At 43.2% G+C, this 106,477-nt stretch overlaps 3 protein-coding genes and 1 long non-coding RNA gene across 6 annotated transcripts; all 4 read right to left on the reverse strand.

Moving 5' to 3' along the window:
* Positions 1-2,161: 2,161 nt before the first annotated feature.
* DDX47 (DEAD-box helicase 47) lies at positions 2,162-17,099 on the reverse strand. Its single transcript, XM_047742582.1, has 12 exons — positions 16,982-17,099; positions 16,228-16,321; positions 10,013-10,201; positions 9,693-9,764; positions 9,358-9,476; positions 8,679-8,750; positions 8,444-8,560; positions 7,772-7,918; positions 7,101-7,238; positions 4,703-4,773; positions 4,005-4,134; positions 2,162-2,688 (listed from the first exon to the last, which is right to left on the reverse strand). The coding sequence occupies exons 1-12, from the start codon at positions 17,066-17,068 to the stop codon at positions 2,557-2,559; spliced, it is 1,368 nt and encodes a 455-aa protein (XP_047598538.1). The 5' UTR covers positions 17,069-17,099; the 3' UTR covers positions 2,162-2,556.
* A 15,522-nt stretch (positions 17,100-32,621) lies between these two features.
* On the reverse strand, positions 32,622-37,931 carry APOLD1 (apolipoprotein L domain containing 1). Its single transcript, XM_047740855.1, has 2 exons — positions 37,672-37,931; positions 32,622-36,402 (listed from the first exon to the last, which is right to left on the reverse strand). The coding sequence occupies exons 1-2, from the start codon at positions 37,672-37,674 to the stop codon at positions 35,659-35,661; spliced, it is 747 nt and encodes a 248-aa protein (XP_047596811.1). The 5' UTR covers positions 37,675-37,931; the 3' UTR covers positions 32,622-35,658.
* An 18,643-nt stretch (positions 37,932-56,574) lies between these two features.
* Positions 56,575-82,058, reverse strand: LOC125106594 (uncharacterized). 3 transcript variants are annotated; one of them, XR_007129361.1, is made up of 6 exons: positions 81,499-82,058; positions 77,203-77,385; positions 72,543-72,811; positions 60,970-61,149; positions 58,269-58,701; positions 56,575-57,938 (listed from the first exon to the last, which is right to left on the reverse strand). It is a non-coding gene; the product is annotated as an uncharacterized LOC125106594 (long non-coding RNA). The 3 variants fall into 3 exon arrangements; XR_007129359.1 differs by having other exon boundaries at positions 56,575-58,701; positions 81,499-82,056; XR_007129360.1 differs by lacking the exon at positions 77,203-77,385 and having other exon boundaries at positions 56,575-58,701; positions 81,499-82,054.
* Positions 82,059-85,359: 3,301 nt separating this feature from the next.
* Positions 85,360-90,494, reverse strand: CDKN1B (cyclin dependent kinase inhibitor 1B). Its single transcript, XM_047740857.1, has 3 exons — positions 89,502-90,494; positions 88,831-88,960; positions 85,360-86,717 (listed from the first exon to the last, which is right to left on the reverse strand). Exons 1-2 carry the CDS (start codon positions 89,974-89,976, stop codon positions 88,839-88,841), a joined length of 597 nt encoding a protein of 198 aa, XP_047596813.1. The 5' UTR covers positions 89,977-90,494; the 3' UTR covers positions 85,360-86,717; positions 88,831-88,838.
* Positions 90,495-106,477: the final 15,983 nt, after the last annotated feature.

The following is a 106,477-nucleotide window of genomic DNA, read 5'->3' on the forward strand; positions in this document are numbered from 1 at the left end:
GCAGCAAGACTTCGTAACCCTGCCTCAAAGGATATGGGTACAAGAACAGATCTAATTAATGGTACAAACCCACAGCTCTGTCCTTATTCACTAACAGATCACATTTATTTATTTCTGTGCCTTCTGTCCTTTGCAGTAACATCTTTACTCACCTTGTGTGGGACCCCGGCTTATGGTCTGGATCATGTAATATGCCTAAAGACAAATCATTCACATTTCTTCGCTGAGTGTCCTATCATCCCATCCTAGCAAAGCATAACAGCTAAGCTTTAGAGCTGTAGTTCTTAATCCTTTTGGTCTCCCCAGAAATATGCATACACTTCAGGCATCTACAGATCCTATATGAAAGACCCCTACCTACTTAGAAACTTCACACTCCTTCAGGATAATTCCAATCTCTCTTCCTTACCCACACCCCATCCCCCAATTCAATACCAGCTTGCTTCTGAAGTCCCCCAATGAACTGAAATGGCAACCATCCATTTACTCTTACCCAAAGGCTCACAGAGAGAGAATTGTTATCCTAAGCCCCCTGGAGAGTCCCATCAGGAAAATACATTCAGGAAGAACCAGTCTCCAGTGGTACACACAACTCAGTCACAAGTATGGACCCACTCACCTTTTCTTCTACTCTTTTTCTGCTTTCCTTCTTTCTTATTGACTCCTAACTTCTCTAACTTAATCTTCGCTCAAATGCACCATAATGAGGAACAATGAAATGTGAAGCAAACTAAACAACAAAATAGCCATGTGTTTAGATTTCAAGTAATTATAAATGCCTTCTTATCCACAGGCATTCCTCTTGGATGCATTTGTGGCAGAATGTACCCCACCACCTGTGTTTATAAAGATCTTCCTGTAATCAACGGTCCACACCTGACTACCATAGAGAATTTTACTGACGTCTACTTTTCACTTTTCATGACTCTAAGAAATACAATCATTGGAACTTGTACTTTTCTTTTCTTTTTTTTTTTTTAAGAATTTATTTATTTATTTGACAGAGAGAGATCACAAGTAGGCAGAGAGGCGGGGGGCGGGTGGGGCGGGGAAGCAGGCTCCCCACCGAGCAGAGAGCCCAATGTGGGGCTCGATCCCAGGACCCTGAGATCATGACCTGAGTCAAAGGCAGAGACTTAACCCACTGAGCCACCCAGGCACCTGGAACTTGTACTTTTCATTAAGATACACATGGAAAGTTTCTCTTCTGCCAAAACTCATTCTCAATCTTAAATCACTGGAAACTCTTCACCCTGGTTCTGCCACTCCAGACACATCCTCTTCTAATAAACTTGTTACATTTGACAAAAATGATTAGGCATCTTCTGAGTTAAAAGAGCAAAACACTGTTCACAGCCATGAAGCCCATAGTTGTTTCTATATTCCATCAACTCTCCCCACCCAGTCCCTACAGAGCCACAGTCTATTTTCTCTCCAGGAGCTGATGGTCCAGCTTTACTTCTCCTGAATTTCATCACCCAGCAGATGGAGACAAAAGAAAGGGTATTAGCCAGTGAGCCTCGATGACAAGGGAGTGAAACTGGGTCTTGGAATTACTCTGTATTTCTTTTTTTTTTTTTTTTAAGATTTTATTTATTTGTCAGAGAGAGAGAGGGAGAGAGAGAGAGCACAGGCAGACAGAATGGCAGGCAGAGGCAGAGGGAGAAGCAGGCTCCCTGATGAGCAAGGAGCCCGATGCGGGGCTCGATCCCAGGACGCTGGGATCATGACCTGAGCCGAAGGCAGCTGCTCAACCAACTGAGCCACCCAGGCGTCCCTTACTCTGTATTTCTGATGCTTCCTGATTTTATTCTAGTTACCTGGGAATAAGAGTCTATTATATAAGAAACCAGTCTTCCTATCCAAGTGTTTAATCCAAGAAGCCAGGGAAGTGAATCTATTCAGTGATCTAACAGACTCTGTTGTCCTACTTATGAACTTTGGTCCATCACCAAGAAAAACACAACCAAGACTTTCCTTTCAAAGCCATCCATCATCTTGTTCATTTGTAGATTTTTTTTAATCATAAATATTTATCTTAATTAGGAATGAGCAATGAATCTGCCACATAATTGCCACTGCCAGTTTCTTACTTATTAGTAAGAGCTTACTTAAATCTCTAAAGTCCCTCAGCTTATAAAAGACTTCAAGGAGTACAGAATCTTTTAAAAATAATATTTAAATTTATTATTCCACATTAGGTTTAATGAAGCGCAAGCTGAGACTGCTAAAGGATCACCATTTTACAGACGTAGGAGCATCTTCCCTTTATAACAACAGGTCCAGCGCTTCATCAACCTAGTCCTTGACCTGTAGCTAAAAAAGCAAAGGTCTGTGTGAAGTGACAGAAGAGCACAGCCTACTCAGGTCATGACCAAGGACCCAAAGCAGAGCTCATGGAGCTCTATAGAAGGGGAACGAGTACTGAGTTAGAGGAGGTTCTGGACATCATTCTGACAGATTCCGATCTAAGGAACTCTGACCAAGGAGATTTCATTCTCTTCTACAATCCCCTTTTAAGGAACAGAAGGCTGAAATTGAGTCTTCAAAAGAGAATTAACGGCCTTTCTGTTTCTTCATTTTTCCTCCAGCCACCTTGTTCCTGACACCCATAGCACCTTCTGTGTCATCGTTGTCCCCAGCATCCTCCCGTGTGCGTTTCTTCTTCTCTCCATGCTCCCTTAACTCCTGCAAGAAAAGAGAAAGGATGGGAGTGAAAGTTACTATTACTGAGGGTAACACATCTTGTCTCCCCTCCCTAAAATCAAACACTAAGTAACTCCCTAACACCTCACATTCGCAAAGGGCTAAGACCAAAATCCTAATACACAAAAATGTTCACATGAAAATTAAAACAATAAGCTATTATTTTCACATAGTAGGCCAGCAAAGATTTAAGAGGTAGTACCTCATATTGGTCAACATGTGGGAACATCCACATACTTTGTCTCTGACAGTTTAAACTGCTATAGCTTTTCAGAGGGGAGGGGCGGGAAATCTGGCATTCTCTATGAATGCCCAACAATTAATTCAACTCAACAATTCATTCTACTTCTAGGAACTTATTCAAAAGAAACAAGTATGCAAAGCTATACATATTAGGATGTCCAACATGGTACCACTTAAAATACAAAACATGTGAAAAAAAACACCATTACAAGTCATGTTATATATTCATAATGGAAGTCTCTCTAGCCATGAAGAAGTGATCCCATGGCTCCCCATTTGTTAAAATAGAAAAATGTTAATCATATACAATCAGATAAAAATCTAAGTATGGCTAAAAAAGGGAAAAGAGCCAAATGTTCTCTATGCGGGGTAGCTTGTGTGTTTCAATTTGCTATTTTAATCTTTTCTGTATTTTCTGAAATTTTTTCAATGTACATATAATACTGTTATAAGCGAAAATAACAAAAGAATTCCATGTGAGCAGAAAAACAAAAACAAGTCCACACATGGACTACTCAGAAAGCACCCCAGGGGCACAGCTGCCTCATCCCTCAAACTACAACTCTAGGGAGCAGACAGCACTTGCTAGTCTAAAGTCTCCTTTAGAATCTTCCCATCCATCCCCACCCTTATTGCCGCTACTTAGTATTAGTTACTATGCAGGTCACGTTAGCTTATCTGGCACCAAAAAAACCCTTGTACAGTATCAAGATAATTATTATTGCCAGTTTTTTGGGCAAGGAACTGCTTCTGAGAGTTTAGATGCACTATCCAAACCCACAATGTCCAATTCACAGCTGGGTCTTCTGACCACATATCCAAAGGTTTTCTTGCCACATGTGAAACACAAAGAGAGGCTGAGCATGTGGTCACTGCGTCAGACTGAGTCCAAACCCGGATTCAAATTACATACCATCCCTGTATTTTAGTACGCTCATCTTAAATTTGGAATAAAATAATACTGAGTTCCTGTGGTTTTGAGGATTCATACAACAGCACCTAGCACATAGCTCACAGTGTCAGCATTTAAGTTGGTGAGAACATAAGTTGCATACCATGCGGGCAAATCTCTGGGCTTCGGTCACACGTTCTGTCAGCATCATAACCTCATCATCCTGTGTTGGAAAGACAGGCAGTTTCTTCCCAATTAAGTGTTCTATACGCTGGAAGAGTTCCACATCATACCTAAGGAAAGAAAATGGGCATGGCTTTGGTTGGCTGACAATGCAAATGTCTGTCCATTCCAACAGCATACATTATGTGATATGATGCACCAGGAGCTAGTTTTAAACACTACCGGATCCATTATTCCTCTTCAGAATACTAATTAGATGCCATCTTCTGTACACAGTCCACTAGAAAATGTCCAACGTATTCTTTACTCCCAGAAAAACCCTGGTTACATAAAAATTTGCTCCTTTTAGAAATAAGACCAAGATAATTATTCTAATACTTTGAGTTGAGGGAAAGGTCACTGTGCTCCAGTTTCAGCAGCTGAAAGAAACAGCAGGGGTTTCTCTGCATGCTTCTGTATGCCAAACACCGTACCAGATCTTTTATGTGTGTATCACCAACCTTCATTAAAACCCGCTAGGTAGGTATTATTATTTCCATTTTACAAATGATGAAAAGAGTATGAGGGAGGTTTAAGTGACAATTAGAGTAAATGGCAAAGTCAGGCGCCAGGTCAGTCTGCTGAAAAAGCTCTGCTCTTTTCGCTCCATTGTTCTCCCCCTGAAATCAATTCACTTACTGTGTGACAAAGGTAATAGCCTTTCCAGAACGCCCAGCTCGAGCAGTTCGACCTACTCGATGGATATAATCCTGAAACAAAAAGTGTAAATTTGAGTTACATAAAACATAAAAAATAATGAACATAAGGTTTTACTGCAAACCTCCAAAGAAAATAGACTCGTGTTGAAACATGGAAAAATGGATTGGGCAATAGATTGAGATAGATCTACTACTTCTTTTTTTTCTTTTTTTTTAAAGATTTTGTTTATTTAAGAGAGAATGATCGAGGGAGAAAGAGCAAGAGCAAGCCATGAGCAGGAGGAGGGAGAAGCAGGCTCCCTGCTGAGCAGGGAGCAGGACATGGGGCTTGACCCCACAACTCCGGGATCATAAACCAACCCAAAGGCAGACACTTTACCGACTGAACTACCCAGTGCCCCTACTTCCTTTCTTTTTATTCTCCTTGCAGCACTAAATTGACTCTTGTTTCTTTTCTTTTATAGAAAGACAAATCTGAAGTGTATTTACATGGTCTAGAGGAAAACAGCACTGGATACAGAGGCAGACCTGGATCATGGTTCTGGTCTTACCACCTACCAGCTACACCACTGTCTGCAAGTCACAGAGTCTCTCTGAATTTGCTTCTCTCTATAAAACAGGATAGAATGCATGCCCAAGCTCAGAGCCATTTTCAAAATCAAATGAGACAACAGTTACACACAAAGCCAAAAGATTACTTTGTGGGAGTTACTCTGGGGACAATTCTGTCCTCCCCAGGGAATATTTGGAAATGTCAGCAAACATATCTGGTTGTCACAGTGTCACCTGTGTGTAGAACTGGAATGCAGCTAAGCATCCTACAATGCAAAGGACAGCCTCACAGCAAAGAATCTGCTGGCCCAAAACGTTAATGGTGCCAAAGATGAGAAACCCTGAGATACACAAAAAACTACAAGCTGACCATTCTGAAGAAATGAGACTGACAAAGATCAGCATATGCTGCACCTCCCCTGTGGGCTATGAGCACCCAGTACTTCTCTTTGGCTACCTTCTTTCACATTTATTAATACCACATCTTCAGGCACATGCGAGATAACGAGAATGAATAAATCAAGAGCCTTCCATTTAACTGCGAACAAAATAAATTTAAAAAATGATGTTGTAACTAACGAGACACAGAAAACATTCCATTAAGAAATACACTCTGCGGGATGCCTGGGTGGCTCAGTCGTTGGGCGTCTGCCTCCAGCTCAGGTCATGATCCCAGGGATCGAGTCCCAAGTAGGGCTCCCTGCTCAGTGGGGAACCTGCTTCTCCCTCTCCCACTCCCCATGCTCGTGTTCCCTCTCTCACTGTCTTTCTCTGTCAAATAAATTAATAAAATTAAAAAAAAAATAGAAATACACTCTGGGGGATGCCTGGGTAGCTTAGTTAAGTGTCTGCCTTCAGCTCAGGTCATGATCCCAGGGTCCTGGGATAGAGCCCTGGGTCCGACTGCCAGCTCAGCGGGGAGCCTGCTTCTCCCTCTGCCTACCACTCCCCTGCTTATGTTCTCTCTCTCTCTCTCTCTCTCTCTCTCGCTCTCTGATAAATAAATAAATAAATAAAATCTTTTTAAAAATTACACTTTGGGGGTGCCTGGATAGCCTAGTTGGTTAAGTATCTGCCTTCGGCTCAGGTCATAATCCTGGAGTTCTAAGATTGAGCCCTATGGCAGGCTCCCTGCTCAGTGGGAAGTCTGTCTCTCCCTCTCCCTCTGATCCTCCCCCCATTCAACTCAATCTCAAATAAATAAATAAAAACTCTAAAAAAAAAGAAAGAAAGAAATACAATTTGGATACAATGGAATATTATTCAGCCATAAAAAAGAATTAAATCTTCCCATCTGCAACAACAGACATGGACTTTAAGGACATTATGCTAAGTGAAATAAGTCCAAGAAAGATAAATACCATATGAGCTAACTTATATGTGTAATCTAAAAATTAAAAAACAACAAACTGAGCTCATGATACAGAGGACAGAATTGGTAGCTGCCAAAGGTGGAAATAATGGGACTGTGGATAAACTGGGTGAAGGGGGTCAAAATGCACAAACTTCCAGTTACAAAATAAGTCAGTCATGGGGCTGTAATGTACAGCTTGGCAACTATAGCTAATAATACTGTATCACACATCTGAATGCTGCTAAGAGAGTACAGCTGAAAAGTTCTCATCCCAAGGGGGGGAAAAAAATCCATAACCATGTATGGTGACAGATGTTACGAGATCTGTGGCAATCATCTCATGATATATGCAAATATCATATCATTATGTTATACAACTGAAAGTAATGTTATATGTCAATTACCACCTCAATTTTAAAAATGAAAGAAATACACTTTGGGACTAGGAAGTCAGGTCAGTGACAGGACTCACCTTGGAATGGGTAGGAATGTCAAAGTTAACAACTACATCCACATGAGGTATGTCCAAACCTCGGCTTGCAACATCAGTTGCTAGAAGAATAGAACGAGCCTTGGCCTTAAATTTATTAAGGGATCCTAGGCGTTTGCTCTGAGATGATGAAAAAAAAAAAGAAAAAAAATTTAATCTTGGAACACTAGGAATCTTACAATCTAAGATAGATACACTAAATATAAAAACAGAGACAGAAATTTTTAAAAGGCTGTTTCCCTCTAAGTCCAGACTGGGTTTCACAGGTCAAAAGGAAACATGGAAGCAACAAAAAAAATATTTAATACTAAGGCTAGAAAATACTAACATGATACAAGGATGATTTAACATGACAGATAGTTGAAAAATAATTTATTAAAACTCTTTTGAGACCAAAGAACCACTTTTACCACTAGAACTGAATAAATCAACTCAAGAGCTTCCATACCAGACAAATAACTGGAATCTTTGAGTCTGAGCCTCTCTCCTATCCTGGAAGGAGGCATCCAAAGCAACACTTTAAAGCCCATAAAATCTATTTAATTTTGGAAAGATGCATTAATGTCTCAAACTGTTTTTGTACAGATCTACTGCTATAAAGTTTACCTTTCTCATGCCACCATGCACCACTAATGACACCCAAGAGTCTTTACCTGACTCATCTGTCCATGGAGGGGGATGGCAGTGAATCCGAGGTTTCGGAGTAGCAAAGCTGTTCTCTGAGTATTGTTACAGGTGCTGCAGAATATCATAAAGGAGTTTCCAGCCAATTCATTTAGAATATAAACCAGGTAGGTATCCTAAGTTAAAAACCCAAAACAATATAAGTAATTGAACCTGGGAGAAAAGACTGGAGTCCTGGGGATACAAATTATGTAAAACACTAAGCCTATATATAGTTGCTTCTCAATTTTCCAGACCACAGTTGCCAGTTCTGCATTCCTGAAGCAGCATTATCATGTCTGTGAACTCTGAATCTCACATGCAGCCTACAGCCAAGCACAACTCCTTGTCGTCAGCAACCAGGAAGAGTCCCGACATCAAAGCACAAAACTAGGGTCCCTTGCCTATAAAAGCCAAGTAATCAGCAGACAAAAGAAAAGCTACTTCAAGAATGGGCCGGGAAAGGAATGACATCATTATTGTGGTTTAGCGTGCTATGAATTCCCGGAATATCTGACTTTATCAGTGATAAATGTAAGCACAGTAAGTGCGCTAAAACAAACAGGAGCATGGCTCTTAGCTAATCAAAAGTGGACGAACTTTCAGCTGCTTCGGTGAGAAAGGAGAGGGAGAGGCAGGAATGATCAAAGTAAACACTTTACCTTGAATTTAGAGGGAATAAAAAGATAATATTGCTGTAATTTCTCAACTGTCTGGTATTTTGAAGAAACAGCACATTTCACAGGATTCTTCAGCGCTGCTCGCTGAAGTTTTTGCACCTAAAGAAAGAAAACTCAGAATAGTACACTGATGCCCAAGTGCTCTATTTTTATGATTGCTATTGTTTTTATTTATCACTTAATAAAGAAGAAAATCTTAAGTCCTAGAAAATTTCACCTTCTTGGTCATGGTAGCAGAAAAGAGAAATGTTTTCCGATCTCGGGGAATCACTTTGAGGATCTTGTCAACCTAAGGCACAAAGAAGAAAGGATACCAATGTAACAGTCAGACTGGATACTTGCAAATGCTCTCTGTTAAGAGGACAGAGAGTAAAAAACCAAAAGTATCACTGTGAGATCCGGTGACTCAAAAATTCAATTCAGCTAAAATTTACTGAATATTTACTTTTTGATACCATACCAGAGTCTATTTAAAAAGAAATGCCATTCAGAGAAAAGAAGTTTAAATTAGAGTTGAGTTAATCTAAGAAAAAAGTCAAGAATAAGTGTTCATCAACTAATTAAGCTGTGATGAGCGGGTGAGCTATGATAACAGCTGACCTAAAATAAAGGCATCTCAAAGTCTATGAAAGAGGTAGAAATCAAACGAAATGGAAAGGAAATCTGGTTGAAATTTCTCACATCTGAAATCAAACTAAATCATCTAACTACATTCTAGGGAGGATACCGAGGCACTGACAATAGAGAGGAGCACTAAGAATGAGAAAAGGCAGCAGGGATGTTTAAATTAACTGACGATGATACTGGGCTCCACATAGAGCAGGTGTGCAATGAATTAAATTTTGAAACAGGACACCTGAGATGCCCTAAGAGGAGGAAAGAAATTGAATGCTCACTTCTGTCTCAAAATCCATATTCAATATTCGGTCTGCTTCATCCATGACCAAGTACTTGAGAGCTCTTAAGTTGAAACCTTTTGTATTTTCCAAGTGGTCAATCAATCGACCAGGAGTTGCTATCAAGAAAGGTTGAGAAGAAAGACAATGTTTAAGAACAAGGACAAAAAGAAAGTTATCAACCGCCCCAACCCCCAAATTTCAGAAATTAAAAAAATTAAAGTTACAAAAGTCCTTTCTTCAAAGTCTTTCCATACAAATAAGTTACACTCAACATCTGTAGATTTTCTCCAATTCATTATCACTAATGCCTTCTACCTCTGTCAGTTACTCACCTATTATCACGTGTGGTTTTTTCGCCAGAGCCAGAGATTGGGACATTGAATCAATTCCACCTACAATCACAGCTACAGAAATAAAAAGAATATAGGACAGAGACCCTTTATTTTTTCCACAGTTCACCGAACATCTTTTTGAAGCCAGTGCTAGATTTCTACCTAAATTTCTCTTCCTGTACAACTTTCCCCAAAGCTAAAATACCAAACTGGCTCTTAAGGTCAATGAACTCATGTTAATAATACTTTCTTCTATTCTCCTTTTACACTCATTCTCAACTTGTAATGAAACTCTGATTCCTTTCCTCTCAGACACTTACCACTTTGCACACCAATAGAAGACCCCAGGGCCTCAAACTGCTCCGAGATCTGAAAGGCCAACTCTCGAGTGGGCGTGAGAACCAAGGCAAACAAACGCTGGGGCGTCTCCAGCAGCGCATTCAGAATGGGCAAGGCGAAAGCCCCTGTTTTTCCAGAGCCAGTTTCTGCCAGCCCGATGATATCACGACCTAGGAAGAAAAAGGAAACATCTAAAAGCAAAGAAATGCTCTCTTCATTATTTCCATATTTTCTACAATGACGGCATGTGGGCACAAAGGAGACAATGAATAAACATTTGATGAATGGGAGGGAAAGGAAGGCTGAATAGACAGACGACATGGCCTCGTCCTAGATAAGCTCAAAATCTGGGGGAGATACACAAAGACGGTATGTGATAAGGACTTTAGAATAGGCCCCTACAAAATATAGTGAGAACACAAAAGAAGGAGTAACTTACAGTCCATAGGAGTCAGGAAAGGCTAACAGAGGTATGATGGGTAAATTCAATTTGGAAGTAAGTGAAGAAAGAAAGGAAGGACATTCCTATATGAGGACAGAGGGGACAGGCTTTAAAGAACACAGCATGTGCAGGGAGAGTGAGAAGTACAATGTGGTTGGAACACAGAAGTGTAAAGGGAGAAGAATGAGGCTAGAAAAGAAATTCATAAGCCATGCTAGAGAGTTTTGATGTCTTCTTTTAAGAGGGAGGAACTGAAGGATTTTAAAAGCAGGGAACTTGATGACCAATGTTATTCCTTAGGAAGAGAAACCCTAGGCCTGATGGCATAAGGAGCCAAGGATCTCAACAGTACAGGCCATTTCCACTGCTTCTTCTGAGGGAAGAATGCTATAAGTGATCCCTTAAGAAGAGGTCCCTGGAGGGGCGCCTGGGTGGCTCAGTAGGTTAAAGCCTCTGCCTTCGGTTCAGGTCATGATCCCAGGGTCCTGGGATGGAGCCCCACATCGGGCTCTCTGCTCAGCAGGGAGTCTGCTTCCTCCTCTCTCTCTGCCTGCCTCTCTGCCTGCTTGTGATCTCTGTCAAATAAATAAATAAAATCTTAAAAAAAAAAAAAAAAAAAGAAGAGGTCCCTGGGATTTGTTATCACCAATCAAGCCATAACAGTAAGATCTGGAAATTAACTCCCAAAGCAAGACCACCATCTCTAGGCTGGCTGGCTACAGCTTACAAGGTCACCGCGCACCAGAACAGTGGCCCCTGGGAATACTTCCTACCAAAAATGCCCTCCACCAGTTGATGCTCACACTGTTCCTTGACTGTACACAACTGGTGAAATTTCCTTACCTAGGGATTAACCCTACAATAAACTCCTTTTTCCTGAGGTTAGCTAACTCTCTTCTTCATGACCTAAAATGACCCAAACAAACAGAATGGGGAACACACAGGAAAATGAGAGCTCAATGAGGATACCAGTTAGGAAGGTGATCTGAACTGAGGTAAGGCAGTGAGGACAGAAAGAAGTGAGATGTAGAAAGTCATTCAAGAAAATGTGGTTGACACATGGGTTTCTAGCTTGGGAAACTCAAAGGCCATAAATTGAGACAAGGGCTTCTGGAAAATTAGTTCTGATGAGGAAAACAGTGACTCTGGTTTGAACATAAGGAACTTGAGGTTTATGCCAGAGGCTCAGAGAGAAATATCTAACTTGTCTGGAGCTCAATAGAGAAGTATAGGCTAGAAACACAGATGTGGGAGCCATGAGGATCCAACAGTGGTGCTCCCCCGAGGCTAGACACATTAGAATAATTTACGAGATTTTTTTTTTTTTAAAAGATTTTATTTATTTGACAGACAAAGATCACAAGTAGGCAGAGAGGCAGGCAGAGAGAGAGGAGGAAGCAGGCTCCCTGCTGAGCAGAGAGCCCAACGCAGGGCTTGATCCCAGGACCCTGAGATCATGACCTGAACCGAAGGCAGAGGCTTTAACCCACTGAGCCACCCAGGCGCCCCAATTTACGAGATTTTTATATCTATATATGCCAAGGTCCCATGCATAGAAATTCTGATTCAGTGGGTCTAGAAATCTCTTTTGTTCTACAAGTTCCACAGGTGATTCTGATGAACACTGGCTGAGATTTACCGACGCAGACAGTGTTAAAGGTTCAGGACATGAGAAATCTTACTAGTGTTTTAGAGTGAGAAAAAAAAGGATAAAGATAGATTTAACATTGTAAGGGGAAAAAAAAAAAAAAAAACAGAAGAAACTGAGAAAGGACAGCAAGAAAGACAGAAGACAATACTGACTTGAAATTGAGGAGAAAGAGAGCTTCAAGAAAGGAGAGTGATTAATATCAAATAGAACAAACTTTTTGATATTGATCAAATAGAACAAACATTAATCACTTAAACAAGAATTGGCCATCCAGACCAAACAACAGCATATTTTAGTGAATGCTACCCTTTACCCTTCTAATAGTAACATCAATGTTTTCCATATAAAAGTACAGGTGTGGATGTGAATTATAAGTCAGTCCAGACAATGGACTAATTTTATTAAGGTCACAAAAACAAATGGCAACAGAAGGATAAAATTTCTCCCTCATTTACTAACTTTAATGTTCCTCTTGGCCGTAGGGTAAGTGACAACAAACTGCAACAGCATCCCCCTACTTGTGAGCTAAGGGCTTCCAAAGCTTTTTTTTCCTCCACTCTGTGGGAATTCTGCCCTCTCTGCCGGGGTCCAGCGTGCCTTCTCGAACAGGAAAATACAAAAACAGTGGGATCTGTCCCTTTTTCTATCAATGGAAATCTAAAAATTTCAGAAGAAAGGAGTATACAAGAAAGATTTAGGGAAGTAAAGGAGCTTAAGTCTCTCGCTTCATGTGGCTGTGAACGACACCCACCACCCCCAGTGAAGGCCAGCACTGCCTGCGGTTCTCTTATGATCCCCTCAAAGCAATACTCGCTTTGTGAGACTGATTTTCCTCTACGATCTCCCTTCTTCCTCTCACAACCCCTAAGCCCCTCTGGTAGTGTCTGTGTAGAATACATACCCCATAAGAGAAGAATAAATTCATTCACCTTGATCACACGGCCAGCACCTAACACAACTGCTTTGGGATATGGCAGCCATTCAAAAAACTGTCTGAAATTTCTAGAGGACTTTGAGTGATCTCTGAATTAGAAATAAACTTAATACATGAAACAGATGGGAAGAAAAGCATCCTCAAAAACCATCAAAAGGTTTTGATCTCTCCATTGTAAAACCCTGTAATACAGGGCCAAGAACTTGGGCTTTTCAGCTAGAACATCCTATATTCAAATTCTGGCTCCAACAATAATTAGTTATGTGACTCTAGCCAAGGTACTTAAATCTCTGACCTTCAATTTCACGAGTAAAATAATCAATCCTAACTTTCAGAATTGTTATAAGGTTTAAGAATGATGGATGCACCCAGAACTCCTTAACTTTGTTGAAACTGACACCATCGTTAGTAATTAAACTAAAAATTTAAAGTTCATTTTATAGAAGAAAAATGCTGTTAGATTATTTAAATCTCTTGCTTAGGGCCAGCACCTACAGATTTTTTTAAATGAAGCATTTATAAATTGTTCATTAGAATGAGATAAGCTCAAGAATAAGAATAAAGACTTTTTCCATGATGACGATGTCCCTCACATTACTCAGTTCCTGGTATCCTTTCACTGACTCCTATTTTCTCTGTATTCAATATAAACTTGTTACTGAAAACCATTATGAATAATTTCAGAATTATTACCACCACCTAATTTGGGTTCCTCTCTCCAACGACTGCTGTAGGGTAAGCAGGAAAACGCTGGAACACACAAAACTTTCTATTTGCTATTTGAAAGCAGTTCCAGTAGTGCTGACTACTGAAATGTCTTCCCCACTCGTGCAGTCTTTATCCAGTTTAGCTTCTCTAAACAAGCTCAAAGTCTTTGCTGTCCCTTCCCTGAAACACCCCCCCCCCACCTACTTTGTATGAAATCATACTCTCAGGATTTTCAACCCTCTACTGAGCCTCCACCATCTCTTCACCCTTATGTGGCATCCTCATCCATACCCACAGTTTCAGCTACAACTTTGCTTTGGATATGGTGTCTGTATCCAGTTCTGGCCTCTTAAGCAAGCTCTAATCCCCAGATTCCAACTGTGCATTAGTTAATTCTATCTCTTTGATGCCCCAAATCAATTATTTCCAACTGAACTCCTCTTCCCTGGAATTATTCCTCCTCCTATGCTCCTTTTTATACCAGTAATATGTCCTAAACACACAGGCAATAATCTTCAATTTTCCCACCCCTTGCTTTCCATTAACAAACTGATTATAAAATCACAATGATTCTTTTTCTATCATTTTCTCTTTCTCACTCTCACTACCACTAACCTACGCTTTATTTATTGCCAAAATTACCACAATACTCTAACTAGTCCCCCAGTCTCTGGTCACTCATCTCTGAACTTAAAACATCTCTGAAAAAAAAAAAAAAAAAAAAAAAATCTCTGAACCTTACAAAGCTATGAGATTAACAGCCCAAGAATACAACTCTAAGGATTTCATTCTCCAGCTAAAAAAATAATCTCCAGTGCCCATGGAACAAAGACCAAATTCCTTGGCCCAGCATTTAAGTCTGGCATAATCTGGCCCCAATGATTTTATTAATCTTTCCCCCCATTCTCTGCTAAGTACCTGCAGGCCTCCACACATGCCCATGCTTTGCAGCCTCCTTTGCTTTTTTTTCATGCTATTTCCTATGCCTAGAAAGTCCTCCCCTCCCACCAGACATGAATGTCTAAATCCTACTCAGTCTTCAAGGTTCAGCTCAAATGTCTTTCCAATCTTCCCTGCCAAAAGATAAAGTAAGTTTTCTTTAACCCATTTCAATGAGTAATAATCTATTCTCCTCCCTCAGTGCACTTGGAACACTTGGAATGTAACTTTCTTATGCCCCTGCTCACCTTGTAATAGATTTTTAATTATCTCCTTACTAGACTCCAAGTTTCTGGAGATGGCCAAATCTTAACTTCTGGTGCCTTACACTTAGATACTTACTATTTATGGAAAGAACAAATGGAATTTCACAGAGTAAGTTTACTTTTCCACATGACAGCTCTTCAAATCACTGAAGCCAATCATTATATCCCACCCAGATTAACTCTTCTCCAGACCAAATGCACTCAGCTCTTTTAACTGTTTAGGACCTTTTTTTCTTTTTTTAAGATTTTATTTATTTATTTGAGAGAGAGAGAGAGATCACGCACACAGGGAGGGGTAGAGGGAGAAAGTACCTGAAGCAGACTGTACTGAGCATGGAGTCCTACACAGGGCTCAATCCCAGGACCACAATATCATGACCTGAGCCAAAATCGAGAGTCCTACGCTCAACCGAATAAGCCACCCAGGTGCCCCATTTAGCCATCCATTCACATGTACTCTTGATACTGTACCACATTCAACGCCACTCAGTTGGTCCCTCAAAACTGGTCCTCAGAACTAAGCATAATATTCTAGGTGTGTTCTAACCAATACAAGGCAGTTTTTCCTCTTAAAGCTAGTTCAAGAGTTCTTAACCTGGGATATGTAGCAGAGGAATTGGGGGAGGGGGGTGTAAATTCTATGTACAGATACACTGATACATTTTTTTCTGGTAAAAAAATGTTATTATAGCTAAAATAACATTCTTTTTCTCTAAGGATCTTAACGAATTTCAGTTAACATTGCTAGGTCTCTTTTACCATCAACCCTAGTCCTGTGAAGTTGGGCTTTGGGAATCGAAGAGCAGGACTTTGCCTCTACACCTATGATAGTTCCTCCTGTAAGTATTGGTCCCACTAGTCATCAACCGACATGTTAGCCATTCTTCTGCAAATCTGATAAACATGTCTCACAAAGCAAGAGCTCTCAACTCCTCTGGATACTAACAGATGTTCCAGGTACCCTGTATGTAAATCCGCACTTACCAACTCATAATTTCTAACAAGTTTCTTGTTAGTACACTTTAATCCAGTGCTTCCTTAAAGTCAGCATCTGTTGCAGAAAACAAATCTCTTTACAGAAAATAACCTCAGTAGAAGAAGAGAATTACTTTTTCAAAAGCCAATAAGCCACAAATTTTGTATCATAGTGGCCACACTTTTACACTGCTCGAAGTATGCAACAGCTCTCAAACATGGTATTTGAGTATAACCTCATACCGAACCTGTATTGAGCCACATGTTTAATTTCAACCTACCTTGTAAGGCCAAAGGAATAGCTTCAATCTGGATCTTTGTGGGTTTTGTCCATCCCAACTGGTCACAGGCTTCACACAACACATCTGTCACACCCTTAGAATTCAGAAAAACAAACTTTAGCAAAGAACACACACACACACACACACATATACTTGCTTCCCTACTAATTAAATGAATGTCAGAGCCACCCTGCTGATGACAAGTGCATCCCTTAGCCTTTGATTCAAAACGTATCGCGCGCCTACTCGGTCTGCTCTTTAACACCTTCTACTCAGAGACAAAGCCGAGTTCTCCACATGTCTTATTTCATTTAATCCTCACAACTCTATGAAGTACTTATTACTACCCCCAATCTACAGATGTGCAATGTGAGGAAGTGCGAGGTAACGACGTGCCCCTAGTTAGCAACTGGGTCAGACTCCAAACCCGCTTCATCTTACTGCGCAGCCCAAAATTTCGGCGGGGTGGGGGTGGGGGGACTGCCGCATGGGCAGTCTCCTGGCGAATACAAACATGGGCACACCAAAATGGAGAAAAGCGCAAATGACAACTCTCAAGGACCGGCAGCCCTCCCACCATTCAAACCCGGAGGTTCAGGGACAGCGTCGGAGCCCAAGCTTCGGAAATTCTGAGGGAAAGCCAAGCTAGGCGCCAGATGCTTTTGAACACCGCCAGCCAGGATGTGAGGGAACCGGACTCTCTCTGCGCCTGGTGCCAGTAGTATAAAGAAGAGCCGGCGTAATCTACGCTCACCAGATCTTTAAACGTTTTTGTTTCCTCCTCCTGGGCGGCCGGCTGAGGCGCTTCAGTCGCAGAATCACACTCCTCGGGCGCCGCCATGTCTTCCGAGCACTCCGGAAGTGGGTCGGCAGCGCGCGGGATGCCGGGAAATGTAGTTTTAGTTCTCACGGGGCATCACGTTCTGGGCGCCCCCTGCGAGCTTGCTGGGATTTGCCCGCCCTAGGGGTGTGGTCTAGCGGAAACTTGGTTAAAAAAAAAAAAAAAAAAAGCAGGGGATGGACGTAAACATATGGCCTTACAAACCTAGCCAAGTGCAGAAGGGGCTGACGACGTAAGCCTCCTATCTTTTAGGAGGTTTCTTAAAGAAGTTAAGAAGTTTAAGAAGAAACTTCTTAAAGAAGTTTCCTAACGTCTCACACCTGTTATGTCCCTTGCTTTTCTAACCATAGAGCTTTGAACAGGTTGATATCACAATACTATTTATTTATCTTAATTGTTTCATTCATTTATTTAATAATACTTGTTTAGAGCCTACCTTATGCTAGGGCTATGCTAGATGCCTCATGAACAGGACAACATCCCTTGCTGTCGTGGAGAAGACAGATAATAAATAAGTGATCACTGATGATGTCGAGTTGTGATAAATGCTAAGATGTAACAAATGGAAATAAAAATGATGGAGAGGGGCGCCTGGGTGGCTCAGTGGGTTAAAAATGATGGAGAGTAACCTGGGAGAGTGGGTTGTGGGGATAACTGTGAGATTGGGCAAGGCCTCTGGGAGGCAGTGATAGTTGAGCTGAGATCTCACTGATGAGAAAAAGAAAGTCCTTTCAAGGACCCAGGGGAGAACTATTTCAGACAAAAGGAATAGCAAGTGCAAAGAATAGTTAAAATGTGTCCACAGTGTGAGGCAATGTGCCTATAACAATATGGCTGGATCTCAAAGACCTAGTGCAGAGTGAAAAAGTATACAATATACCAAGTACATTTAAAATATATGCCCCCTCTTGGGGAGCTTGGGCGGCTCAGTCCTTAAGCGTCTGCCTTTGGCTCAGGTCTTGATCCCATGATCCTGAGATCTAGCCCTGCATCTGGCTGCCTGCTCAGCGGGAATCCTGCTTCTCCTTTTCCTTCTCCCATTCCCCCTGCTTGTGTTCCCTTTCACTGTGTGTCTCTTTCTGTCAAATAAATAAATAAAATCTAAAAAATAATAATAACATAAAATAAAATATATGCCCCCCAAAAATAAATAAAATAAAATATATGTCCACAAAATATCACTTTCTGCTGGAGCACATACACACTGAAAGATACACTTTAGAGATAGGTTATCAATGGAGCGAGAGGAATTGGGATAAAATTGGAAATTGGGGAGCTGGGAATAAAAGAGAATACATATACAAAGCAAAAAGAAGGAACTTCTGACGACAATGTGCCTTGAACTGAGAAGTGTCAGCTCAACTCAGTGTGCCTGAGATCCTCCCCACCACCACCATCAGGGCTGAGAAAAGGCTCTGATTTAGGAATCACATTGGTGTCTCCAACAACAAAAACAGGTAGGATGCAATCAGAGAAGTGGGGTCAGGTCAGACCCTGTAGGGCTGTAGGGCCCTCCAGTAAGAAAGTTTGGGGGTGGGTGTTATCCTGAATACAAAAGGAACCTACTGGAAGGTGTTGAGCAGGGAAGAGAAAGGATCTACATATTTTAAATATCACTCGCTTTCAGAGACAGATCGTAGTGAGGAAAGAATAGAAAGAGAATGTAGGAAGCAAGAGCTGATCTTCTTGCCCCCAGCTCTAAGCATACTGCCTGACACAAAATGGATGCTCCGTCAGCACCGCCTGGATGAATGACAACTCAGCGAAGCATCGGAATCAAGTATGACAGCAGATCAAAAGGAACTTCACTGGTTGTTTCCTCAGGGAGTGAAATCGCTTCTAGCTTTGTGATCACCTCCTGCAGAATACACTAGGGCCTTCGGTCTTTTTATACCATTTCTCTAAGTTAAAGGAAAGGAGAACAGACACACACTGTATAAGTCAACAGGTCACCCTGTTGAGATGGGTTCAATCAGCCCGTGCTTGTGCCAACACAGTCTGAAGCATTCCAGTTCCTCAGGCAGCCCGCTACACCTCCATCCTCTCTGTTTTCCCAGGACTGGGAAATTAGGCCAGCCTGGGTGAGCTCCAAGTGGGTAACACTCTTTGGGATAAGGAGAAGTTGACTTATCCTGAAGAAAGTCTCTCATACTAACTCTCGCTCTTCATCTTCCTGTGCTGTGCTTGGTAGACGTGCTGGAAATGCTGTGCTCTTTGTTGGACAAAGGAGAAAGAAACTCGAGTCCAGGGGATAAAGAGACATTTCACACAGCAAGGTGACAAGAAACAAGGGTAGAACCCAGGCCTCCAGGGCCCGGCCGGCCCTTTTCCCCACAGAGAACATCAGCTTCCGTGATCTCAGCACCTTTCTTCCTGCGGACTCACACTCCAAATCCCACCGCCGCACAGAGTTTTCTCTAACAACGACAGAGTGGCCAAAGTATTTCTTCAGCTTCCCTTAGACTCGTTTTCTGGTTTCATTTAGGAGGGGAGTGGGCAATGAAAAGTGCTGAGGGAAGCCAGAAGCCCTGATGGTAAAGGAGGGAAGCTAGAGGCCTGGAAAGGAGACCCAGATGGAAGCAATTGGAAGGACTATAAAACTGCATATCATATGGGGTCTAAAGTTCCCCAGGGTTTGTTAAAACGTGTGACAGGAAAGGGAAGAAAAAAAAAAAATCACAGGAGATTTTTGGGGCTGCTCTGAAGGGGGACGGATTTCAACGACTCAGCTGCTCTTATAATATAAACTGCCCTTTTCATCCAAGCCCAAAGCGTTTCTGTTTGTTCTTGGATAATTCAGACATCAGCTATTTTTAAGACTTCCTGTGGTGCCAGTGTCCCCAAGGCACAGAGGGACGCCGAGAAGACAGGGCTCAATGGCCCCAACAGCAGCCTGGTGGCGCCATTCCGGGCACAAGGCCTGTGGGCAAGATTTGGGCCTCCCCCAGCACCCAAGCCTGGGACAGGATTCACGTCAGACCCCAGAGGTTTCCACAGAGGAGAGGCAGCACCAGCTGAGAGGACTGTCTGCTTTTGACGATGTGGAGTCATTTGGATATTTATATTCTAGTCATGGATTTTATAGAAGTTGTTCTAGTAACTGAGCAGTGTCATATCCTGTACTTTAGAACAATGAGGAAGGTTAAAGAGGAAATCCAAATAAACACTCAAAATGATGAGGAGGGAAATCAGGGCTGAAACAATACACTGGCTCCAGAGGGAGAGGGCAAAGGGACAGACACCACCTTACTCTGAAATGTTTTCACAGACCCTAGTACTCCTGCATTCATAGCACCCTTTTCCCACAAAACAATTCCTAAAAACTATACTTTAAGGCTGCATTAGTATAAAGACAAATATATAAATATTACCATATTAAAATAGTTTCTTTGGGGCGCCTGGGTGGCTCGGTGGGTTAGGGCCTCTGTCTTTGGCTCGGGTCATGATCCCAGGGTCCTGGGATCGAGCCCCACATCAGGCTCTCTGCTCAGCGGGGAGCCTGCTTCCTCCTCTCTCTCTGCCTGCTTCTCTGCCTGCTTGTGATCTGTGTCTGTCAAATAAATAAATAAAGTCTTTAAAAAAAAGAAAGTTTCTTTGATGTGAAAGTTCTTTTGTTTGTCCTTTTTTTTTAAGATTTTATTTATTTATTTGACAGACAGAGATCACAAGTAAGCAGAGAGGCAGGCAGAGAGAGAGAGATGGGGGGAACAGGCTCCCCACTGAGCAGAGAGCACAATGCAGGGCTCAATCCCAGGACCCTGGGATCATGACCTGAGCCAAAGGCAGAGGCTTAACCCACTGAGCCACCCAGGCGCCCCATGTCCTTTCGATTTTAAAAGAAGTTGAAACCTTTTTTGTGGGCCACTAAAAATATGGTGGGCTCCAGGCACTGTGGCTCCTGCCCTTGGCACATAAGGGAAGGACCATGATGAAGCCTTCAGCGGGTCAGTGACCCTGAGCCATTTTGGGGCATGAGCAAGTCAGGACAACAGTGGATCCTGGACCAAATATGGAGGGAGTCCCCAGACTTATGGACAAGGCTTCTGTAGAAGATGCAGAGTCCTTTGTTCATTACTTTCTGCTGAAGATCTTCCCAAAAGTTGCTTTTCCTGTAGCCAGTCATGGAGAAAGCTCCCTTTTTGTCCTGAACGTGTTCTGTATTCATCAAGAAGGAACCAGTGCCAAATGTAATCAGTCAGAAAATTCTCTTTAACTTATGAATTAAAATCTGCTATGAATGTGTATGTTCAAGACAAGAGAGACACATGATTGTTACAACAAGGGCAAAGACAGAACAGGCCAGAAGAAAGAGAGTTCACATGCAAATTACTTAGTTATGTAACAAATCCCTGTCTAGAGGAAGAAAGATCACTGGTCCCAGTTGACTGTTGGTGTCTTCTTTTCGCTTTTGATTTGAAAAACTTCTTAAATACAAAGGAATCTGTATTTCTTTCTTCTTTGTTGTTGTTCAACAAATAGTCTCAAACATTATGTCAGACCCTGGGCCAGACATCAGGATCCAGAGCTAAGCATGCAACCTGTGCTCCAGTAGGGGAGAGAGCCTGTTTTAAAAAATAAGAAGAAATAGGGGCACCTGGGTGACTCAGTCGGGTAACTGTCCGTCTCCTGATTTCAGCTCAGGTCATGATCTCAGTGTCCTGGGATGGAGCCCCATGTCAGGCTCCCTGCTCAGTGGGGAGTCTACTAGAGGTTCTCCCTCTCTCTCCCTCTGCCCCTTCCCCTTGTTCTCTAATGTGCGCTCTTGCTTTCTCTCTCTCTCTAAAATAAATAAATATTTTCTAAAAAGAAGAAAGAGGGTGCCTGGGTAGCTCAGTTGGTTAAGCCACTGCCTTCGGCTCAGGTCATGATCCCAGAGTCCCAGCATCAGGCTCTCAGCTCCACGGGGAGTCTCCTTCTCCCTCTGACCTTCTCCCCTCTCATGCTCTCTCTCACTGTCTCTCTCTCAAATAAATAAATAAAATCTTAAAAAAAAAAAAGAACAAGAAGAAAGAAAGAAATATTCATGGTCAAGAGGGACAGATAGACACAGAAAAATAATCACAAGTGAGATGAATGGTACCAAGGAGAAAAGCAAGAGCATCACTTAACCTTTATCTGTGAATCATGGATGTTTTCCCTGTGGAAGTGACTTTCAAGCTGAGACCTGGAATTGACCAGCTGTGTGGGGAATAGGGAATGGCTTAAAGACAGAATCTCCTAGGTTAGGCCCTGCAGTGGAAAAAATCAGACAAAGCTTATAGTGATTAGAAGATGGTGATTAAGAATGAAGCTGGCAGTAGAGACAGGGACGTGATTATCGAAGACCCCCATATGCCATGTAAAGGATCTGGGATTTAAGACTTTATTCCAAGGGCAATAGGAAGCCTTTGAAGAGATTGAGGCAGAGATGTATTTGAAAAGATCACGAAGTCAGCTGCAGTGGAGAACAGACTGGGTTGGGGGAGGGGTGCGGGAACACCAGTTACCAGGTGTTCAAGCCAAAGATGATGGTGTTTTGGACCAGAGAGGGGCAGTGGGGGTGGAGAGAAATGGACAAAATCAAAGCATGTGGAGAGGCTAGATAAATCCTCATGAATGGTTTAACGCGGAAGATGAAGGCCAGTCATCACATTGATGATTCCCAGTGTCCGGCTTGAGCAAGAAGAAACAGACTGGAATCTTTACATAGCTAGGAGACCCCAGAAGAAAGACAAATATGTGGGCAGATAAAGGGAGTGAGGTCATGTTCAGAAGAGAATGGTTCTTGTAGGAACTGAGACTTGAATCCAAGCAGACTGGCTCCAGAGCTCCCACTCTCACCATCACCACCATACTGTATCATGTGTGTGTTATCCCTAATACGGCTAAGGGAGATGGAAATATAAGTAATATGCCCTTAAATTTTTCAATTAGCTGAAGCCAAATTATTTGTCTCCTGGGTAGTCTACGTACCCCAAAGGGCATCTCTTCTGTGGATAATTAGTTTTGAATCTCAACTTGGCCTTATCTCCCAATGAACATTAAAACATTGGTCGGGGCGCCTGGATGGCTCAGTGGGTTAAGCCTCTGACTTCAGCTCAGGTCATGATCTCGGGGTCCTGGGATTGAGTCCCGAATTGGGCTCTCTGCTTGGCAGGGAGCCTGCTTCCTCCTCCTCCTCTATTTCTGCCTACTTGCGATCTCTCTCTGTCAAATAAATAAATAAAATCTTTAAAAAAACAAAAACAAAAATCAAACAAACAAACAAACAAAAATTGGCATCTGGATGTCTCTTCCACACCATCATCCTTCTCTATCCTCCTTGTCTTAATTCTTCCTTTCCTCCGGGCTCCACATCAGCAAATCCTACAGACTCCATGCCAAAATTTGTCTTGAATTCCCCTGCTTCTCCCTTCCCAACCCTCCCTCCCACCATGGTCCACAAGGACTCTCTCGTTGTGTGATTTCCCAGCAGACGATATGCGCTAGAAGGACAGCGCCCACACTGTGCTTTGCGCTGCTGCGATGCCCAGTGCCAGGCAGAGAATAAGCATTCAGCGAGTAGTTGCCTAATGAATAAATGAGACTGGTTTGTAGATTAGTCTCCTATGAGTGAGCTTAGCATGAATAAATCCCCAAAGCCTACTTATTTACTAATTATATGGATCACGGGAGTTTCTGAATCCAATTTAATAAGACTGCAGGCAGCCGCTCCCGTGATGGGCACCACCCCGTAAGCAGTGGCCAGGAGCAGCTCGCTCAGTGTGGCAGTAAATCCAGCTGCTCTGCCAACTCTGTATTTGGCCCCTTGAACATTAACTGGAACCCCTCGGTCTGGTCTACTAGCCTCCTCGGATCTTTCCCAAAAGAGATCGCTCTGTCAGGGACTAGAAAAAATCTGGTGCCTCAGACTGAGAATTACAGTGCAGAGGACAATATTCTAAGATGTAAATAAATGTATATAAAGGATGGAATCAACCCCAAGTCAACAACAAGCAGGAAATTCAAATGTTATGTTATAATCCTTAGGTAGAGAACCACAAAGGCTGAAGTTTCAAGGTCAGTTCATTCATACTGTGGGCTGGGTGATAAAGGAAAGGCAGCTAATGTCTCATTTCCTGGTCTCCTAGTTGTTTCCTATGCCTTTTACATAAGTGTTTTATTTTTAATGCATGCCCAATTTTACAATTTTTTTTAAGTAGGCTCCCAACAGGGGGCTTGAACTCATAATCCTGAGATCAAGAGCCACATGCTCTACTGACTGAGCCAGCCAGGCACCCCTGCATACACAATTTTTTTTTTTTTAATGCTGGAAATGGAGGTGTTTTTATAATTCCTTGGCAATCCAGGTACCATTGCCACAATGAAATAATAACACACAGCAGCTTCCAGCTGCTCTTTCAAATAGAAGTATGTGAATTTAAGTATAATGAGTTTGATGTCTAAATGTTTGAAATAAACGTAAAGTAAAACATCAACCGCTATCCGGGATGTTTCTCATCCTCAGTGAGAGTCCAGCATCTTTTCAACAGCTGTCCAATGACTCACAATGTTTCCCTGGCACAATTCCTTCTCCTTAAGTAGAAACCAGAACCTTACTTGCCCACCCTCCCTTACACCTAGGGCACAAGTTTCTACCAGAGACACCTGTGTCAGGGCTCAGTTCTGAACAGAGTGATGCAAACAAGTGGATTCTGGTATTGGCCGAGGTGTCCAGCTCTAGGGTCAGCAGTGGCAAAGGTTCTGGTGTCCAGATGCTGCCGTCTGTGGTGTCCTAGCTTAGTGACAGCAGCAGTGGAATTTCTGCTCACGTGGTGACGTCACGGGGTTTGGGTGTTGTCCCAACTGTGTTACCCCCAAGACTTACTTGCACCTTCTTGGAGATTCTGTGAGCGTCCCAATATGCTCTAATAAATTTCTTTTCTGCTAAATTAGCTGGAAGAGCTTCTGTTGTTTGCATTGAGGAACTTTAAGTAGCAGAGCTGTTAAGGAGAAGAGACCACGTAGACATAATTAAAACATGCTCCTCAGCAACCCCCTGTAAGTGGCGCTGCTCGCTGCCCAGGGAGCCCAGCACGTTTCCTGTGTCTGTCCGCTGTCTCTCCCACTGGCCTAAACATCCTTTCAACCATCCAGTGCCCCCTCCCATTGTCATTCTCACCCGGTGACCCTGCTTCCTATTTCGGGGGAAAATGAAGAGAACTTCCACAAGTTCCCACGCCAAACTTAACACTTGCCTGCTCCACCTTCCCTCCTGTTCTGAGCATGTGCGGTCAGTATCCCTGCAATTGAAGGGCAACCCCCAACCTCTTACTCTCAAAAACAATCTTCTAAAGCCTCTATTTCTTCTCCTGCACCATCCCCTTTTCCCCTCTCTCCAGGATCATTCTCACAGCACGCACATAGGCCCTCTGATTTCTCTTCATCTTACAGAATATTTCTCATGGCCCCATATCCCCTTCCAGCTAGTGCCCACTTGTCTGTTCCCCTTGACAGCAAAACCCTTCAAGAGAGATGTCTATACATGTTGATTGGAGACCCACTTCAGTAAAGCTTTTGGCCCCATTGTTTCCACAGATATTTCTCTTGTCAAGGTTGTGAATGACCTCCATGCTGCTAAACCCAATAGCCAATTCTCATTCTTCATTTTACTCGGTTCTCCAGCAGCCTTTGGCTCCCTCCTCCTTGAGAAATCCTTTTCAATGGCTTCCAAGGCACGCAGACTCCTAGTTTCTTCCCTGCCCTGCTGGCCACTGCTTCTGTCTTCCTAGATAGCTCACCCTCACCCCCACCCATTCCTCACTCTAAATGTTGGCAGACCCAGGGCTCAGTCATTGGAGCTATTCCCTACATTGTCTGTGTCTACTCATTCCCAGAGTATCCTACCCAGTCTCATGGCCCAAATATCACCCATTTGCTAAGAATCCTCGCATTCATACCTCTTCTAACTCTTCCTCAAGGACTCATTTCTTTAATGGTCTAATCTTTCCTCTTAAATGTCTCCATGTGTCAAACTTAATGTATCTAAAATGGAACATTCCCAATTCTACTTCTCCCCAACTCGTGCCACCCACATCTGTCCCCAGGGGGGGAAATGGCCACATCATCCATCTCAACCACTCAGGCCAGAAGTCCTTTCTTCCACCCCAAAACCAATCCATCAGCAAGTGCTGTTGGTCTACCTTCATAACATATCTGGAATCTCACTACTGTTCTCTTCTGCCAGCTGCAGCATCTCTCCCCTGCAGTATTGCAATTGCCTCCTAATCGGTCTTCACTCTACTGTCACCCCTTTGCAAGGAATTCTCCATGTAACAGCAAAGGGATCCTTTTAGAACATGAGTCTGATCAGATCAGACTTATGATCAGACTCTGCTCGAAACCTTCCAAAGATTTCCATTTCACTCAGGCTAAAAAGCAAAATCCTCACAACAGTCCAGAAAGTCCCATGGGCCTACCCCCTACCCGTACCCCCATGGACCCCACTACCCTCTGAACTCATCTCCCACGCCGCCCATCCTCACCTGTCCCACTGAGCCAAGCTGAGCTTCCCCCATCCCGAAATCACATCCAGCAGGCTTCTGTCTCAGAGGCTTGGTCCTTTCTGGTCCCTTAGCCTGGCGTGCTCTTTCTTTGGGTGCCCACATTGCTCTCTCCCACACACCAGCTACAGGTCTTCACTCAAATGTCACCTTGTCATTGAGGCCTCACAGCCCTGTCCCTCTGCACTCTCTCCCTTGGCTCTGCTTTGTTTTCCTCCATGGAACTTATCACCATAAGCAGAATAATGGCCCCCACAGATGTGCCCATTCCTGTTCTCCAGAATCTGTAAACACGTTCTGTTACTTGGCAAAGAGGAATCAAGTTGTGGATGGAATTTAAGTCACTAATCAGCTGACCTTAAAATAGGGAGATGATGTTGGATTGTCCAGGTGGGCCCAATGTAATCACAAAGGTCCAGAAAAGTGGAAGAAAAGGCAGAAGAGGTCAGAATGGTGTGTGATGGATGAAGGACTCAACTCTTCATTGCAGGCTTTGAAAAGGCAGGAAGAGGGTCCCAGTTTAAGAACACAGCAGCCTCTAGAAGACAGAAAATATGGGAACACAATTCTCCCTTAGAGCTTTCAGAAAGGATCATAGCCATGCCAGCTACTTTATTTTATTTTACTTTATTTCTTATTCACTTATTTGAGAGAGAGAGAGAGAGAGAGAGAGAGAGAGAGCAGAAAGAGAGAGCATGAGCAGGGGCAGGGCAGAGGGAGAGGGAGAAGCAGACTCCCCACTAAGCAAGGAGCCAGACATGGGGCTTGATCCCAGAACCCTGGGATCAGGACCCAAGCCAAAGGCAGATGCCCAACCAACGGAGCTACCCAGGCACCCCCCGAACCAACTTTATTTTAGCCCAGTGAGGCCGGTGTCAGACTTCTGACTATAAGAAAATAAATGTGTTTGGTTTTAAGCCACAAAGTTTGAAGTAATTTGTTACTTCAATAGTAAACAAATACACAGTATCTCATAAATAAGATATTTCCTTCTTCACTTATGCCTGCATTACCTACCATCACTAGACTACATGTTCCACGATAGTAGAGTTAATTAGAGATTTTGTCCACTACCCTGTGCTCATTGCCTAGAAAAATACATAGCATATAGTGGGCACTCCATAAATACTTTTTTGAATGAATGAATATCTACGTGTCTGTGGGTGTGTGATGTGTTTGGGAGGGAATGAGGAAGAGGAAAGACAAAGCAGCGGTTGTCATGTGGAGAGGTTAGATGCTTATATGTAAAAGAAGTAGTAAACTAGACTGAGCTTCTGGAAACAGGTTATTACCCGGGGCCCAGGTTCGTCATCCCTGACAAGGAGAGGAGAAGCCTAACAGCTTTCCATGTATAGCACCGGAGTGTGAGGACAAGGTCCAGCTTGAGTGTGGTCCACAGAGGAAAACTGTCTTACCAGCTCCTGCGCACTGAAGAAACCATGTCTTCCCATCCTGTCCTGGGAGGGAAATGGGGATCACCAACTACCTGAGAAATCTTACGGAGTGGGTCATGCAAAAGAGGTGGAAAATGATACCCCAGACCATTCCAAGGCCTTTCCCTCTTTAGAAAACACCCCGTATAAAGGAGGCCACTCTGGGGAGGTGAGCGTTCAGAGATCAGGAAGTTCACTGTCAACACAGATTTATGACTCAGTGCTGACCTAGGGCTGAGCTTGGGTTTTTGAGGCCAGCCCAACATGTCTGAGCGCCCAGGGAGGTGGGGCGTCAGGTGCCCACCCAGGTGCCCCATGGAGATACTTAAAGTCTTGAAAACAACAATGAAGGGGCGCCTAGGTGGCTCAGTTGATTAAGCATCTGACTTCAGCTTGGGTCATGATCTTCAGGTCCTGGGATCAAGCCCTGGGTTGGGCTTCCCACTGAGTGGGGAGTCAGCTTGTCCCTCTCCTTCTGCCCCTCCTCCCACTCATGCTCCTGCTCATGCTTGTGCTCTCTTTCTCATAAATAAAAGCTTTTTTTAAAATGACAACAGCGGCACCTGGATGGCTCTGTGGGTTAAGCCTCTGTTTTCAGCTCAGGTCATGATCTCGGGGTCCTGGGATCGAGCGCCGCATCGGGCTCTCTGCTTAGTGGGGAGCCTGCTTCCCTTCCTCTCTCTCTGCCTCTGCCTGACTCTCTGACTACTTGTGATCTCTGTCTGTCAAATAAATAAATAAAATCTTTGAAAAAAAATTAAAATGACAACAAATCAGGACTCCTGGGTGGCTCAGTTACTGGGCCTCTGCCTTCGGCTCAGGTCATGATCCCAGGGTCCTGGTATCGAGCCCTGCATCAGGCTCCCTACTTAGCGGGAAGCCTGCTTCTCCCTCTCCCACTCCTCCTGTTTGTATTCCCTCTCTCACTTTGTGTGTCTCTCTCTGTCAAATAAATAAATAAATAAATAAAATCTTTTTTAAAAATGACAACAAATCATCCACAAAATGTTATTATTTTGAGTAGTTTCATGATACCTAAGGTCTTATTTGTACTCACACCTAGCAGCTCTCCCACCGGCCCCCAGCAGTATGAGGCCATACCACTGGAAGGGAACTGAGTACACTCCCTTAATGGGAAGAAAGCCCACAAGGAGGGTCAGTGCTGGTTTCAATGGAATGACCCTCCAGAAGTTTCATTTTCAGAGTTTTTTTTTTTTAAGATTTTATTTATTTATTTGACAGAGAGAGTTCACAAGTAGGCAGAGAGGAAGGCAGAGAGAGAGGAAGGGAAGCAGGCTCCCTGCTGAGCAGAGAGCCCGATGCGGGACTCCATGGATCCCAGGACCCTGAGATCATGACCTGAGCTGAAGGCAGTGGCTTAACCCACTGAGCCACCCAGGCACCCAATTTTCAGAGGTTTTTATATAAGATCTGGTTTTTATATAAGATCAACCAGTCATTTCTCAATACATGTCTGTGTGGTATCTGACAATGCCTTCCCAGCACATCAGCGGTTAGCAGAAAGTTCTCATTAAGCATGTCCTTCCATTCTAGACGTTTTGTTCACAAGAATCTGGCCATGATGGGCGCCTGGGTGGCTCAGTGGGTTAAGCCGCTGCCTTCGGCTCAGGTCATGATCTCGGGGTCCTGGGATCGAGTCCCGCATCGGGCTCTCTGCTCGTCAGGGAGCCTGCTTCCCTTCCTCTCTCTCTGCCTGCCTCTCTGCCTGCTTGTGATCTCTGTCTGTCAAATAAATAAATAAAATCTTTAAAAAAAAAATAAAAAAAATAAGAATCTGGCCATGATTGAGACATCTGGGACAGCATTATAAATAACTGTGTGCAAGTGTTTATGATCTAAGCTAAAGTTTGATCATTTTCAAATCACACCCACATTGGTTTGGTTGTTGGTTTTTTTGTTTGTTTTTGACAAATACTTGTCATCTGCAAAGCTGCATTTTAGCTTCTTATTGAATAACCTGCTGGCATAAGATAATCCTGCCTAGTTTACTGGATTGTTAGCACTGTAAGATCTAGAACTCTGTCTACATTGCCCACAAATGACAGTAGCTAGTACAAGGTTAGTATTCAACATGTATTTTCTGGATGAATGAATGAATCATTCAGCTTGTTGTTCATAATGTTGTCAATATCGTGAGCTATTTTTTTTTTATTATTAATATACACACTCTCAGAAGAGCTAAGGAGCATAATTCTGGAGTCAGGTTGCCAGGATTCAAATCCTGGGACACCTCTTGCTAGCTGTACAACGTCTCACGTCCTTACTTTCTTTAATAATATGGGGTAATCTTACTGTCCACCCCATAAGATTTTTGTAAGGTAAATGTGATAATACATGTCAAACTGTACTTAGAACAAGGAAGTTTTCAATCGATATTAGTAATTACTATTATCATTAAATATCCACATCTTTTGTATTTATTTATCTACATGTCATTTTATTTAAGCACTGAGAAAAGTATTGTTCTTCAACGTTTCACGAGTATAATTTTAATAGCAAGGGGAAGGCAGAATAAATGTCTGCATGCCAACCAGGGAGCCTGGAAAAAAGACATTTTAACCTAAAAGAAAGATGTGAGACATCATCACCCCTCCCTGACTCCGTTTACAAAAATTTGGGTAAATTTGGCAACCTGCATCCCCACAGATGCTGGAACAAGCCATACTGTGACTATCCCTGTGTATTTGGGAGCCAGAGGACTTTGGCTGTGACTCATTGCTAAAGTTCTAGGGCAAATCAGGTCATAAGCCTGCCTGCACTTCCAGCCCTGGGCTTACACTGGAAATGCAAAATGGGATTAAACCTCATTCTTTGCAGATGTGGCTTGATATAGCCAGGTTTTACCTGTGCAGGCAACAATACATTGGAAGACTTTCTCTCCACGACTTAAGGCTACTGCCAATCAGGATTGGGGGTGCGGAGGAGCCCTAATGTTCCTTCTTTGCCCCTGCAGTGGTCTTGTTTCATCAGCATGATTTCCCCCCTCCAAACATGTCCCTGGTTGCTAAGGGATTATTTCCAGATCTTGGGGCTCCCTCTTTGTCCTATTCCAGACCACAGCAGGGTTTACCTTCTCCAATAGGGGTTTGGCAGAGCAAAAGGCACCATCCCAACCTCCTGTCAACTCAACAAGGAGAGATTTATTGCAATTCACTAAGAGGACACTTGTCATGACAGGAATGCCATATGCTTCAGCAAAGATAAGATCCCAACTTTTGGCTGGCCTTTGCAAACAGTCCCACCAATGCAGCAATTTTTTTTTTTTTCCCTGCACGTCATTAAGAGTGCGACATTCAGAGGACCCAGGGGAGTCTCCAGGGTGGAGTCTCAGGCTGGCACTCAGTGAGATCACATCCAGGCCAGAAGTTCTCAAAAGACTGCAGCGACCACCACAGTCTTTGGATTGCCAGACCTTCCACTCAATGTCCACCCTCCTTTTTTTCCTTACAAACTGAATCCTAGGTATATTGGGAACAGCAAACTGGTAGCTAAAAATACTACAGTTTCCCACAGGCCTTGCAAGGTCAAGATCAGTTACTTGCAAGGTGAAGTCTCCTAGAAATTTCTGGGGGAGTTTTGCCTTCACCCTTCCTTTCTGCCTCTCTCTAGTGTTTGGGATTTGTGAAGGTTGGTTTGGCTGATTCTAGGTTTCCTTTCAATTGCTTCCTGCATTGCAATTATATCCAAAGGTTTTGAAACTGCTGAGACTTCTAGATAATAAGAGAATTCCTGTAATAGGAGTTGATTACTTTTTAAAAGTTCATTTATAGGAGCGCCTGGGTGGCTCAGTGGGTTAAAGCCTCTGCCTTTGTCTTAGGTCATGATCCCAGGGTCCTGGGATCGAGCTCCACCTTGGGCTCTTTGCTCAGCGGAGAGGCTGCTTCCTCCTCTCTCTCTCTGCCTGCCTTTCTGCCTACTTGTGATCTTTGTCTGTCAAATAAATAAATAAAATCTTAAAAAAAAAAGTTTAAAAGTTCATTTATACAGTTCAACACTGAATATTCTAAGTGAACATGATTACACATCTGCCCCTTTTCAAAGTTATTAATTCACAGCAGGCAGACATGAGATTAGGTAATTAATTACAGATAGGTCAAAAAGTTTGTGGAATGGGCCTTTTTTTTTCAATGAAAGGAAAGGACTTATTTTGCTACAGTGGGAAAAAAATGTGGAGTTCAGAAATTGCTGCATTTAACTGTATCCCCACTTAATCTCTGCACAATGTTTTATGGCGATGTCTCACTTCCCTTTACTTCCTTTTCACACTAAGATTTTGAATGAGAAATATATCAAGTTGACTGATTGTTTGCCTTATCTGATCTAGGCTGGTTTCTACACCTCTCTTCTCTTTTTTCTCCCAGTAACTACTTTCCACTATGACAATTGCCATTTTGGAAGTGACAGGTGCCTGAGGGCAAAGGCATCAGAGCAATGAAGATCAGAATGTTTGCTAAGGATCACTTTTTCCATAGAATGTAGTTTTACTGAATCCTTGAAATGCAGAACCAAATGAACCTCCTTTTTTGTGGAAAAAAAACAATCCAAACTATTATAAACCCAAGAAACTAACAGAAGCACTTAAATCTTAGAACAAAATTTTTATTTTTCAAGCTTGGACATTTTTCTGAAGTACATTTGTAATCTAAATACTCCTCTCTCTTCTTCCTTTTGCAACATACCATTTCGATCTGTTTGTTTACAGAATGAAGGCCTTAAGGAAAAGCCTTATTTGCATTCCCCCAAAAGAAATAAATAAGTATTTGTCTCTAGGATCCATTTAACTGGACTTGGCTAAATCCTGGTAGAGGCTCCGCTTTTTATATCAGACCCAGAAAAGAATGGATAACATTTCATTACCAATAAATTCTAATACTATAGCTAAGCAGTCCATTAAATTATTTAAATGCATGTATTGAGCTCCTATAATGTGCAAAGTATTGTTCCAAAGTAGACACTCTTCCTTAGATGTAAAGGGGGGCTACTGAAATGATAACTTTGGGAATTTATGACTTTGATATCCCCCAAAATACCCTAATGATAGGAAAATTTGCTGCCGCTGTTGCTCCTGTTGCTTCCTGAAATATCCAATTAATTTCTAGGGAACAACCCACCCATTGGAAGACTATGATGCAAACTTAAGCATTAATAAAAGATGGAGTCAGGGAGTAGTTGTGCTTTTGAGACACAACCCAGACGACGATGTAAAGTACATTCTGGTGATCTAAAATGCTAGCATTCGTACAAGGTGGTCTAAGAAATGATACCAGTTTAAAAAGAAACCAGTGCCAGCTTCAAAAGAAACAAGGATCAATTGCAATTTATAGGAGAAATAAAAACACAGAATCACTAAGCTCTCTCCCCAGCGCTGAGATTACAGTTCCTCAGACATTCTGCCACCACTGGGAAACATGGGGGTAGACCGGGTAAATTTAAAGCATGTTAAACAACTAAATAACACAGCCAAGTGTTGGGTGTGTGGTTCCCAAAGGCTTTTCAACATATTTTCAACATTATGGCTGTAGGAATGGAAATTGAAGAAATGGTAAGTATTTTCTTAGAGACAGCTTGTGATTCCCTACAGCTCCCAAAGTTAAAGTATAACACATCACCACATAAGCTATTTGCCTATCACCCACAAGACATAATGTCACAAGACATAATGTCACAAGACATGAGGCTGCCCTGGTCTGAGTGCCTCCCTCTCATGACTCTAATGGGTTCTTTTCCTCCCCGAACAAAATAGGTTCCCTTTCAGGTCAAGTGTTATTTGCTGGCGAAGTACCTTCAGGATAAATATGCTTGCATCCTTTCTATAGCCCGCAAGTCAAACCTCCATTGGGAAGCCTAAATTCGTCTGTGGTCTCTCTATTCAGAACTTCCCACATTTACCTAAAAGGATCACTCAGATCACTAGAAAATAAAATTCCCCCTCTCCTGGAGAGAGACTTATTCAAGGAGAGCAATGCTATTTCCAAGTCATGCCCCACCTTAGGAAGGCAAAACTCAGCGTCATCTCCTGAAAAGAGCCTCCACAGCCTCCCGATCAGAAACATGCTATTCCTATTATTTTCTAAACGTGGCATGGTGATTAAATACATTTAAATGCAAATAATAAACAGCAATTAAATAACAAACTTAAAATAAATTAAAAAAAAAAAAAAACAAGGCCAGCAGTCTTCAGAGAAGGTAACAAAGGTCAATTTGCATTAAGTTCACGGTCCTTTGTGTACCAGTTCCTGCAATGAGTGGGCAACACTGCCCTCTAGAGGGGTATTTTGTTATATCCCTTACTTCGCAGGGTGGGAAATTGCCCCAGGACGCCCTGACAGATCCTGCACATACTCTTTCTTTCACTTTTGGGACCCTGTCTGTCCTTGACCTTCTGTGAATGACTCTGAAGACCATGGAGCCCCTGGAGAGGCCGTGAGACTTCATGAACGCCCACGAGGGGATCAGAAACCAACAACATCTGTTGCAGTACTCTTCAAAACTTAGTGGATATCAGGATTCCCCTGTGGGCTTGTTTTAAACACAGGCTGCTGGGCCCCACCTCCAGAGTTTCTGATTCCTTAAGTCGACTGTTGAGTCCAAGAAGTTGCCTTTCTACCAAGCTCCCAGGTGATGCTAATGTTGCCAGTCGGACAGGGGGAGGGGGGCACACACTTCCTGAGTCAGACACTGTGCTTGGCACTTCATCTCAATACCTTAAAACAGGGTGACTTTAGCATCTGTTTCACAGACCAGGAAGCCAAGTCTCAGAGAAATTAAGTGGCCAAGGTCCCACAGTAGTGACAGAGCCTATAATAAACCCAGGACTAACTCAAAGCCACTGATCTCTTCTGTGCACTAGGATGCGGGTAAGGAAGGTTGTGCATCACTTCATCGTCCTTGGCCTCAGCGGCTTGTTGCAAGGGGGTGGGATTCAGATGACCGTTTACTCGGTTTCCCTCCCAGAATATCCGGAGGTCTGGCTATGAAGCCCTTCAGAAATACCCACTCTGCCCCAGGCTGGATTTGAGAGCAGGCACCCAGAGGGTGGAAGGAAGAGTGTGAGAATGGGAGAGGCCCCTCTTGGGTCCTGAACCCTGCTACACAGTTCAGAGGGACCTGATTTGCTCCGGACTCTGGAGTTGTTTATACTCAGAAACTCTGGAAGAGAAGTTTTAAAAGCTAGTGTCTCCTCCTCATTTTGAGGACCTCAGAGCCTAGTGGGGCTTGGAGAGGCCCCAGAGGGTGGCCTCACACACAGCCTCCCCAACCTCTGCTCAAACCACCAGGGCTGGGGCAAGGACCCTGAGTCAACTTTAATACAGGGGCGCCCACCAGTGTGGCAACTGAACGGTTTTGATAAAGAACAAGAGTTTTCAGTTCACATAGCCCATAGGATTAGGCAAGTAAAAAGTCCCTAGCACACAACCCCAGGCAGGATGCCACGGTGATAGGAAAAGAAGGGCTCTGGGCACTCCCTCCTTCCCCCCAGTTTCAAGAACAGTCTTTCTCATCCTTTGCATTCCGCTCCTCATCCAACTTGGTGTTGTTTTCCTGAGGGAGCTACAAATCTAGAGCATCCCATGGGGATGGTTTTTGGCCTCGGTCATGAAGGGAAAGGATGTTCTCAGAAAAACAGCGCTGCGGACTGGTCAGCAGAGATCTTGAGGTCGCGGCCACGGCCGCCCTTCGTGCAGAGCTGGACTCTGGACTCCAGCTGCTCGCTGAGTTCGTCCAGGGCCCCGGTGCAGGACTCCAGGCTCTCCGCCAGTTTCTGAATCTTGGCCTTCAGCACAGCCTGGCTCACCCTGGTGGCCCCTTCCGCCCGCCTGGGGATAAGGAAGCCACGTGAGCCGAAGAAGACGACGCAGTAGACAGAGTTGTACAGGGCGATGGAGGCGTTCCGGCCGCACTGCAGCAGCTGGCGGTCCCCGCGGCCCTGGCCGCGGCAGAAGAACTCGAGGCAGCTCAGGATCTCGCGCATCTGGTCCTGGCAGGTGGCGGCGATCTCCTGCACCCTGCGCAGCTCCCGGGAATTGCAGAAGATCAGGGCGAGGTCGGACGTGATGGTGACGGCCCCTCCGGCGGTCGCCACCCCCAGCCCCACGGCCGACGCCACCAGCGACACGCCCAGGGTGACCGGGCTGAGCGAGAGCCCCACGATGGCTGCCACGGCGCCCGCGGCGCTCAGCGAGCTGCCAGCCACGTTGGCCGCCAGGGAGCGCCGGCGGAGGCGTTCGAGGCGCCGGGCCACCTCGCGCAGGCGCAGCACCTGCCCGTGCAGCCGGCCGCGGCGGTCCAGCAGCAGCCCCTGGAAGCGGCGCAGCGCGTCGGCGCCCTGCAGCTCCCGGGCCGCAGGCCGCTCCATGCCCTGCGGGGACACAGACGCGCGGTTAGAGTCCGGAGCCTCCGTGCCCGCCCGCGCCGCGCTCGCGCCTCCCGCACGCCCGGGTTAGACACGACAGCCCTGGCGGCGCCGGGGGCGGGGGAACAAACAGGCCCCCGCCCGGCGAGGCCTGCGTGTCGAGCTCGCAGAGACAGGTTCTGGAATCTGGAAGGAGCCACACAAGTGCTCGGGACCTTAAAACGCACGTGCAAGCGGGAGGGAGGCTCTGGTCCGCTTCTCTCCGGGGGAGCGTTAAGGGTGCACTTGATTAACTGTTCCATAAGCTCAGGGAGGAGGGAGTGGTGGCTCTGGAAATCTACTACGCTGAGGCCTCTGCTCTGCTAGAAGGATCGCACTTTGCAGGTGCTGGGTTGTACCAGCTCACAAAGCCCTTTCCTTACATGAAGACTTGGATCCTACGAGTTTGGCAAGACATTTTTTTCCCCCTCTGATGAGAGAAAAAGACAAGCCCCCCCAAAACTCAAAAATCATACTGTCTCTTGGATGTAAGAAACTAATCATTCTAAGTTAGATAGTTCCCTGAAGCGACTCTCCTGCTTGTTATTTTTCCAGGCTCTGACTTTAGAATCAAGCCTAAGATGTCCTTTGGGCAGTTTTTTCTATTCTCACTATTTGGTGGGTGCACAATTAAAACTAAATTGCATTAAATTAATACCACTGTGTTTCTTTATGATGAAATCTTTCTTTAGAAATGAATAATGGCTGAATAAAATAAAGTGCCCAGCATTTTAGTTTAACAACTCACCGAGGGCTACCTCGTACCAAGTTGAAGTCAACTGAAGATGACTAAGAGAACTGCGTTTCTGGGGTAAAGGTACCTCCTTCCTAGTTGCTAGAGAGTCCCACCTTCATATCCACTGTACTCCTCGTTATTAGGAACTTTTCGAAAGTGGCAAATGAGCCATAGAAATAGAGCATTTCGATACTGTGAGGTATCAGAGCAGAATCATTTTCTCCTCTGAAAGATGAGAAAATCAAAATACAGACATGTTCTAGATGCAGCTGATTCTTCACAGAACCTTCTAGAATCTTGGTCTCCTGACTCCTTGGTCTTAATTTTATTTGCATGCCCTGGTTATCCCACCCACCAGTGATACATTCCCAGGCAAAGACACCTCTTAGCAAAATGAGGAAACGTCACAGAAAATATGTAGTGGACCAAGGATATAACCCCAGGATTACAATTCCAATGGCTGTCTTTTAGACAGAATCCCTCTGGCCTCCCCCACTTACCATTCACTTCTGGCTATCTCCAGGAAAGAAAAATCTGAGGCTGTTTCTGGATGAGCATGTTTTATAGTCCCAGAGAACCAATGACTGCCCTGGGAAAGCCTTGTCTCATTCTGAGAATTTGCCGTTTCCTGTCCTAACCCCTGCTGCCTTCAACCAGAAGGATGTGACATGGTGGAAAATGACCTGCCAGCCACACAGCACATCCCGTATTTAGGAAACGAACATTGTGTGTTCGCTTTCCCCCAAACGCAGGAAAAGACCCACAGGCTCTTCCCCAACTTGAAACAAGTGTTGTCATTCTCCCAGGGGGCATACCCTGCCTTTCCTCTCCTGAGAATAGCTAATGACGTTATATGGGAGGACAAAAAACGCACCCTAGGCTGACCAATTATAGTGTTTCTTGAGAAGACATCATTACAAAATCATTTTTTTTTTTAAAGAAAAAGAAAGGAGGGAACCCTCTTATGTCTGATATAGCCACTTATAGTCCACTGTTGTATTTTAAAAAGCATGATGAGGCCGCGTGGTTGAAACGCGATCCACTCAGCGCGCAGCCTTAAGAATGTAAGGCCACACCCACAGGAAGTGCTCCGTGCAGTTTCGGGCATCTCCAGCTGTGGAGAAGATGCTGGAGGTCTCAGAAAGGGCACATGGCAGGCCAAATACGTCAGAGAAATCAGTTGGGTCAGGCTGCACAAGGAGCTAATTATACACTTTCAACAGCAGCTGCAATTTGGCTTCCTGGGTTTTCATTTGAAGTGGCAGTTGTGTCCATGTAATAGTTAAGTGAACAGATTTTAGTCCCAGGTTAGTGGAACATAGGCTGAAGGGCAATTATCTGGGTATTCAGGAGGGAAAAACACGTATAGCATCCGTGGCTGCTTTCTGGGGCATTCAGATCAGTGTCTGGAGCTCAGCCGGGAAACCTCAAATACATCATCCTTCTCGTTCTTGCACCCTCCAATGAGGATTATTTCACTTAAATAATCATTGTCCCAACTCTCTGGTTCATCTAGAAAGTCTTAACAGCCTTTTCTTTCTGGAACACAATTAAATTCTCCACCTTTTTAACTATGCTTGGTATTTATCAACACAACACCATTTGCTACTATTTACAACCATAGTCCTTTTTTTTTTTTAAGATTTTATTTATTTATTTGAAGGAGAGAGCAAGCATGAACAATAGGAGGGGCAGAGGTAGAGGGAGAAGCAGACTCCCCACTGAGCAGGGAGCCCGATGTGGGACTTGATCCCAAGACCTAGAGATCATGACCTGAGCCAAAGGCAGACCCTTAACCACCGGAGCAACCCAGGTGCCCCATAAACTATTCTTCAGTTTCCAGCTTTCCTTGCTATTTTCTTGTGTGTTGGGGGTTTAGATGACTATGATTAAATTTTTATCTCTTGGATGAGGAATTTTAATGGGATACAGAAGGACCATCTTCTTTGGAGCATGAGTAATCATAGTACAGACCTGTACTATGAAGAAGAAAGAGAAAGTATAGGAGAATGGTCAACATAATACTTTGAATTATTTATAAGAATGGACACTTGAGGGGCGCCTGGGTGGCTCAGTTGGTTAAGCATCTGCCTTTGGCTCAGGTCGTGATCCCAGGACCCTGGGATCCAGCCCCATGTCAAGCCCCGCATTGGGCTCCTTGCTTAGCAGGGATCCTGCTTCTCCCTCTCCCTCTGTCTGCCCCTCCCTCTGCTTGTATACCCTCTCTCTGTGTCAAATAAATAAAATCTTAAAAAAAAAAAAACTTTAAAAAATAAAAATGAAACATTTCTTTCTCAAGTTATAAAAAGTTGTGGTTTTTTTAATTGCAATGTAATGTATCTCGCAATGTCAGTATTTTACTACTCACAAACTAAACATAGGATTTATAAAATATTAATTCACAGTGTACTACAGGGGTAAAGCAACACAAGTTTAGAATTATATGATGAGGACTTTTTCCTTTTAATCTTTATCAGTATATCTCAGTGACTATACATAGAACCTCTTTGGAGACTATTCATGACTGTGAGGTCTCTCAAACTTTCCTTTGTTAATAGGTCCTAATATGTACAGTCACTCAAATAAAAGTAAGTGAAAAGAATAACTCCTATCCATCTGAGGAATTTTGTCCTTGTGTTTCATTAATGTCTTGTGAATGTAAGTGCTCTAGAACATAATGAAGCTCTCAGAATTGCTTGTTGAATTAAACTAAACAGGGTCGCCTGGGTGGCTCAGTCAGTTGAGCGTCTGCCTTCGGCTCAGGTCATGATCCCAGGTTATTGGAATCAAGCCCTGCATCAGGCCCCCTGCTCAGTGAGGAGTCTGCTTCTCCTTCTCCTTCTGCCTCTCCCCCTGCTCATGATTCCTCTCTCTCTCTTGAACAAATAAAATCTTTTAAAGAAAGAAAGAAAGAAAGAAAGAAAGAAAGAAAGAAAGAAAGAAAGAAAGAAAGAAACTAAAGTATTTTGTTCTCTCAAAGAAATGTCATTATTTTCATAATTTTATGAGAATTTAGCATGAAATTCTCTCTTGGAATATGTAAGCTGGTAGATTACTTAGATCGCTATACACCAGAGGACTTTCAGAACATTATGTTGCAATGATATCTCAACTATTATTGTCATCAACTCATGGAATGCACAGGGGAAAAAAAAAAAAAACATCCAGTGAACTCCAGCCATCTTCATTTTTCCATACTGGCCTCTGAAGCTTGTTAATGTACACACTTCTCATTAACCACTATTGTTTAAACGCTGGTCTGTGTTCTTTTTCCCACTTAACGTTTCTGCAGATACACACTTCTCTATGTTGACACAGTCCTCACCTCTGTCATTTTTAATAGCTATGTAATAATCCTATTGTTTGCTTAGTCATTTCCCTATTAGACACTTGGATAGCTTCCAGGGTTTGTTTTTTTTTTTTTTTTTCCCACAATTATAACTAGAGTTGCCTGGAACATCTGTGTACATTTTACCCATTTGGATTATTTCTTTGGGGAGTATTCACAAATAGGAAAATCCCAAGTGAAGGAAGGAGAACATTTTTGTAGTTTTTGTTACAGTGGCTATACTGCTTTCCAGAAGAACCATTTTAAAATGCCCTTAGCTTTTAGGAATCCCAGCTATAGGATTTAAGACAACTCAGTTTTCTTATATAATGGTTCACTTGCTTGGTTTATTTCACCTCCGTGAATGTGTATTGGAAACCTACTGTGTGCCAGGCATCATGCTAGATTTTGAGGACTAAAACCTGAATAAGACAGAAATGGTGTCTTATAAGACAGGAAATGGCAGTCTGTTAGACTGAAAGCTACAGAAAAAAATCATTTCAAGTCGATGTGGAGAGTGTCAGATGTGTGTGCACTGAGGAAGCAGAGTTGGAAAGTGCATGCCTAGGAAGTTCCAGGGAGGGCTTTCTGGAAGCGTATCTACTTGAGAGTTGAACAGATGTTATTTGGACTGAATTAGGAGGGAGAGGACAGAAGAAGGGAACAGAATGGACAAAGGCATGGAGGAATGTTCAAGATGTTTTAGACAATTCCACTTGGCTAAGCATAAAGCTGGGACTGTCCAGGAATGAGGCTGAGAGGGTATGTACAGATAAATCCTGATGGCTCTCAAATGCCACATGGGGGACAGGGAGCCAGGGAAGGCCTTAATCTGTGGCTTTACAGGGTTAGATTTGCCATCACTGACAGTTGTATGAAGGACGGTTTCCAGAGAAACACAGTTAAAAGGCCAGAAATGAGTTAGAAGGCTACTAAAGTAAATGAATGAGATTATTGTGGATTTGACAAGTATTGCCAAGACGGAATGGAGTAGATAAAAGAAAAAATATGTATTTTGGGGTGGTTTTTTTTTAAGGTTTTTTGTTTATTTATTTTTGCAAGAGAGAGAGAGAGCAAGCACACACTCAGAAGCCAGCAGGGGGCCAGAGAGAGAAGCAGACTCCCCACTAAGCAAGGAATCCAATGTGGGACTGGATCCCAGGGCCCTGGGATCATGACCTGAGCTGAAGACAGGTGCTTAACCGGCTGAGCCACCGAGGTGCTCAAGAAAATATCTATTTTGAAACAAAACTGGCAACTCATCGTTAAAGTTTCTGCTCAGACATGGCACTACTTATCATACCCACTTACATTCTATTGGTCAACCAAGTCACATGGCCAACAACGATGGGATAAAGAAGTAACTCCTGCCACAGCAGGAGGCAAGAGGAAGAAATGCAAACCATCAGGCCATCTACCAGAGTGCTTTTCTTGTGGAGGAGATATATATTCCAAGATGAACTACAACACCACAAGCCATCTCGTACACTCTCTTCGTCCTCAGTTATTTCTCGGGAATTAGAGTCTCTCTGTGAATATAGAAAGCATCTCACTCTGGCTAATATAATCAAACTATTGGAAACTATTGATATGTGCCTGCAGGAGCGTGCCTGAGAATGAACCAAGGAGCTCTGCCAAACCAAAGCTGGAAGGATAGCAGCTGTCTTACAGCTGGAATGGCCTGTTTGGATGCCACTGACCAACCACTGCTCTTTCTTGTACTGGCATCAGCTTACGCATCAAAATTCTAGGAGTGACCACTGGCTTGGCCGAGCTTGGGTCAAGTGCCCATCCCCTGTCTGCACTGGGTAGAGAGAGGGAGAGTGAATCATTCCAGCTTCCAAATGCAAGATAGTTACAGAACTTTACCCTCGCATTAACACTACCTATACTCAGAGAGAAGAAATTTTACAGTAGGAAATTATGGTGGGGTGTCAGAGGAGAGAGAAAATGATGCCTAAGGAAAAAAAGAAATAAGAAAAAGAAAGCATCCACCATAAATGTTTTCATCTATTTTGACCTACCTGGAGTTTATAATGGTGCTTGATGGAAGTTAGGCTAATTCTTCTCCAGATTGACATAATAATTTTCTCACTTTTATAAAATAATACTATGCTTTCCGATAAATGTGTTCTATACATGGGCTAATTTGTCTTATATTGATTTGTTACTATTGTCTACATCTATTTCTAGAAGCACAATTCTGTTTCCCTGATCAATTTGTTTTTGATTCAGTATAATATAATTTTGAAAATCACTGCTTCACATTGTATTTTTTTTAAGATTTTATTTATTTATTTGACAGACAGAGATCACAAGTAGGCAGAGAGGCAGGCAGAGAGAGCGGGGGGGGGGGGGGGAAGCAGACTCCTCGCTGAGCAGAGAGCCAGATGCGGGGCTCTATCCCAGGACCCTGGGACCATGACCTGAGCCAAAGGCAGAGGCTTTAACCCACTGAGCCACACAGCTGCCCCCAAATTGTATTTTTAAAATGAGAACCTGTCATCATTGTCTTCTTCTGGGAAAAAAAATATAATCTTACTTATTCTTCTGGACAAATCTGACACTGAGAGCTCTTTGGTTGGCCCAGTCTCCCTGAAGCCAGTTTGATTTTGTCCTCCTTCCCCCTCCACAGGTGTGCACACATGCACAGCACACCTGGGATCACGTGGGTGAAACATACATTACCTCATTAACATAGAAGCATTTGCCCCATAGGCTCCATTACAGCATATCTTCTTTACCACAAGCCTCTTCTGCTGGTGCCAGAAAGACTGCAGCTGAGTCCACATCCCGCCAATAGCCATAAAGATTCTCTTATCTCCCAGGACAGGACACCAGGAAACTATTACCTTTGTCTCTCCCTTTCCCAAGCTTAGTCATTATCTCTCAAGTTCTCACACATATACAATAATCATTGCAACCTGGATTAGAACACCTGCTGGCTTTATATGTACAGAGGCATAATAAATTTTAAGCTCTCCCCCAACTTTTAGACTCCTTGAAGGGTTTAATTTTTAGCGTGTCTCTTATAGGCAAGAGAATGTTGGATTTTGGTTTTCTTTTTTGACTTTGCTCAAAGCCTATTTTTTTAATAGAAGAATTTAGTCATTTCACATTAAACATTATAGTGAAGCAAGGATGTATCTTCCAATACACTGAAAGTGGATTGTTACTGTTCTGGTTATTTGCTTTTTAAAAAAATGAATAAATGGTTTCTATAGTAGGGTTTAAACTCTATTTGTTTTTGAATTGGGTGAGAAAATAACTTTTAATCCACTTTTCCTAAAATTTAGCACTTTAAAAAAGTATCTCTGCCTTTACTTTCTATGCTAAAAAAATTTTAAGTTACCTTTGAAAAAGAGGGAAAGCATATTCTACAAGGTAAAGCTCTGCACCAGGCTTGAGTCCTGGCTCCCTCAGAAATTTTTTTTTTACCTTTCAGCTATGGAACAATCTAAAAGTGATTTTTAACTCATCAATTTATAATGTTCTCTGCCTTGTCTGCAACTGTAGCAGGTAGCTTAAGAATATAACCCCTAACCTTGGTCTAACAGTATCTCTTCATCTCCTTCCAGAAGATTCCAGGATCTGTATTAGTACTACATTACATCCTGCTTCACCCAACTGTAGCCAACTGGACCAGAGGTGACCAGCTGAACCAAACTTGGCCAATCCGATTCTTTCTCCTGGGAGTTTAGAAAATGAACCCAAAGAGAGTTGAGTTCATCCAGTGGCCACAACTGAAGTATGGAAGTCCAGATCTGTGAGTCAGCTACATTTTGCCTATTATGTGCCCCCAAAGAACAGAGAAGTTGTGTTTGCCGGGAACAAGAGAGAGACAGGGACCTGCCTGGAGGCAAACAGAAGAGTCTCACTTTTTCTTTTTCTCCATCACTGTGTTCCATCAGCCATCTGTGTATCCTTAGTTTCCTTTTATTCCTTGAGAGATCTTTGAGTTCTCATCTTTATAACAGAGAACCCTAACCAACACTACAGCATACAAAATTTACTCTTTAACATTAAAATAATTAACATGTAGGGCACCTGGGTGGCTCAGTCGGTTGAGCAGCTGACTCTTGGTTTCTGCTCTGGTTGTGATCTTAGAGTTGTGAGATTAAAGCCCCTCATCAGGCTTTGTACTCATCAGGGAGGCTGCTGGAGATTTTCTCTCTCCCTCTGCCCCACCCCCCTCCTCTCCCGCTAAAAATAAATTTAAAAACCTTTAAAAAATAATAATAATAGGGGCGCCTGAGTGGGACAGTCACATAAGTGTCTGCCTTCCACTCAGGTCATGATCCTGGAGTCCCAAGATGGAGCCCCGCATGGGGCACCCTGCTCAGTGAGGAGTCTGCTTCTCCTTCTCCCTCTGCTCCTCTCCCTCGCAACTTGTGTTTTCTCTCTCTCTCTCTCTCTCACTCACTCTCTCAAGTAAATAAATAAAATCTTTAAAAATAATAATAATGAAAATGGATTGGGGAGTGTTTCTCTCTGCAGCGCCCATGAATGAGTCAATTATTAATCATTTAGGGGTTCTCCTACTTGGTCTTCACATTAACTGTAAAAATGCTCTGTTTTCATGGGAAATATAGTTATCTTGATTTCCCTAGCCACCAAAGAAGTACTTTTTGTAACATGTTTATATAAAATAAAAATGTAGAAATTTAGAAAGTTTTCCTTCTCCATCTGTTCTCACCCTCTAGAAGCAACACTGAGGTTCATAGTTTGCCACGTGTTCTTACCTAATGTTTATGCAAATATGTGTTGTGAGTTTCTTTTACAAAAGTAGCATACTGTTGTATATATTGCTATGCAACTTTTTTTTCACTTAAAAAATATAACATAAACATCGTGCTAGTCATTTTCTTATCCCCATAGGTCATTTTTTGGACTTTCTCTCTGTCCTACTCCGTGTCCCAGCAGGCTGACCCCTATGGATCGTTTCACTCAGCCTCCTTTGCCAGATGTTTCTGACTGGGGCCAGCCAATGGGAGGGACTAGCAAGAGATCAGAGCATAGGAGGGAAGAAGTCAGAGTGTTCTTTGCCTGTTTTCACCAGCCACAGCTCTGTCTCTTGCAGTAGATTCATCCCTTTTTGTCTATAGTTCCATTGGTGGCCCTGCCTCTATGGTTTCAAATGTCACTGGGCTCCTGTTTTGTCCTCTCCTCTGTACCCAAAGCCCTAGGGATGGTAATGGCTTTCCATTATTACTAGTCTGTAGGAACTTGCCCATCTCTTCTTTGTTAGCCTAATACTGCTCAGCCTCTGTAAGTAAACCCTTTCTTGAAATTTCTTCATTTGAGGGGCACTTGGGTGGCTCAGTTGGTTAAGTGTCTGCCTTCAGTTCAGAAGATCAGATCCCCAGGTCCTGGGATTGAGTCCCACATTGAACTCCCTGCTCAGTGGGAAGTCTGCTGCCCCCTCTCCATCTGCCTCTCTCTCGCTTTCAAATAAATAAGTAAATGAAATCTTTTTTTAAAAAAATCTCTTCAGTGTCTGCCTTCGGCTCAGGTTATGATCCCAGAGTACTGGGATCGAGCCTCACGTCAGGCTCCCTGCTCACTGGAAATCCTGCTTCTCCTTCTCTCTCTGTCTACCCCTCTGCCTACTTGTGCTATCTCTCTGTCAAATAAATAAACAAAATCTTAAAAAAAAAAATTTCGTTTTAAAAGGGGTGCCTGGGTGGCTCAGTGGGTTAAGCTTCTGCCTTCAGCTCAGGTCATGATCTCAGGGTCCTGGGATCGAGCCCCTCACTGGGCTCTCTGCTCAGCAGGGAGCCTTCTTACCCTCCACCCCACCTTCCTCTCTGCCTACTTGTGATCTCTCTTTTTCTCTGTCAAATAAATAAATTTGAAATCTTATTTTAAAAATCTCTTCATTTGAACCAGCTGGGGTGAGTTCTTTTTCCTCCCAGGACCTTCTTTTTTTTTTTTTTTTTTTAAGATTTTATTTATTTATCTGACAGACAGAGATCACAAGTAGGCAGAGAGGCAGGCAGAGAGAGAGGAAGGGAAGCAGGCTCCCTGCTGACTTCTGTGAGCCCGATGCAGGGCTCAATCCCAGGACCCTGGGATCATGACCTCAGCGGAAGGTAGAGGCTTTAACCCACTGAGCCACCCAGACACCCATGACCTTCTTATATTCAGATATTTTTGTCCAAGGTGATATATGTAGCTGTCACACAATTTATGGGCAGGTCATGATTTACTTACCCATTCTTTTACTGGTGGCCATTTATCATATCTTCAATTGAATTGTTTATTACAAATCGTGGTATAGTGACTATTCTTGGGTGTGGTCATGTGTATGTTTGTGTACAGGTGAGTATTTCTGTAGGAGAGATTCCTAAAAGTGAAATTGCTGGAACAAAAGACATACATATTTTGAATTTGATAAATATTTTCTCTCCCTCCTGGGCAGAGAGTCAAAGTCAACAACTTCCTTTCCCTGGAACATACGTACAATGAGCAACAAACAAGCTATAGCGACAATAAACAAAAAAGGAAGGCCCCAGTAAAACATGCCTGTTTAGACCATTAATCCAAAAGAAATCAAGAATATTTTTAAACCTAAAAATAAAGTAAGTCTTTATAAAAGAGTTTCTGAATCCTACAGCTATTCAGACAATGTAATCCTTCAATCAGCTTTATTTCAAGGAAAGAGAACAATTTCTGACTGTTTGAACTAATCTGACCAGAAAAAGTTCCAAGAGTCCCTAAGTGTATTAGATTAAGCACATGATTAAGAATAAAATCCGAAGAACATTCTGATGGTAAGTTGCAGAGGACATTCACATCCTGCACAACTTCTGTTTGGGGCCCAGACCCCAAGATGTCTGCTATCATGTTCTAGGCTTAAGCTTACAAGTTTTAATATCTCAGAAACAGAAATAAATTCAAGGAGGCAAGACAGATGTCCACTGAGCATTGAGTGTAGTAAATTAAAAATAATCTAAATTCCCATCATCTAGGGAAATGGTTGAACTACGTATGATATGTCCACGCTTTGGAAACTTGTGCCCTAATTTTAAAATGCACCTTCTTGCTTATGAGTGAAACTGAGCACGTTTCATATGTTTGGGGTTTTGCCCTTTTCTATATCTTTTTATGTGAATTTTCTGCTCATATCCTTTGCCCACGTTTCTATTGGATTGCCTTTTCTCTTATCCACATGTAGAAGGTTCACAGTGATTTGGGTACTAATTCTTGTTCTATATATGGGAAATGTTTACTTTCATCCAGTTGTTTGTCTTTTAATTATACTCATGGTGTTTGTTGTCCTGACATCATGTGACCCAATTATCAATCTATCAATATGGCTTTTTACCTTTCTGTGTCTTCTAATAATAGACTCTTCTAGGTTTTTAGTACCCCTTCCATTAAAATGTATGTACAGTAAGAAGTAGAAATTTAATATCAAAAGGAAGGCAAATTACCCCAACACCTAGCCTAGAAGACCCAGTGAATGTCTTCTTGCTTTTCATGGACTCTGGTCAGACCCATCTCTAGAACAGTCATTTAAATTAAGTGATAGGATAGGCTGATTGGCTGAAGTCCATCAAGGCAGCAGCTAGAGCTGATAATGCTGTCAGTCCCTCTCAACACACTTCAGTAAGGCTGAATGAATGAGCAGTGATAGCCAAAATACACTTTGGGAGACTGTTCCTAGTAGAAAATGCAATAAATGTTGGGGAAAAAAAAAAAAAAAAACAGATGTTTACTGCAAGGCCTTATGACTTACTAAGTCTCCATATTTCTATTAATTTATTTGCTTGGTCCTACATCAATATCACATTATTTAAATTACCAAGGTTTCTGACATGCTTGATAGCAGCTCATCATATCAGATCGCAAGAAAGCTCTCAAAGGGACACAGGAGGCAATGCTGGCCAAGATGAGACAATTTGGGCTTCACTAATAATTTGCAATAGATGAAGCTCATCAAATATATTTAAAACTATGAGAATATAATCATTTAAAAAGCCCCAAAACAGGGGCACCTGGGTGGCTCAGTTGGTTAAGCATCTGCCTTTGGCTCGGGTCATGATCCCAGTGTCCTGGGATCGATCCCTGTATCGGGCTCCCCATGGAGCAAGGGAGCAGGGATCCTGCTTCTCCGTCTCCCACTCCCCCTGCTTGTGTTCCCTCTCTTGCTGTGTCTCTCTCTGTCAAATAAATAAATAAAATCTTAAAAAAAAAAAAAAAAAAGAGCCCAAAACAGGGGCACCTGGCTGACTCAGTCAGTAAAGCCCACGATTCTTTTAAACTCAGGGTCTTGAGTTCAAGCCCCACACTGAACATGGAGCCTACTTAAAACAAACAAACAAACAAAAACCCAAACCAAAACAACAACAACAAAACACTCAACTAACCAGTTCACTTCTGAAGTATGGAAGAAAAATAATTCAGTATCTTGAAAGCTGATAAATTAAGGGACAGAACAAACATTTTTTTCTGCCTTTCCTATATGTGCTGAGTATAAGGAAATTCTAGAAAAGTCAGGAAATGGTTGCATAACTCTGTGAATGTACTAAAAAAACATTTAATCCCACCCTTCAAATACATGAACTGCATGGTATGTGAATTATATCTCAATAAAGTCATTCAAAAAACCAAAAGAAAGGTTACCTGTGGGGGAAGTCAGGGGGTTGAGATGGAGCTGGGACACATAAAAGAATTTCTGGGGTGGCTAACCAGGTTCTATTTCTTGACTCAGGTGGTGGTTACAAAGATGTTCTCTTTATAGTGATTTGTTTTGTGTCGTTTTCTAATCTGTTTTGTTTTTCAGTAAAAAGTTAAGTAAAACAAATCATTTATGTTTAGAGTGTGGATGAGAAGAGAGAGTGTAGAGTGAGTTCTTCAGTGTGCTTCTCTAAGCCCTGGGCCTGCTCCCTTGACTGATATCAATGCAGGATTGGCTCCAGCTGAAGGTTATGGGGTGTTCTGGGAAGAGGGGTTACGTCTGCTGTGGTTCAGTGGACCAACAACCACCACAAGATGGTCTGGTGAACGTGTGCACCACAAAGGGACCATGGATTGCCTCAGAACTGGGCTTCAGGCCTCCCCTGGAGAACCTTCCACCTGTGGTCTTGTTGCCTGAAAACATGAGTTTAGGTTCTAGTCTCTGAGTTTTTTTTGGAGATGATGGTGTGGGCAACAATTATTGGAAGATTTCATAGTTTTCTTGCCTGGGAGAAGTTTTCACTCAACTAAAAAGCAATTGTAGAAAGGACAAGTATGGCTCAGCCAGAAGAGTGCATGACTACTGCCCTCAGGGTTGTGAGTTTGAGCCCCAGGTTGGTGTAGATTTTACTTAAAAAAAACTTTAAAAAGGGACAAATAGTGTATTATTCCACTTCTATAAGGTAGGTAGACTACACAAATTTACATAAAGAGAAAGTAGAAGAGTGGTTACCAGGGGTTGGGAAGAGAGGGAAATAGGGAGTTTTTGCCTCACAGAGGCAGAGCTTCCATTTGGGATGATGTGAAAGTTCTGGAAATCAGTGGTGGTGATGGTTGCACAGCATTGTGAAAGTAGTTAATGCCGCTGAACTGCACACTTAAAAATGATTCAAATGGTAAATTGTAGGTTTATTTTACAGGTAAGAACAAATACCAAAAAACAGAACAGAAAGCAATTGCAGAGACAGGAGGGAAGCTCACTCTACAACTTAAACTAAATGGAGGAAAATGTAAAACTTTTGAAGAGATTAGCCATATTAAGAAATTCAGATGGTGTGGAGTTATCCTCACAAGATGCCCACCTTTATAAAGAGCCATGGGGAGCAGCAAATCTAGAGGCTGCTTATGAAGAGCCACACAGGTCCAGTTCTGGATTCCATGGTGAAGCAGATTTGATGGAAAAGAACGGATAGAGAGAAATCTGAGAAATTGGCTGCTGGTATCACAGGGAGGATAAAAGCACCAAAACACAAATCAAACTCCCTGCAACCACTCAGACTTTTCCCTCTGGCAGAGTCATCTCCAATACAGTTCTGAACTACAGGGACAGTTTCATCTGAGAACAGATCTTTTCATGTCTCTCCAGTCAGTCTCTCCTTTGTTCACAGACTTTGTTCTTCTGCCCTGTAGTAGGATTCTCCAGAGAAACAGAACCAATAAGATATACACACAGAGAAAGATTTATTTGAAAGAATTGGCTCACACAATTGTGGAGCAGGCAAGTCTGAACTTGGTGGAGCAGGCTGGCTGGCAAGAAATTCAGGGAAAAGTTGATGTTGCAATTTTGAGTGTGAAATCGACAGGCTGGAAAGTCAGGCTGGAGTAGACAGTGCAATCTGGAGGCAGATTTGCCTCTGTGAAAAACTTTAGTCTTTGCTTTTAAGGCCTTCAACTGATTGGACTAGGCCCACCCACATGGTGGAGAGTAATTTGTTTCACTCAGAATCTATTGATATAAAGGTAAATCACATCTGAGAAAACAACCTTCGGGGTACCTGAGTGGCTCAGTCAGTTAAGCATCTGTCTTCAGCTCAGGTCATGATTCCTGGATAAGCCCCACTTCTGGCTCCCTGCTCAGTGGGAGACTGCTTCTCCCTCTCCCTGCTTGTGCTCTCTCTCTCTCTCTTGCTCAAATAAATAGATAAAATATTTTTTTTAAATTAAAAAATAAAAAAACAACCTTCATAGCAACATCTAGACTGGTGGTTGACTAAACAACTGGGCACAACAGCCTAGCAAACTGACAACAGAATTAATTATCACATGCCTCATTCACTAATTCACAGCCCTCCATTGCCAGTGTGTCCAGGGGACCTCTTCTCCCTCCTGTATATCCAGAAAGCCTGTATGGACCCCCTCAAAATCTTTTCTACCAATCCTTTTTTTCCTAGCCTACCACATCCTTCAGAAGCAATGAGAAATACCCATTCACCAAAACATTTGCCTCGTTTTATTCTCTTGTGTACTATTTCACTCCACCATCCCTGTATCTTGATGTGGTGGGTTCTCCTCAGAGTTGATTCAGCTTTCAATCACACCTACTGCTGAACTTTTTATTTTTATTTCTATTTTTTTTTTTTTTAAGAGAGAAAGAGATAAAAGGGAGGAGGGGCAGAGGGAGAGGGAGAGAGAATCTCAAGCAGGCTCATGCCCAACGTGGAGCCCAACGCAAGGCTCAGTCTCACGACCTTGAGATCATGACCTGAACCAAAATCAAGAGTCAGATGTTTAATTGACTGAGCCACCTAGGTGCCTATGAACTAGAGACTTAAAAAAAAAAAGTCTCTGTTCAAAATTCATTTTGAATTTTTGCTCATTTTTAGTTTAGGAAATTACTATTACTTAAGTGATTACATTTTTACTCAAATGAAAGACTTACTGAATTCTGATTCTTATGATAGGGTTTCAGATAAAGTTGACTTAAACATTTTTTAAAGCTGCTGGTTTGCTGTTGTTTTCTCAGTTCCCAGTACAGTGCCTGGTAGGTAACAGGAGCTCATTAAACACTTGGTAAATGAATCTGTTGATGTGGTAAACGAGTTAACAATTTTAATTTAGATGATTCTTACATTCTGTGGTAAATTTTAATAAGTCATGATGCATTATTCTTTCAGAACACATCTAAATTAGATTTGCTTGTTGAGTGAGTGATTGATTCTTCTGTGCTCCTATATGGGACTGGGTCTGTTAATCTTCTCTTGTGTTGTCCTTGTCATCAGGATTATAAAATGAGTCACATAACTTTCCATTTGATTCTGTGCTCTGAAAAGGCTTGGATGGGATGGGAATTATCTGTTCTTTGCCTGGGAGAATTCATTGTAAAACACAGACTGTATTTAGACCATGGACCTCTTTAGTGGGTATTCCTTTGACAGTCATTTCAATTTCTTTTGTGGTTGGTGTATTTTGGATTTTTTACTCATTGTGGATTCAATTTTTGACATTCAAGTTATCTGCAATAATTGTCCATCTCATTAAATATATTGGCACACAAATTACACATGGTATTCTCTAATAACTCTGAAAAATCTCTATAATGTCTCTTTCTATCCCAAAGTCAAGTTTATCTTTTCTTTTTTGATTAAACTTTCTAAAGATTTATCTAATTGCTTGTTCCCCACCCCAAAAATAACCTAACTTCATTTTCTATTTTCATTAATTTTAGGGTTGCCAGAGTTAGCAAATAAAAATGTAAGATGGAGGCCGCTGGCTTACTCAGTTGTGGAAACATGTGACTTGAAGTCCGGGCTATAAATTCGAGTCCCAGGCTGAGTGTAGGGATTACTTTAAAAAAAAAAATAAATCTTAAAAAAAAAAGTCAGATGTATATTCCTGAGTTTCCCATTTTATCTACAGTATTTCCTTTCTTTTACTCTCCTTGGGTTTGTTACTTTTCTAGCTCCTTGGGTTAATAGTCTAGGAACTTATTTTCTTTCTTGTTTTCTAAAAAAAGTACATTTAAATTACAGATTTCCAGGGCACCTGGCTGGCTCAGTTTGGTGGTGGAGAATGCAACTCTTGATCTTGAGGTCATGAGTTTGAGACCCACACTGGGTGGAAAGACAACTTAAAATAAATAATTAAATTTAAAATTGATTAATTAAACTACAGATTTCCTTCTTTGGTTCCATTCCATGGGTCTTAACATACAGTATTCTTTTTTGTTCCATTCTAAATAATGTTATTTCTATTTGGATTTTCCCTTTAATTCAAGAGTTATTGAAATGTCTCTTTGTAGTCTTAATTTTTAAGTGTATAGATTTGAGGGTGGTTCTTTTTATCCTCAGTTTCTAATTTTATTCCATTGTAGTCACTGCATGAGGCCTGAAATTTATTGAGCTTTCCTTTATGGTCAAGCATCTGCTTCCCAAATCTTTTGGTGTCATGTTACATATAGAAAATGATATTTGCACATCTCCTGGGGGCAAAAGGAATTTAGAGCCCCAGATTAGGATGCTGGTAGGAGTCAGGCTATAATCCCCAAACCTCTGGCCCCTGGTATACAGGACCCACATACTATACAGGTTGGGAAACAGGCCTACTACACACTCAATTTTTGTACATGTTTTATGTGAATTAAAGAAAATGGTATTTCTCTGTTGGATATATATACCCAACATATATGGGATTTATATGTTTCAATATCTTTAAGATTTTAATTGTCTGATTCAAATGTTCTGTAGTTACTTCTTTTGATTTGTTGTTTCCTTAGTGATGGCATCCACCTCTTTTTCCTGCAGTGGTAAACACTGTCCTGCATCTGGTGCTTATCATTCCATGCATTTTGTTAGGTTTTATCTACTTCATATGTATCCTGAATCAATACTTAGTATTTTTTTCGGTTGTTTCCAATTTTATATAAATTATATCTTACTGAATATATTTTCTTTTGACAATTTGCTTTTTTCATTCAACATTACATTGGTGAAAGTCATCCCCATGCTGAATGTGAAGCTCAAGCTTAATCATAATCTCATCAGATTGATTTATAATAATCTTTTTATAAACAGAATCCAAGTTAATTGACTCTCTCTGCTTGACTTATTTCACTCAGCATAATCTCCTCCAGTCCCATCCAAGTTGATGCAAAAGTTGGGCATTCATCCTTTCTGATGGCTACGTAATATTCCAGTGTGTATATAGACCACATCTTCTTTATTCATTTTGCCTGTTGAAGGGCATCTTAGCTCTTTCCACATTTTGGCTATTGTGGACATTGTTGCTATGAGCATCGGGTTGCATATGGGCCTTCTTTTCACTTATTTGTGGAACATAAAGAAGAGCATGGAGGACATTAGGAGAAGGAAGGGGAAAATGAACAGGGAGAAATCAGAGAGAGAGATGAACCATGAGAGACTATGGACTCCGGGAAACAAACTGAGGGTTTCAGAGGGGAGGGGGTGGGGGATGGGTGAGCCAGGTGGTGGGTATTAAGGAGGGTGGATTGCATGGAGCACTGGGTGTTATACACAAACAATGAATCACAGAACACTACATCAAAAACTATGATGTATTCTATTGGGACTAACATAACACAGTTAAAAAGAGAGAGAGAGAAAGAAAAGAACCCAAGTTAACTACTCATTTTTCTAATACATTTTCTAATGCATGCTTCCAATTTTTCTATTTTAACAATAGAATTTTCTATTTTAACAATTGCTCTGAACATTCTCTTCCGAGTCTTGTTGATGTCCTGTGGCAAGACTTTCTCTAGAGTGAATGTCTCAGAGTGGAATCCTAGGGCTACGTTATGTGCATCTGTAACTATTCCAGACATGACCAAATTGTTTTCCGAAGTGGACAAACCAGTTACCTTCCCTTAGTGGTACAGAGTAGGTCCTATGGCTCTGTGCCCTCAACAATAGGTATCATGCTTATATTTATTTTTGCCGAGCTGGCTTAAAAATTGCATCTCGTTATTGTTTTTATTTGCATTTTATGAATCTTAATATAAGGTTCACCATCCTACTTGTCTTTTGATTTTCCTTTTTAATACAGTGCTGTTGAGAGATCTGATGTTGGTTTGAGTCTCCCTCCTTTGCAGGCATTCTATTTGTTTTGTCTGGAAGATTTTAAGGCTTCTTTCCTTATCTCTTCTATTCATAAATTTCATACTATTTGTAGGCGCTTTCAATCAAGCCTTCTTTGCGGACTTATTTAAATCCTCTGCCTCTCTTCCCTACTCTATATTCTTTCTTTTTTTTTAAGATTTATTTATTTATTTGAGAGAAGGGGAGAGAGAGAGAGAGAGCAGGAGGAAGGGGCAGAGGAAGAGAGAGTATCCCAAAGCAGACTCCCCAGTGAGCACTGAGTCCGATGCAGAGCTCTATCCCAGGACCCTGAGATCATGATCTGAGCTGAAATCAAAAGTCAGCCACTTAACCGACTGAGCCACCCAGGTGCCCTGGAACTCTTATTAGATAAAAATTAGAATTCTGGATCTTTCACTTATCTTAATTATAGAGAATTTCATAGCTCTGTTTTCCAGTTTGTTAATTTGTTTTTCAGCAAACTTGATTTAGCCGTTTTATTATTTCAACAGGTTCCATAATCTCCAGTTTATTCATACTTAAGTGTATGAAACCTTCACATTTCTTTCACAACACAAATCATAACCTATTGTAAAGCCCTAATCCTCTTGCTCTACTAACTCCATTTTCTCAGAAATTGTGACCATCTGTTGTTGCCTTTCTTCCATCTCTTTCACAGTGGCCTTCTTTCAAGTTTGGCATTCTTCATTTTTTGCTCATCTCTATAGAAGACATCCCCTGTTAGGCCTACATCCTATCACTTATCTTAACCTGTTTTGAGGAAGGATAGAAGGTATCACTGGTTATACCTTGGTAGATAGTGTTCTGGTGCAGGTTCTCCTCATTCTTCCCAGATACCGCTAGACCCTGAAAGTGGGGTCTTTCCTTACTTTCTTACTTCACCCTCCTCGCCATTTTTCTTCCCATGGGCGAGAGACACTGCCATGACTATCATCTGGCTGAAGGGGCGGTGAGGAAGAATCAAACCATCTAGATATTCCTGCTCTGGTACCTGAATTGGTCAATCTATCTGAACTTTGCATCTATCCCTTTGGGGCAATGAGCATTCAGGGTCTCTTTCCTATATTTTACAGCAAAAAAATCACTATTCTAGTTTTAGTTACGGTAGACTTTCTTCACCTGGTCCTATGACATGCAGACATTTTTGTCATAATTGCTGGTCCCTGGAAAGTTTCCCCTCTTGTTTTCCATGCAGTTTGATTTTCTTCATCTATCTTTTCCATTCCTTACAGAATTTGGAGCTGGAAGAGAAGGTTGCATCATTTTTGTTCAATCCATTATCTTTGAGTTCACCCTTTTACCATGCTTGGATTATACACGAGAGAAATAATTCAAGAAACAGTCAATAGGAACCAAAATATCACCTTTCCTGATAAAAAGCCACTGGAGAATATAGTTTCACATGAAAGGCAAATGAGCCTCCTAATACTGAACCACACAATTGTACAGATATAACCAGCCAAACCCAGGAGCCCCAGGTGCACCTGTGTAGCCCTGCCCTGGAAAAGGCAGATGTTGTGTTTTGTTGGGCTGACTGGCTCCCAGAGAGGAAGAAGAATGAAACCAAGCCAATCGTGTCCAATTTATTATTCCAGATTCACCCATCAGATTACATCGCCTTCTCCAAGGACACAAAAGATCTACTAAGTCAGGTTCCCTCAAGTATGGAAGGTATATTCATTTCCTGTGGCCACTGCAACAAATTACAATGTGGTTACTTAAAACAACACAACTTTGCTCTCTAGTAGTTCTGGAGGTAGGAAGTCCAAAATCCATTTCACTGAGGTAAAGTCAAGGTGCTGGCAGGTTTTTTGTTGTTGTTGTTGTTATTGTTGGGTTTTTTGTCATTTGTGGCTGCCTGTGCCTCTTTGCTTGTGTCTCCTTCCTCCATTGCCAATGATCATCAGTTGCATCTCTGGTTGTCATCGCATCACCTTCCTCTCTGACTCTTACTCCTCTTGTGTCCCTCTTATAAGGACCTTTGTGATCACATCAGGCCAACCAGATAATCCAGGATAACCTCCCCACCTCAGGATCTTAACTTACTCACATCTGTAAAGTCTTTGATATACGGTAACATATTCACAGGTTCTGGGGATTAGGACATGGACATGTTTGGGGAACCACTCAGCCTATGACAGAAGATAATATCAAAAGTTGGGAGAATTATTCTCCCACTAATAGTCCCTTGATTTTTTGGTTCTCTTAAACCACTGGCATAGATATTAAATCTCTGTCAACCAGAGGTGTATCTGACATCCTTAAGAGAAGGTCCCAGCAGCCTATCAGAACAGTCTTGCTCCATCTTCAAGAGGCCACCCTTCCCTCTTATACCCTCCAACTTGGTGTCCTCCCAGGAGCAGTGATGGGGAAGAGATTTCACTCACAAAAGGTTCCAAAATAGTTCCCTATAATGCATTAATTAAATAGTTCAATGCCATTTTGTATCCAAGGTTGAAATTTTCATTTTCCTATCACCCGTTTTTATCATGCCTGTCCGTGTTGTCGGCAGAGGAAATCAGAGGATCAGGATGGAGGTTATATGACAAAACTACGTGATTCCAATATTAATATGCACAAAAAAACCTCAATAACAAAATGCCAATAATGTTGAGGGGAAAAGATTTGTTAACATTAACTTTTTCTCTTCCTTTGATCAAATGGTTAGGGAGAAAGTAAGGTCCAAGGAATGAAATCCAAATCATGAGACATGAAAGTTCAAAGAAAGTAAGGTTCAAAATAAAATTATCTTGTTTTTGTGGGTTAAAATTCAAAAAAATTAAGGCCCAAAATTCATCTTCCCCAATTTTTTATTCTGCTCTGTCTCAGTTGGAGGGGATTTCAATGTCTGGGTTGAGTCAGGAATCTTTAGTAACTACAGCTTAAGCCAGATCTCACTGGAATGGCGGCAGCTCCTACAAGACCCCTAAATTAGAAAACAACAGTTACACCAGCAAGTCTGTAATGTGCTCTTTCCTAGAGTCTATAAATTTAATAGAAGATGCAAATTGATCATATAGCACCAGCTCTACACATACCATAGCCAGAAAGGACTATTTTTTCACAAGTATCTCAAGCAAAATAGCCAGCACCAGCATTTTGGGTTGCCAAAGACTATCGCAAAGATAACAGCCTCACCAAGAAGCCATTTGATTGAGACCAAGAATCCAGAACATGTGCACTGTGGATTAAAACCCAGTTAGGAGAAATCTACTAGCTACAGGTTAATTTCTGCACAATGGCACCTTGCACTTACCATAACCAGGACGCCCCACCTCTGGGAAGGCATTTGGCGGGAGGGCCTTCTTGCAAAGGCAGAAATGTGCAGTAGCAACACCTTCAGTCATTCGACCTTATTTGTGGAGCTGTTCTTTCCCACCCAGCTGATCAGAACCTTTTCATTTCCATGGCCATTTTGACTTTTAGGTGCCTGCGCCATAGCGTTGCAATGAAGGTGAATTCCGTCCAGTAACAGACTCCCAGAATAACCAGGAAGCATTTTTCTTCTTGTGCTGCAGGGGCTTTTTCTACCACCCCCTTCTAGTGGAATTCCTTAGGCCTGAGAAAACCATTACCTGGGGAGGATTTCTCCATCATATTTAAATAACCGGCGTCTAGCAACTTGAGGACAAGTAGAGGGAGGGATTCTTGAGCCACATCAATGCAAACTTAGTCCATCCACTTTTGCCCTTGAAGATAGTTCAAAGCAACATAAAAGAGGAATTAAAATTGGAGCTGTTTGTTCACATTACCCTCCCAGACCTAGTACTAGCACATTGAAAACTCGTCTCTCACCCGTGCTCTCTGGTCCAAAGAGAACCCAGTTGCCCCCACTGTTTAAAAAGAGAAAATACTTTTCTACTCCTTTAATATCTAAAAGGGCAGTATATGAAAAGACTTTCTCTCTCCCTATAATTGAATCCTTGCCTCGGCTTGAACTGCTTATTAAGGCCTCTTCAGCTTGCTGGCCTCTGCTAAGTCCTTCTCTATGGCCTCTGTGCCCTTGCCAAGGCCCTCTTAAGAGATTCAGAGTGGCTTTTCCAAGGCCTTTTTTCCCAGGCCCCCACTGTTCAGAGCCAAGTGCACCACCATGAAAACCTACCTGGCTCAATGCAAGCCTATACACACTGCCAAGATCGAAATGTCCTACATGCACACTAAGGAACAAGACCGCAGGGCCAAGGCCAAACCCTTGCCACTCCAGAGGCCTCCGTCACTCCCCGGGTATTCACGGGCTTCTCCCTAATTGTGCACCTTATTTCTTACACGTCCACTTTCTGGCCAGCATACGACGGGCTGGAACACTGAAGCAGAACCCAATAAATAGCACCCTGTCTCCTTTTCTGAGTTTAAAACAAATTTAGAATTAAGATAAAGGAGTGGATGAAGAAGGCCCAAGTATTACTTAGTTCCTGATAAAGCTGGGTTGAGTCAGAAGAGCTTCCCGACACCCAGCTGGAGTGAGAGCCAGCAGGTCTCGTCCAAAGGGGACTTGCCTCCCTGTGGGTGGGGGCGTCAGGCTGCCCTGAGAGCAGACCTCGTGCTCGCTTGATTCCAAGGAGGAGAGTGGATGCAAATGAACTGGGCATGCCCGCTTTATTGTCCCCAAATCTGCCAATTAAATCATGTCCTTTTTCAGTTCAGCGCTGAGTTTAAGAAAGGGCAGAGAGAAGTCTAAAACAACTGCCTTCACTTGGGCAATTTCTGCTTGATTTTTTTTTAACTAATAAAAATATTATATGTATTATTGAGTAATTACACAACTTGTTTGTATTTTTTTTTTAAACCAAAATGGTCGAAGCTCCCACCAGGTAGGACTGTGTGCTAGGGTTATAATCTAGATTTTTTTTTTAAGATTTATTTATTTATTTTGGGGGGAGGGGCAGAGGGAGAGAGAAAAACCAAGCAGACTCCTTGCTTAGTGGGGAGCCCAATGTTGGGTTTGATCCCACAATCCTGAGATCAGACCTGAGCTGAAACCAAGAGTTGGACACTTAACCGACTGGGCCACCCAGACACCCCATAATCTGGAATTCTAAAGATAAGATTTCTGGGGTATTATCAATTAGCATTAGGGAATGTTTTCCCCAGTAGTTTTTCAAGTCTTTATGAAAATACATCAGTTCATACATTTATTAGCTTTGCACTTAAAAACATGATTCATTGGGACATCTGGGTGACTCAGTTGGTTAAACGTTCAACTCTTGATTTCGGCTCAGGTTGTGATCTCAGGATCACAAGATGGAACCCCAAGTCATGCTCTGTGCTAGGCATGGAGCCTGCTTATGATTCTCTCTCTCCCTCTCTCCCTCTCTCTTAAAAAAAAAAAAAAAAAAAAAAAAACACGATACAATTTGGAGCAAGATATAAATAAAAGCTTTTCTCAGTTTCAGGGACAAATGCTTCCCTCCACTTCCTCTTCTGGTCTTTCAGGCAGTCAGTGCCCCACCCATGCAAGTCACCCCACTTCCAGACTTCAGTGAAACAGCCAAGCCACAAGGTGTGAACTTGATTTTCTGAGGGGGGTCACAGAGTGGCCAGACCACACCCCCGGGGAGTTCAGAGGGTTTAGCTCCCTGTACGGGGAAACTGAGGCCAAAGGAAATGGAGACAGGAGGGGGCAGGCAGGTAAACGCCCTCCTGTCTCTCTTTCTTGGACTGCTCTGAGGCGTAGCTTCTTCCTGCAGGCTTTCTGAAGAATCCCCGAGGCCTGAGCAAATGCCACTGGGAGGCCTTCCCTTGCCTCACTCTTCCCACCTAAAACTACTTGGGCTGTTTGGGGCCATTCTGCCCTTGCCTTAGGGCCAACCTCGGCACTTACTGCCTCTAAGCTCCCACACAGCCAGCTTCTTAGGGAGGCAAAGACAACAATACCCGTACAGGTCATACAGGAAACCTTCCTTTTAAATATGCATCAAGTTTCTCTTTCCTCAAAAGCCCTACAGCCTATAGCTCACCCATCTCTTCTGCCTCTTCAACCTTCTCGTGAACTTTTCTTTCAAGGTTCACCCTCAGCCTGCGGTGGGGGAGAGCAATTTGGTCTTCTCTCAGCATTTTCATCCTCTTCCCTGCCAGGCACTCTGCTTAATTCAACAAGGCCTCTAGAGTGAGCCAAGCACACAAAGCATCCAGCCTTCCTGCAGACAAGAGGGGAGACATGGCGGGTACATCATTATGATACACTTTTTCGCTCTGGCACACAGACAGAAAACAAAATTCCAAGCAGGCAAGAAGCAGAGGGAAGAAGAACTTATGTCAGGGTGAAGCGAGTGTGGGGTCTAGGCAGGCACAAGTTTGTAGGGTTATCTGGTGGTGGAAAAGCAGATCAGGAACATGGATCTCCAGAAGGGGAGAGACACCCCATGAAACGGGGTTTACAATGAGGTCAAGTCACCCGTGCAAGGGGAGGCCGGGAGCTGGGAAAGTGTTTTCAGGAACACCGGCATAAGCAAGAGGAGTGCAGTTTATTTTTATTTTTTAAGATTTTATTTACTGGGGCACCTGGGTGTCTCAGTCAGTTAAGCACCTGCCTTCACCTGGGTCCTGGGATCGATCCCCACTATCAGGCTCCCTGCTTGGTCAGAAGCCTGCTTCTCCCCCTGCTTGTGCTCTTTCTCCCACTCTCTCTCTCTCTCTTTCAAATAAATAGATAAAATATTTTTTTTAAAGATTTTATTTATTTATTTGTCAGAGAGAGAGAGGGAGAGAGAGAGCAAGCACAGGCAGACAGAATGGCAGGCAGAGGCAGAGGGAGAAGCAGGCTCCCTGATGAGCAAGGAGCCCGATGTGGGACTCGATCCCAGGACGCTGGGATCATGACCTGAGCCGAAGGCAGCTGCTTAACCAACTGAGCCACCCAGGCGTCCCAATAGATAAAATATTTAAAAAGAGAGACAGAGAGCACGAGCAGGGGGAAGGGCAGAGGGAAAGAGAGAAGCAGGCTCCCCGCTGAGCACAGAGCCCAGCTCAGACTTGATATATAAATACATATTATATATGTAATATATATATATTACTCATAAAAAAGAATGAAACCTTGCCATTTGAGACAACATGGGTGGATCTAGAGAGTATGATGCTAAGTGAAATAAGTCAGTCAGAGAAAGACAAATATTCATATGTGGAGTTTAAGAAACAAATAAAGAAAAAAAAAGTCTAACCAAAAAACAGACTCTTAACTATAGAGAATTGATGTTTACCATAGGGGAGGTGGTTGGGGCAATGAGTGAAATACATGAAGGGGACTAAGGGTACACTTATTATGACGAGCACTGAGTTATGTGTAGAATTGTTCAATCACTATATTTTACACTTGAAACTAATGTAACACTGTATGTTAACTACACTGAAATTAAAATAAAAATTTTTTAAGATAAAACACAATTTTAAAAATTATATCAAAAAATAAATGACATAAAAATAACTTTGTAATAGTAAAAATTTAATGGCAAGACAGAAGAACTTTTTTTTTAAACTAAATCCATGTTGACTACTTTTTTAGACAGCTTAGCTAAAAAAATATAATAAGTATCAGAAAGGCAGAAAACCTATACATCCTATATTTTTACCTTGTAATGTGATACATAACAAAAGCAGCCTCTAAAATTGCTCAACTGTATGAAATTTTAAAAATTATCCCCCTTAATGTCTATGTCATGCAGAAAATTCGGATTATACTAATAAAGTATTACTTAAAGGATATATATGGGGCACCTGGGTCATTCAAATGGTTAAGTGACTGACTCTTGGTTTCAGCTCAGCTCATGATCTCAGGGCTGTGGGATCAAGCCCAATGTTGGGCTCTGCACTCAGCACAGTCTGCTTGTCCTCTCTCTCTGCCTCTGCCCCTCCCCCTGCTTGCTTGCTTTCTCTCTCTCTCTCTCAAATAAATAAATATAATCATTTTTAAAAGGATAAATATATATATATACATATATATATATACATATACATATACATAAATTCATATAGAGAATTTTAAAAGAATCTTTTGTCCATTTTTAACCAGGTGGTTTTCTCATTGATAAGTCTTAAAAATTCTTACATGTTCTATATACAAGTCCTTTGTCAGATATGTGATTCAAAACTATTTCTCCTAGACTATGGTTTGTCTTTTCATTCTCTTTTTTTTTTTTAATATTTTTTATTTATTTATTTGACAGAGAGACATCACAAGCAGGCAGAGAGGGAGGAGGAAGCAGGTTCTCTGCTGAGCAGAGAGCCCGATGCGGGGCTCGATCCCAGGACCCTGAGATCATGACCTGAGCCGAAGGCAGCGGCTTAACCCGCTGAGCCACCCAGGCGCCCCTCTTTTCATTCTCTTAATGGTCATTTCACACAATAAAAGTTGTTAATTTTGATGAAGTCCAATTAACAATTTTTTTCTTTCATGAATCATGCTTTCAGTGTCATATCGAAGAAATCTTTCCCTCATCCAAGTTCACAAACATTGTCTTCTACATTTTCTTCTAGAAGCTTTATAGTTTTACATTCTACAGTTAGGTCTATGATCCATTGCGAGGCTTTTGCATATCCATTTTTGCCTAAGGTGAAAAGTATAGGTCAAGATTCTTTTTCTTTTTTTCTTTCCTCTTTTTTTTCTTTTTTCTCTTCTCTTCTTGTGTGTGTGTGTGTGTGTGTGTGTGCACGTGTGTGTGTGTGTGCGTGTGTATGGTTGTTATTTGTTTCAAAACCATTTACTGAAAAGTTTATCCTTCCTACAATGAATTGGTTTTGTGCTTTTATTAAAAATTGGTTGACAATAAATGGGTGTGTCTATTTCTGGACTCTGTATTCTGTTCCATTGATCTTGGTGTCTGTCCTTTCAATAAATACCACCTCTCTCTTGACTACTGTAGCTTTCATGAATAGATAAATCTGTTTTTTTTTTCCTTAAGGATTTTATTTATTTGGCAGAGAGGGAGAGAGAGCACAAGCCAGGAGGGGAGAGGCAGAAGGAGACGCAGACTCCCCGCTGAGCAGGGACTCCAAGGCAGGGCTCCATCCCAGGACCCAAGATCATGACCTGAGCCAAAGAGAGACACTTAATCGATGAAGCCACCCAAGTGCCTCATTTTTTTTTTTTTTTTTTTTTTTTTTTTAGATTTTATATATGGAGGCGTCTGGGTGGCTCAGTGGGTTAAAGCCTCTGCCTTTGGCTCAGATCATGATCCCAGGGTCCTGGAATTGAGCCTCGCATCCGGCTCTCTGCTCAGCGGGGAGCCTGCATCCCCTTCTCTCTCTGCCTGCCACTCTGCCTACTTGTGATCTCTCTGTCAAATAAATAAAAAATAAAATCTTTCAAAAAAGAAAGATTTTATATATGTATTTGACAGAGAGAGATACAGCAAGAGAGAGAACACAAGCAGGGGGAGTAGGGGAGGGAGAAGCCAGCTTCCCACTGAGCAGAGAGCCCAAAGCTGGGCTCGATCTCAGGACTCCACAATCGTGACCCAAGCCAAAGGCAGAAGTTTAATGACTGAGCCACCCAGGAGCACCCCCCCAGCTACCTTTTTTTTTTTTTTTTTTTTTTTGTAATCTCTACACTTGATGTGAGTTGTGAACTCCCAGCTCCAAGACCAAGAGTCCCATGCTCTACCGACTGAGCCAGCCACGTCCCGGTACCTCTATTTTTTTTAATCCAAAAAGTTCCATCACTCAAGATGTGTCATTTTGAGCAAGTTATATAACCTCTTTCAACTTCGATTTTCTCAGCTCTGAAAAGAGGATATTAGTAGGACCTGTGTGAAAGAGCGATTACAAGGACTAACAAGCCAAGGCATAGTAGCAGACGTTGCTTATCTTAGTTCCAGCACTTCTCCTTTCTTCCCAGATCAGCATCTCCTTCTTTTGGGGAAAAAGCTCTTCTTCCTCACTTCAAGCACAGGGTCCTGTTAGCGTTGCCAATCATACTACCATGTCCCCACCCTGGCCTCAGGGACTGTTGGTCAAGGGATGGACACAGGAGCCAAGCACAGCTAATTAAGAGACTTTCTCCCCTCCGCACTACAGAAGACTGAATTACTGGCCCTAACCTTTGCTCCTCCCTCTATCCACACACTTCACATGTAATTTACAGGTTTTATCACTCAGGAATAAATCTGTTTCCTTGAATTTTAGCTTTGGAGTTGGCCACGTGACTTGCTTTGGCAACTAGAATGAGCAGAAGAGACAAGAGTACGGATTTTGTCTAGAATTTAAGAGGCCGTAGGATCCTTCTTGTCCCCGTCAATAGGTAAGAAGAAAAGGTTTTCACTTGAATGAAGATGGAGTTTTGATTAAACATCAAACTGGACAATTTCAGTTACTAAATTGCCACTCCAAAGGAGGATTTTTATTCTACGAGAGTGAGCTAGTAAGCTAAAGGGGAAGCCCACAACTGAGCCTCAGCCAGAGACAAGTGAAGGCCCACGAAACAGGCCTTACGGGGCCGGCGTGCCACCACACAACTGTGCATTCTGATTTTACCCACCTTTGCGTCATGCTTGTTCGAATATTTTAAAATCATTTTATCTTCTTGTATCTCCTACCCTATCATCTCTATTTTATCTAACCTTAATCCTTCTTAACAGCTTTCTCTTGACTTTTGACAGGCTTTTTGTTCTTTCTTTTCTTTTTAAATGTTTCTTCTGATCCATTTTCCTACTGGCAAATCTTGGTAATGGAGAATATTAGAACTGAAAACAGCATTCCTTTGCCCTTTCCGGGCAGTATTGTGCTGGGTCCTCCGAGAGGCGGGCACCAAGATGGAATTAGATACGCAAGAAGTTTACTAAGGGGGATGCCTGGCTGGCTCAGTTAAGCTTCTGCCTTCGGCTCAGGTCCTGATCCCAGGGTCCTGGAAACAAGCCCCACATTGCAGGGAGACTGTTTCCCCCTCTGCCTGCTGCTCCCCCTGCTTGTCCTCTCTTTCTCTCTCTTTGGCAAATAAATACATAAAATCTTAAAAAAGGTGGGGGAAAAGAAAGAAAAGAAATTTACTAGGGTAAACATCTGTAGAGGAAGTGAGGAGGAGCCAAGAGAAGTTGTGGAAGCTGTCAAACCATGATGTATCTCTGACCGTGAGGGAAGGGGAGCGGGAAGGAAGGAAGGCCGAGTGAAAGTGTATTGGATCACAGTGGGGTTCTCCAAAAAGTTCAGCAAGGCCACATGGGCGTCCTCAAGCCAGTCACCTGAAACCCACGCCTGACTCCGTCCTGAGACCATGCTTTCCAAGGCTGCCTCCATCTAGTAACAGAACACAAAAGTGATACTAAAGAGCCACAAGACTCCTCTGACTGTTCCTTCCACATGACTCAATCCAACTCGGCTTCGCCTTAGATCTGTCCCTTCTCACACTTCCCTTCTGTGCATCCTTTCAAACCCAGAGTAAAATGGACCAGGAGCTTCGTTCACTTATGGGGAAGGCTCTGTTTTAGGCAGTTAGTAGGAAATAGATCAAAGCACAGGAGAAAAGAGACAGAGGAAACCACCTAAGTGTGATCCTAGTCTAGCTAAAAGGAGCTGGTGTGACTCTTGAAATCCAGCATTATTTACCAGAACAGGTAATTCAGATGATTTAAGGTAATTGTATTGTGGCGCCTAATCTCTAAGTATTTCCTATTTAGTGGCAGGAGGCAACTGGTAGTCAACTCAGGGTTCAGTTTCACTCCTGTCCACCTCCACACAGAGAACTGATTAATAAGAGTTCTACTGATCCCCCAGAATTCTACACCATGAAGTAAAAGGAAAATAATGTTTGCCTACAAAAAGCAGATTGTAGCAGATGATTACCATACCCATGGGGCAACGTCAGGAATAGACCCACCGAATGTCTAATTCCATGAGCCACGCATCCATGCATTACTAACACAGACTCCAAATCATAAGCTTAGCAAGACCAGACTAGACATCATATCCCCATCATGTTCCTCCACGCCTCGGTGCCTTTGTAGAGTCTGTTCAGCCAAACGAATCACTCTTCTACTCTCGTTTGCTGGGTTTGGGCCCAGCAAATTCCTATTTATCCTTCAATAGTTAACATCTGCTCCACAAGCCTTCCCAGAATTGCCCTCTCCCACGTGTATGCTCACAGAAGGTTGTTCAAACCTATCTCATTGTTAATACATAATTCATTGTACTGTGATCACACACACACACACACACACACACACACACACCCCTTTTGAGCTTCTTAGGGGTTTGAGAGCAGGGATGATTTTTTTTATACCTAATGTTTAGCATACAGTAGGTGCTCAATACATTTTTATTGGAAAAAAGGAGGGAAGGAAAAAAGAAAATTGATATACAAAAAAAAAAAAAAGAAAGAAAGGAAAACTGATACAGAACTCCTTCTCAGATAGATATTTTCCTGAACTTTGTGCAAAGGAGCAACGTCAAAGCTACATAAGTCATTCTCCCTTATTCCAGGTGCAAGAGCCACAGTTCATACAGTTATGTTAGCTATCATGATGATTCAGTCAGCTAACCAGAGAAGAAATCGTGCCCAGCACTAATGCAGTTATATCATATCAACATGGCCTTGTTCTCATTTGAGTAATTAGGAAATATTGTGCTTAGAAATGAGGCACTGGTCCTACGAAGCAGGTCTGAGATGCCAGGCCTGAGGAAAATATACCTATTATTCCAAGCATGGGCCAGGTGACATCAGATTATCCAGTGTTCCAACATGCCCTTGGCTTTGAATTGTCCTTGTGTTCCTGAAGTAAAGAATAATGTGTAGTCAATGTTCGCTTCACACAGGACAGAACGACTAAGGAAACCAAATGCATGTTCCAGCTGCTAAAACTGAACGGAAGAATGCATTTATATGAAAAGATGATGCAAATTGGAGACAGTGGGGAGTGATGGGAATGGATGCTGAGGAACATCACAGGTAGGGAGAGGATGTATTCTGAAAAAAACTTTTCAAAAATACAAGTGTATTGAAAAATGCACTTTTCAAATACATGAGGCACCGACCCATGCTTGGATAAATCAGCTTTCTCCAAGTGGGCCTAATATTGAATTGCACTCTTACTAATAATAGCTGACATTTTGTAACACTTGCTTTAGCCACCATTTTCCCACATTATAATAATGTATTTATAAAGCACTTTTAGGTACATTATTTCAGTGGCTCATGACAACAGCCTTGTGGGGAGGTTATTAGTTTCCCTCATAAGCTAGGCGTCCTACACGAAGACCATGACTCTACCTACAAGTCTGCCATGGCCTGGTTCACCGAGATATTGCCATGGCCTGCTGAGGAAGACTGGCTTAGATTTATATTTTTTCTTTTTATTTTTTAATTAACATATAATGTATTATTTGTTTCAGGGGTATAGGTTTGTGATTCATCAGTCTTACACAATTCACAGCACTCACCATAGCACACACCCTCCCCACTGTCCATCACCCAGTCACCCCTTGTCTCCCACCCCACTCCCCTCTAGCAACCCTTAGTTGGTTTCCTGAGATTAAGAGTCTCTTGTGGTTTGTCTCCTTCTCTGGTTTCATCTTGTTTCATTTTCCCTTTTCTTCCCCTATAATCCTCTGTCTTGTTTCTCAAATTCCTCATATCAGTGAGATCATATGATAATTGTCTTTCTCTGATTGACTTATTTCACTCAACATAATACCCTCTAGTTCCATCTACGTTGTTGCAAATAGGACTGCTTTAGATTTCAAGTAACCCACTCTATCTCTGCCCACCCACCCCACTGCTCCCCCTAGCTGTGGGTGTAGTCCCACCCAAGAAGCAACTGGTGTCTCCAGGGCCTGCCAGGTTGAAAAGAAGACCTAAGCCTGAACTGTTTTCGACAAAATTACCTTCAAAATAGCACCTGAAACCCAGATAAATGAGAAAATGTCCCGAGGAACTCTTCAGGCACACAAAAGAAATGACTTCTTTAGTGAGGCCCCCTCACTAAATAAACAAATTAGCAGGGTGGGGGGATGGGTGAGCCTGGTGGTGGGTGTTAAGGAGGACACGTATTGCATGGAGCACTGGGTATGGTGCAAAACAATGAATCTTGGAATGCTGAAAAAATAAAATTAAATTAAAAAAAAAAACAAATTAGCAAACATCACTTGGCTCTTACCTTGCTACACCTCCCCAAAAGCAAGCCAGGTACCCCCTTCCCAGGCCAATGAATTAGGAAATAGGAGAGCTAACATGAACAAGTTTGGCAAAGAGAGGATTGGGTTTTCTTCCCTAACCTACAAGGTGGCCTTGGAAACACCAGACTCTCTATGCAACTAAAAAGCAAAAGGAAGTTCTGAGACAAGCTCGTATTTTTTTAAAACTCCTTTCTTAGGCTCTCCAAACTTATGGGAACATAAAATGGCCTTATCCCTTAAGAAGGGGTTTCCAGACCTTAAAGTGTCCTGTGCTGGTTGTAGCCTGCCACAGAAAGTTATCTACTAATCATAGCTCAGTAGCATCCTCTGTTTGTCTTCTTCCTAAAGCAACTTTGCTAAGTGATACTCTTCTTTCCATCTTGCCCCTGGAGACACAGAGAGGAAGGTACAAGAAGTACTGAGATTTTCCTGCAGTCGTTCCAAAGCTTAGCAGGCACATTGTTTTTGTTCTTAATGAAACAATTATTAAAGATTAGGGGGTATCATTTTTCCATAAATGGCAAGATATTGCTGGCCAGAAATATTTAATCACTAGACAGTCTTCCAATCTGGCAAAAAGTAAAAGAGAATGATTTGGAATCGAGTGTCACCCTGAGCCAGTTGGCTCTCGTTGATATTATTTACAAGAATAACAGAACGCCCTCTAAACCCACGCGAAGAGTCAGCGAGACCTAAATTTGGGCCCTGGTTCAGCTGCTTAATGTGACTGTGAGCAATAGCTCCAAGGCTCAGTTTCCTCGTCGAGACAGCTGTTGCTCAGAATTTTCATCAGGATTAAAAGAAGTAATGTAGATATGTGACTCGGCACACAGTGCTCCAGAAATGTTGGTTCGTGTTATTATCTCTTTAACTGTATGGAGAGAACATCTGCTTATCAGACTACTGGGGATTCAACCCAGGCACTTCAGGGAGGTGTAAATCAAAACCCAATATTTGGAATCATTTTTTTTTTTCTGTTTCTTCCCACTATAAACGAGGGACAGTCATATATGCTATTAAAATTGAGCTGGTAGAAAGATGGAAGTTTGCAACAGGTAGTCCAGGTACACCTAATATTCAGTTGCTTGCATTTTTTTTTTTTTTAAGAGGCTCCATACCCAGCATGGAGAACAATGCAGGGCTAGAACTCATGACCCTGAGATCAAGACCAGAGCTGAGATCAAAAGTGGGACACTGGGGCGCCTGGGTGGCTCAGTGGGTTAAGCCACTGCCTTCGGCTCGGGTCATGATCTCAGGGTCCTGGGATCGAGTCCCGCATCGGGCTCTCTGCTCAGCAGGGAGCCTGCTTCCTGCTCTCTCTCTGCCTGTCTCTCTGCCTGCTTGTGATCTCTCTCTGTCAAATAAATGAATAAAAAATTCTTTAAAAAAAAAAAAAGTGGGACACTTAACCAACTGAGCCACCCAGGCACCCCCAATGGCTTGCAGTCAAACGTATTTTTTTCCAAATGAGGGCAAGAGTGGGGAGACATAATTAACGAGCAAGAATTTTCAGGCAATACTGGGCACATCTGCCTTTCTATGTGCAGGGAGATAAAGGCTGAAGGCCAATGCCTTAAGGGACCTTGGTATTTGTAGTAGGCTTCCAATTACCTGTTTGAGCCAGGCTTGGAAGAACTTTGGAATTGTCAACAAATTTTTAAGGAAACAGAGAGACCGAGATATTAGGTTAGCACAGCTAGTTCACAGGAATATTATGCTAGATCATAGCTCCACGCTCATATGTTTCTAGCCTATTTAAACAAGAATGAAATGTCTTCTAATCTAAGAGGTGTGAAATTACCCACCCAACCTCAAGAGGAAAAGTGTACTAGGAAGATGGGAAGCTGAGAGTAAGTTAATAAAGTAGATTTTCCCCCCTTTTACAAGTTTTTTAGCACATGAAATGTATCTTTACCCTGCAAGTTACTCCAAGATACATTTTTTAAATATTATTTACAGTTGCTCTCCAGGAGAGGATACATTTCAAATGTATCTTGATTAGACAGTCCCATGTAACAAAAGTTCCTTTCCTTGGAAATGCCTGCAGGAGTTCAGCAAACATAGTAACTTCGCTTGACTGTAACACTGATACGCTTTTCCTGTGCCAGCTTTCGCCTGCTCCTTTTTAAGACACAAAGAATGCCCATCTTCTCAATCTCCCGAGCTTTCAGGCCACCTGACAATAGCACAATGCAAATCACTCAGGAAGTACATATTTAAGTAGCCACTATATAACAGGAGTTTAGCAGAGGTGTCCTGGGGGAAAAGAAACAAAATCAATGACCCCCTGCAAGATGTGTGTATTCTCCTCATTCAAAGCCTCGCCCCACTATCCGTACCCACCTGCCAGGCCCACTTTATCTCTGTATGGCCCGGAACACCTCCCCACCCCGGCCCCCCAGCCAGGAATCTATCTCTTGCATAGCTACCAATCAGAATCAGTCCCTTGCTCAAAAATCCTCAAGGACTTCTCTCTATCAGTTAAGATTTGCATTTGGCAGCTAGTAACAGAGACCAGAAATAATAGTGGCTTAAACAAGATAAAAGTGTATTTTTCTTTTCTTTAAAGGAATTCTGGAGATAAGCGGTGCTGAGCTGGTAAGGCACCCCCTATAGTTCCAGGATCTTTGTGCTCTACAATGCACCTTCTATCCTCAGAAACAAAGGATGCCTCCTCAGGTTGCATCCATCTTATCCACCTTCCAGGCAGCCAGAAGGAGACAGACTGGCAGATGTCAAACTTTTTTTTTCAAATGCCTTCAGGGGCCTAACGCAGTGCACCATACTTTCGGGGCACTCCTTCAATAACCGCCAGGTCCATGAATGAAGAAGTTCTGTGGTTGGATGATTTGTCATCGACAAAACCAGCAAATGTTAACAGGATACCCAGGGCACCATATTATAAACTATACAGTATCATCTGAAAGTCGGAAAAGGACGCCCTGCTTTAAAACGGCTATATAATTGGCTTTCCACCGTACTTGGCCTTCCCAGAGTTACAGAGATTTACTCTGCTGGGTTAAGGGACTGTGTTTCCAGTCCAAGGCACTGTACTATGCTGAGGAATCAAAGAGGGTTAAAATAAGGATAAGGCAACTTCCGACATACACAAACTTAATGCATACATGAAAAACACTCAAGACTACCTAGCAGCCCAGGAATGCCAACATCAATAGGCATTTCAGAGAAGGGTACGAGGTCTGGGAGCCTTGCTTGGTAAGGTGTGAGTCAAGGGATTTGTTACCGTACTAACCAGGTGCAAGCAGAAGAGGTAAAGTGTGGGGAGGAAAGGAAAGCCACCCAGGGCTGCCTGGTGGATACAGTAATTGGCCCAGGCTTGCCTGTGTGCTGTATGAAGGAGTGGAGGCCTTAGAAGAGGGGGTGATGGACAGGCAACCAGGGAGAAAGAGCAGAAAGTAAAAGTACGAACCATCTGTGCACAACGGACATCTGTGCAAGTTCAGCGTGGGTGTCCTAAAGGAAGTGTCTCCTCCAGAATCCAGGGCCTCTGGGTTTTGGTCCTGCCTCAGCCAGCCACGAGGTGAGTAACTTTAGGCTGCTGACAACCTCTCGGGGCTTCAGTTGTCTCAAAAGAGGGGCTTGGGCTAGATGATTTAAGGTCCTTTGCCGGCCATAAAGTGGCCATCACTTGGTACCAATGGCTCCTGTGTTAGCAGATGCAGAAAAGGTTGGTGAAACCTAGGAGAATGAGTGAGAGCAGGTTAGACACAGGGAGACAGGATGTGGAACCATCGTGTGGAAACAAAGTGCCAGAACCAGGAGGCCCCTCTGCAGCTCTCCACCACAGCCCCAAGGTGTTTTCTTGGACGGAGAGAGCACGGAGCCCAGGGAAAGCCTCTTCTCATATGCAGGCTGGGTGCGGCTTAGTCCAGAGACCAAAAAAAAAAAAAAACTAATAAAATAGCAAGCACACACGTAGCTATTATTTTTATGCAGGCTTTGTTCTAAATTGCTGACCTTTTTTTTTTTTTTTCTGGAAAAAGATGGTTTTAAGATTGTAGAGAGAGAGGCAAAGCAGGAAACAGAATTAAGGTATGTAAAGCACTTGGGCCATGGGCACTCCTCCTGGTCCTCATGGTCCTCACTGCAGACAAACCAAAGGGCTCAAGGAGACCCCTAGCCCTCCCCCCTCCTCCCACATAACCACCCTCTGTCTTCTCCAGACAAGCAGTGGGTCTCCCACTGACGGAGTCCCTCGGGTGTGTAACCCCAATCCTGGGCCTCCAGCTGCCACATTCAGTGGAGGATAGAATACAGATAAGTGGTTAATTCCTCCCTCTCCCTTTCCATCAGCACCATCTCCCGATTTTGAGGGAAGATGTGTTTGATTTTGTTTCCCTGTCAGACGGGAGGCGGGGAGGCGAAGGGCAGGAAAGAGAAAGGAAACAAAGAGAAGATGTAGGAGCTGTTTCAGGCCTATGGTTTCCCTGGCGCTGCTGTTTAGAGCTTTGTTTTTGAGAAATATGAAAAGACTGACACTCTTCCTAGAGACTGGAACAGAAGTAATCGGGACCGAGCTGGGAAGTACGGGTCACTTAGATTCGCTCCCAAAGCCCCTAAACTGATGGCTGAGGAAATGAACAGGGAGCCATGAACGTGCCAACACCTGCTTCCACCAGAGGGACAGTTTCTCCTGGAGTCACAGACCAAGGGCAGGGCGTTATCTCAGTTTGGCCAGCAGAGGTCTCTCTTTTCCTATCTTCAGGGTTTGTTTTTTTTTAAAAACAAAAACAAAAACAAAAAACAGAACTCTGTGGTTTGCTCGTTTTTCTCATCCCTCCTCTGAAGTCTCCTTCCAAAACCAAATAAATGGTGAATCCTTTGGCCAAACTATTTGTAAACATTCCAGCCAGTCGCCCAGTAAAAACGGAAGGCAAAAAAAATGTTGAGCTATTTGAAGAAAAACGATTCGGTATTCACCCCTAGGCTGAAGATTCACATCCACTGTCCCCGCAAACGGCACACCAGGGGAACACCCCTAAAACGACAGGCCACTGGCTCATCATGTCAGAGAAGAGAAGGCAAGCTGAACTGGCAGCGGCGGGGGCGGGGGGAGCCCTAGTGGTGGGTAAGATGCACACCTTCAACTTCCATCTCTCAACAGAGGACACCAGAAGGTGGGATTTGCAGGGCGCAGCAGGGGGTTCCCCACTGAACCAGCAACGGTTGTGACCAGTATCTGCCCTGATGGTCCAAAGACTTCACATCCCCTTTGTTTACTGAAACCAGAGTTTGAAAACATGTTTTCTGTGGTGTGTGTTGAACAGCATTGCAAAGAAACACAAAGGTTCCAGCCTCAGCATTCTTGCCCACATCCAGTGGAAATGATCCTGATCAAGACTAAGGGCTTTGGGGCACCTGGGTGGCTCAGTGGGTTACGCCTCTGCCTTTGGCTCAGGTCATGATCTCAGTGTCCTGGGACTGAGCCCCACATCGAGCTCTCTGCTCAGCGGGAGCCTGCTTCCCCCATCTCTCTCTGCCTGCCTCTCTGCCTACTTGTGAACTCTGTCAAATAAATAAATAAAATCTTAAAAAAAGGGGGGGCTAAGAGCTTTGACTAGAATTAGATTAAAGGAGGATAATAATCAAGTTGAATTGAACCTGCACAAGTCAGTCGCTTAAGTAATGTCTTACAAAGAAATGGCTTTCCTGTTGCTCTTAAAGTCAGGTCCAGAATCCCATCATGTCTACACCTCACCACAACTCCACCAGAGTTCGCATTCCCGCTGTCCTGGTTCACGGCATCCCAGCCACAAGCACCTTCTTCCACTTCCTCAAAGTCCTTCCCCAACTTGGGTCCTTGGACCCCTCTGCCTGGGTCACTCTCCTTCCCTTCCTCCCTTAGTCTCCAGGTCTCAGCTGAAAGTCATTTCCTTAGGAGAGATTTCCTCGCCACCTTGGCTAGGTTAGGTACCCCGTGTCAAACTCTTAGGGCATCCTACAGGGCAGCCGTTAGGACACAGGGGACTTACAGCAAACTACAGAAGGCCCCACCAGGAGAGCTAGATTTTTAATGGCTTGTTTCTCTTTGGCCAACACAGGCAGACTTGGGGAAAGGGTTAGGATTTCAGCCCCTGCTTTGCTCCCCCAGCTGAACACCTTTGTGGGGGGCCCAAACTGCTGGAGCATAAAACAGAAGCTCTGAGATCCCTTCGGAACACTAGAGCAAATTCCATTTAATAAGTACGGCTGCAATTCCCTGTCCATCTCCTCCAACAGCCTGAAGAGGGCAATACTCCTGTTTGTCTCCCTGAAGACACAGAGCCTGGCCAGTAGCAGGGGCTGGACGAGTCTGCACGCAACAATGAAGCAGTGTTTAGCACCACTGAGCAACCACAAAGTTATCACGGGCCTTTTTCCAGTAAGATAATAAACATTCACTGTTCCGTCTACACTATTGTATGATCATCTTCCTTTGACTCTTGTGAATATGCGTTTTTTAGACAAAAATCAAGAATCTGGCTTCCCTGGAAAATAACCTGATCCACGTGGATGGACTACGTGATTCTGAGTAGGAAACAGAAATCACAGAATCATAAGCCAGAAGGAATCTATAAATCATCTTAACTTCCCCACTTTACAGGAAGTCAAGGATTAGAATATTTTCGTCTATAAAATGGACACTGGATGCCATAATCTCCCACACCTGGTATTCAGAGACTCTAAGATTTGCCCCAAGTCAGTCCCACGGAGAGTCACAGCTCAAGACTGGTCTGCTAACGAGAAATTTAAAACAATCTCCCCAGCACTACGTCCTAAGTAATAAAACTAAGACAGGGAGCTAATCTGTTGAATTCTGGGCAGGAGCCCTGGGTGTGCCAAATGCCAAAGATCAAGGAATGTGAGGTTTGGGATAATGTTACCCATAGGATCCCTTGTGCCAAAAAGATGGAATAGGGCACACAAAAATTTTTTCAGGGCTTGTTAAGATATTCCTGAATTAATGGGAATGATATTTACACCTCATTTACGTGCTCTGGAAGCATATACCCCAAAACGCACTCCTCATAATTCATATATGGATTTAATGATATCTGAAACTAAACAGACAGACAAATAGAAGGGAAATGAATTATAGAAATGCTTGTTCTCTGCCGATGTCTGAGAAAAGAGAACGAGAGACACGAAGAGAAACTTATTCTGCATTCCATACTGTAAGGATATTTTTCAAATTTGAACTACCTTTGTGGTTGTTTCTTATTAAAAGTTTTTTATAAGGGGAGGCCGCCTGGGTGGCTCAGTCAGTTAAGTGTCTGCCTTCTGCTCTGGTCAGATCCCAGGATACTAGGATCGAGCCCCGCATGGGGCTTCTTGTTTAGCGGGGAGCCTGCTTCTCCCTCTCCTGCTTCTCTTGCTCGTTCTCTCTCTCTCTCTCTGTCAAATAAATAAATAAAATCTTTTTAAAAAGTAAGTAAGTAAATAAATAAATAAATAAATAAATTTTTTTTGGACCAAAATGGAGTCATACCATAAACATGGTTCTGTGCCTATTTTAATATTATTGACTTTTCCTACGAATATATAAAGGAACCAAGAGTGTTTTAATGGCTGCAATCTGTGTTATTCTTAAATATACTACAGTTGATTCGAATAATCAATCCCATATTCCCATGTCTAGGGAGTTGTTTTTTACTCCTTTGTTCCTTTCTATAATCAAATATATAACTTCATAAAGATCAATATATGGTAAATATATCTTTAGTCATACATCTGATTATTTCCCAAAAGTAAATCTGTAGAAGAGGAATTATTAAAAAGGAAACCCACAGTCTACAAGGTAAAATGCAATGTATGTCTGTGTGTTTTTGTAGGAGAGATTTCACATTTTCCCACGTGGCTGTCTATAATCCTGCCACCTAAAGCCATTTATTCCATCATACAGTCTCTACTGATCTGATATTTTGTGCTTATCATACACTAAATTCTGCCTGAAGCTTTTAAGAGAATAGAGAACTTGAAGGAAACCCCTAGGAAGGTGGTGATTTGGGAGAGGCTCAGATTATCAGCCAACATACAGGAATTAAAACTGGGAATGAATGAGATGTGTCTAGAAAAGTGGCCGGACTCACTTTAAGAGGCTGATTCAGAGGATTTCTGTGAGCAAAAAAAGGTGACCCTAAGCCGTAGACTAGGCTTAGGGTGGATGACAGGAATCTGATACTGAATGTGAAAGGTGGTCATGGCTTCCACACATGCAAACTCTGCTTCTCCCGTCACCAACGAAGCCCGGGGCGGGGACGCGATCACTCAGCCTTGGATAGAAAGGAGGGAAGGAAAGGTTAAACTACCAAGAAAGGATAATGGCCAACTTTGTATCTGAGTGATGCTAATTGTGACGGTATTTGCCTTGACTTATGTGTTCTGTATACAATTTATATTCCCATAGTTTTAAACTACAGTTGAGCATGTTTTCATGTTTTAAGAGCCTTTTGTGTTTCCTTTTCTGAAAACTGCCTTCATATCTTTTGCTTATTTTCCTGTTGGTTTGCTTTTTTTTTTCATTGATTTATAGAAATTCTATAATTATCAGGGAAATTAGCCTTCCAATATATGGGTTTTCCCAGTTTGCCATTCTATTTGTTTGGAGGATGTGTGTTACTGATTTGGTACCACAAACAAATCTATACCAGATCCTTTCTGAGATAATTAGAAATGGCCCTAAACTCAACAAATACTTTATTTAGGTTTTTAAATAAAATTGTGTTAAATAGGGCACCTGGGTGGCTCAGTGGGTTAAGCCTCTGCCTTTGGCTCAGGTCATGATCTCAGAGTCCTGGGATTTAGGCTGCATGGGGCTCTCTGCTCAGCAGGGAGCCTGCTCCCCGCAAGCCCCCTCCCCCCTCCCCCACCTCTCTGCCTATTAGTGATCTCTGTCAAATAAATAAATAAAACCTTTTAAAAAAATAGTGTTAAATAGGGGTGCCTGGGTGGCTCAGTCAGTTAACTGTCCACCTTCGGCACAGGTCATGATCTCAGGGTCCTGGAATCGAGCCCCGCATCTGGCTCTCTGCTCAGCGGGGAGCCTGCTTCCCTTCCTCTCTCTCTGCCTGCCTCTCTGCCTACTTGTGATCTCTGTCTGTCAAATAAATAAATAAATAAAAAATTTAAAAAAAAAAAAAGAGTAATAACAGCAGTAATTAAAATTGAGAAACATATTTACAGGGTTAATATAGTGCTGATTGTGGTTGCTTACTTGAGAATCCAAAATATGAACTGGATGTTATATTGTTTATAAATATATATAACGATTAATATCTATTAAATAAAGGTACTGTGCTAAGTACCACAATACAATATCCCACCGACTAGGTTAATAACCCAATGAGAGAGCTAAAGGCATCCTCATTATAAAGCCAAAGAAATAGGAGCTTTAAAAGGTGAAGTAACTTGCAAAAGCTCTTATAGGCAATGAATTAGGTGACCAGGAATCAAACACAAGTACTCTTGACTCGAGCCTGAAATGCAACCAGCGTCTCACAAAGGATGGGACCCACAACACTGTGTGTGAGATTCTTTCAGACAGAACATGGACAACTTTAAAATTTTTCCAGTAGTGTGTGTGTGTGTGTGTGTGTGTATGTATGTATGTATGTAACTATACATGCATGTAGGTATCTATTTTTTTATTAGGGTTTAACACATATAATTTACCACTTTAAACATTTTTTAAATGTACAGCTTAGTGGCATGAGGTATATTCCCACTGTTGTGCAACTATCACCCCTATGTCATTGCCTCTGACTTTGCTGATAGCTTTCGCCATACGGAACCTTTTTCATTTTTATGTCATTGAATTTAACAATATTATATTCAATAGACTCTGCTTTGTTTCATATCTAGAAAGACCTTCCCAACTCTCAGATTAGGTTTTTTAAAAATCCTCTGAACTTTCTTCTGGTATGTCTATAATTTCATTTTTTTACACTTCACTCTAATCCTCCAGGAATTGATCCTGGTGTAAAGTATGAGATAAGGATCCCACTCCATTTTTTTAGATGCCTATAAGAAATAGATTTCAAACTAGAAAAATTCATTTAAGTCCAAATGGGAAAACAGCCAAGCAAAAGCATCCAGGAAAATTCTGAAAAAACGAAGAGAAAAGGACTGGTTGGGTATGGAGGATTAGTGCTACTAAACATTAAGACATAATTCAAAATTTGCAGTAATTAAAAGAACATAGTCCTGAGTGCATAAACTGAGAGAACAATAGAATGGAATAGGATAATCAGAACTTACCAGAATTTAGTGTAAAAGTATAGATTTAATTGTCATCTTTATCACGTTGAATATTTCTATCCCAAGAATATGATGCACCTTTTCATTTGTTCAAGTCTTCCATTAGAGATATATCCACAGAGTGAGAACCCTGCTCCATCTGCCCCTGCCTTCCTGTCCACTGCAGAGTGGTAGTGAAAAGTTACCTGCAGACACTTTGTTTGGGGTCTAAATTGTTTTCCAGACTCATTCCTAACATATTGGACTCCTTAGTCTCTCTATTTACATAATGTGGAAAGCTGTTATCACGTCTGATTTCATCAGACAGATCTGTACCATATTTCCAGTCTGGGCTCAAACCCAATACTAAGTGTTAAAGATGAAACAGTAGGTGTTAGGTGTTGGCAGAATTCTTTTTAAAGTTTCCAGAGGCTCAATTTGGGCCTCACTTTCAGTTGGGAAGTTCGGATGGCAGCTGGAAGTTACTTACTAGTCGGTATTACTAGTCCCCACTCTCAAAGATAGTACTTCAAGTTATCATAGGTGCCAGTCTAGAACAGCAATGTCCAATAGAAATAAAATGGGAGTCATATAAGGCAACTTAAGTCATAAGGCAACTTAAAATTGTCCACTTAACCACGTTAAAAAAAAGTAAAAAGCAGGTGAAATTTAATATTTTTTATTTCATACAATATATCAAAAACATGATAACTTTAATATGTAATGAATATAAAACTTACTAATGAGATATTTAACATTCTTTTTCCTACTGATTCTTTTTTTTTTTAGGATTTTATTTATTTATTTGACAGAGAGACAGAGATTACAAGTAGGCAGAGAGGCAGGCAGAGAGAGAGAGAGAGAGGAAGGGAAGCAGGTTTCCCGCTGAGCAGAGATCCCAGTATGGGGCTTGATCCCAGGACCCGGGACCATGACCCGAGCTGAAGGGAGAGGCTTTAACCCACTGAGCCACCCGGGCATCCCCTTTCCTACTGATTCTTAAAACCTGGTGTGTATTTCACAGTTGCAGCACATCTCAATTTGGACTAGCCACATTCAAGTGCTCAACAGCCACATATGGCTTCTGGCTACCATATTGGACAGTATAACTCAGAAGATGGTAATGACCAAGGAAAGTTGTTTAATTTACTGGATAGCCATAAAGTTCAAGATTGGAAATACAGTATCTCAAGGGTCTAGAACAGACTTTGGAGGTAACTTGTCCTCACACTCACTTGATATATGTGTCTTGTCTACAATGTCCCTATCAAGGGGTCATCCGGATTAGTAACTGATTCACACTTCAGGAATGATGAACTCACTGCTTCCTGAGGCTAGCCAGTCCATCTGGGGGCTTTCTTAACTCAAACAAATTCTTTCTAAGGGCACAGATAGTTTGGTTTATGGTGGTCCAATGAGCTCAGTTCGGTTGAGTAAGTAAAGCCTTAGCTGGGTTAGGAAGGATTGAAGGAGTTAAGAACTAAAAAAAATGACTGGGGAAGTTAAGAACTGTTAAGACTGAAGGCTGGACTGAAGGCTGAGTTGGACATCTGGTTAAAATCGTTACCTACAGTGCGAGAAGAATAACAGAACCCCACAATGCAGTGCGAGAAGAATAACAGAACCCCACAATGTATGTATATGTGCTAGCTTCACTAACCTGAAGATAGAGTGATTTGAATAATACTTTGAATTATTATAAACTTCTGAAATTTTCACAGCAAAGTGAAACATAATTGGGCTATAATTAGTAAGGGCTATCATTTCTATTAGACCTGTAATATATATAACATTATCCTAAACCTTACAGGACTTTATCAAAAGAATTAATTTCCAGACCCGAAACCAAAGTCACTTCAAAAGTCATATTCCCTCTCTCATTTTTCTCCTTAATTTTATTTTAACACTTGTCCTTACTCAAAAGCACTCTCGAAATCAGAGAGGAAACTTTTAAAAAAATCCAATAAAAATGACAGCAACTGGCTGAATTATGATGCATGCTAGCTGAGCAGCGCTTGAAGTAATAGACCTGAGCTATATGTACACCTCCCCTGTCTCTTTCTTCTCCCCCCACCCCACCCCCCTGTTTGTGAGGAGATGTTCTTTTCTGGGCCAACTTCACCCCCAGCCCCAGCCCTACCCAGGTCTACCTTTCCAAGGCAGGGGACGTGCATCCTCTCCCGGGATCCTGTCAGCAACTCCCTAGCACCTCTGACCAGCAGCCGGCGAAACGGTGCGCCCGGGACATCCATTAACGTTTTATACTACATCTCTGTCCCCGCCGAAGCTACTCAATTTGTTTACCGCGGCCCCACGCTCCCCTACCTGCCTGCTCAATGTCAACCGCACTTCGGGGCAAAATGTTGGCACAGATGCTCCGCCCCCCCCGCCTCCCCCAAACCAGCTAAAACACCCCACCTCGGGCCGCCGCAGTGGGTTTCATAGTACGAGGTGGGGGTACTGTATTTTTTACAAGAAAACAAGCATCCGAAAAAAAAAAAAAAAAGAAAGAAAAGAAAAAATTCAAACTGCACCGGCCGGCCAATGGGGAAGGAGCGGGAGGTGGGCGGAGGAAGAGCTCGCCGGGCGGGGCGGGCGCGGGGGCTGGTACCGCAGGGGATTCGTGAAAACGCGCCGAGCGCATGGTTTGGGACTTTTTTTTTTTTCCCCCTTCCCCTTTCCTCCCTTTCCTCCCAAACCAGCTAAAGCGCGAGACTCCGCCTGAAGCTGCAGCCTTTCGGATCCACCTTAAATCTGCAGTGGACTCGGCGCAGGGGTCAGTGGGCGCAGCCAATGCCAATCAAGTTTACAACCACCAGCCAGGGAGGGAAAAAAAGGAAAAAAAAAAATAATCTTCAAGTTCTCTAGTCCTACACACACTCAGACGGACGCACGCACTCACATACATGGGCACACAAAAGGAAGGAGGGGGTGGGGGGACAGGCGCCCGAGTTGGAGGGGGGGAATGTTTGCAAAACGCTCGTTTGGGGCTCAGTGCCCGCGGCCCGAGCGCTCGGGGAAGGCGCGCGGGAAGCGCGGCCCGACCCGAGCGCCATGATGGTCGCCGCGGTTCGGAGCCCATTTTCTGGAGGGGGAGCAGCAATGATGCAATCCCCCAGCCCCGCGTCCCGGCCGCGCGCCCTTTTCCTTGCCTTTTCTTCGCGTTCCTTTGAGGCGCGTCGACGTTTCGCGCCCAAAACGCACCGATTTCTTTTTGTATTTTCGCTTTCTATTAATTGCCTACTGTATGTCCCCACGCGAGACAGGCCTGGGACGCCTGGGACGAGGACTTTGGCGTCCGTGCAAATACTACACTTTCGCTTCTGCAGGGTCCAACTGAGGCTGACCCCACCCCACCCCACCCCCAAGCGAGCCGAGATCCGGGAGGTTCCCCCCAACCCCGACCCCGGGTGGGCGGAGGGGATCTGGCAGGACCGTGGGCCCTCCTTCCCTGCCCCCCCCCCCCCCAAGTTCGTCTGCAGAATTTTTACCTTAATGTTGGCGGGGAGGGAGGTGAGCGGGCGTTGGGTGTGGCTCAGGTGAAAGAGATGGCAAATTAATAAAAAGAAATCCACACTCTGAAATGCAGATTGGAGATCCTAGACGTGCATTTAAAACACCTTTTCAATCCAAAAAAAACCTTATAAAGAGCAAGTGTCTACGCTCACAATGATGAAGATGAAATGGCGAAGACAGCGTTTTCCGGCCGCCGGGAAAAGTTGCTAGGCGCGGCCGGGGCGGTGGGCGCTCCGTGGCCTGAAAGGCCGCGCGCGCCGCTCCAGTCCTGTGGATTTCCACGGTCCCCTACGTCCCGCAGTCATGCACCTGGCCCCACATTTCCCCATTTCTTCCCTGCCCCAGTCCTCCACGCCGGACAGCTGGGGATGCGTGTTGAGGGGGTGGTTGGGGGGTGGACTTTCCAAAGCGGCTGCAAGGTTGGAAGCGACCCGCAAGCGGCTGTGGCGTTCGGCCCCTCCTGCGGGCCGCTGCGGTCCTCCTTGGCCCCCCGCGAGCCGGGAAGCCTTTCGAAATGCGCGGGGCTGCGGATCATTGGAGCCCAGGGTGGGAGTGGGAGAGGGCTGCTGCCCCGAAGGCTCCACTGACTCGGAAAGGTTCTCCCCGTCGCTCAGATCCCCCCACCGCTCTAGGATTGGCAAGGTGCTGGTGTGGAGGGGATGACTGTGGAAAGAAGTGGGGGGCTTCCGCTTCTTTCTTAGCCCGGAGGAGAGATGGTGAGGGAGGAAAGTTGGTGAGAAACCGCCCCGCGCCACTGCGTGGGCCCGGGCGCAGCCGCCCTGCACCGCCTGCGGGCGCCCGGGGCGCGGGAACTGCGCGCAGTGACTCCGGCGGCGCGGGCGCTGCAAGTGGCAGACGAGCAGTAAGACTCAATGGGCTTTTCGTCCCGGGGCGCCAGCCGCCGGACCCCGCCGCTGCCGGGACGGGAGGGTGCGGGGCTTCGGGGCAGTTTGGAGAGAGGACGACGCACGAGCCTGGGCAGCAGCGTGGTGGGTGGCTGGCGCCCGTGGCCGCATCCCCTCATAGGGACGCCCGCGGCGAGCCCCGCCGTCAGGGGCCGGGGAGAGGACGCTCCGAATATCGGGGACGCACTTGGAGAGTTGACACAGACGTGGAAAGGATCGACCCGGTGACTCGGGGGCTGCGTTCCTGTGAACGTGCCTGGCGCGGCAAGCATCCACTTCTTCCTGGCCCAGAACTCCTAAAACGCAGTCTCTAAAAATTCACATTAAAGATGCCTTTTGAGGAAAGGAAAATGGGGTACAGGCAGCAATTTAAGAGGATTTTTTCTTTTGTCAGAGACTTTTTGAAGTACGCTTTTTGGCTCAGAAAGTAATTTTATTTCATTATTTCCTGACTCTCCATTCCTTCCTCCCCATTTTGAATTGTTTTCTTGCTTTCTCAGTGTCTTCCTGAAAAAACACCCCATCTGCGTGTTTTGAATAGAATCATAAGAACACCTTTAGCCTTTAATTAAAATAATACCTACTTGGAAGATGTAGCCCAGCCACCAAAGGACCTTCTTTTCCCTTCCCGGCAGCAGAAGAGAGACGACCTACCCCTCTCCACACGCCTTTTTTTAAAGCAACTTCAGGTCAAAATAAGCTCAATCTATCTTGTTTAGAGTCCCGTTTGGGGTGCGAAAATGTAAATGCAAGTATTTGAGGGTAACAGTTTAACCCAAATTCAGATTTTTGCAATTTAACCATCTGCAGATGCCTAGAAAAAATAATTTACTTTTACACCTTAGCTACATTTTTAAGAAAATGTGAAATAACAGGAATCAGTTTTTAGTAAATTTGACTTAAAAAGGCCTTGTTTAAATTTTTTATTTAAATAAAAAAATATCTATCTCTGCCATGTGGATATGGGCCCCAAACCCTCAGATTTGGTATTCAGATTAACCAGTTTTAGGTTCTGTGGAATATCACCAGGAAAGTTCAAAATTGAGGAATTTGTCATGACCAGTTTAATTTGAAGAATACTGTTTTAAATTAGTGTGGAATGCATGCCAATTTCTAAAAGACCTATATATATCTTAATACTTTGGACAAGAGGTGTACATTAGATGGTCTAAGCAACTGCTCTCATTTCTCACAACACTTCTATGTGTAAATACACAATTTAGAGAAGTCACCATGTTACTTTCATTTTCAGTCCTGCAAATGTGTGATCAGCCAGCCTACACTTACGTAAAAATTTTTGGTTCTGACACATATCCTATAAGACCTAAATATTTGAACTAATGAGAGTTTTGACAATCTTATTTATATGAAAATGTGGCTTTTCCACTTCACATGTCTAAAGCTTTGCTCACTCATACAGAACTAAGTGGAAAATAGTGACTACCACATTCAGAGCCACATAAACATCATCTCAGACGTGGGCCTAAATTATCAAGATATTCGCCACTTCACATTATATTTGTGTAAGACTAGAATGCCAGGTCAAACACCTCAAGCTTAATAAAGCACATTACAGTTAAACTCAATGAATAGCTATGGAAGGTTTATTTATTGATTGCTTCATGTTTAACAATAATTGGCATCTTTTTCACACATTACAAAAAATTATACTTGGCTCAGTATGCAACCTTTTAAGCATAGCCATATTATTTAACATAAGAAGGGAAAAAACCTATTCTACTCAATACAGCATTTACAAATGCACAAAACATGCCACTTTGGCTTGTATATGGTCTAGATTAAAAAAAAATCTCTTTTTAACATAAATAAGTTAGTATAATTTTTCAGTGTCTTTACAGAGTTATGTACACAGGTACACTTCAAATGGTTTGTTTCATACACATACACAGGCAATGTAAAAATACTGTTTAAAGATGTAGTATCCATTTCAATAATTCCACGTGTGCTTTTCTCTCTACACACTTTCCTTTAAAAATACCATTTCCTTTGGACAGATTAACAAATAGAATGAGAAGCTTTAAATTAAAAATTATTTCATTATTTTTCTTATGTGAAGTTGCAGATCTTTAAAAAATATCCAAGGATTTGGAATTATTTTGACCGTGTCTACATAGCCCAAAGTCCAAAAAAATTAAGAAAATTTCTCAACAAACCTGATAAAAATTAGATGGTCAATTCTGAGCATTCAGAAGTCTCCCATATACCCCAGATTTTTGCTCAGAATTACCTGGAATGATTACCTAACTGCTGAATAATTAACTGGTAAATTCCAATTTTAAGAGGAACTGGGGGGGGGGGGGATGACTGAGAATAGGTTTGTTTTTTTTTTTTGCTGTTAAAAAAAAAAAAAGCCATTTGCCAGTATATATGGAATCATCAGAGCTCCCAAATGAGAAAAAGCTTCATGTAAAAATAATTGGCCATTATTTGCAACCGGTGCTCAAATTCGGATGCTTTTTTTAAATGAAGTATCAATTTTCACTGAAAGAGACATTACATCTTTAAAGAAAACAATTCAAACCCTTCCCAAAACTGCTTCTCTCCATGCAAGTCAAATATTTTACTCCTTGCTCTAAATGGAAGCAAGCTCTTCATAAGGCCCCCCCATGCCAATTCTGCAGCCCCACCCCACCCTCCCTTCCCCCAAAGTTTATGTGCTACATAAAAGGTAAAAACTATATACACAGGTAGTACAATGAAGCAAATAAGGAAAAACCTAATTGCACAATGCTACATCCAATGCTTTTAGAGGCAGATCATTTAAGAGTGCCTAAAAATTTTAGTGTTATTGTGTTGTTGCTTTTCAGTGCTTATACAGGATGTCCATTCCATGGAGTCAGCGATATGTATTAAAAATTTTAATTTATATCTTCCTTGCTTCATCAAGCAGTGATGTATCTGATAAACAAGGAAACGTGCTCTTAATTCTGCAAAAGAAAAAAAAAGAACGAATTAGGAGAAAAGCACTAGAATAACATTACCAATGAAGTACAGGAATCATTTTGTCACCATCTTAATTGTGAAATACCTAAGTGACAGAACAGAAAAGTGTGTACTAAAAGTTCATGACTATAGTCCTCTCCATCCAATGTTTCTTTCATTAGCTTTTTACTCTCCTCTATGTCATGTATTTTTGTTTATAGAGCGGTGGGTCTCACCAGTGGGCATTTTTGCCCCCAAAGAGACATTTGGCAATGTTTGGAGACATTTTTGGTTGTTAACACTGGGGGTGGGGAGGGTGCTACTGGCATCCGTTGGGAAAGGCCAGGGTTGCTGCCAAACATTCTACTAATGCACAGGACAGCGTCCCACAACAAAGAATTATTCAGCCCAAAATGCCAACAGTGCAGAGGTTGAGAAACCCTGGTCTAGAGAATTGGGGTCAAAGACGGTAAAGAGAGGAAATCTAAGAAACTGTAATACTTAAGAGTATCAGAATCTTCTAAATTTGAAAAACACCTGGGCCTATAACTTATAAATGCTTGCCAAAGAAAAATTCTAAACATTCTAGTTTCTTGGTCATATGCAAAATACACACATGAATGCTTTTGAACAAGTTGTTATTACTATTTCTAGTATTCTCTGAACTGGCAGTATTTACTAACAAATGCCTCTCTGTATGTCAGAATGGGGTCAGATCAAAATTCAGTAGGTGTGATTCACTGTGGCTCATCTGATGAGCTAGGCTACAGGTCACAAACCACAAATCCCAAGCTGCAGGCTGCTTCAGGAAATTTTTTAATCCAATTTTCCCACTTCATAGATAGCTAAAAAATAGAGATTCTACAGGGATGTTTTGTATAAGCGTTGAAAAATGTCAGATAGGTGTGAAGAAATCATATATATGACATTATGAGCTAAAAACACAACAAACTAGAATCTCACCTTAATCTCTATGTTCTTTATTCTTACCTTTTTATAAATGAGAATTTTAAAAATTAGTAACATCTACTGAAATCTCTTTATGTGCAAAGCTATGACTGTGTTTGGGGTTGGGGGAAGAGGTCATGGTCCTCGAAGTTATGAAGTTTTCAAACTATTAACATACACACTTTGATCATTATGGAAAAACCAATCTGTGGAAAGTGGAGGGCTCAATTATTCAAATTAACTACTCATTGATCAGACTTTAGTAGATGGAAAAAAATCTCCACTTCTCTTGCCTAAGGTAGATCTACCCTTGCCGCCCTTGTTATCTATTATTCGTTTTCCCTACAAATAATCCCAATCATCCTGTTCTAGCACAATCAGACAATTAGTATACATATTCTGACTTGTGCCTGGACTGCTTCATCCAGCAAAGTTAACTTAACTTCTGGTTTGCAACTTCAGTGTTATCAGAAAATTCTGTAGGGACCTTAGCATTTTTCCATTTTATTTTGTGTCCCCCCCCACCCCTCCCCCCGGCCTTTTTTTTTTTTTAAATACACAGGGCTCGTTTCCTGTTCTCCAAATTTGTAAGCAAACAGAGAAAAGTGGCAGTTTGTGAAAATGATAAAAGAATGTAATATACCTCTCTATTCACATTGTTAACAACTGGATTCACCACATATGAGCCATTTGTACCTAACTTTTCCTTCATATTTTAAAATTTAATCACTTGCCATTTTCCCACATATACCTCAAAATCTGCTACTGAGTCAACTTGAACCTCTGGGAAATGAATTCTCATGAAGTGGGACTGAGGTATATCCCAGTTCTTGTTCAGATGGGGGAAAGAACCTATTGTTCTTTCCAACAAGTTTTGGTGGGATTCAGAGGGACTCATCGGTCTTTGGTCACAAGTACTTGGCTAGGACACCTGCTCTGGTTATTCAGTGTTTCAAGGAAAAATGATCTCGGGATGCAGAAACTGTGAAAAAATTACAGTATCCCCACCAGTGATTCCCAGCCTTCCCCATTCCTACTTTTTGACTTCCCAAAATATAAATAATACAAAACCCACAAGCTCTAGTGTGCCAGCAACCACTAAGATCGGTATGTCAGGGTATGAAAACCCAATTCGGGGTGTCAGTTACGTGCTCCTAGCAATCAACCCACCGAACAGTTTACGTTTGACGTCTTCTGAGGCCCGGCTTCTTGGGCGTCTGCTCCACTGAACCCCCGTTCGGGGAACCGTCTGAGACATTTTCTTCTGTTCTGTTGGCTCTTTTGTTTTGAGGAGAGGAATCTAAGGGTAAGAGGGAGTTTTAAAAAGAACACACACAACCTTTATTAGGAAAACAATGGCTGACAGAAGTTGGCACAATAGTCAGGGGATGAAAAACCCACACCTCCACCCACGAGCCTGGATCCGTCCTGCCCAGTGGCCTTTAAGGGCACAAAACGAGGTTGTTTTCACATAACAGAAAGTGTATTCTACGCCCCAAAGCGCTCTCTCCATTGCCAAGAGGGAGGCCGCTGATAAACATCCCGGTGTAGTCACAGACCTACCGCTGGCTAGTGGGGAGGCACTGTGATGCTTTCGGTTGGAGAAATGGTCAGATACTACCCCCTGGGGCTCCTGACTTTAAAACTATCACCAGACAAGCGGTCAGCCGAACAGCGTTTAATAAAAACCTAAGATTAGGGCAGTTCGCTCCCCGAAAGCTAAATCGGAATGCTCTGGGGAAAAAAAAGGCGGGGGGGAGGTGAAGACCCTCAAGCAGGTCAAAGCGGTGCCCCAGCCGGACAGATGGACGGACATGTTCTGTTTGGGGAAGGGTCATTACCGTCTGTGGCCGGTCGCTTCCTTATCCCAGTGCACTGCTCCGCTAAGCCCGTCTGGTTGTCCGCCGTGTCAGTCTTTTGGTCTACCAAGTGTGTGTCCTCTGAGTTTGCCTGAGACCCCATTAAAGGCACCGCCTGGCGGGTCCCGCTGACGTCCTGGCTCTCCTGCGCCGGCACCTTGCAGGCGCCTTTGGGTGGCCGCGGGGGTCTGTAGTAGAACTCGGGCAAGCTGCCCTTCTCCACCTCCTGCCACTCGTATTTGCCCTCCAGGGGCTTGTGATTCTGGAAATCAAAATTCCACTTGCGCTGGCTTGCCTCTTCCATGTCTCTGCGGTGCTTCTCCAAGTCCCGGGTCAGCTCTTCATGGTTGACCGGGCCGAAGAGGTTTCTGCAGGCGGAGGGCTTGGGGTACTCCGCCTGTCTGGCGTCCATCCGCTCCAGGCTCGGGCTCCCGTTAGACACCCGCACGTTTGACATCTTCCTTCGGGTCTTCACTACCGCCTCGCGCGCGCGCTCGCAGAACAAAACTGAACAAAACAAAACGCCCCGACCCAGCCCGCACCCCTCTTATAAGCCCTGCGACCGCGCTCGGAGCCAAGAGAAACAAACACGGACAAGTAACTGCCCGAGCGTCAGGGGCGCGCTGGCTCTGCGGGAGGGGGAGGGGAAGCCCCAGCCAGGCAGCCGAGAGCCGCCGCCGATCAAGTGTACCGGCGAGCTCGAGGGCGGGGAGGGGAGGGGAATGGAGAGAGGAGGGGGTGGCAAAGCCCGTCCAAGCCCGGGCTGCGGCGAGCCCGCGGGTCCCGCCAACCGAGCGGCTCTCCAAACCTTGCCGGCGTCGGAGTCGCGGAGCGGCGAGGCAGTAGGGACAGGGGAGGGGGAGAAAAACACCCCGAAAAGACGAGCCCCCTTTTTTTAGTTGCCCAATATGGCGGTGGAAGGGAGGCTGACGAAGAAGAAAATGATTGACACCGCAAGTCTATTTAAACAGAGCAGGAGATCCATTGGTTGCGGCGCCGGGAGCCGCCCCGCCGAGGCTGGCGAGCGCGGCCTTAAGGTGGCCCCGCGCGGCCGCGCCGCCTCCCCGCCCGCCCGCGCGCGCGCGCAGCCGCCGACAGCGCCGCCCGGAGATTGGCTGGTCGCGTGACTGCCGGAGGTGTGCCGCTGCCAGCAAACCTGCTCCGGCTGGCCTCGGAGAAATTAAAAACGAGACAAACAAACTCGCCAAACGGCCGGGAAGCCGGGGAGGGGCAGGAGGGGCGGGGGCGGCGGGGCCTCGGGTTCAGGTCCCCGCGCGGCGCTGCCTGGAGCGCCCGCTGCTCGCCCGGGGTTGGGGGTTGGGGGAAGACGGAGGGGCCAGGATCCCGTGATCTCCAAGGTGGTTGGCGGTCGGTTTACGCCTTGGTGGCGATCTTGTTTTCCCCGCGGTCGCCGAGCCTGGGGGGTGCGGGCCGCTGAGGGCGGAGGCAGGCTGTGGAAGCTCTGCCCCCCAGCTGGGCTCTCGCCGGTGGCCCTAACCTCTGGCACTGCGGGGAGGCAGGGTAGCCTGCGCCGAGGGTCTGGGAGCCCCCCTGCCTGGGTGCCTCAGCTGGGGGTGAGCCTTGGTTAGCTCACTCTGAATCTAGAAGTCTCTGCTCTTCTCGGGGAACAGGGGGGCTTTGGGAAGAAGCCGAGGCGAACCCGAACGCAGCACTTTTAATGTATTGTGAACCCAAGGTCTCCCTCAATAAAAGTAAGGGTTTCAAGATCAAGAAGTCCGCTGGTCTCCCAAGTCCCTAATGAACTTGGTAGCTGTCTCAGACACACTTGGGTTTCAAAAGCGAGGTTATACCCCTGACGCAGGTTCTGGCTTCCCCAGCACAGTTAAAGCCATTGACAGGGGCTGCGTGTGGGAACTCTGTCTCCTCTTCATTTTTCGATTCTTTCCTGGGGTTGTAGCAGTTCCCTCTACCTGAGTCCGCCGCCAAATACAACAGCCCCTTCCTTCCTCCACCTTTTTCTCCCACCAGATTCACTGCTCCTGCCCTCCCAGAACAGAATTTAGATGCAAGGGAATGCCTTTAGACAGACGGCTGCAAGTCGTTGAAGGGTGAAAGTAATCTGAAAGTCCAGGAGTCCGCCGCCGCCAAATACAACAGCCCCTTCCTTCCTCCACCTTTTTCTCCCACCAGATTCACTGCTCCTGCCCTCCCAGAACAGAATTTAGATGCAAGGGAATGCCTTTAGACAGATGGCTACAAGTCGTTGAAGGGTGAAAGTAATCTGAAAGTCCAGATTATGAAATGATTCATAAAACCCACCACAACCATATCCTCACGTCTGATATTATTACTTGGGCGTTTCTCGGCTCCCCTTTGCAGCTAGAAATTACCTACCAGAAGGATCCTGCACAGGGTGGTGGGACTTAAAACAGTAGGCGGAGGGGATGTCCTATCCGAGGCAGAGCTCAAAGGGTCTTCTGCTGTCTCCCTCCACCCCACGGCATCCCCATACATATAATCTTGGTTTGGGACATAGTACATTTTACTGGAAACTAATCTCCCTCTGTTGTAATTGTACACAGCACCAATGTTTTCTTACGCATCTATGCCACAGGTGAGTTTGATTTTTAACTTGTTTTCTTAACCACATATTGTGTGTTCCACTTGTGTGGGGGCCTGCCTCGCTCACCTCAGCACTCCAGAATGTCAGAGCAGGCAGGACCCTTCGGAACACTGGGGCTCAACCCTCCCTTTTATACCACTGAGGAAACTGACAGCAGGAGAGGTTTCCTGTCCAGGGATGCCTAGCCAGTTGATAGCAGAGGGGGGGAGGGGCTAGAGGCAGCCTCTCAGTCTGGTTCATTTTCTCTTTCTTTCCTCCCTAAAGGTTCAGGTTTTGTCTGCATTCGCCTGGGCTGTATGTAGCCTGCAGGTCCTCCTCTCTTATAAGTGATTCAAAATGGCTCCCGCTCATTCCCTGGGCTGCCTGCAGATGTTTCCTTGATGTGGCCTGTGGTCACTGATATTTATATGCAGCTGTCACTGGCTTTTCCCATCACTATACACTAGTTCAACTAAAATGCAGATTCCAAAAGGACAAGGGTGATACCCAGAAAGCAGTGAGAGAAGAGAGGCAGTGTCCCAAACTTGTTTCAAAGTCAGGACTTCCTACCTGCTTAACAGAAAATATTTGTCTGATCCCATGAGAGCCTGAGTGAGAGGTCTTGTCTCTATTTTTCCACGTCGAATGCACTACTTAATTTACTGGGCTGGAAAAGGGGGGAGAAGGATGAGAAAATTAGGGTAGGCCTCCATACCATAATTTATACCCTATTCCTGAAAGTAGGTCATTGTTGACATTTTTACCTAATTGCTAGCCTACACAGGAATTCTATAATATATATAAGCATAAATTCACATGTAGGAATAAAGTACCACATATATGTAAATGGAGATATTCCATTCCATTACAACATACCACAAGAGTTGGATTTTATTAATGGAATTAATATCTTCCATAAAAGTAGAAAATCAGTATTTCCACCCCCTACGCACCCTGAATCTTTCTAACAGTAATATGTAGGAGCACCATTTTGTTGCTTTGTTAATCCTGAAAAGTAAACGAGTCACAGCCACGCCACCTTAAGACAGCGGGCCGCCTGCAGAAAGGCTGTGCTTACACCGACCTTGCTATGATCTAAAGTGTTTTGTTTACAGTCCAGGCACCGGAGATCGGTGCGGGTAAATAATGAGAAGGCAGGCGTCTGCTGTAGTAGCGACGAAGCGTGGAAAAAAAAAAATACTACACAGTCGGCAGGGGCAGAGGGAATGTGGACATCAGAGCGCCATCCTCTTGCGGAAAGCGTTCGGCTGCGGAAGAGTGAGACGCGGCGAAATGCTCAGAAAAACAGCACGAAGGCGGAGCTTGGGTAGAATGCAAAAAGTTCCACTCGCACTGCTCTAAAATGGGCTCTGCTTCCCCAGGACCCAGAATCTCGTCCTGAGCGGCGTTTTTGCAAGTCGTTTTCACTCCGGGTAGTTTCCTCCTTAGAACGGAGCAGTGTCATGTAAGCCAGCCCAGATTTCCGTGTCCTTCACACACCGTGAGAGGCAGACCCCAAAATAACTTCAAACACCTGTGTGGTGGTCAAGTGTCCAAATGCAGAGGTAGTGCGAGCCCGCCTCCCAGATGCGGTCCTCTCAGTGAGGGGAAGGCCTGCAGCTCCCCCGTGTTTCTGAGAAGGTACTAGTTTCCTGGCCCAGCAGCCCCTCCCACCACAAGTAACCCAATTTTAATCCTTCCTCGAGGATGTTTATAATGAGGCAGCTTTTGCTCAATTTCGCTGTTCCCCGAAACCCACATACTTTCAGAGTTTGAGAAAATTTCACAGTCCACTGTTTTTGACATTTTCATTCAGTGGAACAAATATTTATTAGGCACCTTCTACTAATTTGCTTATCCTTTTTCTCTTTCGACAAATATTTACTGACTGCCTTGGATATATCAGGCATTATCCTAGGCGCTGCGGATAGAGCAGTAAACAGATTTAGAGGAGGATGAAACTTACGTTCTAGGAGGGGGAAGGGAGACAAAATAAACACAAAAATACAGGAGGGAAAGATATACTATGTAAGGAAGTGATACGTGCTCTAGAGAAAGGATAAGCAGGGACAAGGAAAAGAGAGGGCTGTGAGGTCCTAAAGTGACCAGAGTGGCCAGGAAAGGCCTCACTGAGGAAGTGGTCCTGGGGAGAAACCCTGAGGACTTGAGAAATCAAGCTGTGTGGATAGCTGGGGAAAGAGTGTCCCAATAAAGGGAACAGCAAATGCAAACCCTCTGAAGTGAGATCTTGTATGATGTGTTCCAGGAACAGCCAGAGGAGTGGTAGCAGGAACTCAGACCACGCAAGACCATCTAGGCCTCTGTGGAGTTTTTTTGTTTTGTTTTGTTTGTTTGTTTGTTTGTTTTTGTATGGTTTTTGTTTTTTATTTATTTGACACGGGTGGGGGCTAGGGGTAAAAGCTGGGGGAGCAGCAAGTCGAGGGAGAAGCAGGCTTCCCGCTGAGCAGAGAGCATGATGTGGGGCTCTAACCCAGGACTCTGGGACCATGACCTGAGCGGAAGACAGAGGCTTAACCAACGGAGCCACCCAGGTGCCCCGCCTCTATGGAGTTTTTATCGTGGACTGAGTGATATGGGAAGCCACTGGGACATTAGGAGGTTTTAAGCAGCTGAATGATGTGCTCTTACCATATGTGAGGTATTCCCCACAGAGTTGTTCTCAGCAGCATGGGGCTTAAAAGGATGACTTAAGTCACGATCCCTGCCTTTAGGAAGTATACATCGGGTGTGTGGGAGGCCACCATGTGCACAAAAAATTGCAGAGGTAGAAAGCGGCACCTGCAAGAACAGGTTACAAAGATGAACTCCAAAGGAGGGAGGAGGAAGAAGCCTTCAAGGAAGTGATATATGAGTATATGTCTTCAGATCTTGAAGAAGGAGAAAAGTATCAAGATTATCAGGATGTATTGGTAGGGGTGGTAATTGGGGGATGGGATCAGACAGTTGGCAGTCCATGGATGGTATACTAAAAAGTGAACAAACAAACAAACAAAAACCCCACTTTTACTCAGTAAGCAATGGGAACTAATGGAGCTTTTGGTGACGTGAATAACATGATCACTGTCCAGGTTTGCCTCTTGAACAAGGGGAAGCCTGGGCTTTGAGAGACAAGTGTCCAGGGACAGAGCTAAGTGGAAAGCTAGGTAGACAGTCCCATTACAGTGTTAATCCAAAGGAAGCTGGTGTTGGGCAAAGTATAGATATGAGGCAAGAGGGTAGAAGCATGGGTCATGAGACCAGGATGAGAGGATTTGGAACAGAGGTTTGGAGGCAATCTGGCACGATCACCTGAGAGACAAAGGCATAGCTCAGATGCTTTGTATGTGGTGATTATGGCCTCAGTGTAGGAGAGGCTAACTGCTAAGCAGCCCAAACTGTCTTGGACAACCAGATCTTTGCGGTAGGAAGTGGCATCTGACAGTAGATGGGTATGAGCCTGAAGAGGCTGACTCAGGGAGGCCATTCAGGTAACTTCAGAGACTCAAGCAAGAGCTACAAGAGCATGAAGCAGTGCTGGGGAGGAGGGGATGAAAAGCTCAAAACAAATGTAGGATTGCTTAGGTAGTTTGAAGAGCAAAGGGGATTGGGGAAAGACAGAGATATGAAGGTTACTTGAAGGACTCACACTTAGGTATTTCAGAGTCATGCATTAACGAAGAGCAGTCACACCGAGGGAGGAGGTAACAGTGATTGCTAGCTGTCCCCCCAGATCCATTCTTGCTTTGTCCCTTTGTCTCAGAATTATAACTGGGCTTACAGTTGCCCAGCCACACTAAATTTCCCAGTGCGCAGATAGATATGGACTTATGATCAGGTATTTTCCACAGAATGTAAGGAAAAGTGGTATGCGGTCTCCCAAGTCCAGCGCCTAAAACCTGTCACATCAGCTTCCTGCTTCTGCCTCTCTCTTTCCTCCTTCCCATGGACTATAAGGGTGAATACTACTGCAACTTTGGAAGCCACATGTTTTTCATTTTGCTTTTAAGTAAGCTCTACACCCAACATGGGGCTTGAACTCACAACCCCAAGACCAAGAGTCACATTCTCTACTGATGGAGCCAGACAGGTGTCCTTGAAGCCACATGTTGAAGGTGATCAACCTGGGTCCCTGACTTGAAAGAAAACATAAAAATTTCTATTTCACTGAACCATTACATTTGGGGTCTATTTGTTCTAGCATCCTGCAGTCAATTCTAATTAGTATAGAGGGGGAAACTGGGGAGATAAGGAATAGGGAAGATTAAGAATTTGATACAGTCAGCATATACATTGAAACTCGATCCTCAGGAAAAGAAAGAGAGACTATGTTTGTTAAGAGGGCTACAGAGATAATATTAGAAACATGAATCTGAACCATAATGTGAAAGGTTGTCTTGGTTGGTGGGGCTCTGTGAGACCTGTCCATATTTACAAATGTGCCATTAGTCATATGGCTACATCAGATACTTAGTAGATTAAAAGTTACAGAGGCATGGGAATGAGGATATACGAGGTGTTCTCTATCTTTATGTTTGTATCACACCGGAGGTATGCAACATTCTTTGTTTCTTCACTGTCCCATGCTCTTTTCTCAGAGTCTGTTCCCTTAGCCTCTTCTGCTGAGGGACCGCTGATTACATGACACTGTTCCCATTCCGTTCCTGAACCTGACCAGATGAGGAAAGAGGAGGCGTGCTACTTGACCTAAACATGGCCAACCAAATTCGCTCTCCTGAAAAGTCTCAGAAACTTCAGTTAATAAATTGTAAGTTAGGGATAAATAAGGTAATGAAGATTTGGAATTGAAAGAGCTGTTTTAAGGGCACCTGCGTGGCTCAGACCGTTAAGCATCTGCCTTCGGCTCAGGTCATGATCCCAGGATCCTGGGATTGAGACCCTGCATCAGACTCCCTGCTCAGCGGGGAGCCTGCTTCTCCCTCTCCCTCTGCCTCCTCCTGCTTGTGAGCTCTCTCTCTCTCTCTCTCTCTCTCTCTCTGTGTCAAATAAATAAATAAAATCTTTAAAAATTTGTTTTAAAAATGAAAGAGCTGTTTTAAGAAAGGTATCTTTGACCCATATATGATGGATATGCAGATAAAGATCACCTATAGAGTGTCAGAAGAAAGAAACGGACATGTAAAGAGGGGTAGAGAAGAGAGACCATGGGTTTTAGAAAGACAGACAACCCCTAGCCACCAAAGACTCCCCAGTTTCTGGATCCCGAAGCTCATGAGGTCCAACTCCCTGGACTTAAGTTTTGTGGACAGCCCTGTGTTTATAAAACAGTTCCCCTCCCTTTTTTCCAAGCTATTTGTTAATGGGTTTCTGTTAGCAGAACCCAAGATGTTCCTGATGAACACAATAGTTTACATATTTGAAAGCAGTTTTTCTGGTGTCATCACATTTGGCCCTCATAAGACCACAGTTATGAGACAAATGCTATTATGCTCCTCACAGATGAAGGCCTGAGACAGAAGGCTGAGTGTTCCAAAGCCATGCAAGAGAGCAGAAAAGGCACAAAGACCAGCGTGCCTCCTTTGTGAAGCAGTCCAGAGTCCAAGGTGATGACACTTGTAGAAGATGCAATGACATGGTGGGTTTGTAAATTTTATGACTGAGGAATCATTGCCTAAACTTACCTACAATGCAGTATTCATAAAAAGAAGTTTTGGCGAGAGGGGCACCTGGGTGGCTCAGTCAGTTAAGCCTCCACCTCTTGGTTTCAGCTCAGGTCATGATCTTGTGAGTCTTGGGATCCAGCCCCAGGCTGGTCCCTGGGCACTCAGTGGCTCAGTGAGGGGCTGAGGGGGGCGGTCTGCTTGAAATTATCTCCTTCTGCCCCTCCCTCACCACACGTGTGCACTCATTCTCTCAAATAAATAAATCTAAAAAAAAAAAAAAAAAAGAAGATGAAGAAGTTGTTTCTGGGGAAAATGAGAGTTAAATTCCTGCAAAGAAAAGTAGCAACTTTGAAAGGAACTGGATTCAAAAAGGGTTGCAAATTGATAAGTGGGGTCATGCCTTAAAGAAAAAAATACCTCAAGCATCTCAACTTAGAGGCAAATCATCATTTCCAAGTAAAATGTAGTAAGCAAATGCAGATTTACTAGTATTGCTTATTTCATAAGCATGGGAAATAAATAGAAAGAACTGGAATTGTGACTGCATACCTGATTTATGTGATTTATTTACCTGATTTATTCAGTTTCCAAGACTGAAATGTAAGTGGACAACTTCTGGACTAGAACACGGAATTTGAGATAATAAACATGTTCATTACCAATTCAGTGTTTTCAGCCACATTCTATTCTTTAAACTGAGAAAACATGAAGGAGAAAACCTCCCTCGATTATGATCTCAGTCTTCAGTTTATGCAGTTATACACTTAAAAAGAGAGAGAGAAGAGAAAGTGCTCATTTTCTACTCCTGACCACTCTCTGAATAATTGTTCACATGAATATTTGTTCATTCCTTCATTCATTAAATTTTTAATGAGCCCTTACCAGATGCCAGGCTTTCTGGGGACACAGTAGAAAACAAAGATAGCCAAAGTCCTGCTTTCATGCAATGGAGCTTATACTCAAGTGTGGAAGGCAGACAATACACAAACAAATAAGCATAGTGTGTCATGTTGTTACAAGTGCTAGAAAGAAAAATAAACTACTCCAGGGTAAGAGAGTAATGACGGCAGATGCTATATTAAAAGGAAAGAATTCATTGATAAAGTGACATTTGAATAGAGACCTCAATGAAATGAGGGCATTGACTATGTAATTTTCTGTGTTCTAGGCAGAGGAAATAGCAAATCCCAGAGCCCTGAGGTAGGAATGTGCCTGGAATGGCTGAAGAACAGTAAGGGAACTAGTAAGCCAGAAATAAAGTAGGGACAGGGAGGTAGGAAATGAAATCAGACAGTAGGTAGGGGCCCAGATGCGGTATACTTTATAAGCCATGCTAAAGACTTTGGTTTTTATTCCATTTAAGATAAGCTGTCTTTGAGCAGAGAGTTTTGATGGGACTTTGGCTAACTTTGATCACTTTGCTGAATGGGAAATACTTCAAAGAAGCAAGAGAGAAGCAGAAAGACCAGGTAGCAGACCACTGTAATAATCCAAAAGGAGGTCATGTTGCCTCAGACCAGGTTGGGAGCAGTGTAAGTAGAAAAAGGATAGAATTGATAGAGGTGTTTTTTAAAGCCATAGCCTATGGATTACCTGAAGGTTTGGAAATGTGTGTATCAGGGAGAGGAGTCCACAATGACTCCAAAGCTTTTTGGCCTAAGCAGCTGAAGGGAAATTTGGTCATTTGCTGAAACGAGGTTGGCTGAGAGAGGGACAAATTTCACTGTGAATGCGTTAAGCTTGAGTTATCCATAAACATCCAAATTGAGATGTTGAGTAAAAGCAGATGTATATGTGAGTCTGGAATTCAGGGGAGAGAAGTTTGTGTTGGAGATACAGATTTGGAAATTTTCAGCATTTAGGTGATGGGACTAAAAAGCCATGGGACCAGATGAGGTCACCAAGGAGGTAAATTTAGACTGAGAAGAAAAGAGGCCTGAGCAGTATGCCTCACTGTATTACAACCTTTCGAAATCAAGAAGGTGGAAAGGATCTAGGCAAAGGAGACCAGAAAGGAGCCACAGACTGGAGTGGAAGAGAGCCTAGAGTGAGGTGACCCAGAGACCAAATTAAAGAATGTGTTTCAGGGAGAGAAAAATCAAATGGTTCAAGTGCTGCTGATAAGAAATACGAAGACTGAAGACCCACCATTGGATTCTGCCATGGAAGTCACTGGTGATCTTTTTTGTTTTTTTTTTTTTTTCCAAGATTTTATTTATTTATTTGACAGACAGAGATCACAAGTAGGCAGAGAGGCAGGCAGAGAGAGAGAGAGGAGGAAGCAGGCTCCCTGCTGAGCAGAGAGCCCGATGCAGGGCTCGATCCCAGGACCCTGGGATCATGACCTGAGACAAAGGCAGAGGCTTTAACCCACTGAGCCACCCAAGTGCCCCGTCACTGGTGATCTTGATAAGAGTAGTTTTGGTAGATTGGAAGATGTGAAATCTTGACTGCTATATACCCACAAGAATAAAATATGCACACATGTACCTCGTGTAGGCAGAGGGTAGCTAGGTTCTAATATCAGTCAACTAGTCTGGAAGCAGGCCAGGGGTGAGGTCTGAGCATTGGCAGATGGGGAGTAAACACATTATAAAGGTGTCTCCCATCGATTATCCTCTCTACTTGTTTCTTTGTGTGGTTTCATGATGCTTCTTTCAATATCTTTTCTGAACCTTCCAAAAAGTTGTCATGTTGACAAACTTCCTTAAACCTCTTTGAAAGGAATCACTTTTGGAGAGTGTGCTAAGAGAATTAGCACGGAATTAGCCTTGCTTGTGAGTCTCATATTTCAACTGGCTAATGTTCTGCTTAGAAATTCATTGTAGAACAGCATCCTCTGTTCCCACTATAATACACTGTCTTATTTACCAAAGAAACAGTGTAAGGGTCTATTATAAATTCTTAGCATATTAAAAGGACAATGAGTTGCATTTTTATTTATTCTTGACAAAAAGCCCTTCCTTACTCTGTCATAATGGTATTCTTCTATAAACCTCAAAAATCTGCTTAGTATCTTCCTGTATCAGTGGACCAATTAGATCTCCAGTGTCAAATGCAATCTGTTGCCTTTTTCCTTAACCCGGGATTAGATTTTCTGGCGTAGAATGTTTCAGAGTAGTTTTCCATCTCTCCCTTTAATGAAGAAAACAGGAACATCCAGAACAGTTAGGCCCTCGGTGGCCACAGGAGGACAGAAGAGGGTAAGTAATAAGATAGAATTCCCCCGCAAGAGCATTCATCAGGCAGGAATGCAGCTGACGTGCTGCGCTGTTTAAGAAGCACAGGAGGGCAGCACGTGGCCAGAGCCATCAGCCCTAATCCTGCAGCTATGGCAAACGACAACCGTATTTGTAATCTACTTTTTAAAAAGCATACACAGTTTTAATCCCCACCAAATTTAATTGAACGCTGAATTTGCATAGATTCCTACTGTTAAACATTTTCAGATTGTCTTATACATTAATGATACGTACCTTACTCACCTACTGATCTGAATTTAACATTTATTTGATCATAGCAGAGTGTTTTAACTGTGTAGTCGGTCTAGTATTATAACCCTTAACAAGCAAGGAAGTAGAAATAAAGATAAAAGGTCACTTGTCTATGGTCACACACAAGTAGGTGTAAGGTCGAGGTAACAACTTAAACCTGATCCTTCTCTACTAAGCTCTTTCAGAAAGGCAGCCCCTTAACATACACAAACACATATACCCTCTGTGACATATTTGCCTTGACTTCAGATATAAATCTACAACATTTAATCTTTTTTGTATCTCCAACGAGGCCACTTCCAATCCTCTATACAAAATAAATGCAAAGTATGTAGCACCCAATAGTGGCCAATAACACACGTTCTTTTTTTTTTTTTTAAAGATTTTATTTATTTATTTGACAGAGTGAAATCACAAGTAAGCAGAGAGGCAGGCAGAGAGAGAGGAGGAAGCAGGCTCCCTGCTGAGCAGAAAGCCCGATGTGGGGCTCGAACCCAGGACCTGGGATCATGACCTGAGCCGAAGGCAGCAGCTTAACCTACTGAGCCACCCAGGAGCCCCAACACACGTTCTTTATAGCTCAAAGAGATAACTCCCATTGCAGTCTTTTTTTTTTTTTTAAGATTTTATTTATTTATTTATTTATTTGAGAGAGAAATAGTAAGAGAAAGCATGATCAGGGGGAGGGGCAGAGGGAGAAGCAGACTCCCTACCCTGCAAGGAGCCTGACATGGGTCTAGATCCCAGGACCATGACCTGAGCCAAAGGCAGCTGCTTAACCGCTTAACCAACTGAACCACTCAGGCACCTCTCTCCCACTGTATTCTATTAGGGGGTCTTAGAAATGGCAGTCATAGAACCCATCAAGTCTGTGGCCCCTCTCCAGAGAAAGTGCCCTACCCACAGGCTATGGCATGGGCTCCTAACCAGGAGCTGTGGTTTATGATGGGGCCTGATATGTGATGATAATTAGCAATTCAATCTTACACTCTGACTAAAGATTTAGAACTGGGAAGCACAGTAAGAATCAGAAGGTCATGGTAAAAAGAGACAGACACAGAAAGAAGACACGCAGGGACCCTGCAGTCACTATGTGTTGGAATGAGAGGCCATGGATTTCCATGGCAAAGCATCTAGAACTCTATCTATGAACTTTTGATTCCTGCTTACATGGGACCCTTTCAAGGCCCCATGGCTTGGCTTTCTATTTTCTAAGGACTTGGCAGCATGTCTAAGATTCCAATAATACGCATGCACACATGTGCACACCTACCCCACACATTACTCAAGGTAACAAATGAGACTGTTCCTTAACAATCATCACCAGTATAAACACACACCAGTATAAACACACATAACCAGTATAAACACACATTTAAACCCAACCAAGCTCACACAGAACCATATGCTTCTATGATCAAAGCTGTAGTTCATTTACTCAGTATCTATTAATTACTTATCACATGTCAAGCATTACATGGGTGCTGGGGTTATAGAGACAAATGAGCAACAGTGGCGAATAAGACAAGCTCTCTGTTCTTGAGGGGCTCCCAGCTCAGCAGGAAAGGCATGGGGAACATTATACAAGAAACAAATTGTACAAAATTTAGAAAAACTGTATACTGATTGGCAAATGGTAAATTCTCTTTTGCTTGTAAGTCATTCTGATAGAGTTCTAGTCAACATGAGATTTGTGTCAACATACTATATAAACAGAGTGAAAAGACAAGAGCAGAATTAAATCATCATTCTTGAGTGCCTTGATCACTGGGAAGAATGCTATAATTAGATAGACAGGGTTAATAATTACTAATTTCTTTTTTTTTTTAAGATTTTATTTGACAGAGAGATCACAAGTAGGCAGAGAGGCTGGCAGAGAAAGAGGGGGAAGCAGGCTCCCCGATGAGCAGAGAGCCTGATGTGGGGCTCGATCTCAGGACCCCAACATCATGACCTGAGCTGAAGGCAGAGGCTTTAACCTACTGAGCCACCCAGGTGCCCCAATAATTACTAATTTCATCAGGACTATTATTTAATATGAATGCTGGCTTCTCAGAATTTTAAATGTGGTTATGATATTTTAGATTTAAGAGTTAGACAACCCTTGTTGATTTCTTATTTTGAGTGATTATCAAATTAGATAAGTAAAGAAAACACAGGGAGTTTAAACAGGAGGAAGGGGAAAAGGCACTGAGGAAAGAGAGAAGAAGGGAGATGAGAAAACTAGAATCTTTTAAAACATGAGTCATCACTCTATGGATGGGTCCAGATTTATCATAGGTCTATATTTACTGTGGTTTAGTCATATAATTGTTTAAACTTTTTTTTTTTTTTGACAGAGAGAGAGAGAGAGAGAGAGAGAGATCACAAGTAGGCAGAGAGGAGGAAGCAGGTTCCCTGCTGAGCAGAGAGCCCGATGCGGGCCTCGATCCCAGGACCCTGAGATCAGGACCTGAGCCGAAGGCAGAGGCTCCAACCCACTGAGCCACCCAGGCGCCCAGTCATATAATTGTTTAAAATAATTTAAAAACCCATCGGTACATACTTCAACATGTTTAGTTGGATTTTCTAAAAAAAAAAAAAAATGCTATTATCCCTATCTAAAATATATACCATTCTATACAGAGGGTTCTGTTGTACTTTTTCTTAGCACTAGAGATGTGAGTCAAATACCAATTCATACTTTAAGTTTTTAAAATATTCTATTATTTAAATAACCAGAGGATACAACATAACGAAATTCAACAAATACATAAGTGTGCACGATTTGTATGAACCATAAGGCCAGTCACTAGAGGAATTTCAAAAAGTGAATAAAATACAATCATTGTCTTCAAGGGAGAGTTTTATTCTATATCTAAAAATTAAACAAGGAGACAATGATATTAATGCAAGGCCAAATATGTGTGCTTTAAAAATATAGCACAAAGTGTTATGAAGCTTTTAGAGGGGAGATCAGGGAGGGCTTCAGAGGTTGTTTTTGAAATGGGTCTTAAGGGATGCCTGGGTGGCTCCGTGGGTTAAGCCACTGCTTTCGGCTCAGATCATGATCCCAGGGTTCTGGGATGGGAGTCCCACATCAGGCTCCTTGCTCATCATCAGGCTCTCTGCTCAGCAGGGAGCCTTCTTCTTCCTCTCCTTCTGCCTGCACTCTGCCTACTTGTGCTCTCTGTGTGTCAAATGAATAAATAAAATCTTTTTAAAAAATGAAATGAAATGGCTCAGTGGGTTAAAGCCTCTGCCTTCAGCTCAGGTCATGATCTCAGGGTCCTGGGATCAAGCCCCACATCGGGCTCTCTGATCAGTGGGGAGCCTGCTTCCTCCTCTCTCTCTGCCTGCCTCTCTGTCTACTTGTGGTCTCTGTCAAATAAATAAATAAAAATATTAAAAAAAAAATGAAATGGGCCTTAAAAACTCAGTGGATTTTTACTGGGTGGGGGGAATGGTAATTGAGTTAATCGAATGGGACAAATAACTAAATGTTAACTTTGTAACTAGAAGAGTCATCTTAGGAGCGCGTGGGTCGGTTAGGCGTCTGCCTTTGGCTCAGGTCATGATCTGTCTGGGTCCCAGGACTAAGCCATGAGTAGAGCTCCCTGATCAGCAGAGAGTATGCTTCTTCCTCTGTCATTCCCCCTGCTTGTGCTTCCTCTGTCTGTCCGATAAATAAATAAAAACTTTTAAAAAAAAGTCATCTTATTCCCCTGTTATTATCGTTCACTGGCACTGTTCAAGATAGCCCATAATCATATACCAATCCTTTAAAAATACAGGATTGAAATTCTCTCTCCCTTTGCCTACTGGCAGTTCTATCTCCCACCATAAAAGCTTTACATGCCAGATATAGTCCTTGTTAGCACATACGCAATTGTCAACATAATGCAGAAATTACATTGGTTTGTTCATTATTTTTCCTGGCATACTTGCATTTTGAAGTGATCAGGGGACAAGCCTTTTCACAATTAAGTAAAAAACCTTAGCAATATAAAAACTTTAAGAAAAAAGCAGACAATTCCTCAGGAACGCCTTTCTTTAGTGCAAGTAGAGGCTTGTTTGGATCTTTAAGAACCTTTAAGCTTTTCACAATAGTTTATACGGTGAAGCTGCACAGTGTAAATGAGTTTCTCCCGTGTGTGTGTGTGTGTGTGGCGGGGGGTGGCCACTGATGGAGAAGGCTAAATTTTGGATCATATTTTTTAATTTTGATGAAACTGCTTCTAATTGGAAGCAAATGCCCTCCAGGACCTATGTGTGTAAGAAGGAAGCCTGTATTCCAGGGTTAAATGTTCTAAAGCAGTGCTATTCAATAGAAATATGAGACATGTAATGCAATTTTAAGTTTTCGAGTAGTCACATTTAAAAAAAAAAGATTTTATTTATTTATTTGAGAGAGAGAAATAGTGAGAGCAGGAACACAAGCAGGGGAAGAGAGGGAGGGAGAAGTAGGCTTCTGGAGAAGCAGGGAGCCCTATACAGGGCTCCATCTCAGGACTCTGGGATCACGACCTGAGCCAAAGGCAAACGGTTAAGGACTGAGCCACCCAGGTGCCCCTAGAAGCCACATTTTTAAGGAGTAAAAAGAAACAAGTGAAATATTTCAACACATAACCAATATAAAAACTATTAATGAGCTATTTTACATTCTTTTTTTCTTACTAAGTCTTAGAAATCTGTTGTATATTTTACATTTATAGCACATCTCAATTTGGATTAGCATATTTAAATGCCCAAGAGGCACGCATGGCTAATGAATACCATATTGAGCAGCAAAGATCTAAAGGATAACCGAGAAGTTGAACACAAATGCCAGTGGAGATTTGATTGGTATTATTTTTTATTAGCATAGTAATTTTTATTGTCCTCAAGTAACAAAGTTGCATAGGTTTTGAGGGTATGCTCCTAAGCCTATACATTTTCTGTAAGTCCTGTTATTTTTAGTGCACAATTTTAAAGAACACTTGTTTTTTCCTGTACGTGCATTCCTGGCCTTCCTCTCAGCCATGGGTAGTCATGTGATATGGTTATGAGCAATGTAAAGGGAAGTCTGTGAAGTCATATGGGAAAATTTTTCACCCTGATAAGAAGAGAGAGGCCACAAGGAGAGAGCTGAGCATCTCCCTCCCCCTACCACATCTCTTTCTTTCTGTTTGAAACATTTGATATGAGAACATGATGTTTAGGGGTGCGTGGGTGGCTCAGTCAGTTAAGCATCTGCCTTCAGCTCAGGTCATGATCTCAGGGTCCTGGGATCAAGTTCCACATCCGGCTCCCTGCTCGGTG

Source organism: Lutra lutra, chromosome 8 (assembly GCF_902655055.1).
Source record: "Lutra lutra chromosome 8, mLutLut1.2, whole genome shotgun sequence".
In the NCBI taxonomy this organism is placed as follows: domain Eukaryota; kingdom Metazoa; phylum Chordata; class Mammalia; order Carnivora; family Mustelidae; genus Lutra; species Lutra lutra.

Excerpts from the sequence above, each read along its gene's own strand:
- CDKN1B (XM_047740857.1), bottom strand. The coding sequence starts at position 89,976 with ATGTCAAACGTGCGGGTGTCTAACGGGAGCCCGAGCCTGGAGCGGATG. Across the intron at positions 88,961-89,501 it reads GAAGCGACCGGCCACAGACG|ATTCCTCTCCTCAAAACAAA; the intron begins GTAATGACCCTT and ends TCTTACCCTTAG.
- DDX47 (XM_047742582.1), bottom strand. The coding sequence starts at position 17,068 with ATGGCGGCGCCCGAGGAGTGTGATTCTGCGACTGAAGCGCCTCAGCCG. Across the intron at positions 10,202-16,227 it reads TATTCCTTTGGCCTTACAAG|GTCGTGATATCATCGGGCTG; the intron begins GTAGGTTGAAAT and ends TTTTCTTCCTAG. Across the intron at positions 9,765-10,012 it reads TTCTATTGGTGTGCAAAGTG|CTGTGATTGTAGGTGGAATT; the intron begins GTAAGTGTCTGA and ends TTATTTCTGTAG.